The sequence below is a fragment of the Hibiscus syriacus genome, unplaced genomic scaffold (assembly GCF_006381635.1).
Source record: "Hibiscus syriacus cultivar Baekdansim isolate YM2019G1 unplaced genomic scaffold, ASM638163v2 tig00110415_pilon, whole genome shotgun sequence".
In the NCBI taxonomy this organism is placed as follows: Eukaryota; Viridiplantae; Streptophyta; class Magnoliopsida; order Malvales; family Malvaceae; genus Hibiscus; species Hibiscus syriacus.
Window position 1 is genome coordinate 499,836 of NW_024062729.1, and position 111,304 is coordinate 611,139.

General features: G+C 34.6%; 9 protein-coding genes, 2 long non-coding RNA genes and 5 pseudogenes across 13 annotated transcripts; 6 read left to right on the forward strand and 10 right to left on the reverse strand.

Annotated features, from left to right (window-relative positions):
* The first annotated feature begins 3,659 nt into the window (after nucleotides 1-3,659).
* On the forward strand, nucleotides 3,660-5,708 carry LOC120124280 (phosphatidylglycerophosphate phosphatase PTPMT1-like). The gene is made up of 6 exons (XM_039142980.1): nucleotides 3,660-4,001; nucleotides 4,110-4,232; nucleotides 4,750-4,843; nucleotides 4,928-5,010; nucleotides 5,121-5,210; nucleotides 5,409-5,708. The coding sequence occupies exons 1-6, from the start codon at nucleotides 3,792-3,794 to the stop codon at nucleotides 5,673-5,675; spliced, it is 867 nt and encodes a 288-aa protein (XP_038998911.1). The 5' UTR covers nucleotides 3,660-3,791; the 3' UTR covers nucleotides 5,676-5,708.
* Nucleotides 5,709-8,828: 3,120 nt separating this feature from the next.
* LOC120124279 (NAC domain-containing protein 75-like) lies at nucleotides 8,829-12,608 on the reverse strand. 3 transcript variants are annotated; one of them, XM_039142979.1, is made up of 6 exons: nucleotides 12,212-12,608; nucleotides 11,937-12,114; nucleotides 11,253-11,830; nucleotides 10,839-11,129; nucleotides 10,196-10,303; nucleotides 8,829-9,121 (listed from the first exon to the last, which is right to left on the reverse strand). In XM_039142979.1, the coding sequence occupies exons 1-6, from the start codon at nucleotides 12,332-12,334 to the stop codon at nucleotides 9,032-9,034; spliced, it is 1,368 nt and encodes a 455-aa protein (XP_038998910.1). In that variant the 5' UTR covers nucleotides 12,335-12,608; the 3' UTR covers nucleotides 8,829-9,031. The 3 variants fall into 3 exon arrangements, with proteins under 3 accessions (XP_038998910.1, XP_038998909.1, XP_038998908.1); XM_039142978.1 differs by having other exon boundaries at nucleotides 10,196-10,321; XM_039142977.1 differs by having other exon boundaries at nucleotides 10,196-10,324.
* A 10,131-nt stretch (nucleotides 12,609-22,739) lies between these two features.
* LOC120124278 lies at nucleotides 22,740-27,289 on the forward strand (annotated as a pseudogene).
* Nucleotides 27,290-27,403: 114 nt separating this feature from the next.
* On the reverse strand, nucleotides 27,404-30,293 carry LOC120124228 (glutathione hydrolase 3-like). Its single transcript, XM_039142938.1, has 7 exons — nucleotides 30,173-30,293; nucleotides 29,402-29,733; nucleotides 28,658-29,176; nucleotides 28,331-28,566; nucleotides 27,988-28,252; nucleotides 27,765-27,902; nucleotides 27,404-27,685 (listed from the first exon to the last, which is right to left on the reverse strand). The coding sequence occupies exons 1-7, from the start codon at nucleotides 30,291-30,293 to the stop codon at nucleotides 27,419-27,421; spliced, it is 1,878 nt and encodes a 625-aa protein (XP_038998869.1). The 3' UTR covers nucleotides 27,404-27,418.
* Nucleotides 30,294-31,435: 1,142 nt separating this feature from the next.
* On the reverse strand, nucleotides 31,436-42,672 carry LOC120124281. Its single transcript, XM_039142981.1, has 22 exons — nucleotides 41,644-42,672; nucleotides 40,584-40,699; nucleotides 40,027-40,235; nucleotides 39,346-39,465; nucleotides 39,042-39,170; nucleotides 38,831-38,956; nucleotides 38,401-38,456; nucleotides 38,237-38,327; nucleotides 37,990-38,116; nucleotides 37,652-37,861; nucleotides 36,453-36,783; nucleotides 35,565-35,658; nucleotides 35,111-35,219; nucleotides 34,600-34,871; nucleotides 34,360-34,487; nucleotides 33,981-34,215; nucleotides 33,486-33,674; nucleotides 33,097-33,386; nucleotides 32,825-32,978; nucleotides 32,473-32,715; nucleotides 31,955-32,040; nucleotides 31,436-31,868 (listed from the first exon to the last, which is right to left on the reverse strand). The coding sequence occupies exons 1-22, from the start codon at nucleotides 42,456-42,458 to the stop codon at nucleotides 31,721-31,723; spliced, it is 4,278 nt and encodes a 1,425-aa protein (XP_038998912.1). The 5' UTR covers nucleotides 42,459-42,672; the 3' UTR covers nucleotides 31,436-31,720.
* A 6,708-nt stretch (nucleotides 42,673-49,380) lies between these two features.
* Nucleotides 49,381-50,567, forward strand: LOC120124198 (transcription factor MYB87-like). Its single transcript, XM_039142919.1, has 3 exons — nucleotides 49,381-49,756; nucleotides 49,828-49,957; nucleotides 50,025-50,567. Exons 1-3 carry the CDS (start codon nucleotides 49,621-49,623, stop codon nucleotides 50,509-50,511), a joined length of 753 nt encoding a protein of 250 aa, XP_038998850.1. The 5' UTR covers nucleotides 49,381-49,620; the 3' UTR covers nucleotides 50,512-50,567.
* Nucleotides 50,568-52,212: 1,645 nt separating this feature from the next.
* Nucleotides 52,213-66,401, reverse strand: LOC120124199 (60S ribosomal protein L31-like). Its single transcript, XM_039142920.1, has 4 exons — nucleotides 66,293-66,401; nucleotides 66,017-66,127; nucleotides 65,114-65,417; nucleotides 52,213-52,225 (listed from the first exon to the last, which is right to left on the reverse strand). The coding sequence occupies exons 2-3, from the start codon at nucleotides 66,097-66,099 to the stop codon at nucleotides 65,138-65,140; spliced, it is 363 nt and encodes a 120-aa protein (XP_038998851.1). The 5' UTR covers nucleotides 66,100-66,127; nucleotides 66,293-66,401; the 3' UTR covers nucleotides 52,213-52,225; nucleotides 65,114-65,137.
* A 289-nt stretch (nucleotides 66,402-66,690) lies between these two features.
* Nucleotides 66,691-67,565, forward strand: LOC120124229 (annotated as a pseudogene).
* Nucleotides 67,566-74,405: 6,840 nt separating this feature from the next.
* Nucleotides 74,406-75,280, forward strand: LOC120124230 (annotated as a pseudogene).
* Nucleotides 75,281-76,636: 1,356 nt separating this feature from the next.
* LOC120124121 lies at nucleotides 76,637-79,736 on the reverse strand (annotated as a pseudogene).
* A 2,121-nt stretch (nucleotides 79,737-81,857) lies between these two features.
* Nucleotides 81,858-83,934, reverse strand: LOC120124130 (probable caffeoyl-CoA O-methyltransferase At4g26220). The gene is made up of 6 exons (XM_039142866.1): nucleotides 83,820-83,934; nucleotides 83,064-83,136; nucleotides 82,902-82,981; nucleotides 82,634-82,778; nucleotides 82,324-82,455; nucleotides 81,858-82,206 (listed from the first exon to the last, which is right to left on the reverse strand). Exons 2-6 carry the CDS (start codon nucleotides 83,130-83,132, stop codon nucleotides 81,916-81,918), a joined length of 717 nt encoding a protein of 238 aa, XP_038998797.1. The 5' UTR covers nucleotides 83,133-83,136; nucleotides 83,820-83,934; the 3' UTR covers nucleotides 81,858-81,915.
* Nucleotides 83,935-85,153: 1,219 nt separating this feature from the next.
* Nucleotides 85,154-87,299, reverse strand: LOC120124231. Its single transcript, XM_039142939.1, has 2 exons — nucleotides 86,447-87,299; nucleotides 85,154-86,262 (listed from the first exon to the last, which is right to left on the reverse strand). Exons 1-2 carry the CDS (start codon nucleotides 87,297-87,299, stop codon nucleotides 85,154-85,156), a joined length of 1,962 nt encoding a protein of 653 aa, XP_038998870.1.
* A 158-nt stretch (nucleotides 87,300-87,457) lies between these two features.
* On the reverse strand, nucleotides 87,458-88,103 carry LOC120124196. The gene is made up of 3 exons (XR_005516259.1): nucleotides 88,068-88,103; nucleotides 87,818-87,958; nucleotides 87,458-87,662 (listed from the first exon to the last, which is right to left on the reverse strand). It is a non-coding gene; the product is annotated as an uncharacterized LOC120124196 (long non-coding RNA).
* A 629-nt stretch (nucleotides 88,104-88,732) lies between these two features.
* On the reverse strand, nucleotides 88,733-89,111 carry LOC120124197. The gene is made up of 3 exons (XR_005516260.1): nucleotides 89,076-89,111; nucleotides 88,848-88,980; nucleotides 88,733-88,755 (listed from the first exon to the last, which is right to left on the reverse strand). It is a non-coding gene; the product is annotated as an uncharacterized LOC120124197 (long non-coding RNA).
* A 1,046-nt stretch (nucleotides 89,112-90,157) lies between these two features.
* Nucleotides 90,158-92,561, reverse strand: LOC120124179 (annotated as a pseudogene).
* An 8,755-nt stretch (nucleotides 92,562-101,316) lies between these two features.
* LOC120124141 (xaa-Pro dipeptidase-like) lies at nucleotides 101,317-106,488 on the forward strand. The gene is given in 18 exon segments (XM_039142874.1): nucleotides 101,317-101,510; nucleotides 101,599-101,648; nucleotides 101,739-101,799; nucleotides 101,923-102,018; nucleotides 102,100-102,249; nucleotides 102,463-102,594; nucleotides 102,883-103,010; nucleotides 103,356-103,398; nucleotides 103,590-103,673; nucleotides 104,210-104,251; nucleotides 104,402-104,420; nucleotides 104,423-104,471; nucleotides 104,579-104,632; nucleotides 104,736-104,841; nucleotides 104,980-105,048; nucleotides 105,680-105,820; nucleotides 106,335-106,362; nucleotides 106,365-106,488. Coding segments are annotated over 18 exon segments (1,506 nt in total). The 5' UTR covers nucleotides 101,317-101,336; the 3' UTR covers nucleotides 106,445-106,488.
* The last annotated feature ends 4,816 nt before the right edge of the window (nucleotides 106,489-111,304 follow it).

Consider the following 111,304-nt stretch of genomic DNA (forward strand, 5'->3'; position numbering starts at 1 on the left):
AGACATCAATCCTGGTGCCAAATCGTGAACTTGCACCTAAAAAACAGCCTCATCTAAGGGAACTACAATGGGGTCTTCTCCTTTGGCCATTCTATACAGCAACAACAAATGGTTATTAAAGAACTATGGTGAACCGTCTAGAACCCTAGCCAAGTCAATCTCATTATAAAACTTGAGGCAAACTCTATTTTCACTGAGGTCTGTTATCAAACGCCCTCAAAGGATGCCACGCATCTGCTAACGTATTCCGCATTGCTAAAAAATGCACCACGCTGGAAGTCAAGAAACGCCCTATCAGGCAAAACTGATATTCATCAGCAACTTCCTCAAGTTCAGGAGGAATTACGAGAGCCTCCTCTTCACCATCATCTATTGTCAAATTCGCCAACTCAAAATCCATGCAAAGACGAAATAAACATCAAGTCAGCCCTAAGAAGGAAAGGGAAATCCAAGAGAATAACTGAACTAGCGTGCAAAACTGCAGACGAAATACGTACATGGTGGGGTTTATTTGCTCATGAATGCTTCATTTAATTATTTGTTTTTGTGTATGGTTTTGGCCTTTTGGGGCTTTTATTTTCGTTGTACGCGTTACTTCTATTACCGATCACAATTTGACTTAAGGGGATAATGTGACAGAAAAGGGCGGCTACTGGCTGAGCTATGAATTATGATGGGAAAGTTTAAGGATGTAGATTAATTTAAGATTAAAGAATAGTAAAAAAATGATCAACAGTAAATTGGTATTATGGGATGAGATATTAAGTCCTTAAGTAAAGTCAGAGTTTGAATCTTAGCGTTTGCAAATGGAATTAATTGGATGTGGAGAATCGCTCTCGTCTTTACAGTATCTAATCTAAATTAATATGAGTGAGTAACCTTGTTTAAGAAGGAGATAATAACATTGTTTAAAACTTGAATATAATTAAAAGTTTTAAAACATTTATTTTCTAATTATTTTATTATTTGGTCACATTCGATTTTATTTGACTCCTTAAATAAGATCTAATATATTCTTTTATTAATTATTTAAAAAAACTATAATAAATGAATCAGTTAGATCAATTAAGGCAACGCAAATTATGGTTGAATTTAAGTAATTAGATGTAAAATATGATTGAATCTGCACACTTAACCTTCTGCTTGTCCCTGTAGGCATTAGCCATACACTTACAGCTTTATTGCTTTGGGTGGTACTTGATGGTCGTAAATTGAAATAAATACCACCCAAATTATAAATACCGTTTAATTGCTGGACGTTGAATTATTGCACATGGCCCAATAAGGTGAACAATTACTTTAATGGGTAAATTATGAGTTTATCACTAAACTATTAGTTTTGGTCCGTTTTTTATACTTATACGTTTATATTTTTCAAAATTATACAAAAAGTTTAATTGTTCTTTCATTTTAGTACCTTTTTTTTAAAAAACTTTAATTTTTTGTTTCATTTTAGTACCATCGTTCAAAATTAATGTTGAGTTTTTTAAAAAAAATAAAAATTTAGGTACTTAAAAGGATCAAAACCGATAGTTTATGTATTAAACGTTTTAAGTTTTTTAATGACGGGATACTAAAATGAAATAAAAACTAAACGTTAGACATGCTTTTTGAAAAAATTGAAAGTTTATGTATTAAAACAAACTAAAACTGATAGTTCAGATACTAAATGCGTAGTTTACTTTGTTTTAATTAGATCTAGTATCCAATTAATTCGAATAAGATGTTATAAAATTTATTATTAAAATAAATTTTAAATTCAATTTATATTATTTATAATATCAAAATTTGAATTATTAGTTAAATTTTATCTTATTAAATTAATTGATAATTTATAATATTAAACGAATTTTCTAAATAGGTTAAAGATAAGTGAATAATATAAATATAGGATATCAATGCGATGGGTAATTACCATAACAAATGGAAAATAGTTTATTTAATTATAATAGATTAGATTGGAGGAGCACATTCGGGGAATTGAGGCCAAATGGTCAATGGTCCTCACTTGAACGCATATATTAAAAGTTTGATAATATGAAATTATAAAATTTTAAGAGTATAGAATTAGATTATTTATAAAAAAAAAATCTCTTGATTGATATGAAAAATTAAAAAATTAAATATAAATAAGTAAATAATAAGGATTGAATACAATAATAATGTATTATATTTTTAAAGAAGATATTTAAAATTTAAAAAGAGTTAATTTAATCTTGAACATGATATATATATACTTCTAAAGATCATCTTCGAAAACTTCTAAGTCTATGTGACACATAATTTACGAAACCATTAGTTTTTCATTATTTAAGGTCTTCAAGTAAATCTCTCTGATTATCGGAGTTATTGAGGAACCCACATCTTTTGGACATGAAGTTTAAAATCAACTACAATGCATAGGCAAGACTTCTGATAGACGCGCGTGACGTACCATAGTAAAAATTCAAGGTTTGATTATCAGATCCGTCTAACCCTTACTCTACAAAATAACTACAATGACCGAACGACTGACACACATACTAAAAGTCACTCTAAATATCATCCAACACAACACAATAAAGAAAGGGACTAACAATTAATACCTTCTACATTGAACATCCATCCTTCTCCCATGATCAACTAATTTTTTTAACTCTACGTCTAAATAAGAAAAATGAATCGTTAATGATCAATGAAATTAATTTATTCCTATCAAATAATGTATATATATATAAAGAGTAAATTACACATTTTATACTTAAATTACCATTTTTTGTCTATTTTAGTATCTAAACTTTTAATTTTTTCAAAATCATATCTAAAGTTTAGTTTTTGTTTCATTTAGTATCATGTCGTTAAAAACTTTAGTTTTTATTTCATTTTAGTGTCACGTTCAAAATTTAACGTTAAGTTTTGAAACATTAAAGGTTTAGGTACTAAAATGGACTAAAATTGATAGTTTAGGTACTAAACGCGTTAAGTTTTTAACGATGGGTACTAAAATGAAATAAAAACTAAACGTTAGATATGATTTTTAAAAAATTGAAAGTCTAAGTACTAAAATCGATCAAAATTGATAATTTAGGTATTAAATGCGTAGTTTACCCATATATAAAAGTTGAGAAATCAACACTTTCCCCTTAAAATATGTGCATCAACCAAATCCAATCTAATGTAACAACAAAAAACGTGCACCACCTACTATCATTACTTGTCTTGACCAACAGGGATATTGGTTGTTCACACCCACCTCCACTCTCTTTGTATTAAGCTTCACTATCAAAATTATATAGTGTCGCTTTAGAGTTTAGATAATTCGATGGATTTTAATATAATTAAAAAAAAAACTAAATTAAAATAACTCGGATAATAGAAAAGGCTTTTGTGTAGTATAATTTTACTATTATTATTATTATTTTTAATTAATCTGATATATTGTTCGATAAATCCAAATCGGGTATGGTAGAGCAGATGACAACCCTCTTAACTTAGTTTATTATATCCACAAACGTCAAGGTTAAACTCCGACATTACTTAAAAAATATAATTGTTATCTCATTAGATCAGCCATCCCATTAGACGGATTGGTTGTTGGTTAATTTTACTATTATTATTGGCATCAAAGTGAAGTAGACGCTCTCTCGTATTTTATTAAATTCTCGTTAGGTCCTTTGGATGATCCATTTTCATCATCCTAATTCCTTGTTATCATCTCTCAATTGCTGCAAATTTTTATTTCTTCAAGTTTAGCATTTCAATTCCGTCTCAAGAAAATCAAACAAAACTCAAGTTGCCATTTTTTTCCCGAGATGAAGATCGAGGATTTGGATGACGTGGAGAATGATCGGTTAAAAGACGTGGATTACGGCGCGAAGCAGTTGCAGATAGTTAGAGTCGACGATGCGAAGCGAGTCCTAGTCGGAGCGGGTGCTCGGATCCTTTTCTACCCGACCCTTTTGTACAATGTCTTCAGAAACAAAATCCAATCCGAGTTCAGATGGTGGGACGAAGTTGACCAGGTTTCTCTTCTACCCGAATTCACACTTAGATGATGATCGATTGAAAATCGTGGCTTTCTTTGATTTTCCTTTGTGTTGCTGATGAATTCTTCTTCGTTTTAACTTCAGTTTCTTTTGCTGGGGGCTGTTCCGTTTCCCGGGGATGTTCGACGGTTGAAGCAGTTGGGCGTTGGCGGGGTCATCACTCTCAATGAGCCTTTTGAAACTCTGGTCTCCACTTCTTTATATCATGTAAGCTTTTCTTTGTTTAAAATCTTCAATTGTTCAATTGAATAATATGAATTCCCAGTTGAGCTTATTTTACTGATCACTCATATCTGTAGAGATGAGTATTTGATTCAATAAAGTCAAAAAAAAATCGAGTCGAATTATTCAATCAATTGATTTGACGAGTTTATTTGAGTTTTTGTATAAATTCGAGTCGAATAATTCAATCATATTTTTTTCATAATTGAGAGACTTTATTTGAACATGAAAATCAATCAACTAATTACTAAAAATTGAGTGATTTGAGTATTGTTTTATAATTCAAACTTTATTTAAAATATTTTCGAGTTAAATTTATAAAATTATGAGCCAAATCGAGTTGATTTTAGCGTCGTGTTGAAAATTTTAATGTTTTGAGTCTATTCGAATTCCGTTCACCCCTACACATGTATAGTTCAAGATGAATGCTCTTTTTTTTGGGGGGAAATAGCTTATTTAGTGTCTTGATCTTTACATTTACTGCTTTGTGGTTTATTGACAGGCGCACGGAATTGATCACCTAGTGATTCCAACGAGAGATTATTTATTTGCTCCTTCAGTTTCAGATATCAGCAGAGCTGTGGACTTCATTCATAGTAGGATACTTTCTTTCAACTACCAGTGTTAATCACAGTTGCCTGATTGTTGTCACACCTGATTTCCCCTTTATTTTGCTACAGAGAATGCTTCGTGTGGCAGAACCACCTACGTGCACTGTAAAGCTGGACGAGGAAGGAGTACCACTATTGTGCTTTGCTACCTGGTAAATCTCTATCTATTGCATGGTGCTTGTTGAGACACTGTTGTTCATGACTATTTGAGGTTAGCTCTATATTTGCTTTGTAATTTTGATTATTGAATTAACACTGGTAGGTAGAGCATAAGCAGATGACGCCTGCCGGTGCCCTCGAATATGTTCGGTCTCGAAGACCTCGAGTTTTGCTTGCCCCCTCACAGTGGAAGGTATGTGTTGTTATCATGTGCAGAATATGAAACTTCCTTAGAAATACATGTTTTTATTTATTGTTTGCATAGGAACTGAGAATAGATCAATGTTTCCAAATAGAACTAATTACCAGATTTCTTCCATTTACAGGTATGATTAATGGACTGTGTCTCATCTCTCTTGTTTATTTCTTGTTTGTTAATGGTTATGAGCAGGCAGTTGTGGAGTACAGCATGCGCCGACAACTGGCTTCCACCATACACTCTCCTTCAGCAGATGCAGTTATGATTACAAAAGCAGATCTTGAAGGTTATCATAGTACTTTTGATAATATTACCACTGGTAAGGAGCTTGTAATCCTTCCAAGAATGGTGAGTTCCAGCCCGATGATAACAAGATTGTCATGCCTTTTAGCACCATTCAAAGTTTCTGGTGTTTTCGGACCTGTAAGTGGGAGGCTTCATGAAGAACGCGCTTGCTGAGTCCGCCGCTCCTAGAAAACCTTGTCAGAAAAATAGGAAATAAGTACAGATTGTAGAGGTCTGCTAAATATCCAAGTGTGTATGACAGAAACAGAAGGAAAACTATAAAACATAGAAAGCCAGAAGACTTCTTCAATGATAATTGATATGCATAACATATGTTCAATTATACAGTCAGCTTTGCTGTTTTATATGCCCCATGTTTGAATTGTGCAAAGACTTTTCATTGATGAAAAAAACATATACATTACATGTTTTGTGGGCATGGACTGAATACCTCCCTGTTTCTTTGGAATGACTAATGCTTCTGTTGTTTAGCTGAAACTGTTCTGTCAAATTAAAGCGACTCGGCACGAAGGTCATATCTTCTTGCCTGTACATCGAAACAACTTTTCGAAGGGGTGATATAAATTCGAACCATTTGATATAAATTTTTGTGTTCGTCCCTGTCTACAATATACTTTCAAGAAGAAAATGGCTGATGGTTATTTGGCATCCCTATTTGATCCTTTAAAAAGCAGCATTGGCCTCATGGGGCTAGAATGGCCATGGTGTTGCTGTTGTAGAGAATCCAAGAAAGGCAAAATTTGCCATGTTGTGATATTCCTTATAGCACTACACAAATTCCACCTGCAACTTCTTTATGGGACCAAATCTCTGCAAACCAGAAACCCTAAAAACCCCTTTTTTGCAAATATATATGATATTAGATTAATTAAAAATTGGGGATGGAGTTGTATACAGAAAGATGCCTGGTTCAAAAGTTGATATTTTGTTGGAACAGGTAGATGGGGTAGCAGATATGTACATATAATAACTGTATAATAGCAATGGATATAAAAGATATAGCATAGTACAGTGTGTGTGTGTATATATATATATATATATATAATATGACAAGAAAATAGAATCTCGACAATAAGATATGAAGGGTCATTTCAATGCTTAAAGGTTATTCTTGTCTCTCTTCTCATTCCCTTGCATTTCATGCTTTATTCCCTTTCAGAAACTACTACGAAGCTGCATGCCTCACCCTCCATTTGCAATTTTAGCTTTATTTCATGCAAGTTCCATGAAAGGCAAATATAACATATATGCACGTTACCTCTCCTCCCTCCTCTCTCTCTCTACATATATTTTTCTATATATTTTTAGTGGTCTCAAATCTTCAACTTCTGATAATCATATGAATTTTAATTATACCGTCAGATTTAAAAAAGATCGATATTTTTTAAATATGTTATATGTTGTTTTGTACTAATGAAAGATTCTATGATTCCTATAAGAGAATGAAAGATTCTATGATTCCTATAAGAGAAGATTAGAAGAATTTTAACGGAACCCCATATTCTATCCTATCTCTCTAAAATCCACAGGACCAAACAAATGAACTCCTTTATTACGAGTATGACAAGCACTTACCAAAAGGCAAAAAGAAAACCAATGGATAAGACAGAAGACATGCAAGTAAGCTCCATCGTGGCACCTTCCCATTTGTCACATCAAACATAATGTTGCGGATGATTAAGAGTGTGTATTAGACCGAATCTAATAAAAATATTCATCAAAACATGTATTGGGGTTCGAATTTACCCAAAACTAAGGGTAAAGCACGTTTACTTTTCATTAGGCAAAAAAATCAGTACCAACAAAATGCAGCAGAGGAAGTTTGTCACTAAAAGCAAGTTGCAAAGGATAAAAAAGATGCAGGAAACTTGAAGAAAATGCTTGACCTGATAAAAAAATCAATTGCACCAACTTTCTTCATGCATCATTAGCAATAGTAGTTTTCTTTTCTTTTTCTTTTGACATTGATTTGGTGAGCATATATAATGGTGTAGTTGCAGAGCTGTCCCCCTTAGATGATTATATTGTAGGGACAAAGCAATGGAGGTAAACTGATTTTACTTGAAAGAAGGGATTTGACCATCAATATATATATGATGAAAAGTTGTCATGATCATGATCTATAACCCTTAATTATTAAGGACTAATTCTCCTCTCCTTTAGGGTATTTTTGCAGATATATATACATGGCCTGCAGACAAGTCATGATCCTTACCTAGTTGAAATGTGGGATAACAATTGGCTAGCTTCTAGCCTTGAAAATCTTCCACGATAAAAGAAGAAATGAAAAAGTGGCACACCAATGGGAAAAAACAGTTCTGAAACAAATATTTTCATATCTGTATATATTTTACTAGAAAAGTAACACAACAAAGAATCAACCAGTATGTGCTGCAAATTTGCACAAACTCTTTGGTGTTTTCTCTGTTTGAAAAAGAGCATGGGGAAAGAAATTATACAAAGAGTCTTGAAACAATAAAATAATAAGAATAGACAGACAAAGATGATATTGTGTCATCATAATTGTGGTGATTTTCATGCAGGGAAGTTTTTTTTTCCTTTTCTTTTACTTTCTCCTTCTTTTTCCTTTTGTACTTTCTCTCTTTCCAACATGGACTGTTTTACAGTTAGTTCATTTGAGATTTTGAGGGTGCGTTTGGTTCACGGAATGTAAGATTATCAGTGGGAATAAAAGATTATCAGGGAATAGGATTACTGGGAATGTTGTATTTTGTGTTTGGTTGGTTTAGTAGGAATGTAAGATTACTGTGTTTAGTTAAATGAATAAAAGATTGTTGGAATGTATATTTAACCAAATTGTCCTTATTATATATTTATTTTTTAACAAGTTAAAAAATATGTATATATTTTCTTTAAAATTTTAAATTCATAAAATTTATATAATTTTTTTACAAAATTAAAAATATAAAAAGGTTTAATGAAAGGGTAAAATTTTATTTTAACCCCTGAACTTCATATAAAATTTTAATTATAGACTTTTTTTTGTAAATCTAAAATAAATAAGGATAAATTTATAATTTAACCTTCGTAGAATTTTTATTATTCAATGACAGAATAAGAATATTTTTGAAAGAAAAAAAATTAAGGGCATTTTAGTCCAAAATGTCGGTAATCCAATAATACCTAAAGAAAGAGAGGTAATGACATTCTCGGTAATATACCCAAAAAAATCCACTATTGGTAATGTAAGATTACCGGAAGTGACATTCCCGGCCAACCAAACGAGGGAATGTGAATTTCATTCTCATGGGAATCTCACATTCCCCCGACCAAACACACCCCGAAAGTTATATAAACCAGGTCCCTCTGGTCCTCCCCCATTAGAATAAAAAAAAAGAGAGGAAAAAAACTATAGTAATAGATGGTTTGTTTTTCCTTTGGCCTTTCTCCATGAAAAGAACTTGACCAGAGCTAGGCTTCAAGTATACTAATAATGATGTCTGTAAGGAATTTTCTTTGTTTTGTCATTAATTTTTCCTTTTTTGCTTCTACCCATGATGATCCTGGTTGTCAGGGTCAGGCCAGAATGAAGAGTACTTCAACCATTCAGCTTCATGTGGGTTTGTAATGGATGATTCCTGTTCCAAAACAAACAACAACAAAACCCCATGTTCACGCAATGAAAAACACAACTTATAATTAGGGTTTTAACCAAAACACAACTAAATGAAGAAGCTGCCTTCTTTTGTCTTCTCTCCAACTACAACAATCAAATGGTTTGTTGGTGTATCTATATTAGGCTACATATATGATAATAGGGTTTCCAGGCATGTTTTTATCATTCTTCCTTTCCCATGAACCCAACCAAAAGAATGTTATTCACTGACTAGCTGTTTTTCTTTGCTTTTTGGAACCTTTTCTTTTTAATATGACGCTTTAAAAATAGCTTCAAAGTGGGGTAATTTCCAGGATTTCACAGCAACTTGTAAAGCAACATGTATTCAAATGAAAACCAAAGGTGGTGTAGGGAAAGTAGTATAGGTTCTTTAGTTTTCCAATTACTTTTTCTTTTTGTCCTAAAGAGAAATATAAAAGTATTTCATGGAGTACAATTTTCAGGGATTTGGCTTCATTTCAAGGATTTCATAGTTTCACATTCTAATATATTTGATTATGAGAGTGATAGAAGTATGTTTGATCAATTTTGGCTTATTTCATCATTTGCCCCCAAAAATATACTTATTTTTTCATTTTGGTGCAAGAGTTTAACAGTTTTTTATAAGACTGTGTCGAGTATCATGTTCTTTAGTGACTAACTTTTTTGAGAGATTTTGAACATAGTGATAGTTTAAATGGCAAGATGGATAAAAGAAGTGTCAAGGTATCAAAAGTAGAAAACGGGTATTTTTTAGGGGCGGAATCGTGAATTAAACCATTTTGAAAAGGCTATGCACTCTCTTCGACAGCACTTTATTGTAGTATGATATCTACGTGCATTTCTTCACAGGATGCTGAATGCCATGCTAAATCTCTGATGGAATAAAAGAAGAAAGAGGTAGAAGAGAAAAAGAAAAGAACTCTGGTTTCTCTCTCTTTTTCAAATATATATAATCTTCACTTACTTTTTTCTTTCTTTAGTCCATTGCTTAGTTGGTAATTATATGAGAAAGACAAGGCTCATAGGTTTCAGGATCAAAAAAGTTCCAACTCACTTCTTTATTATCTGATGATGAAGTGCAACCCATTATCAGTTCCTCCAAGCCTGATGCAGACCTTCCTCCCAGTTTATAATGCTGCTGTTGTTGTTGATGCTGCTGCTGCTGTTGTTGTTGTTGCTGCTGCTGCAGTTTATTCATTTCAACAATGGATCATGACAATAAGGATTAAAAAAAGTAAAAAGAAGATAAAGAAGAAGAAAAAGAAAGACAGTTCATTGTTCCCAATTTAGTTGACAATAAAAAGTAAGCATGGCTACATTGAGTCTGCCACATTTACTACTACATTATCACCCACCAAAATCCCAGAGTTTCAGTTTCATGGTGGAACTGCATGCATCCCCATATATTCATTTATAATTTGACCTTAAAAAGTGCTTTAGCTTAATGAGTACCGTAATTAAATATGAAAATGTTGAATACATACGAAAAACACTGTGTCATGTTGTTCCTACTGAGTACATAGAGATTATATATATCAGAAAACTAGTTTTTTATTTTTTCAAAAGAAAGTACCACTCAAAGTTGTAATCACAGTGAATTATGTATAAACAATGTGAGCTTGTTTAAACTACTGATCGAATGGATGTTAATTGATTTGATATAAAATGTGCTATATATAGAGAGAGAGAGAGATTACCTGGAAATTTTCGTTTTGAAGCATTATTCTGGAGACATGGTAGGAATCATCGTCGAGAATGATGGAGGTGTGGTGGAGGGGAGGTGGTGAGATAATGGTGGCGATGGGATGCGACGGGCTACTAATATGGAAGGCGGTCGTAGCCATGTGGTGATGCGTGTGCTGTTGTTGGTGTAGACGTTGCTGATGATGATCCTGAACCATATGATGTGGCCGGAGATGCTCCGGTATATCTTGACAAGGGCCTTGAGTCGGGGCTTCCCTTGCCGCCGATGCTTCTCCGATCCCCACCTGGAACATACACCTCGAAAGAAAAGCCCAGTTGGATAAATTGCATAAAATTACAAGGCACGTATGTCAATGTCAATTTATGCTTTTATTTCGTGTTGGTTGATGAATGTACAAAAATGTTACCTCGTCGAAGCTTTTTGTAAATGGGGTGAAAACGAAATGGTCGTTCTTTAATTGTTGGATATCCATGGCAGAACCAACGGCGTAACTCGATAAAGCAGCGGTGACACCGGCAGTAGAACCGGCCACTTCATCTCTAAGAGGGATTACTTCCTTTGATGAAGAACAGCTCCCGGGATCATTGGCAACCGCATTGGTTGCTTCGACTGTCGTCGTCGTCGTTGCTGTTCGATCCGACCAGTTGCACTGCCTCGGTTGAGTCTGATAAAATATCTTGGACACAACGAGCTCTCCTTCTTTCTCTTCTTCGTCCTGACCCAGATGGTATTGGTGCATCACCCAACTCGTCTTCTCGGGTTTCCGGTTCTTGCCGAAATTGGTGTAGAGAACCAGGATCTTCTTGCACCCTTTCTGCTTGCCGTTCACCATCACCGGCCTCGTCTTGCCGGTTTTATGCCACCTCGTTTCTCCGCCCTGTAAGTCGCATTCCGTTTGAATTTTCCTCCGTTTTCGTGTCCCGGTGGTGTAGGCCTTTGATGGTCTGTGGAAGAAATGACTGCTCAATCCATCTGTGCTGACTCCTACAAGAAATTTAATCAAACCAAATCCAAAAGAAATCAAAGTTAGGTTCACTTAGGTGCAACAAACTTTAATAAAAAAATGCATATATATATTATTCTGAGCTACCTGGGAGTTTCTCAGGATGGGTATAACAAATACCATCTTCTCCTTCAATGGTGGGGATGAATTCATCGATCAAAGGGTGAGATTTCATGTCTTTGGCTTCGACTTTAGCTTCAAGGTGTTCTATCAGTTCTTGGTCTGTGGGATCGAATTTAACTCCAGCTGGTAAACCTAACCAGTCCTGCAAATTTTCATATCAATCAAAAGTTTCAACTAAAGCGAAAAAAAGAAAACAAAAACTAAAGATAAAAAAGAAGGCTTTAACAAAAAATTCTTACCGGCTTCCCTTCGAGCTTGTGACCGCAACCAGGGCAGTGCTTGGATCCGCACAGCTGATGCTCCTCGAGCTTCGCATCGATGAGATCGGAGCCGCTGACGGAGCCCAGGTTACTCTTGTTCATCTTCTTCCTCTACTTTCCTCCCACTTACCTTCTCTATAACATAAACCATAAGCGCCTCTTCGAAAAAAACACCAAAAACCAATCAAGCAACAGGGAATTTCAAGCAAAACCCAGATGAGAACTATGGATCAAGAGAAGAAACTGTCGCTCAACACCAGAATTCGATTACTTTAACTGAAGCAAAGAAGGGAAAAGATTTTAATGATATTCTTCTTGCTCTAAAGCTCAAAAACCCGACCAGTAAAGCATGGAAAAAGAGAAAACGGTCTTGAGTGTTGTTACTTAAGGGCACACACTCAAAAGCATGGCAAGATGCCAACCCCTATCTGTATCTATATACTTCAAATATACGTAAATACTTCCTTTTATATACTTAAAATATACCCCAAAAAGAAACTTTTTTTCATTTACATATATATAATATTTGATGATATGATGATAGACGTGGCAGTGAAAAAGCTTTGAGTAAGGAAGACGATATGTATATATACGGGGAAATTTACGGTTCTTTTTGTTCATAATATATATATATATATATAGGTGATTAATTAACAGATTAGGGAGGGAGAGAGAGAGAGATGATGAAATAAGGGTTTTAATAAAAAGGGAAAAGAGAGGATGAGAAGAGAGCTCACATGGGTTTTGAGATGGAGTGGTTATGATTGTTCTTTTCGCCATTGATGGTGTGGCTTGCAGATAGAGAAAGGAAGAGAAACAAGGAGAGAAGAATTACGGCGATGCTTGATATGCAAGGCAAATGAGCAGTTTGTACTCGATGGACCACCACTAACACCTCAAAATCTATATAATAAAATCATATACTATACAGATACATAGATATTAGTTATTCATGTAAATATATAGAAGAAGAAGAAAAACGTGTGTATACTACTTGTCTTTGTTATTTTTAGGTTGCTTTGATTTGTTTTTAGGGTAAATTATGAATTTAGTATCTAAACTATCGGTTTTAGTTCATTTTAGTATCTAAACTTTTAAAACGTTTAAAAATATACCTATTGTTTAGTTTCTGTTTCATTTTAGTACTCCGTTCACAATTTAACACTAAGTTTTAGAAAAAAAAAGTAAAAATTTAGGTACTAAAATGGACCAAAACGGATAATTTAGATACTAAATGGGTTAAGTTTTTAATGATGAGTACTAAAATAAAACAAAAACTGATTGTTAAGTGAGATTTTAAAAAAATTCAAAGTTTACATACTAAAATAAATCAAAACTGATCATTTAGGTATTAAATGCATAATTTACCCTTGTTTTTATTGGGTGGGCTTCTTTAGCCCTTCGCCTACATCCAGTACTTCTGTTGTTGATAATTGTTTTCAAAAATGATTTATTGTGTATTTTTCTTAGAATTCCTTAATAAAATTTCTATTGCTTTTGATAAAAAAAAATGCAAAATAGAATAAATACGTTATTTATATAAAAATAAATAGAAAATTATTTATTATTAAAAATACGTGACAATTTCTTGTTCACATGTCTTGCACTTCCTTTTCTTCTTCTTTATTTCATAATGAAAATAATTATTTTTAAAAATAACATATTTTAATGAAAGTGCGCAATATAGATTGTATTTTTCAAAAGTAGGGGATTAAATTTCAAAAGTACGAAGAGGATAGGAGTGGCGGGATAATTATACCCTCTTTTAAGCGGTAAGGGAATGTTACAATAGGGGTGTGTTTGGTTGGGAGAATGTGAGATTCTCATGAGAATGAAATCCACATTCCCCCGTTTGGTTGGCTGAGAATGTCATTTACGGTAATCTTACATTATCAATAGTGAATTTTTTGGGGTATATTACCGGGAATGTCATTACCTCCCTTTCCTTAGGTATTGTTGGATTACCGGCGTTTTGGACTAAAATACCCTTAAATTTTTTTCTTTCAAAAATATCCTTATTCTGTTATTGAATAGTAAAAATTCTACGAAGGTTAAATTACAAATTTATCTTTAAACTATTTTAGATTTACAAAAAAAATCTATAATTAAAATTATATATGAAGTTCAGGAGTTAAAATAAAATTTTACCCTTTCATTAAACCTTTTTTATATTTTTTAATTTTGTAAAAAAAATATATATAAATTTTATGAATTTAAATTTTTAAAGAAAATATATAAATATTTTTCAACTTGTTAAAAAAAATAAATATATAATAAGAACAATTTGATCAAATATACATTCTAATAATCTTTTATTCCTTTAACCAAACACGATAATTTTACATTCCTGCTGAACCAACTAAACACAAAATACAACATTCTCAGTAATTCTATCCCCTGATAATCTTTTTTTCCCACTCGTAATCTTACATTCCGTGAACCAAACGCACCTAATAGTATTATACACACAGAGGGGATGAAAGTGGAACAATTATGTGGCCCAAATTCGTAGATCTCTGTTGGAAAAGTATTCTGATCCAATCAGATCAGACGACGGTCAAGGCTCCACGTAATCATTCTAGTAAACATAAAAATAAAATGTAAACCGAGTGAATGATGAGGGACCCTAAATATGTTTGCAAAACAAATAGGTAGCCAGATTGATTGCGTCTTTGACTGCTTTTTTTTAATTATTTTTTAATTATTATTTAACGTATTACCGTGAAATTTCTACCGTAGGCGATTTTAATATAATTCCATGATTAATATTCTAATAAATAATAGATCGGATAATCTAGAATTGATACCGTAGAGGTAAATGAGATTTTTTTAATTCAGTTTGTTTTATTTACAATATCAGAATATAAACATGTAACATTGTTTAAAGAATTTAATGTAGACCAACTTATTATTGGTATTTCGTCACCATCATTTAGTAACTTTAAAATAATGTTTCATTAATTAATATTTAAATAAAGAGTAATCTATTTTCAAAAGAAAGTAAAGAGTAAAATGTCTCTTTAGTCATTAAACTTTTGTTTGCATATTGATTTAGTCACTAAATTTAAAAAGCTTCAATTTTAGCACTAGACTTTTGATATTGATTTCTTTGATGAATCATTAAATAGTTAATGATACGATGATGTGCTCATTTCTATCATGTTTTTCTATATATAAAAAAATATATTTGATCATAATTATCGGTCAGTCGTCACTAGTCATTGATTATCATTTTCAATAAGATCAACATCAAAAAGTTCATATTTTTAGTATTTCACTCCTCATATTCTCCTCTGATTAATTTTTCACAAAAATAACTAAAAATTAACGAAAATCTATCTATATATTTGATGTTCTAAAGCATCGATCTCCTTAAAGGATGATCTAGTGAAGCTAACTTTCGAGATATATTGTTTGTATTCCCAAAAGAATGCTTCTCAACCTTAATTTTTTTTTTGTACTACCATTTAAATTCTCTCAAATTCGAGAAAGCCTCCAAACCTAAAAAAAAATGATTTTGTGTGTGTATAATTTAGTGGATTTTAAAGAGGTCTTAATAAAATTTAAATTGACAAAGTAGTAGAAGACAATAAGACGAGTTTATCGACATCTAGAGTGACCACAAAAGAAGTTAGAGAATTAAAATTTTCGAATAAAACTAAAATCGAAGAAAATTTCATAATTTTCATAAAAATATGATGAAATATAATAAAAAATGTTATTTTTTACTTCTGAATAAATACAAAACTATCATATCATCTCGATATTAATGATTTAATGGTCCAGTAACAAAAAAAAAATTAACATCAAAAGTTTAATGCTAAAATGAAAGAGTTTTAAAACTTAGTGACTAAATAGATACATAGATTAAAATTCATCGATTAATATGATAGTTTTTATTTAAATAAATAATTAAGGACACGTGATTGCTCTTTTGATTGGTCATTATCCAATATCTATATAAATATATCTTTTATAATAGAAAATAATTTCTAAAAATACATAATAAATAAATAAATAGAATTAAAATGACTGATTTTCAAGGGGAAAAGTGTGGATGTTGGTGCTATATGATTAATTAATTAATTAAGGTGATAATGTATAGAAAATAGCAATGTAATGCAATTTAATTAATTAATTAATTAATTCTGGTTGACATTCTTATATGCCCATGTCCCACTTTCAATTTACCTTTTGACAATACACACGTAAGAGAATCCATCCATCTTTTAAATTCAGAGACTTTGAAATTGAGTTGCAACTAGGGATAGCATAGGTCGGGTTTTTAGTCTATCCGACCCGACCTAAAAATTAGAGAGCCTTCACCTTAGACTTAACCCTATCAAAATAAGGTTTCACTCAATCCGACCCGAATATATGTTATAGAAACCCGATCCAAACCGACCTGAAATAATAAAAAAATATTTTTATTCAATAAAAACAGTGATTTGATTGGAAAAAAATTATATATAGAGGGATATTATTGTAATTATCCCTAAATATATAGGATAAAATTATTTATTTTTCCAGGTATATTTTTTTTCACCATAAATCCGAACCTGACCCGAACATAAAAAAAAGACCCGACCCGAACCCGATTTATTTTTATAAAAACCCGATCGGGTTGGATCAGAACCCATCGGGTTCGGGTCACATGTCCATCCCTAGTTGCAACTTCCTTTTTCTTTGTTTATCTTATCCCACATTTATCAATCGGGCACTGCTTATTAAAAGTGGACCATTCAAGCAACATTGGCATAGTCACGATATATTGATTTGGGCCGCCTTGTGTAGCTGCTGTTCTTAGTATAAGCCGGTATTGTCACATATTATGGTGGCCCATGAAAAATGTTAACTTCAAAACTTGATTTTTTTTTATATTTATTACTCTTATTTATTTTAAAATTTTCTTTATATTTATTTACATATAAATTTATGTTATTAATATATATTATATTTAAAAATATTTTTGAATCCATGATTAAGTAGATTTCCTCTATCGCGGAATCTCTCACCTATTGATTCAACTCATTCGACTATTGTCTACATTTCTTAAGGGGCATGACCGGAGCTAGAAAAAACAGTTTTAGCTGGTCAAATTTAGAAATTATATGAAAAAAAAATATTAAATAGAAAATTTGAATTTTAAATTTTTTATCATTAAATCATTTTTAGAATATGAGATCAATTTTCTTTAAAGGATGCCAATTTTTTTCTAAATAGAAAATTGAATTTTAAAATTTATTTTTAGAGTAAACTATAATTATAATTAATTACATATACACTTATAAAAAATATTTAAAAGTAGTTTAAAAATATTTTTTTGATGACATTACATGATATGTAGACCTATCACATTAATAAAAAACGTTGACCATTTGTTAACCAACGATTTTATCCACCTAGAAAACATTTTACTCCCAAATATAATAAATGATCCAAAAGTAACACTCAACGAGGTAAGGGTGTGCAAAAATATTCGATTCGAATAATCCGGTCCATTTATTTTTTGAATAATATTAATATTAAAGTGTTGTTTATATTTAATATGAATTCTTTTAAAAATGAAGTGTATCGCCAATCAATTAAATTCGGATTATGTCATAGCTTTCTAGGAAATTTTATTTTAAGGTGATTATATATGTTTTATTATTATTTATGTATAATTCAATATAATAGATATTTTTGTAAAATGATAAGTATATTAGCTATGGAAAATTTTTAAAATAAATATATTAAATCAAAATGTACATTTATATATAATTCAGTATAATTATATATAATTTATATATACTCTTAATTTATGAAATAATTTATATATAGTCTAATATAATAAATGGAATTAATTCTAGATAAAATAAATAATATATTCGGATCAGATATTCAGATATTCAAATTTTCGGATCAAATTCAGATCGTTATTTTAATTATCTAAAATTTCAAATATCCTAATTTTCGAATCCATATCCGAATTTACAAACCCTACCCCTTAATACATATTGATTCAGCTAATACTCGGGAGTTGTTTGAAAAAATATTATTATTATTTTTATTATTATTATTATATTACCACCAAATATCAAATAGACGTGTGCATTTATACTGTTTTTTTTTTTTTTGGCTAATGTTGCTTATGTTTTTGGGTTAGGGGCCATTATACCCAGAAGATCACATCACATGTAGAAGAAGATGATTGATGAACGGGAAATGCTCACGTGCCCGGGAAATGCTCACGTGCGGCGTTAAATAATAAAATCAGTAAAAAAGATTGAAAATATTATTAAACGCTATTGATTTTATTATTATTAGGTGTTTTGATCGGATTTGATAAAAATTATCAAAAATATTATTAGGCGTTACCGATTTTATTATTGTTGGGTACTTTTATCGAAAATATTAAAAAAATAATGTTTTAAGTAAAAATAATAATATTTTTAATTATTTTTTTACTGATTTTATTATTTAAATAATAATAAAATCAATAATTTATTTTTTAAGTGTATATTAAGATACCTTACTATAGAACTTCCCTTATTGAACTTGATGGAAGAATGGCTTACCTTTATTTACAGACGGTGAATTTTAAGCCAAAGCTCGTCATCTTGCTCAAAATTGAAAACTTGCAAAAGCATGCGAACGGTGATTAAGTGAATTTTTTTATATACTTATAAGTTTTTCATGGATTAATATCTTAATAATTTGTTAATACTTTGATATAAAATTAATTATTTTTTTATTGTTAAAGAGTAAAGACATAAATTTGGCTGAGCGACATCTGTCAACTAATCTAAGCTAAACTGCCAGATTTTTCTCGCAGAAGTCACAGTGTTTGCACGTGCCAGCGTCAACACCGAAAACGGCATAAAGAGAAAACAAATGGCTCATCACCGTCAGGTGACTTTGTAAAACGGTGGATCCAAACGCTGGTTTTTCCCCCGGGTTCTTTTACCAAAATATCACATTAAAAATAAATATCTGAATATTTTTTATTAAGTAGAATAAATATTAATTTTTTATAATATATCGGTCGTAAAATAATAATTGAATAAAATTGTAGATACTTATTTTGATAAAATATAATATTAGATATATAGAGTAAAAAAGAAGAAGTGTAATTAGTACATTTATTGTTCAGGTAAATTTTAAAATAATTATGTTTAGTTAATTCTGAATATGATATCTTTATGTTGACTTAGTATATCATGTAAAGTAAAAAAGTGTAATTAATTAAATATATCTTTATATTATATGACATACTAAAAATATTAAAAAAGACCGAAGAAAAATATAGTACTAATGATTTTTTATTTAGATTTTAAATATAGTAATGTTTTGTAAATCACATCTTTATTAGTTAGATGTCTCCTTATGATTCTTCCAGAATCTAAATAACTATTTAATCATATAATTAAAATATGTACAATAAGAATAATTAATTTAAATTAAATCTAAGAAATATATAAGATTGATATAATAAAAATAATTATTTTAATAATAATATTTCAATAAAAAAATACACCCATTTAAATTATGCATGAATGTAGATTCCGATAGAACTGTCACATGAAATGCCACTATATGTATTTTTTTCTATGTTTTTATTTTGTTTTTAAATTTATAATGCATTCCTTTTATATTTTTTTATTATTGAATTTTAGCATTTTCTCTTTGTATTATACATAAATAATAGATTTAGGTGGTGTTTGTTTTTACAGAGGTAAAAGGTCTGCAGGCATCTGCAGCAGAAGAAGGACCAAAAGTCTGCAGTCTGCAAGAAGAAGACTGTTTGTTTTTTAACGTATGCAGACTGCTAAAATAAACTGAAATATAAATAAACTGTTTTTTTTAAACTATACTCAAATAACCATTTTTGCTATTAATTTATTAAAAATTATAAAATGTCATTAAATTTAAAGAATTATTACAAAATTATCACTATAATGTTGTAATAAATTATAAAAGTTCGATAATATAATAATTATTTTTATAGTATTTAGATAAATTTATTAATAATTTTATAATCTTTTAATAAATTTAATAAGTATTTTATAATTTTTTAAACTTTATTGACGAAAATGATCATTTGTATATAACTCAACGATATCTAATATATTTTATTTGAAAAAAATATATTAAATAAATATTATACAAATTTTACTTTTATAATTTATTACAACATTATAGTGACTATTTTGTAATAATTCATTAATTTAATGAAATTTTATAATTTTTAAAAAATTAATAGTAAAAATGGTTCTTTGAAGAGGTTAGAAGAGTTTTGAAGACAAAAGTCTACGTCTGCGCCAAGAAGAGGACGTGCAGACGTTAGAAGAGCTTTTGTCTTCTAAAAACAAACGGTCTGCGAAGCCCAATGTCTGCGCGTGGTCTGCGCGGCGCAAACATAAGAGCTTTGAAGACCTTAAACAGTGAAAACAAACACCACCTTAGTCTATGCATTTTAGTTTGATTAATTTTAAATTTTATATGTTTAAATTTAAATATTTTAATCATGATACAAACAATATAAGAAAATATAATTAAATTACATAAATTTAAAATAATCAATTTAGAAAATATTTTTTTTAAATAATTTTGGTTACAATATATAGTAAAATTTCTATAAATTAATAATGATGGGATCTCATAATTTTATTAATTTAAAGAGGTATTAACTAATCAATAAATAAATAATTTATCGAGTATTAATTTATAAATGTTATACTCTAGAATATGTTTAAATTTTTTTATCTATCGACAACTAGGGGTGTTCATTTTTCGGTTTTAACCGAATTAACCGACCGAACCGAATTAATTTTGTCGGGAAAATGTTAATGTTTTCCCCAATATTTGGTTAACGATTAATTTGGTTCGAAATCAGTTAATTAATCGAATTAACCGAAATTATTAAATATTAAATATATATTATATATATTAAACACATATTTTAAGCTTAAACCCATTAATAATTAAGACCCAATTATTTTTTAACCACACTACACTCATTAAATTATTAATATCTAATTAAATTTTAACCTAAATTAAATAAATACTTCTATTATATTTAATTTAATTTAAGTAGAAAATTATTAATAAAAAATCAGTTAATTCGATTAACCAACTGAAATAGCCGAATTTTATTCGATTCGATTAATGGTAATTCAATTTTATTAGTGACCATTTTAACTATTTGAACAACCCTATCGATAACACACAAATGTAAGTGTTTAAATCTAAAAATTTTGCAGAAAATAATACTGTATTTAACTAATAAAATCATTTAATAGGTTTTTAAATCAATTCTTAAAAGTACAAACGGGGAAGGGAGGTGGAGCTTCAATTTTGTGCCATCCCATTACAGACTATTAATCACAATGCAATGGCTTCTAAATTCGGGAAATTATCACGCAACATTAATATACGATTAAGGAAATAAGTTATTGGTTTAGTTATTTTTTTAATAAAATCAATAAAAAATTATCAGAAACATTATTAGTTCTACCGGTTTTGTTATTATTGGGTGCTTGGCCAGTTTTGTTAACATATCCGGTAAATCGCTACCTAAAACATTATTTTTTTCTACTAATTTTGTTATTATTGGACACTTTACTGGAAATATTAAAAAATATTAATGGTTTAGATAAAAATAATAATATTAAATAATAATAAAATTGATTACGTCTTTTATTAAGCATATATTAAGACTATAGTACCATATAACTTCCCGCTAAATTCTAGATGGATCCCAGTCCTGAAAGAAACTCATCTCACGCCCTCCCGTGAAGCCCGCGTCTGCACGACTGCTACTATTTCTTTTCTTTATATAACATGACATGTCACTTAAAAATATAACATCGTATATAAAATTAATATTGTATCACGTGATTAATCAATTCTAACCAAAGTAATTGTTTTATTATATTTTCTAATTATAATCTTTTACTTATTTTGAAAATATTAAATTATAATTTTTTACTTATTTTCGTCGTCCGAATCTTCTATTTTACTTTTACGGGAAGGGAAAAAGGATTCTGGAAAATTGAATGGTAAACAGAGAATAGTCGTTAACAGCCGACGGAACTAGACAGGTGCCGGTCATGGTGCGGAAAGGGGGGAAAATGAAAGCCAGGAACCCCAGGGTCTTGCAAATCTGACCACACAACTTGAGGTTTTCAATGAAACATTCACAATTCAGCCATTATCATACCTAGCTGGTTAACAAATATAGCGTGTTCGTTGTCAAAAAGTAAACTAAGATTTAAAAGAGATGCCGAATTTCCAATGGACGTAATTTTGACAAACATGTGGTGTGCAATGATTTGTATTGGATTGGATTCTGTAAAATAATAGCTTTAGCTACAGAAGAATCTTCATCCAATGTGCGTAATCACACCCGGTATTGAATTGACCCAAAAAACTGAAAAAAACGTTTTTTTTATACTTAAAAAAAAAAACAAAGTCCAACCTTCATTTTCATTGCTGTGTACAGTGAGCTTCCAACTTGGGATAGGAATCCGAAAAGGAAAAGGAAGCCGAAACCGTACGATTAACATCCCTTCTCTCTTTTTCTCGGCGTCAAAAACCACCCGTTAAATCAAGGAGAGGGGCGAAACCCGGGGTTTTTTTCTTCTTCTTGCAATGAATTTCCCTTCTTCTGCTATATAAAGGTCATCTTTGACGAAGCAAAACCTCGTCCAGTTTTTCCTTTTCCTAGTCAAACATTTACTTCTCCTATAAAAATGGGTTTTTCTTTCGTTCCCAATAACTCGTTCCCATGTCCCGTTGAATGAATTCCCGTCTCTCCCGTTCTTCCACGTCATCTTTGCCTTCTCCTTTGAAATCACAACAATAGCAATCAGATTAAGTTTAAATCGCGCTTTTCGCTGCCATCCAGTTCGGGTATCTTTAATTGGAGAAAGTTCAGTTTGGTTAATCTCGGTTATCGTTATACTAGCGTTGTCGTTCGAGTACTAGCGGTAGTTCCGGTTGTTTGAAGATCGATTGTTTGACTTCTCCGACGATGGCTTCCTCCGCTTCGCCTGAGACTGCTAAGACTAAGATCATCACCGGTCCCGGTGGTTATGTTCTGGAAGATGTTCCTCACTTGTCAGATTACATCCCTGATCTGCCTGTACGTATATGATTTATTTGTTGCTAATAAATTGGATTGCAAAAGTAAAAGGAAACCATCTTTTCAAAAGCTCGATTTCCCAATATCACTCCTTTTTTTTTTTGAAACAGATTACAGTTTTAGATTCCATCTTTATATTCATCTCTCCTTATGGTAAATTGATACCAATCCGTTGCAAGACAATCCGGCATACACAGTTTTCGATTACAGATTACAGTATCTTTATATTCATCTTAATAAATTAGTTAAACAATAATTTCTGAAAATTTTAAATCTGATTCCCTTTCACATTTGCCATATGGAAGGTTTATACCAATCCGTTGCAAGACAATCCAGCGTACTCGGTTGTTAAGTAAGCCCCATTCCTCAACACTTTTCCTTTTACTATTAAATTTGTATTAATTGGATCAATTTCCCTGTTTCACCAGGCAATATTTTGTCCATGTAGATGACACCGTTCCTCAAAAGGTTAGCCCTACATTTCTTTATTTTCCTTGAGTACTTGCATCTCACATGTATGTATATATATATAGGAAGAAACTAAAAAAAGTTAAGAGTATACACTAATTGGGTATGTACTTTAACATAGTTTTAAGATGTTTTTTATTGTATTTATAGATTGTTGTTCACAAGGATAGTCCCAGAGGAGTGCATTTCCGACGAGCTGGACCACGTCAAAAGGTATGCGTTTAGCATTATGTACCTTGTGAAGAAATGTGGAATGATGGGACCCTAAATTGTGTTTTTACTCTAATCTGTTGGGTTTTGGTGGTTTCCTAGGTATATTTTCACCCTGATGATGTCCATGCCTGTATTGTAACGTGTGGTGGCCTTTGCCCTGGACTCAACACCGTGATTAGAGAGATCGTGTGTGGCTTGTACCACATGTATGGTGTCAAGAAAGTTCTGGGGATAGATGTAAGTGATCGGCCTTGAGTTTGTTCCTTATGGAGTTGCACCTTTTCATTTCCCTCACAAATGATAAATAAGTTAGAAAAGTTGTTCTTGAACCATTAAGGTGGTTTCTGTCCTATCAAAAAAAAAATCCTATCAAAAATTAAGGTGGTTTCTGGCTTTACGTTGCTAATGATAGCAACCCATCTAAATGATGTAATGAATGCTTACTATATGGACTTCTTCATTAAATGTGTCAACCTACCAGTCTCATGCTGGTATGTTTACACTTGATTAGAAGATGTTTCAAAATAAATGTCTTCCATGATTGAATGAATTTGTGCATTAACAATTAATGAGTTTTGTGCATTTGCAGGGAGGATATAGGGGGTTTTATGCTAAAAATACTGTGCATTTAGATCCCAAGGTTGTCAATGATATCCACAAACGTGGTGGAACAATCCTTGGAACATCACGAGGTGGGCATGATACTGCAAAGATTGTTGACAGCATTCAGGATCGAGGAATTAATCAGGTCTGATAGAACTACTATGATTTTTGCGACTGTTTCCAATAAATTGAACTATGATTAGTTATTATGATCAAGACATACCAATCTAACTGACATATGAGTGTCTGTTATAACTTAGGTTTACATTATTGGTGGAGATGGAACTCAGAGAGGTGCATCTGCTATATTTGAGGTTATTATGTGATACGATTTACAAACCTTGATTTGCCATACGAGTGCATATGTATTAAAGAAAGTTTATTCCATACTTTACAGGAAGTTAGAAAGCGAGGTCTCAAAGTTTCAGTTGTTGGAATACCTAAAACCATTGACAATGATGTCCCGGTAATCCTTTTGGCTTGTATAGAATGTTGGTGAACCAGAAGCATGTTAGAAACTGCAAAGTATTTTATTTGGTTACCACATGGTCTTTTAATTTTGTTTCCTTTTCACACATGATAGGTTATTGACAAGTCCTTTGGCTTTGACACTGCTGTTGAGGAGGCTCAGCGCGCCATTAATGCTGCTCACGTTGAAGCTGAAAGTTTTGAGAACGGCATTGGTCTTGTGAAATTGATGGGTCGCTACAGTGGTAAGTTTTTTGTTTGGTGTCCCTTTAAAGTGGTCATCCTGAATTTGAAAAAGTATAAGAGTTAAAACTATCAAGTGGAAGCGTTTAATTATACTGGTTTAAGTTGCTTTTTTTCTTTTACTTATGTTTTTTTTCTGCAGATGAGTTTACTTTCCCTTGTATCATACTTTGTTTACTATAACCATGTTAGGTTTTTCCTCTCTTTTTTCCTTAATGCAATCTAACCCCAACTTATGTTCAGGTTTTATTGCAATGTATGCTACTCTTGCAAGCAGAGACGTGGATTGTTGCTTGATACCAGAGTCACCCTTTTATCTTGAAGGACCTGGTGGACTTTTTGAATACATTGAGAGCCGGCTTAAAGAAAATGGGCATATGGTTCTCGTGATAGCGGAGGGTGCAGGACAGGAGCTGCTTGCTGAATCAAATACACAGAAAGATGCTTCAGGAAACAAGCTTCTCCAGGATGTCGCGTTATGGGTATCACAGAGGATCAAGGTATGTCATATAGATTCGCCTTTGGAACAATTCACAGGCATGTAATGATGTATAATATGGAAGTTTTTTTATGTGACATTCATTGGCTTTTGCCTGTCATTTCCAGGACCACTTTTCAAAAGAAAGGAAGATGACCATAAATCTCAAATATATAGGTCAGTCAAATAAAAATTTATAAGATCTTTTTTGAAGATTTCATTTTTCAAGAGGAAAAGAAACCATAGATCTTTTTCAGTTGAAGTTGCTAATTAATGGCAGAAGTTACTGAACTTGTCTTCATCTTCTTGCAGATCCTACTTATATGATTCGTGCTATTCCAAGCAATGCATCTGACAATGTTTACTGCACGCTTCTTGCTCAAAGTGCTGTTCATGGAGCAATGGCTGGGTACACCGGATACACAAGTGGTCTTGTCAACGGCAGGCAGACATACATTCCTTTCTACGTGAGTTTGAAATGAAATAAAAAGCTTTAATTTGTAAATTTAGTCTAGAAAACCAATGTTTTTTATCGCATGCTTTTAATGCCATAGTAGTCAAAGATTATGTCATTTTAGTGCCCCTTTTGCAACATTGAACCTTTCTGGTTATCTGCATGCATCACTTCTCATGGTGGTCAGTTAATTTTGTCTTTTTTCCCAATGTTCAGGTTCTAGTATTCCTTGTAACCCTTGCATTCAGTTCTTCAGGTTTATAGACCTATGCTCCTCCCAGAGAATTTGCCTTGATACATGTATGCACACACAAGGGCGGGGATAGAATTATATATATCATAAACGAACCCATGGCTTGATGTTTATTTTTCCTTTCCCGGGTGGTAGATGAATTCATCACTGTCGACAGTAATTTTCTTCCTGCTGCTGTCTGAGTATATGTAGTCTCATTCAAAGACCTTATTTGCATCGTATTCTGTTGCAATTCTTGTCTCTGTTTCCCCATTTCAAGAAGTGTCAAACCGAAAGTTGAAATTTTCGAGTTGTTTATTTATAAGTAATCTTGTTTACCTTCATGGCTAAACTGATAACATGAGAAATTTGGGATGATAACTTGTGTGCAGCGGATTACCGAGAAACAGAACCAGGTTGTGATTACAGATAGGATGTGGGCAAGGCTTCTTTCTTCAACGAATCAACCAAGCTTTTTGCACCCCAAAGATATCATCGAAGACAAGCTCGATGAAGAACCCGCAACTCCATTGTTGGATAATGGAAACTGTAGCCCCAGTTGCACTTGATAGTTTACCAATGCTCGTTTTCACCAGAGTTTGTAATAAGCAAATTAGCCGGCTGCCTAGTGTTATTCCATAAGTCCTGAAATGATTTTGTCGTGTACTATTCAGCATGTTGATTTTTGGGTTTCCAACTTGAATTTTTATCAACTTATGTTGTGGTCTTGGACATACCTGCCTGAATATTTTATTTAAATTAACGGGTGTTGTTTAGTATACATCTAAACATTAAGAATGAAATGAGAACCAAGTCATTGTCTGCAACATGCAAGGGCATGGTCATTTAATTTTTCTTCAGTTGCATAGTGCTTCTAGAACTGATGCTTAGCAAGTTATTCAAAGGGCAGCAGACTTGCCATCTTTTCTAGGGTCACTAACAGCGGTTAATTTTCCACGAAATATGTTCGGATCTTCTCCGAATTTACGACCCGTGTCTATCGGTTCTTGGAGTGTTTGTACAACGAACTGAACAACAGCTCCACCTGACATGGGCTGCAGCTGATGCCCCTTGTCTCCGAGGAACACCTTTGTCTCCTCTGCAAGCTCGATGTGATCACCATTGATGCAAGTCAAGTTTTCATAGGAAACTACATTTGGTATTAGCTGCGGAAAACCGATATGAAGCTCGTTGAATGCCCTTTCAAATACAACTATTATATCTATGTATTCAATCGAATCGTACCTTGTGGTAGATCCTTGGATGTTGAACTGCAGCTAAGGGTTGCATCCCCGAGTCGAAATGATTTAGAAAAACCTGGGCTACCGCTGGTATTATTTTCATTCCACCACTGCCACCAATGACTCCTGCCAGCTGATTATCCTGCCGAAAGAGGTGTTCGGGTAAGTTAAACCGATAAGACATGTAGATTTTTCAGCTGCACGATCGTACAAGGAAGCTTTGAAACCTTGGTAATAATAAGTGGTGCCATGGAAGATAGAGGTCTCTTGTTTGGTCTAATGAAATTTGCCGGAGCAGGAGGGAGCATGTCTGGGGAGATCTCTGTTGGTGCTGAGAAATCACCCATCCCATTGTTAATGAGAATCCCAGTGGAAGGCGATAGCACTCCAGCTCCGAAAGGGAAATTTACAGTGGTGGTCATCGACACGGCATTGCGATCTGCGTCCACAACGCAGAAATGGCTAGTTCCGTGGTCTCTAAGTTGACTCCATCTGGTAACAAAAAGGATTACAAAGCTCAGAAACTTCATCGAAGCGAATCAAAAGGGTTTGCTTGTATACCATACATACCTGTACATATAATAGCTTGCAGGGAAAGTTGTGTTGTCAACTATCTTCTCCTGGATTTGCTTTGCATAAGAAACAGAAAGCATTTCGGATACATATTTGGTTACGTTAACAAAATCAGGGTCACCCAAGTTCATTCTTTCGGCAAACATGTGTTTCGAAGCTTCAATCAGGCGATGCATTCGGAGATCGCCCTTTGCAGCATTGGCACTTCCATAGCTGTCCAAGATGTTCATAACCTGTTTCATGTCAACATGTTTAGAAGCCTTAAAGTCCCAATGCTACTATGATCTAAGGAACGGAATATGAATATATCATAAATTTACGCACCAGAGCCAGTCCAAGCGTTCCGGTCGAAGGCGGTGGCATTCCATATATAGTGTAATTCATCACATTTGCAAAAATTGCATCTGTAATTTCAACCTTGTAATTCCTTAAATCCTCCTTTGTCAAAATCCCACCACCCTGCCTCACATCTTCGACCAATTTTTCTCCGACGGTTCCATTATATAAGGCCCCCGGTCCTTGTTCTGCCAGTTCCTCAAGGCTGTGGGCTAGCTCTACTCTCTGGCACTTTTCACCTGCTCGTAACAACTTCCCCTCCGGTGCAAACATTTGCCTTAAGCCAGGATCATTCATGATCCTCTGCGCATACGAAGCAAGGTTTAATCCGAGATATGGTCCGACGGAAAATCCGTCTTTAGCTAGTTTTATTGCAGGCTCAAATAGTGTCTTCCAATCTAGTCGACCATATCTCGACCAAGCTTCATGAAGGCCAGCGATCTCACCAGGAACTCCCATCGACAATGCACCATGGTACTTGGCTCTCGTATCATTCGCATACATGTTCTGCAGGTTAACAATTACTAAAATGTTAGCAGACAATTTCAAGACAAAAACTACAATCATTACGGTTTTCGTGGCTCGACTAGTTCGATTTAGGAGTTCAGACAGAGAATCTACCATACAGATACATAAGCATGTGTGAAGCGATAATTTCTTGCAACCAAAGATTCGACCAATGATAGATAACTTGTCTTAGAAGAAATGCAGGTGAAACAGAGAATTCTGAACCTGCGAAGCAGCTAAGGGGGCGGTTTCTCTCGAATCAAAGGCTTGGACTTGTGAAGTCAATGAAGACCTAACAACCATGAAAGCTCCACCTCCAATCCCACTAGACATTGGGTTGACAACTCCGATGCACAACGCCGTTGCCACCGCAGCATCCACCGCATGTCCACCTTTCTTGAGCATAAGCACACCGGCTTCGGAACATCGACCGTCATCAGCAGCAACAACGCCGTGCTCCGACTCAACGCTGTCGGGGCCACGAACTCCAACCCTTTCATTGTTTTTGCTTCCTCCATTATAACTAAAGTCGTCTTCAAATATTATTAGGCCTGCGACTGAAACATACACCAAATCCCAGCATCAAACACAGCAAACATGGAAGTTCTCGTATGTGCTAAAGACAATAATCATATGATATCAGGTCACAAAACCGACCAGGTTCAAAAGGTTGTAATAAAACAAATTTGGTTATAACAAAAATCTTTGCAGTCAATTTAAGAAATGGAAATGTATATTACCAGAAACCAATTCAACTCTCCATTGACAAACACAAGACATGACATGCCTGTATTTAAAAAGATCAAAAATAAAACTTTTGGGGTATTATTTATAAACATTTCCATTGCAGAGAAATAACAGAAAGTCGTTGGATTTGATGAAATGGATGAAACCAGAAAAAGAAAACATACAGGCAAAACCAGTGTCTGGTGGGAAACATTTAAAAGCAAGATACAAACCAAGACAAGCAGAGTCAAGAAAAAGAAAAGAACAGACTTGAAAAGGTTGCACAGACAAGAAAGAACCAGAGAGCTGTACTCCCATGGTTGTTTCTGTTATTGTTCTTCTGATTTGGCACCGAATCTAAAAGAGGAACTTCCATGTTATGTCTCCCCATTGTCGTTTGTTTTTCAAGGAAAAAAAAAAAGAGAGAATTTTTGTAGTAGGTGAGGGAGTGGTGACTTCATTTTGAGTTTAAATTATGAAAATATAACGCACAAAATAAGAAAGAAAGTAAAGCGGGGTAAGCAAGTGAGTTGGCTTGCCTTTCCTGGAGTGGGGACACTGGATACTGGATGGGACCACTCTTTTCCTATGAATGATTAAAGGCAAAAAGGCATTATAGGTCACTATCCTTTTGAAACAAAACTAATATAACCTTCATATTATTTGTTTCTCTTAATGTGACCCTCCAACTTAGAAAACAAATCCAATGTAATCTTTGATCAACATTTTTCATCATTGACCGTTACAGTATTAATTTGTTAGTTCACGGTGCTGATATGACGATCAATTTGCATGTTTGAGTTACCAATTTAACCTATCTACTATGTCATCTGTCACCCTGAACTGTCATGATAGCACCGTGGACTACACATTAGCACCGTAAGCTTCCACGTCAGCTCAACAACGAAAAAACACTAATTGGCTTTATTCTCTAAATTGAAGAGTCACATTGAAAGAAAAAATAATATAAATGTCACAATAATTTTTTTCCAAAAGTACAAAAATTACCTTTTTACCGTAATTAAAATATTTAAGCTTAATAAGTTTTGGTTTGATTTTATAAATTACTTCTTAAAATTAGAGGCACGTTTTACAAAGAAGAGAACTGAGGTCGAATCCAAATAAAAAATCTAATTATTATAATACTTTCATGTATATTTAAATGTTTATTACAATTATTCTCTTTATATGTTTCTAATTATTTTTTATATTGTAAAGTAAAATAAAATATGTTCATATAAAAATAGATCAACTTAGGAATTGGAGGTAAATTTAACGTAGATGAAACATTATCAAATAAAAGCCTTCGAATTTTAAATTAAAATGCAGGTGACAAGAGACCCATATCGTGATCATCAGACACAAAAATTGGAATTGTCAAATTTAAAAATATTGCAATTTACCCATTCTCCAGCTAATAAAGAAATTTAGCAGAGTCTGACTAGGAACTTTATTCCAGTAATTGTGATCAATTTACCCTTCCTTCTGATGAAACAAGCTTCCATTCCATAAAATAAATTATTAAAAAAAACCCGAAAACAATAGCCCTAACTTGGGCATCAAACAATGGTTCATTTCCTTCTTCGTTTCTTTCTGTTGTTTACTCTCCTCTTTCTCCTTCTCTCTCTGAGTATATACAGAGAGAAGATGCATGCATCATTTACAAAACTGAAGTGCCACTCAATACTTCAATTCTATGCTACTAATCAAATCCATCACACCAAATTACACTGACAACAAAGCTATGGGGGGTAGGTTCACTAAACCCTAGTTTTACTTACCCTGTAACTATTCCCCCGGGGGGGAACAGGGTTCAGTTCAAGATTGCCAGAACACATCAGGATCAGTGCTATATAGAGAGTGATCTTGAATTTCTTGGTTGGCCACATGGCAATCAATGAGTCTTGCTTGTACTATTTTACAAACAACTAATCCAGAAGGAAGCATCCACCATTCACTTTCGTCCCTGCACACCCCACCCCCATCGATATCATATAATAAGTACACACGCACCAGTTAAAATACTAATAAATCAACCAAGTCCATACTTACATGCTGAAATTCCATGACTGCATGTTCACATGTTTTCTGCTCGAGTGGCTCCAGTAATGTAGAAATCCACACACAAAGGCGACAATCTGTCACAGTTAACACAAATAATCAGGTTGACAAAATGCTTGAAATCTCTTTACCGGGACACACCGGACTTAGAAAGCAGCTCTGTAGATTTTACTTAATTCTTGCATGTGTAATATATAGTTTGAGCAAATAAACTACATTTAATTTTATCACAAATCGATTGTAGCAGTGAGCAAAAGCACAAGCAATACTAGTTATGCAATAGACTTCCCTGACATTTCCCCGTAGAAACAATTTGATCAGAGACATCACTTCCACTTGCACAATGATGCGAAAACAAAAATCAAACCAGTTGCTAAATGTTCTTAATGACACTCATTACGAATCTTATATTAATGGCAAAAACAGCAAACCGTTCTTAATGGCACTCGTTATCAATAATCTGATGCTAACATTAGGAAATAGCATAAAGTAACCTCACGACAACTTACAACATTGATCAAAGATGTGATATTCCATAAAGCATATACACGTGCGAGGCTAGCTGATCGTCTTGGTCCATGACTGAACAAGGCACTGATACCAGCTGGGAATGGAAAGAATATTGCGAAAGGAAGGATGAACAAAACTAAAATGAAGTCTAATAGTGATATAGAGTACATCTGTAGCAAAGTAAGCAAAACTAAGCTAAAATCTCCCAGAAGTAATATAGAGATCAGCAAACCGACAAGATCCTGCCAATAATTAGGAAGAAGAGAGTTAGTTTTCACCGGAACTTCAACCAAATGTGTTTGAAAGAAAAGACAGCTAATCTAATAGTCTACAATGAAGAAAATGAGCAACCTGATGGCCAACGGGCTTGGTATTGTAAACTATAAAAGTGAAAGGAAAACAGATTGCCCTCCTCATTTTAAGTGTTAGTAAGTTTTTTGTATGCAATATCCCTCCAGGTATCCTTAAATGTCCACTGGTTCCAGGGCAACCAACCGTGTCTCCCTACTAGGACCACGCCAACTGCAAATCACCCCCCATTAGGAAGAAAAAAACAATGTAAGTAAACAAAAACTTCATAGGTGAACTGCAAAAAAAAAAAAATATTACCAAACAATTGATACCTTGAATGCTCCATAGTTGGAAAGCATCTACCTTGACCTTCAATCCAGCACCGAACACTCTCATTGCAGGAGGCAGATACCATAAGCCCGAACTGACAATAACCAGATGATGTTGGCTGAAACCATGCAAGATCAACACGTACACCATATGTAGTTAAAGTAGGGTTTGCATGTGTTTCAAGCCAGCTAATAACATGACCAAAAGTAAGTTTCAAGTGACCATAGCGAACAAGGCGCAAATGAGAATTTAGACCAGCCACTAATCGATACCATATGGTTGGTGGAACACACTACAAAACAGAAAGAAGCAATAAATTGGCCTTAACAAACTCAGTCACTAAAAGAAGCTATGAACAAACTTTTCACAAAACAATCATTTAATAACAAACCTGACTCATTAAGCTAGTAAGAATGTTATCGCTTTGAAGAGAAAAAGGAGCCATGTAACTTCCATCTCCTCCAAAAACCAAAGACATTGGAAATCTTTGATGAAGACTAGGAGGAAGGTCACCTCTCTTTTCATCTCCGCCAAGGAAAAAGTCCACATAAGCAAGCATTAGATCAGCAGTTGCAGCAACCTGCAGAGTAACAGCAGGGGGATCAGCGTTATGTTCTCCAGTTCTTTTGGCATGAAACAGAAGAGCACAGAAACTCTTAAGCTTAAGCAAAAAGAAAGAAAGTGATTCCAACAGGAAAGATCAAATCTCAATCAACTGAAATTCCTTTTTCATTTCCATGAGCTTCATCCACTTAACACATCCATATACATACAACAGCAAAAGCATTGCTAAACTCCAAAGAAAGGTTACTCCAACATATAACAAGCCAAAAAAATCCATACGCAAAATAATAGAATAATTTAAGAATTTATTGGAAGAAGGTACCTTAAGCCCTTCATACAATGCACGTGAGCGGCAAGAACGAAGGCAAGAATGGTCATATTCAGATCGAACAAATTCACGAAGCTGTTGCAATTTCCTTTTTCGGCATTGCTGTAGCCAGGACCATGCAAGTGGATATGCAACAATAGAAAGAATGGTGTAGATTGATCCTTCCCACCACTGATATGCAGCTAAATCGTTAACCTCATCCACAAATCTCTTGAAGGCATCCTCATATCTGTCATGCAAATGACATTAGAAAACTCTTTACATAAATTAATTTCCTACTCTAGTACTTTGAACAAGACCTCTGTAATTAAGGACTACCATTTTTAGTGAAAATTGATCAACAAATCACATCGAGTCAAATATAAGAACTTACACAATTTCAATTAATTGCTCTGGTGGAACAAGAGGAAGATGCCAAGGTTCAGTAAATGTATTTGGTCCCATAAAATACATTCTGTGCACATGACTCTGGGATTCCTCAGTTCTATTTGTCTCCAAAACCTGATAGATAAAACAATTAGATCCTTAAGAATACTATTTAGGAAGTACAGAGTATTTGGATCAGTACGACAGACAAAACATCAAGTGTACAGGAAACAAACTAGGGGGGAACCTCATTCAATGACTCCAGGAAAGGGAATGAATGATCTATTTGAGAGCCACGATGAGCAGGCATGAGAGGTGGCAATTCATCTGCACCAACATATTTCATCCTTGCAACACTAAGAACTAGTGCTAAAAGGATGAGGAGACCTAAAAGAATAAGACCAAAAAACCATGGCCCACCAAAAGTATACACCAACTCTTCAAGTGCTGTGTAACAGTGAGGCATATGATATCTATCAGAAATGCACTTGTATGGGCAGGGGCGATCAGTAACACCACCTGTAGAGAAAGACAATGTTGAAACAAAAATTAATATCTAAGAAGAGAAAAGGAGCCTAAAAATTTGCAAGCCTCAAATGATATGCATTATTGTCAGCAATGAGAAGAAAAATCACAACCCAGCAAAAGCACTATTAAATTTTCAGAAAGTAATATGCTGAAAGAATCAGTAATGCATACAGCTAGAGATGCCCATTCTTCCACATATAGAAGCAGTGACAGTTAAATCCTAAGAGTACCTCGAACATTAACATATATCCCCCGACTTGGAAGCTCATTAGCTGGGCATTTATGACAAAGGACTCTATCAGATCCACTGACATTCTTAAAAGTCCCAAGAGGGCATTCCTGCAGTAGAAAATATAAAATTGTGAAGAAAACCAGATGAAAATTGCAACAAATAACCATTTCTAACATTGATCATTAAAAGATACAAATGTTAGAAGAAATTTAGCACTATCCAGGTGTCCAGATGAAATATATAATAGTTGCATTGCTCTAAACAAGTCCATTTTCCAAAAACCGGAAATATACATTTCATGAAGAAAATTGTAATATGGTAAACCAGAGAATTAATTGTCAACTAAAAGTTCTCTCAAGCAAACAGCTTTTTAAATTCCAAAATGAAGGTAAACTTTGAAAGAAACAAAACAAATCCAAACTCCAAATAATGTCATGAATTTGCAACTCTACCTCACAAAAGATGCCATAAAGCCCTTTAGGACAGACCTTTCCGGTGATAGTTCCATTTTCTCCAGTGTGACCCTGACCTCTCCCAAAGCCTCCCCTGCAAACAGGACTAATTATTTGAATAATTTCACCAAAAATCCATAATCTAACAGAGTTAATCATCAATCAACAGGCAAGGTACTGAAAGCCTTTGCAGTTATTACAGCTCTTCAAATGGAGAATTTTGCCATTGACGAGAAAGAAATGCTTTCTTATCAGTTCTATGAACATAACAGCCCATGAAGAGGTCCTTTTGTTACAACAACATAAAAACTAAGAGGTCCCTTAATTATCAAAAGTTTAGAAGAGCCTAGATGCCTAGTATACATTGAGATAGGATCACAAAAAAAGCTCCCAGCAACAGTAACTGCCCCTTGATACTTCCTTGTTTCTTCCCGTCATTACATGATATACTTCATAACATGAGCCCACAAGTCCACACACTTTTAAAGACATGAATTTTCTGGGCCATCTAATGGACAATATGAGTTAGTAAACTATCCATCTTTTCCCAGTGCTTAGTTAAGTAGAGAATAGAGCAACGACTGAGGAACCTTTTTGATTTGCAGGTCAAAATTACAGATGCAAAAATTGGGAATGATTATCTGTTAGCATATGGATTCTCAAAGTGTATAAGTATAAAATAAGTTGTTTTCAACATATATTAGATTATGCATTTGAATTTTCCTCACTCTATTACCAAATTCGTTTCAACAGCAGAATACAATTTATTATGCGGGTTAAGTGACGAGAAGACCTCCAGGGTCGGAGGTGTTGAGTAGGGGAGCTGGCAACTTAATCATTCATCAGATGCAAAATGTAAGAAGCAAGTAATATGCCTTTGATACAAACCTGGTGTTAATGCTTCCTTTCACAGTCGCTATGGGTTGGTACAAATCCCCAGTTGGGATATCGGACCAGTGAAAGTGAACCCGCCCACCACCCCCACCACCAGCACCACTTGGGCTGCCATGTCCTCCAGCAGTTGATATAACAGAAGAATCAGCAAGCATGATTGAATGAACAAATAAAAGGATGGTTCCACCTGATCCACCACCAGGACCTATGTTTGAAATGGCATTATAACCTTGCTTCCTGATAACTTCTCCGAAGCTTTCTCCATCAGCTCTAAGGGAACCATATACAAACAAACTTGAGAGTGAGTGCTCCAGTGATCCCATTACTGTTTAGGCAGAAAATGAACTAAGTATTAAAAGGAGGAAGATCACCAACAACCCAAAGTTCAATCTGACAGATAACAAAACAATCTCCAAAGTTCAATGATGCGCAAAAAAACCTTACAAAAATATTACAAAAATAACTTGCAGTGACTTGTTATGAGGAGGGGGGGGGGGAAGAGACTCGTCCATTTTCTGTAAAATTACTTGAAAAGAATAGGATATCTGAAATTCAACTTATCCTTTGAAATATAGACCACTCAGAATACGATTTACACAGAGCAAAGAACTGACTTGATTAAGGGTACTAATCATAGCAATTTAAAGGAACATTTCAGAGTCTATGGTATAATTAAAGGAAAAAGAATTACATTAAGGTTTATTCAAATATAATTTCTCAAAATGAATCAAAGTTGGTCATTTTTTCATTTGGTCACTTTAGTGAGTCAAAATGAGAAGGGTAGCTATTTACGCAGAATATAAATTTTAAAAAAATACAATATATTTGCCATATTAATAGTTAAAAGTTAAGTTGATATTAGAAGTGATGCATTTTTTCCCTAAAAATGTTTATTGGTGTTAAATATGTTGGTATTGTTCTTTCTGAAAGATTATTAAATAAATTTAGAAAAGTCTACCAAGCAGCAACATAATATGCTATAGCCTCAGAACAGAAGATACATACGGCAGCGGGAGCAATTAGAACCTCAAGCCTCGGGAACCAAACCCTACGGCTAAACCATAAGTGAAATTATGTATTTCGTCTAAAATACAAAATAAGAACAAAGCCTTTTGCCATGCTCTGTCCCATCCAAAGAACAACAAAAAGTAACTAATAGCAAGAGTAGAAGCTCAACAGATTCAGATGCTAACCTATTATTCCACCACCACCAGTTGCACCAGCAAGACTAGTATTTCCACTACCACTACCAAGTTCACAAGGCAAATCTGCATCTCCATATGAAACACCACCTTCAATAAAACTGCCATCATAATATGCCTCCCCACCTTTGCCACCATGCCCTCCGCCTCCAGCAAGACCATTTTGTAGTACTGTTCCCCTACCCACCCCACCAGTGCAACCTGGAGCAGTCCAATTCCAAATGAGTGGCAAATAATCGAATCCTATAACAGTCTAACAATATCCCTCATTAAAAGTAACCAACCATCAGCATTGAAAGTTCATAAGGGAAATTCGGTATAAGCTATACCCAAAGCAGATGTGGTAATTTCTCCAGAAGAATGGACGACGACAGTTCTAACCCAGTGAAAATGAACAACAGATCCTGTTATGATACCCTCAATATTAATATCTTCAACACGACATATCTGCAATGTCATTCCAATCCAACAATTCATTAACTGAATATACAAAACCTTCACAGGAGAATCTAATATGATCTGAATTCTGACAAAGATATGACTGATTTCAATCTGGCTAACTGAAGACCTGAAGGTGAAGGATAAGGAAGAATTCACATTGCAGTCCTCAGGTGGGTGAAGCAATTCAATAGGGCAATCTTGAAATTCACAGTAGAGCCGTGGTGTCCTGCCAATTACCAAAACTAAATACCTAACAAGAAAATGACAGAAGAATCAATTCTTTTAGATTAATAACTTACATATCATTGTCACTGGCATTTTCCAGGGGACCTCGCAGAATAGATCCAGGTCCAACCTTCATAATTGGAAGGAAGAGTTAGCACATGAATAAGTAATGCCACTGGAGAGATTGCATGCCAATGTCAAAATTAAATGGCACGTCAATTAACATATTTTTAATACTCAGTTCATTCAATTCAAAGGGGGTAAAACACCTCAAAATTTAGCAGTGGCTAATTTCCCACCAGTAAACAATTTAAGCAAATTATACCCAAACTTGGGTCCAGCAGCTATCAATTTTGTAGGACATGCCGTTTTATGCACTATCCATCTACCTCTATGTATTATGTAACCAAAATGACTAGCCACGCCCTTTCAAATCTGAACCGGGAAAGCCTGGCTTTAAAGAGTTACGCATATATATCAAAACAAAGGAAGCATTCAGCTTACTTTGATACTGTAAAATAATGAGAGGATCAGGCGCTGTGCCTCAATCATATCTCCTGGTCCTGACAAATTCAAAAATCCTTGTCCATGAACTCCTAAATTTGCATTAGAATGTATCACAGAAGACTCCTGAAACCATAAAACACCATATCTTACATGGAAGAAATATAATTGTGGTTTTTCGTTAAATGTAAAAATATGATAGGCTAATTACCCTTAGAACTACCAAATTGCTGGCCTCAAGCAAGGAAGTTGCCACAATGGCATCAGCACCACCATCTATAAGCATTTTTGAATTCCACATCAAGTGCATTTTGACAGACATACGAAGAGCCCCATATATCTATTATTTTAAATTGAAAGAATAAACAGTGAAGACCATCATCAAAATTATAAGAACATAAAGGACAACTACAAGATATATTATGACTATTTTGCATGGCTAATAGATAAAGCAGAGCCCAGTATTATATCCTTAAGAAATGTTCAATTTGAGCAGAGAAGTAATAATTACTTGCCTTGACAACTGAATCACTCATTAAAAGTTCTTCTGCCATCAATTCAAACTCAGAAGAAGCAAAATGTGCAAGACCAAAGCTTAGCACTGCACCGCATGATAAGCGAATTTGCCCCCTAACCTATATTACAAATTACAAAGACAAAATTATGAAATACAGAAGACTCTGGTGTCTAAATGTGTAACTCTCAACTTTTGTTATAATAACTTGGGATCTAGCACTAAATACAGGTTTAGCATCTGCTCCAATGTTTGACAAGTGTTCCAATTATCTTTAGAGGATCTAAGTTTCAAACCCATAATAATTAATTTTTCAACTGGTTTCCCAACATGGTACATCTGGGTCAGGTGACTTATTCTGATTCCTACAACGTTTTGATCACTTAGTTTTAAAAAAATATGCCTCAAGATACCTTGCTAATTCAATCCTTTTTGGATAAATCATCTAATTTATCTAAATTTAATTCTAATTCAGCCCTTTAGAGATGAATTAAACAGACCAACCAAATTGTAAATTAGATGCTATCACTCCAAATAGAGAATAACTGCAAAAATGAATGATACCAAGGGATATAAGCCAAAGAAACATAGTTATCAAGAAACTAATATCATGTATGAGTTAAAAATAGCAATAAACGTAAAGTATATTCAAATAGGACAAAAGATTTAGTTCTTCGATGACCTGAACACGGCTCCAAAGCAAAGGAACAGAAGCCTTTGCATGATCTCGGAGGTACACATTTGTCCAAAGTGGTTGCTTAGGGAACTCCATTAGGAGTGTGTCGGTATTTGTGGACATGTTGTGGTTGCTGACAATTAGACTCTGAGGCACAGCATCATAATATGTACCGGCAGCACCTGCATTATCAGGACAGCCAAAACTTTTTCCTCCTGCAAAAAAAGATGCCAAAGTGAAGATAACAAGATGTTAGAGTTTAGACTACATATTATAGTCAGAGTAAATGTTACGGAGAGGAGGTAGCTTTGACACATTATTATTGTCAGATGTTACGGAGAGGAGAGTAGATGTTAGAGTTTAGACTACGTATTATAGTCAGAGTAAATGTTACGGAGGGGAGGGAGCTTTGACACCAAGCAACTTTAGCCTCTCTTCAACATTTAGAATTTAAACTTAAAATTTTGTGAAAATGAATACTAGGAGTAAACCGAAGCAACTGCTATGGTATTTCAAACAATGATCATGTAGAAAAGATATTCAAGCAGAAACCAAACGCATACCATGAATTAAGAAATCTGTATCATCATGCCTACTAAAAACATCAATTGAAATTCTTCCACCACCACCTCCAGCAAATCCATTCCCCCCAGTGGCACTTAACCAGCCACTTCCAGTCCTGTCTTCAGATAAGAAAGTTGTCATTAGGAAACTGATAATCTATTTATTTATGAAAAATATGTGGCAAAGAATTTTATACATGCACTATCAATAGACCACAAAGTAGAATCCTGCAGGTATTAAACATGAGGAAATGGAGGAACATACAACCCATCTTTTCCTCTTAAAAAGTCAATAATAAGATAAAGGAGGAATCACAGCCACAAAGAGTTTAACTCTAATTTAATAATAGATTGAATTAGGACATGACCTTTTAACTTTGTCAGAAATTCCATTCTACGTGTTGATCATACAGCAATAGATGAAGTTCTGATTCTCCCACCAACTTAAGCACAGATAACATATTTCAATAGTAAAAAACAGTAAAGGAAGTCAAACTGAGTGACATTTGAAGTAACTTACTCTGCCATCAATCTCAAAACAAAGAGCATACAATTGCTTCAAAACCACAGGAATGTGAAAAGAGTAAAAGATTTTTCAACATGTTGGTCCACATAAATTTTATCTATGTTTGCAGTGTGAGATAAGAACGAAAAGTCCTGGAAAAGCAGGTCGGATAATCCCAGTATTGGTATTCAAACCTAACTTAAATCATTACAGTACCTTGTACCCAAATTCTTAAAGTCCTAAATATCTTATAGATTCACTCGATCTCTCAGTTCTAAAAATGCCCCCATAAGCTTATGCATCTTCTTTCTTTAAACTTTCATATTCACTTCGAGTTTTGCTCATTTTATTTTACTTTCCTCCTCACTGTTATCCCCAGGAGATGCATCTTGACCACCCAATTTATAACCACAACATCCTTGGCGATGAAAATAAATACAATGTCATAGTTGCAATAAATGAACCAACGTTGACTGAATAAAAGCATCATAAATCACTCACAACGTACACAGAACAATATAACTGATAAGCAGAGGGGGAAACAAATTAAATTACATTCTGTGAGCCTTGATATAAATGCTTCCACCGGAGCCTCCGCCGCCTTTTACACCGCCATCACCTCCATTTGCCAACATACTCCCGCCAACTTCAATTGTCTCTTCCATCTCCAACCTTATCCTCCCACCACCTTCCCCGCCATAATCCTTGTCTTTGCTAGTCGTCCCTCCTTTACTCCCATAACTCCACGGTTTATCCAATGATGACCAAGAGTAAGCATCACCTCCCCAAACATCATCAGGCAGTTTCATGTTATCCGTCACGCAACTAGCGCCTCTCCCGCCGTGGCCCCCGCCGGCACCTTGAATCCCCGAAGGGGTTCCGCTGGTCTGAGCCGGGGGTTGACCGGCTAGGCCACTGACATTTACAACTGAACCCTTAGAGAAACTCGCATTCCTAGCCGTAATATACAATGTCCCCGCAGATAGGCGGGAATCCCGGCCCAAACTGAATTCCCCACGGCTCATATCGATGGTAATTGAGCAACCCTTAAAAGGACAACTCAAAATGACTTCAGGAAACACGCGCAAGCTGCCGTTCCCTGCTATATACACGTCGCGACGAAAACCCACGCTGGAATGAAGCTCACATAGAGTGTCCAGTGTACCAACTCCGTTTAAATCTCCACACGAGAGAGAAGGCGGAAGTGGTGGCAGGGGAGGCGGAGGTGGCGACGGCGGAGAGTAATCGCCGTGAGTGGAGAGGAAGTCCGAGTCGATGATCGAGAATTCATCGATTTCATCAGCGGCGAAGCAAGGGTTTATGGTAAAAGCAAAGAGGAAAAGGGAGAAACAGTAACAGAATCGAGCCATTCAAAAGATGGCAGATTCATTACAGAGAGAAGAAACCCCAGATGATCACTCAATTTGCGTTTATTATGAACGAGTTGAACCGTGAAAATGGTGCAGTAATTACACTAATGAATGATTTCATCAGTTATCAGTAGAGGGAGTGTTGATACTGAGGTGGAACGGAGGGTGGAATTGAAAAGATGCAAAAACTGCGAGGTTATTTATGGAATTTGACGTGGAGGGGAGAGCCACTGTTTGTACAAATGGATGATTAGCGAGAAGGGAAAGATCGGTGGAAGGGAAAGTGTAACAATTTGACACTGACGAATTCCTCGTCGTGCCACGTGTCAGTTCAACGGTGTTCTGGAACAATCTTTTGGGCCTGGACTTAGGGCCCAAGATTCAAGTTTGATTATTAATACAGACTTGACCCAACCCATTAATCCCACATAAAATTCCAAAATGTTTGTAATCTGGCACAAACATAAACATTACCGTAATCAATAACTCAGCTGCGAACTCAGAAATTTAAATTACGGTGTCATAATTTTAAAAAAATTAAAATATCTAAATAAAATTATATATATTAATGTATAACAATAATATTTGATAAATTAATGTATAGTGTTATTAAAATATGGGTGTAAATTAGTAAAATGCTTGATGAATTGTTCACGAACCATTGTTTTTTAAGTTAAATAAATAAATATGAACGAACACATACAAATGTTTGATTTGTTTATGTTCATGAACAAGTTCATTCATTAGCTCGTTTATTTATTAAGGGTAAATTACACGCTTACTTACTGAACTTTACTCTATCTCCTATTTTTCTCACCGTACTTTCAATTTTTCAGTTTTTCTCACTGAACTTTAGATATTAAACTTTTTTGTCACTCAATTGTTTTCTCATTAACAGAGTTATGGCTTATTTTAATAATAAAATTAGCCCCGTCATATTTATAATTTTAAAAAGTAAAAAAAAATTATTAAATTCTATTATCAACCCCTAATTTTAAACCTTCAACCCCAAATCCAAATCCAAACATCAAATTACCAATGGCATCTTTATCCCCTCTTTCAAAGGCCCAAATTCTAAATCTAAAGAAGACATGCAAGATAAAGAAAAACCTCAGATTTGATTTGCAGGACAACAAAATCAAATAATATATGATGAAAACAAAAGGTAATGGTGTTGGGGTTGGTTAAAAATCACCAAAATTGCTATTGAAATCAAGATTCATAAGGAGTTTTCAAGCTTATGTCGATTGATTTAGGATATGAACATAAAAATTATTTTCGTATGTATTTATGAATGAGCCACCTTCGGAACCAAGAAAAAACTAAAGATGTTTCCATGAAGGTGCTACCATGGTGAGGGAGGGGCAGGGGTTTATAATTTGGGATTTAGGGTATAACACCCCAACCCGTATCCGACCCTAATCCGAGTCCAAGGTATCACATTGACTTTTCAAAACGTTTTTCTTTACAAATTAGCTAAAATTTAAATTTATATTTCAAGAAAACAAATATTCTACAATAATTAAAATCAATTAGTTTTACAAAACATATCAGAGCATATATAAACTCAAACATTAATTACATGCCAACTACTTTCAACAAAACAATATACATACATTTCAAAACTCTTTTCTAATATGATCTTCAAAAAGAAGAAGCTAACATGTCTTGCTTCTCTTTGCTCCATAATCTTCTCGGAACCTACATGTGAAACATTCACACGCTAAGTCTATAACTTAGTGAGACAAAAATAAAAACTTATAACGAAACCCCAACTAATTTAACAATGCATGAAAATTTCATATCAATAATATCACACAAAATAATATCTCATCAACACAGAGTCAATTATATACATCTACATATCTTGTCTGTAACATCATTAACCTCATTCTTTTATCTTTATTATATTCATTCATAATTCTTAGTCATATATTTTTGTACTTAACATTATTAAATATCATATGACTCATTCACACAATACACGCAACTTCATATGATTCACATAATACTTTTCCTATCATAACAACGTATATATCATATAATACATATATCATTTCACAAGGAAATACATAACATCATACAAAGTTTATTTATTTTATCTCTTTAATAACTCATGTCAACATGTGAGAACTTAAGGTATGCGAGTGCATTCAGGTTGTGCAAATATATTGTCACCACAACTCGTATAAAAATTCACTGAGTGGCATGTGAACTTTGTCCCGAATGACTTATATACTATGTCCCGAAGGATCTGTGTACTATGTCCCAAAGGACCTATGTACTGTGTCCCGAATGACCTATGTAACCCTTGACTCTTGGCATGTCAATTATACCTATAACTCTCATTTCATATAACATGAGCATTATAATTTACGTTTATCACATATGCACATGTAGTCTCATAACTTCTTATCACATAGATCATATAACATTCTTGTATGTTCTCATAGTTCATTGTCATATGTTGCATATCACATATAATTATATTCACATAGGCATATAATATCTTATGTTCACTTAAATTATCACATGTACCTTTTTTCTCACATATCTTATATCATGTCTTATGTAACCACATATGTCTTATTTCATATCATATAACTCCTATCACAAATCACATATCTTATCTCTTGTTCTTATATGTTCATATTTATCATACAACACCTAAAATTCTTATTACATATTTTATATATCATATTCTTATATACTAATTTCTTAGATTCCCTTAGTTCATTTTCACATATCTTGTTACATAGACATATATTCTCATAACTTATTATTATTACTTAATTCTTATAACATTCTCATATGATTTCCTGTATCTTTGCACTATACTTTATATCACATAAGAACCTAACAAGTTTTAGATCATAATTCTATTTAACATAGAGACTTTCTATATGACTTATCTGACATATGCATATACTCATTTATATCAATATCTCCTAACTTATATTCTATTCTCATGAAATTACTTATATCATATCATATACTTATAATTTGTTCTCTTATGTTCACCTATATCATGTAGTATATATAATTACATATCATATGTTTGTACGATTCCTTATATCCATATTGTAGTATATATCATATCACATAGATTCATCACAATAACATGTATTCACACAAATCATACAACATAACATACAACACATATACTCATATCAAACACATACTCATGTTCATGAATTTATACATTCTAATATAGGAAATAGACTTATCGCAAGTCTTATTTCTATTAAACATCATACATCTATTAATATACACTCACCTGGCCTCACTAGTCAATTCCGATATTTTATCTCTTCATGCTCGATCTTATCTCGTTGACCTATCATATACTCGCTTCCGATTGATATCTACACAATTATACACTGGATACTCACATCAGCATTCTAAATATCATAATTCTATCCTTAATAATCCAAACTAAAAGAAAGGCTTTATACAAATTTCCACTTTGAGTAGTATCGGTACCCTATGTATGGTACTGATACTTCCCTAGTTATGGTATCGATACCAAGCCTGGGTATCGATACCCACTATCGATTCTGTGATTCTTATTTCCAAAATGGTACCGATACTGGCCAAATGGTATTGGTACCCATAGTATCGATACTACCCCTTAGGTATTGATACCCCTTGAATAACTTGTAAAATTGTAGCTTATGGTACCAATACTGATTCATAGAGTATCGATACCCTCTATCGATTTTTGACCCTTTTTTTCATTGAAGTATCGGTACTGGATGAACAGTACTGGTACCCCATGCCCAGAATTCATCTTTTTAAACCCAAAAAATTCTCTATAACTTATCTAAATTCCACTATGCTAACTTCTTTTGATTCATTAAATTCAAATATACCTACTTAAACATCTTATATCACTTTAACTCATTAAATTATTCAATATCCCGTTATAACCCTTGAAACTAAAAATCTTGCAAATTATTCAACTTTGTAATTCTTCTCAATTAACCTCTATAATCTCTTATTCTAACTGATGACAAGTCAAATATGACTTCTGAATTCCTTAACAAGCTCTATTTCAACAATTCACTTAAAAACCATTTTTCTTCAATCACTCATAATTCGAAATTCTTTTATTGTTAAGCCACCTTAAGTTTCCCTTAAGCTTTCTTAACATCCCAAGAATAAAACCAACTCAAAACTTACAAGAATTAACCAACTGAAAGCATTCTCACCTTTGAAAATGAGCTCACGGTGGAGAGGAGGAAGAAGAATCAAAGTTTACAGACTTCTCTTTTCTCTTTTTCTCTCATTTCCACGTGGTTAAATCCCTTATAAAGGGAAAAATAAAAATCTTTCATATCAAATGACCATTATACCCTTTCTACTTTCAAACTTTGCTATTAACTCTAACACCAAAAGTTTCTAATTAAGTCCCTAAACTTTTAATCTTTTCTGAAATTGATCACCAAGTTTTAAAAACTTTCATTTTGGTCACCAACCTGACTTTTGGGATGTTACATAGGGTTTGAGTCATTTGGGGTGTTTTTTAGATGGGGATTTTGAGAGTCATTGACCTCCGACAAAGGTGGTCGGTGGTGGTTAGAACGACAGTCGACATAGTGACTAAAATCTGAGTTTGTACAAATTGAGGAGAAAATTAGAGAGAAAATGGGAGGAGGAGGAAGGAGAAAGAAAGAAAATAAATTTTTTAGTTAGTTTATTTTTATTTGTTTTTTAATGATTAAAAAATATTTAAGTAATCCACGTCAAAACGCTGTTAGAAAGTTAACGGTTGAATGATCAAAAAAATTCAATGTCTAAAGTTCAGTAAGTAAATTGAAAAAATTGAAAATATAGTGAGTGAAATAGGAGAGAGAGTAAAGTTCAGTGAGTAAGCGTGTAATTTACCCATTTAGCAATGATACTCCCTTCTAAAACATTAAAATAACATCTTCCTCTATTTTTTATTTGAATTTTAATTCATTAATATAGATATACATACTTATATTCAAGACAGTGGGAGATGAACATTCTTACACCAGTGTAGTTAGGTATCAGATTTACACTCGTGTAAAGATGTACATCTTCCACTATCTTGATACTTAAAAATAAACACATACTTACATCAATATAGATATGTATATTTTCATGATCCCTTCTGAAATTATTTTGGTCACTAATATATTAAATATTTAAATTATATTTTTATCAACAAAAAAAAAAAGATTTGTATGATATGATTATTTTTGGAGGGCGAGTGTCATTAGAATTGAACTGTGTTTTAATTTTTTTTATCATTAAGTATTTTATAAAAATATTAAAAAAAATAAGATCAAATATTTTTTTTATATTTTATATATTAAAAATTGTTTTTTTAATAGTGTCAAATGACACCTCTTATCCCATACTGACTCCGTCAATTGAATAATTCATCCAACATCCAGTCAGATACTTCTTATTTTGGGTTTATGATTATTGTACGTAATGGATCGAATTTATTCATTTCTCATGCTGTGCATTCTTATATGACCACTCTTCGTAATAGGGGTGTGCAAATTCGGTTATCGGATTCGAAAATTGGGATATCCGAAATTTCGGATAATTAAAATAACGATCTGAATCTGATCCGAAAAATTGGATATTCGAATATATTGTTTATTTTATCTAGAATTAATCCCATTTATTATATTAGATTATATAAAAATTATTTTATAAATTAAGAGTATATATAAATTATATCTAATTATACTGAATTATATATAAAATGTATATTTTTTATTTAATATATTTATTTTGAAATATTTCCATAGTTAATATACTTATCATTTTACAAAAATATATATTATACTGAATTATACATAAATAATATAAAACATATATAATCACCTTAAAATAAAATTTCCTAGGAAGCTATGACATAGTTCGAATTTAATTGATTGGCGATACACTTCATTTTTAAAAGAATTCATATTAAACATAAACAACACTTTAATATTAATATTATTCAAAAAATAAATGGATCGGATTATTCGAATATGATATTTTTGCCCACCCCTACCTCGTAGAGTGTTACTTTTGGATCATTTATTATATTTTGGAGCAAAATGTTTTCTAGGTGGATGAAATCGTTAGTTAACAAACGATCAATACTTCTTATTAATGTGAATGTCACGTCATTAAAAAATAATTTTAAACTATTTTTAAATGTTTTTTATAAGTTTATATATGTAATTAATTATAATTATAGTTTACTCTAAAAATATTTTTTTTACTGAAATGACATCACAAATGAACTCGCCACATTCAACTATGGGACATTTTACTTCAAAACGAAACGTTGGACTAAAATGCTTCGAAAAAGTATGAATGACAAAGCGACCACTTATACAAACGTCGGGGCAATTTTATTATTATGCCTTTATGGAAATTAATCTACAAGAACTCAAAATATTTATACTACTTGCTGTTCATTGATGCTTATAGTTGTAAGTGGTGGATATATTTTACTGGAGGCTAAGTATGAAGATATTGTGGTATTCGAGTAATTTTTAAAACTCATCAAAAATCAATTTGATATGAATATCAAGTCTATTCAAACATATGTAAACTCAGAGTTTCATAACTGGTTAGCTTTGATCCGAATACTGGCGTGTTTGGGTTGGGGGTTGTGCTGGGGCAGAATGTTAGCTTGAGCTTAATGGTTTGTCTTCTATTTTGACCATGTTGTTAACGGATCGTGGACCATGGTGAAGCAGAAACATTTGATTCACTGATATTATGCAATCGTATGAGTGTATTAGTACATGTATTTGGTTCACACTGAGCCAGATAGGAAACATGGACCATGGTGAAGCAGAAACCGCGTGGTAGATACAAAAGCGTCGACTCTTATACGGATATCTGCATATGTAAGAGCGTTTGCAGCTGACACCCCAATGCATGAGATCTCCGTGCTCTCTCCTTTCCTCTTTCTCCAACAAACAAAATCATCATCCGTAAATGGAAAAAGTAGCCACAAGATTATCCCAACTTCAACAAGAAATGGTCATAACAAGAGTCAAGTTTCCTAAACTTTATATAGTCTTCACTCAGCTTTAAGACCGTGTCTTCTCCTCCCATACCAACCCATCCGAGTTAACTCAACCATTCTCGTTACCCCTCTCTCTCTCGAGTTCTCTTTTCCATGGGAAGAGCTCCCTGCTGTGACAAAGCCAACGTGAAAAGAGGGTCATGGTCGCTTGATGAGGACGACACGCTCAGGAGCTATCTCCGGAAACACGGCACCGGCGGCAGCTGGATCGCTCTTCCTCGTAAAGCAGGTAAACCCTAAACTCTAAACTCTGAATAGTGGAAGCAGACTGTATCTGATGTGGGTGATTCTACATTTTAGGCCTTAAACGCTGCGGGAAGAGTTGTCGCCTGCGGTGGCTGAACTATCTCAGGCCAGACATCAAGCATGGAGGATTTACCGAAGAAGAAGACAACATCATATGCTCCCTCTATAACACCATAGGAAGCAGGCAAGTCGGTTTCAACATGGTTTAATTTCCGTCTAAATCTGAAAATAACGCATCTTGGTTAATTTAGGTGGTCGATGATCGCTGCCCAACTGCCGGGAAGAACAGACAACGATGTAAAGAACCACTGGAACACCAAGCTGAAGAAAAGATTATCGTCGGAAAAAACCAACAGCTCCACCAGTTCGGTTCCAGTTGAAGCTGAACCTCTCGGTCACTTGAATGACAATATCACTGCTATATCGTCTTCTTCCATGGCAGACGTGAAATACCCGCAGGATTATGATCATTCGGGGTTTGTTTCGGACCAGATCGATCAGTTCCCTCTACCGGGTCTTATGGATTATAGCGCCACGACGAGTACTACCGCAAGCAACAATTACAGTATGTCGTCTTCCCATGATGTTTCGAATCTCTTCGGTTCATCTTTCTTTTCACTGGAGGATTACTCTACTGCTTGGTCTGGCAATGGAGGCGCTGAAGAACAAGGAATTGTATTGGATCATCTTCATTTTGAGGGGCCCCACTATCTGTTCACTGCACCTGATCAAATGTAGATGTACTTTCCCGTACAACGTATAAAGATGGCTAGCCTAGCAGTATTTTATTATATTAACCCTAATGTACGTAGTCATCCGAAATGAAGCTGGTAAAAGGTTTTATTTTCTTTTAAAGTCATGTTCAAGTTTAATGGAACAATTTGTGAATAAATTACTCAGGTGGGTTGCACTACTATTTTCTGCTATAATTAATGTTTAATTTCAGGGGATTTTTGGACTGGTGAGGCTTAGTTTTTCTATATATGTATGTAATGATTTGATACCTATAGAGTTAATAAATCGACATATTTCATTAATACATCCATAATTCCAACTTAATTTTTTTGTTTCGTGATTGAATAAAATGTACGAAAATATATTAATATAACAAACCCTAAACCATCTCTCTACATGTTTTATTTTCTATTATCCGTCGTCAAACAACTAGTGTTGTCACATGACATCAAGGACGCGAAGTATATAAGAAAATTATTTTCTCTCCGGCGTGGAGTTTGATCCTTCTTCCGAACATTTCTCTCTTTGCTTTTTTTTCCCAAAATAAGAAGTTTAGAACCGGATCCGTACTTCTGATCATCGTTATTTTTTAACGATTCTTTATTCAAACCGAAAAAAGATAAATTATCACGATAAACAACTCTGATATGGAGAGAATATGCAGTCAGCAAAATTGACTGTTCCACGAGTAAGTCACCGAAATGTGCGTTGGTTGGTTGAGGGTCGAGTCAAGTTCAAAATAAGTAGAAGTAAAACGCCTCTCAAATTGCTGGATGCATGCATGCATGACTCTCTCACGCTTCTTCTTAATTTCTTCATCTAACTTCCAATATTTTCTACCTTAGGTTAAATGCTTTTCCTTTGCTGGTCCTAAGTCTTTACACAGCCTTCCAAATCAGGTTTATGTCCACATCATGTGTACTAATATTTAATATCTTAATCCACCTTACATTTACGTATAATATATTCTTATTTGAATTTATTTTATTTTTATTTATAAAAAATTCATATTAATCTTATATTAATATTTAAATATATGAACGTCTAATAAATAATTTAATTAATTCATATATTATGTATTAATTTTTTAAAATTTAATTTTCATTTCGGGAATGGTTAGTCCCATGCCCTTGTGGTCAAAAAGCTGGTGGGGTCCGAATGCTATTAATTCATGGTTCTCAGCCATTTGTACAAGTTTGACATTAGTATGTGGTTAAGAACTTCTGAGTGAGGAATATTAAGATGTGTTCTCTATTTTTTTATAATATAATCAATTATATTCGATTCATCATTTGATAATTAGAATTATAAAAATTTACTATAAGATAATATTCTCATTTCAATTTATGACTAGGTCGCTTATCTTTATGTCATCATATTTTCTTAGGTCATAGGTTCTTGTTTATGTAGGGATACTCTTCTTCTTTCCTCTAGTATCCACCATTCCCTTCACCTCTAAGATTAAGATTAAATCTAGAATTTGTTAAAAAAAATTGAAATTTAAATATTATTTAAAAAATTTACCTCTTATATCACTAAACTAATTGATAATCGATGGATAAGCTTAATTCTAACATTTAAGTTAGACTAGAAAAATGGTGAACATACAACATTCTATGGACTCTATTCTACATTGCCTCGAGTCAAGCTGTGGACCCAACTCAGGTCAAGCTTTCCTTCACTTCAAATTGATCCCTGCTTTGTCAGCAGTGCGCTTCTGAGGAACAGGCCGGGCTGGTTGCCTACCAGCAGGTACCTGGACTGGAGCTGCAGGAGCGGTTGTTGCAGGCTGAAGAAGTTGTTCTTCCAACTCAGCACCTTCAAGTTCTGCCTCCGATTCATCCTAAAACATCAAAAGTTTCCAACTCATTGTTGGATGAGTATGAATGCTAGGCATGGTATTTGTGAACACAGATAAATAGCACGGGAAAAACAAAAGAAGACACTAACCTCATCAAAATCAGCAGCAGCTCCAATAGGAGTTGACAGTGCTTCATGTTTTGGATTTGCTCATTGATCTCGTCCATTGTTTTGTCAACATCATCTATATTCCTGTAAAGAAAGCAAATTTCAGTTGAACGGTGAGAATTAGTGTAACAACCCGGAAATTTAAAAAAAAAATATAATTGTAATTTGAGGTTTTAATTAAGTAATTTGGATAAATTTGGGGACTAAACCCAAGAAAAGTTGGTGAAGTTTGATATTATATACGGAAATTGGTCCTAAATTGAGCCAAAATCCTCTCTCCCAACCTCAACTTCCGACAACGATCCCGACGTCGTCCGAATTCCGATCGTCATTTTGAAACCACCATCGTGTTCGTTATCGAGTGAGGAACAACAACAACAACAAAACCCTATTCCCATATGCAATGGGGTAAGGGGGAGGTAGAGTAGTAGGCTTCCCCCAACGCATGGTTAAGAGCAACTTCCGTGGAAGACCTCCGGCAGTCAGAAAATTAAAAATAAAGATAAAATGCAATGCATTTATAATTAAATAAGTAAATAAATATTTGAACAGTCTTCATATACAATCCCCTTAAATTAATTGAAGTGAAACGCTGCCAAACGTCGGGAATTTCAAGTCAAAGTCTCGACGTTTTTTAGCTCCATCGCCGAGGAAATCCTAAATTCATCGTCGATCGTTGCTTCGTTTACGACACCTCCGGCACCATCGTGTTCTTTGTGCCGTTATGAGTCCACCGGTGTCCTCTTTTTTCTCCGGCGACGACGGCGCGTGTGGTGGTGAAGCGGTCAAAGTTTTCCGATTTGATGAAATCGAGCTCTCCGCCGTTCAAAAATTTGAACCGAGCTTTGTAAGTATCTCGAAATCGCTCAAAATAATTTTTAGAAATTTTTCCGTGAATTTTATGTTGCCAGAAGACGTCCCACGCGCTGCCACTGCGCGTGGGGAAGGTCGAATGACCGGTTTGACCGGTTCCGACCCGACCCGACCCGACCCGTTGACCGTTGACCGGGTGACATTTGAGAATTAATTCGAAATGAGTGCTATTTTGGGAATTAATTCGAAATGGTGCTATTTTGGGAGTTTTATTCGAAAAATGTGCTATTTTTGAGAATTAATTCGAAAAATGTGCTATTTTGAGAATTAATTCAAAAAAGGTGTTATTTTGGTAATTATTAAAAAAAGTGATATTTCTTTAAAATGGTTGACAGTTTGTTGACCTCCTTCGACCAGAACTTTGATCGACTTTGACCGACCATTAAACAACAGTTAATCTTTTCCGAGAATACCTATCCTGACATTTTTCGACGTCCCGAATCCGGTTTTGGGGTCGGTTTCACAAAATTCAAACCCTAAAGTCTCCAAATCGTTAGTCAAACCCATTGACTTTGATTTTGACCAAGAATTCAAATTTTTCGGAAAGTCATACTTTATGTTTTTCGACATCCTGAATCTTATTCCGAAGTCAGTTTTGCCAAATTATGACCCGAATCGTTAGTCAAACCCGTTGACTTTGATTATTTATTTGAGATTTGGTTAAGGAATTAATTCAATAAAAATATTTTATGAAGGTACTCGTGTTTCACCTGAGCAAGGATCATTTAGGTCCGGTGTTGTCCGTTCGTTAGATCAGCCTGAACCGCGTACTACGAGAATTACCCGTAGATTTCCGTATATTATTTAAATAATATTTAGATTATTTATATTAGGATTCCAATATGGATTTTCCCAATTCGTAGGATCTAGTGCTGCAGTAGAGTGTGATCGATAAAACCAGTAATAAGCTTCCCCATATGATTTCTCAGACTGTTACAGGTGTGTTTCATGACAGTGTTATTTTACTGTTTTAAAAATATTATTTGAATTGTTTTAGATTGGTGATAATTCATAATATTGTTATGACATGATACATGATATGTGATTCCTGAATATTGATTTCCTAATATCTGATTTCTGTATTTCGGTATATGGTTTTTTTAAGCATGAATTATTCACCAATTTTACTTGAATACATACTTGTTTATTACTGACATTGGGGGGGAATTGTTGGAGGAAGAATACTTGCAGACTCCTCGGCTCTGTACTCAGGGTCTTATTGGACGTGACGGGGTGTATGGTTCTGGGGAACCTACACATTTTGTTCGTGACGGAAGGGGTAGTGTTCATATTTTAAATAAAACAAACATGTTTAATGAAATGATTTTACTGAAATATTTTATTAAAATGTTTTTATACACTGTTTGAAGCACACTGGGCTTTTTAGTTCATTCTATAGTTTTTACCCTTTTTCAGATAACAGCAGACCATAAGCTAGCAGATTTGGCATCAGGGGAGATCAACTACTTATTTTGTACGAACATATATCTCTACATGTTTTCTGTTGTATCTGGTGACATGTATTTGCTATCGTTTTGGATATATCTATATTATTAATATTTTGTTTTGTATTAATATAATGTATTGTAATATATATAAAAAAACATCTAAATGGGATATGTGACCACTTAGGTTTGAGTCTAACTTACAAACTGGGTATGGGGGTTACATTTGGTGGTATCAGAGCTTTCGTTTTAAACACTCGGACTGTAAATGGGTCCTAAACTTTGGATTTTTAAGAATTTTTTTTTTAAAAATGTGTCACCTTATGTTATGATTTAAAATTTTCTCGAGATCCCTGATGCTAATCTGACATATGTTTCAAATTATTTCTGTAGAGCCTTATAGATCCAATGATGAATGCTGCTAAAGGTCGTAGGACAGGATGTGGACGTGGTAGAGGCGAGTCACTCGACCTTCTGTTACGATAGACGATCCGATGTCACCACGTGATCCTCCTGTTCCGCAAGTAGATCCGACTCTTTCTCATGATGATCAGTTTACTCCTGTGAGAGACCCTCCCATCACTGAAGATGAGGATACTGAGATGAATGAAGACGCCATTAATAGAGCTATCTTCCGCATGTTTCAGAGAGCTGCTAGAGCCCCTAGTAACATGAATGCAGTGGAGATTTCTAATTCTCTGGTTACTGCTGGTGTAGTTCTATTCCAGGGTATTACTGGTGGACCTCCGACAGACGCTGAGTATTGGTTGGAGGACACAGAGAGGATTATGGATGAGATTGACCTCAGACCTGAGCAAAAGTTAAAGGGGGCCCTAACTATGTTGAAGAAAGAAAGCTTCAGATGGTGGCAATCCATTTCTGGTAGTATTCCGAGGAACCAATTAACATGGGATCTTTTCAAGACGTGCTTCCGGAGTCGCTACATTGGAGAGAGATATCTGCAGGAGCGACGCCAGGAGTTTCAGAATCTGGAGCAGGGTAATATGTCTGTTATAGATTACGAGGTGGAGTTTATCCGATTGAGCCGTTATGCTCTTGAACTTGTTGACACGGAGATAGATCAATGCTTGAGGTTCGAGAATGGACTCAGGTATGAGATCAGGAGTCGAGCTGCTACACACCGAGAGAGGAATTTTGATGCTTTGGTTGAGATAGCCAAGACTGCTGAGGAAATAAAGCGACTGGGTATGGAGCACAAGAGAGATAGTGATCGAGCTCAAACCCGATTCAGGAAGCCTTCTGGTTTTGTTTATTCTTCAGCACACCTTAGCAAGAGATGCAGGGGTGAGTCATTTCAGAGAGATGGTAAGAGTGTCAGACCTGTTGTATCTGGTTCTTCAGTTGTTCAATCTTCTAGACATGGTGGTTCTTTTAGGTCGCAATCATTGCCAACATGTGATTACTGTGGGAAACATCATTTTGGGGAATGCAGGATGAAATTGGGCACTTGTTATAAATATGGGTATGATGACCATCATTTGAAGGATTGTCCAGAGATACTTCGTTCTGTTCAGACACCAGCTCGTACTCCCACTCGTACTCAGAGTACTGTTCAGACTTCAGCGGTGAATCATAGTCAGGGCAGAGCACCAAGATCGACTAATAGAGGCTGAGTATCTCAGAGTAGGGGTCCAGTAAGATCTGAGGCCAGACAACCTGCATTGGTTTACACTTCCAGACTTCGACAAGATCGTGATGTGCCTAATGTGACTGCAGATACTGTTACTATTCATTCAGTTTCGTACTTTGCATTGTTTGATAGTGGTTCTACCAATTCCTATGTATCGCATTCTGTTTCTAAGGGTCTAAATATTCCTGTTGAGAATACTGAGCATTCGGTGATAGTTCAAAGTCCCTTAGGCAAGTTCATTGTGTTGGATCGTCTTTATAGAGAGAGCCCTATTGAGATCAATGGAGAGATTTTTTCTGGTTAACCTGATGGAGTTACCTTTAGAAGAGTTTGATTTGATTCTCGGCGTAGATTGGTTGGACAAACATCGAGTAAATATTGATTTTGAGAATAAGAGAGGTGTTATGAAGACCCCGGATAATCGAAAGATTGTAATGATTGGGGAATGCCGTGGATTTCTGACGAATGTTGTATCTGCTTTGGTAGCTGAGAAGATGATCAGGAAAGGTTCCGAGGTGTTTCTTGCTTATATATTGGATACTAGGAGTTCTCAGTCTGATATTGCGAAAGATTGTAATGATTGGGGAAATTCGTGGATTTCTGACGAATGTTGTATCTACTTTGGTAGCTGAGAAGATGATCATGAAAGGTTCCGAGGTGTTTCTTGCTTATATATTGGATACTAGGAGTTCTCAGTCTGATATTGAAGGTATCCGGATTGTCAAAGAATTTTTCGATGTTTTTCCCGAGGAGTTGCCTGGATTACCTCCGGATAGAGAAGTTGAGTTTGAGATTGAAATCTATTCTATTTACACTCCAGTTTCAATGGATCCTTATCGTATGGCCCCAAAGGAGCTTAAGGAATTGAAAGTTCAACTCTAGGAGTTATTGGATAGGGGATTTGTCCGACCCAGTGTATCACCTTGGGGAGCCCCAGTTCTCTTTGTCAAGAAGAAATATGGGACATTGAGACTTTGTATCGATTATAGGAAACTGAACAAACTCACGGTTAAAAACAAATATCCTTTTCCCAGAATCGATGATCTATTTGACCAATTTCGATTGGCTTCTATCTTTTTAAAAATAGACTTGAGGTCTGGGTATTATCAACTCAAGATGAAAGATTCAGATATTTCGAAGACTGTTTTTCGTACTCGATATGGGCATTATGAATTTTTAATGATGTCGTTTGGGTTAACAAATACCCCTGCTGCATTTATGGATCTGATGCATAGGGTGTTTCGACCTTATTTGGACCAGTTTGTTGTTGTGTTCATTGATGACATACTGGTGTATTCTAGAAGTGAAAAAGAACATGAGGAGCATTTAAAAATTGTTCTACAGACTCTAAGGGAGAATAAGTTATACGCTAAGTTGAGCAAGTGTGAATTCTGGCTCAGCGAAGTGACTTTTCTTGGACATATCGTTTCTGCTGATGGTATTCGGGTGGATCCAAGCAAAGTTGAGGCTATTCTGAACTGGAAGCAACCCAGGAACGTTTATGAGATTCGTAGTTTCTTGGGCTTAGCTGGTTACTACCGTCGTTTCGTTGAGGGGTTCTCCCTTATTGCAGCTCCTCTGACGAAACTATTGAGGAAAGATGTTCCATTTGTATGGTCTGAGAACCAACAAGCTAGCTTTGAGAAACTGAAGACTGTTCTAACTCAAGCCCCAGTACTGATTCAGCCTGAATCTGGGAAAGATTTTTCTGTCTACAGTGATGCTTCTCACTCTAGATTAGGTTGTGTTTTGATGCAAGATAGGAAGGTTGTCGCTTATGCTTCGCGTCAATTAAAGCCGCATGAGCGTAACTATCCTATTCACGATCTGGAGTAGCTGTCGTAGTTTTTGCTTTAAAGATCTGGAGACACTACCTATACGGAGAAAAGTGTTATATTTATACTGATCATAAGAGTCTGAAATATCTGCTTACTCAGAAAGAATTGAATTTGAGACAGCGTCGCTGGTTGGAGCTTCTAAAAGACTATTATTTTGAGATAGAATATCATCCAGGGAAGGCTAATGTAGTGGCAGACGCCTTGAGCCGTAAGGCGATATCAGATCTCAGAGCCTTATTCGCAAACTTGAGTTTATTTGATGATAATAGTCTGTTAGCAGAGTTTCAGGTTAAGCCTACTTTGGCCTAGGAGATTAAGCCCAAAAAACTTCTGGATAGCTCATTGCTTTCCATTATTGAGCAAGTTAAACAAGGATCGAGTTCAGAGTATACTATGGATCAGGATGGTATTTTGTGTTTTCACGGTCGTTACTGCGTACCCAAAGATGATGAGTTGAGACGAGTTATTCTTCAGGAGGCTCATAGTAGTCCTTATGCTATGCATTCTGGCGGGGACAAAATGTATAATAGTCTTAATGAGCGTTACTTTTGGACTGGTATGAAAAAGAATATTTCAGATTTTGTGGCAAGGTGTTTGACTTGTCAGCATGTTAAAGCAGAACACCAGCATCCATCTGGATTGTTACAGTCAATTAAGATTCCTGAGTGGAAATGGGAGCGCATTACGATGAACTTCGTTACTAGTCTTCCTCTGACTCCTTCTAAAAAGGATTCTATTTGGGTGATAGTTGATCGACTCACCAAGTCAGCGTATTTTATCCCTATCCAGATTAATTATTCTCTGGGTAAACTGGCTATGTTGTACATTTATGAGATCGTTAGACTTCATGGTGTTCCGTTGTCTATCATATCTGATAGAGATCCGAGGTTCACTTCCAGGTTCTGGAATACTTTGCACGAGGCTTTGGGTACTCGTTTGAATTTCAGTACATCTTTTCATCCTCAGACTGATGGACAGTCTGAGCGAGTAATTCAGGTGTTGGAGGATATGTTACGGGGTTGTGTGATTGATTTTCGTGGTAGTTGGAAAGATTTCTTGCCATTAGCTGAGTTTGCTTACAATAATAGTTACCAGGCAAGTATTTGCATGACACCGTACGAGGCTCTGTATGGACGTAGATGTCGTACTCCTATATGTTGGACAGAGTTACATGATAGAAAAACTTTGGGTCCAGACTTGGTTCGAGAGACTGAAGATACTGTCAGATTTATCTGTGATCGTTTAAAAGAGGCATTCGATAGGCAAAAATCATACGCATATAAGCGACGTAAGGATATCGAGTTTGAGGTTGAAGATCAGGTTTTTCTTAAAGTATCTCCATGGAAGAAGGTATTGAGATTTGGACGTAAAGGTAAACTGAGTCCGAGATTTATTGGGTTGTATCGTATTCTGAAGAAAGTCGGACCTGTTGCTTATCAACTTGAGTTGCCTCCCCAGCTCAGTCGTATTCATGATGTTTTTCATGTGTCTATGTTGAGGCGATATCATCCAGATCCAGATCACATCATTCAAGTTGATGAGGTAGAGCTTAGGCCTGATTTGTCATATGAGGAGGAGCCTGTTCAGGTTTTAGAGAGAGATGAACGAGTTCTTCGGAATAGGCGAATTCCAATGGTCAAAATTCAGTGGAGTAATCGTAGTCCCTCAGAAGCTACTTGGGAGACATTGAAGTCAATGGAGGCTCAATTTCCTCATCTATTTACATAAGGTAAATTTCAAGGACGAAAATTCTTGTAGAGGGGGAGAATTGTAACAACCTGAAAATTTGAAAAAATATATATAATTATAATTTGAGGTTTTAATTAAGAAATTTGGAGAAATTTGAGGACTAAATTAAAAGATTTTAAAAATTTGTAGCTTTTTTAGAGTTAAAGAAAATTCAGGGATCAAGCCCTGAATTTACCCAAGAAAGGTTGGTGAAGTTTGGTATTATATACGGCAATTGGTTTCTGAAAAATCAGAAACCAATTGCTCCTAAATTGAGCCAAAATCCTCTCTCTCAACCTTAACTTCCGACAACGATCTCGACGCCGTCCGAATTCCGATCGTCGTTTTGAAACCACCATCGTGCTCGTTATCGAGTGAGGAACAATTCCCTTAAATTAATTGAAGTGAAACGTTGCCAAACGTCGAGAACCAAACGTCGAGAATTTCAAGTCAAAGTCTCGACGTTTTTTTAGCTCCATCGCCGAAAAAATCTTAAATTCATCGTCGATCGTTGCTCCGTTTACGACACCTCCGACACCATCGTGTTCCTTGTGCCGTTCCGTGTCCACCGGTGTCCTCTTTTTTCTTCGGCGGCGGCGGCGCGTTTGGTGGTAAAGCGGTCAAAGTTTCCGATTTGATGAAATCGAGCTCTCCGCCATTCAAAAATTTGAACCGAGATTTGTAAGTATCTCGAAATCGCTCAAAATAATTTTTAGAAATTTTTCCGTGAATTTTACGCTGCCAGAAGACGTCCAACGCACCCCCACTGCGTGTGGGGAAGGTCGAAATAACCGGTTTGACCGGTTCCAACCCGACCCGTTGACCCGACCCGTAGATCGTTGACCGTTGATCGGGTGACATTTTGGGAATTAATTCGAAATGGGTGTTACATTGGGAATTAATTCGAAATGGGTGATATTTTGGGAATTAATTCGAAATGTGCTATTTTGGGAATTTTATTCAAAAAAGGTGCTATTTTAGGAATTAATTCGAAAAGGGATCTATTTTGTTAATTATTTTAAAAAGGGTGCTATTTCTGTAAAATGGTTGACAGTTTGGTGACCTCTTTGACCAGAACTTTGACCGGTCATTAAACAACCGTTAATATTTTCCGAGTATATCTATCCTGGCATTTTTCGACGTCCCGAATTCGTTTTTGGGGTCGGTTTCACAAAATTCAAACCCGAAAGTCTCTGAATCGTTAGTCAAACCCGTTGACTTTGATTTTGACCAAGAATTCAAATTTTCGGAAAGTCATACTTTATGTTTTTCGACATCCTTAATCTTATTCCGAAGTCAGTTTTGCCAAATTATGACCCGAAATTCCTGAATCGAGCTTGTAAACCCAAAAGGTTTAATATTTCAATATTTTGATTATTTATTTGAGATTTGGTTAAGGAATTGATTCAATAAAAATATTTTATGAAGGTACTCGTGTTTCACCTGAGCAAGGATCATTTAGGTCCGGTGTTGTCCGTTCGTTAGATCAGCCTGAACCGCGTACTACGAGAATTACCCGTAGGTTTTCGTATATTATTTAAATAATATTTAGATTATTTATATTATGATTCCAATATGGATTTTTCCAATTCGTAGGATCTAGTGCTGCAGCAGAGCGTGATCGACAAAACCAGTAATAAGCTTCCCTATCTGATTTCTCAGACTGTTACAGGTGTGTTTCATGACAGTGTTATTTTACTGTTTTAAAAATATTGTTTGAATTGTTTTAGATTGGTGATAATTCATAATACTGTTATGACATGATACGTGATTCCTGAATATTGATTTCCTGATATCTGATTTCTGTATTTTGGTATATGGTTTTTTAAGCATGAATTATTCACCAATTTTACTTGAATACATACTTGTTTATTACTGACATTTGGGGGGAAAATTGTTGGAGGAAGAATACTTTCAGGCTCCTCGGCTTTATGCTCAGGGCTTTACTGGACGTGACGGGGTGTATGGTTCTGGGGAACCTACACATTTTGTTCGTGACGGATGGGGGTAGTGTTCATATTTTAAATAAAACAAACATGTTTAATGAAATGATTTTACTGAAATGTTTTATTAAAATGTTTTTATACACTGTTTGAAGCACACTGGGCTTTTTAGCTCATTCTATAGTTTTTACCCTTTTTCAGATAACAGCAGACTGTAAGCTAGCAGATTTGGCATCAGGGGAGATCAACTACTTATTTTGTACGAACATATATCTCTACATGTTTTCCGTTGTATCTGGTGACATGTATTTGCTATCGTTTTGGATATATCTATATTATTAATATTTTGTTTTGTATTAATATAATGTATTGTAATATATATATATAAAACCTCTGAATGGGATATGTGACCACTTAGGTTTGAGTCTAACTTACAGACCGGGTCTGGGGGTTACAATTAGCAACTGCTTGTGCTTCATGAAAGACCCAAATAATAAGTGTTAATTTAGACAACATAAACTGCGAGTCAGCAAACATCAATGATATGGTAATGATTAGGCATGTAAATGAACTCAACGTTCAGTGAACCATTCATGAACCGTGCGGTAGGAAGTTCGTTTATGTTTGTTTATTTATTAAATGAACGAACATAAACAAGATTTTGTGTTCGTTTAATTAAATGAACGAGAACAAATGGCTCGTTTCTTCATTTATGTTCGTGAATGTTTGATTATATGTTCGTTCATTTATGTTCGAATAAAGGGCAATTTGAATATGTTACAAAGATTATTGAAGTTGTTTGGATTTCAAGAAGATTGTTTTGTTGAACAAATTAACTTTAAGATTTTATTATGTTCATATAGTTTATTTATGATTTATGTATGTTTTTGTCGTATTCGAACAAATTAACTCTAAAGTTGCAGGTTATATTAAAGAATTTTAAGTTTTTATTCTTGTTGTTTACTTTTTTTACATTCATTTGTTGTGTTCGAATAAGTTTGTTTTTTGTGTTTTTGTTGTTTGTTTATGTTCGTTTATTGGGTTCTATTATGTTCATTTATTATGTTCGTTTATGTTCATTCATTTGTGTTCGTTTACGTTTGTTTATATTCGTTTATCATTTAAATGAACGAACATGAACAAGCTATATTCCTTAATGAACGAACATGAACAAAAAAATTTTGTTCGTTTATGTTCGTGTTCGTTTATGTTCGTTTATTTATTAAATGAACGAACATGAACATATCTCCGTTCGTGTGCGTTCGGTTCGTTTACAGGCAATGATATGATGAATTTAGAAAGAGATGGAATAGGGGAAATTGGATTTTATTTGGGGATTTTTATTTTTAATTTTTTCCTTAACCATGTTGTGTTCGAGTAAAAGTTGTTTTTTCTTTGGTGGTTCTCCTCCCGTTTCTTCACGACGTTGACGTCATCGGCTTTCCATGTGGGCGTCGTTTATAGGCTTTAAGGGATGTCCGGCCCATTTGGCCATATAACTTAGGGGTGTGCAAATCAGGGTACCCGACATTCGGGTTGGTGATTTCTTGGCCCGTGTCTTGACCCGGATGTTGGGGGTACCCGATAATCGGGAACCTGGATTTTGCGAGTACCTGATACCCAATTTTTTTTTTCATTTTCATATTATTAATTTTAAAAAATATATATACAAATTTAAATGTTCGAAACTTTGAATTACATACTCCAACATCCGAACATAAAATTTAAAAGTTCAAAATACAAATATAATAATCTATAATATAAATAACCCATTATATTATATATATATAAACTAATTGGGTATTTGAGTAACCGGGCACCCAGAAACTTCAATTTTGTGACCCGGGTCCGACCCGGCCGTGTAAAATTTTTTTTAGAAAATTATCTATTTTTATGTACGGGTCAGCGGGTCGGGTCAACCGGGTCGGGTAGTTTTGCACACCCTTAGTATAACTGCCCATGTTTCAATTTTAGCCTAAACTACACCCATGACCACTTAACTATAGGTGGATTCTATTTTGAGCATTATTCTTTAAATTTTATCAATCAGACCACTTAAACATTATCCATTAAATCTTTTATCATTAATATTTGACAAAAGAGCTGATGAGCTAGTTAAAATTTGATATATTTATATATATGATCTTCATTACTTACACATTTAATCAATTTGGTTCATTAAATTTAACCATTTAAATAGACAGTGACACATATCACTATTTGAATATTGGATTTTCCTTAATTTTTTATTTTATTTAATTCAATAAATGTTACTTCAATCAAAAGGTGACATGAATAAATATTTAATTAAATAAAAAATAAATTAGATTATAATTAGATCATTAAGAAATGAACTTGTGTCTTTTGAGTTGTGAGTCTGGGTTTAGGCATACCTCTGCCACTAGATGAAACCATGAATTTTGTAATAAGTTAAATTGTAGTTAATGTAGAATTTAAAATGAGAATGATTTTAAATTTTTTTATATTTTTAAATAAAATTTATTATTTTATAAAATAATTCTATTTTAGTTATGTAATCGTTGACGTTGGGATATTGAACATAACAGTGAGCTTGACTGACTTCTGTTGTTGATCCTCACAGAACTTCGGAGATGGGGCTGCCCCTTAGCCATACGAGTGGTATCTTGACCTCCGGCGTTTCGGAACTGTTAAACATTGAGGGTTTGAGTTAGGCTTTGAACGAATGATACTCTTTGGATTTGCCTGAAAGCAGTAGATTGTTTAGCATGATTTAGATTTAGTCGGTCAGAGGAGTTGAAGAAAGAATGGTGCCGATGCCGTAGTTCGGGGTGGAGAACTTACCCCTCTGCTCTACCAAGACCTGTTAACCACTAGTTCTCACTGCAACAAAAACCAGAGCTGCAGGATTCTTCATCGACTCGATTTATAATGATAAGTTTGTTATTTGATCTAAAACTGAGCATCTTATCATATGATTGTCCTCAATGTCAATGGTTAAACCTGCTATGTTTAGTTGCTCAATTCATGACTATAATATAACAGTAGCTTGAGATGAATAACAGGATACTCTTTCTGCGATAAATTCCAACAGGCATCAAAAGTCTAGTCAACAATAGACAAAACATGACGAACATAATGTCCCATAATTGTAACACTAGCCAAAATTCTGAAGTAAACTTGGTGAACTAAAGATCAATGAAATTACTCCTCGTCGTCGATGACCTTGGTTCCTAGACCCTTCAGTCCTTCAGCTGGGATTTCTGCGACAGTTACCAGGGAGTAGAGCTCCTCCTTAGCATCTTCGTCGTCGTTTCTCTTGCGAGCAATGCGGACCCTTATCCTTCTTGGGACACTTCGGATCCCTCTGCTCCAGATGTGCTTGTTCAGCTTGACATCAACTCTGACATCCTTTGTCCCCATTGCTTTTTCTGCAAATTTCTTGATCTCCTTTATAGACTTGGGAGCCTTCTTCTTGAATGTACTGTGAACGAGATTACCACGAGAGAAAGTTGAAAATCAGTTGCTCAAACCTTTCCCCGAACATCATCGATGAGCATATATGATTGAACATATTTTCCTGACGAAGTGATTCTCAGCTCCAGAAATAACTCATGATTCCAACCAATTCATCATGGTTATCGATTATTCTATAATGCCGAAGCAGTCAAAATAACTACAATATGATACAAAATTATGTAAACTACTTTTGCATTAAACCCATCATTATTTTCCTATAACTAACATTCATTCCTAAGCTTCCAGGGGAACATGAATCTCTCAATCACTTGCAGGCTCATCTCTAAAGAGCCATTACTGATCCCCATGAAAAATCACTACCTTGACAGCTAAATTCATGACTACAATAGCTCAGCCTAGAGGCTAAAAGTCAATAACAACATGAAAAGCTCCACCCGTGAGCGACAAAAACGTCAATAAATCAAGTGAACGAAATGAAAAAAAGCACAAATGAAAAAAAGCACCACAAAGCAACGAGCACAATACAAAGAATAAAAAGGAAACAGACGAGGAAAGCAAAGCAAATAAAATGGTTTTCTTTGTTATAAAGGAAAGATCAGCTACCAGCCATGGAGGCGCTTATGAAGGTTGATGGTGTACTCTCTAGTCACCACCTCTTCCTTTCTTCCCCTTGTTTTCTCAACCATTTGCACTCCCTCTTACGTTGGACCTTACCTGCATTCATTCACCCATTCGTCATTTTCAAAATAACCCAACTCTTCATCAACGGAAATTAGCATGAAGAATCAGAAACAGAGAAAATAGTAATACAGTTCTTAAATTTATAGTTTTCCGCTGTGTTTTCTAGGAAACCAAACGGAGGGAAAAGGCGTAAGATACCTGATTGGATTTATGGAAAGCAGAAGCGAGCCGACGAGAGACGAAACAGCTGGAAGGCAGCTCAAGCAAAAATATACACAAATGAGCAAACCCTAACTACCATACAGCTTGTAGACACCCATTTTTGACCGGACTTAAATAATATATTATATTATTATTATTATTATTATTATTATTATTATTATTATTATTACTTACTTATTATTATTATTATATTATTAATACTATTAATATTATTTTTGCAGGCTCCACTACCCCACTATTATCTCAACTACACACACCTACCCACCTACTTCACTACCACATGCATCAGGGAGCAAATGGCATGGATTTGGAGTGTTTGAAATTAGCTTTAAATAAGGGGGGACACTACAGATCAGGGGGGGATTTTCGGAATAATGGAGCACTGCATGGAACTGAGAGCACTGAAATCGAGTGTAAGAGGAGAGCTCACCATGCAGAAGACCCAACAACGTGTTGTTAGGATGATTTCTTGGCCATGAATGTTATCAACGGCGGCGCCATTCCCGACGAAGATTTCTCCGTTGATTGTTTCTTTGATTTCAATAACGGAGAATTTGAAGAAGATTCCGTCAAAGAAAAGGACTTTGTTTCTGTTTCGTATCAAGAACGTGTAGCAGACGATGATAGTAATTCGAATTCCAGCAGTTTTTCCCTCGGTTCCGTCTTTACCAGCGAACTTTCTGTTCCGGATGATGAAATAGCAGGGCTTGAATGGGTGTCTCACTTTGTGGAGGACTCGTTGCCGGAGCTTCCTTTGCCATGCATGGGTTTTAAGCAGCAAACCGAGAACCGTGAAAATACTCCGTTTGAAGCGGAACCTGGCCCGGTTTTTGTGAAAACGCCGTGTTTTTCGTTGTCAGTTCCATCTAAAACGAGGAGTAAAAGGGCTAAATCGGCTTTCCCGACATGGTCGATTGGGTCGCTGCCTAAGCTCAAGTCTGCCATCACTGGAGGTGCTTCCACCTCTCTTTCTGGCCCTAAAAAGACCAAGGGCCGTGGGTTTCGCGATGAAGATGCCAACCGCCAGTCCCGTCTCACCTCCCGCGACTTCGAGTCCCTTGGCACCAATGGTGGCCTCGGTCCCCAGAGATCTATTGAAGGATGGATTATTTTGGTCAGTGGTGTACATGAGGAAGCCCAAGAGGATGATTCGCACAATGCATTTGGTGAATTTGGTGAGATCAATAATTTGCATTTAAATCTGGATCGCCGCACTGGATTTGTTAAGGTCGGCAACATGGTAAATTAGTGCATTTTAATCCTTCATGTTTTCTATTCATTCATTTGAATGTATTAAGGCAATTCAATTGCTTTTAGTAGTGGGTTATTTATTTATTTATTTGGTAATTTCGTTTTTCTCTTCTTCTTTTTTATTTCATTTTTCATTTTTATTCCTTTTTTAAAATTGTTAAATATTATTATTAGTTGTTATTTTTTAGTTTTTTTATTTAGATAATCATTTTTTAGGTTTTTTTATTTCATTTAACTATTTTTTCCTTTATTCATATATATATTATTTTATTATTTCTTTTATTTTTACCTTTTCTATATTTATTTTTTTATCGATTTCATTATTATTATTATATTAATACTTTTTGTTTTATTTTTTATTTTTATTTTACAATTTAACATTTGTGACTTTTTAAGGGATAATTTCAATCGATCAAAGGTAAGCAATTTGAATTTAATTATTAAATTTTAATTTCGAATTTTCGCAACTAAGACAACCGACAAATTAATTGGTACCGAAAGGGCGGTTTAAGGGTGCTAATCCTTCCTTGACCGTAACCGACTCCCGAACTCGACACATTTCTGGTACAACGCAGATCAGGTAAGATGGTGTCCGACCCACCTAAGTTCGTTTTAAAATGGTCGGTGGCGACTCTAACCTAATTCATTCACGTCGAAGCCCAATTTCGAGGCCCAACCGAAAGACGGTTGCGACAGTTTGGCGACTCTGCTGGGGACAGGTAAGTGAGTCAGGCCGAAATTAATTTTCGGTTGTCTTTTTATGCGAAAATGGTAAATTTAAATTTAAATTTATTTATTCGATTCCAGTTATTTACCTTTGATTATTTTTTTAAATAAATAGTTGTACTAACATTTTTTTAATGATTTCAGAGATTTTTGAAAAGTTTCTATCTCAAGCTCTATACCCGAGCTCCAAACCCTTTTAAGTGGGGGTGAAAGCGACGCATTCGTGTGAATTTATTCACCGCATATGCCTAGAAAGTAGCCTTCGGGATTCATATACCTTATGTCTTCGTGTGAATTTATTCACCGTGCGGGCATAAGGGAATGTTTCCTCTCGAGTTTAACTTAGTCCACACAAGCCTGTGATGTGTTTAGGACTAAGGGTCTGGCAAGCCCAAGGGGGCACCAGCAAGGAGAACTCGAGTACCGTTTTTAGAACCTAAACCGGGAGAGTGCAGGGAATTAGAGCCCACCCCAAAACCTCATTCCAAACCCTAGGCTGTTTTATTTCCTACTTTATTTTTTGCTCAAAACATGCGAACTAAACAAATATGCGGTTAGGATTTGTTTGAAATTAGCATGCGGGATAGAGATCATGTCCGGGTAGGAATTAAAGCATGTGGGGTAGATATCATGTGGGGTAGGATTTTTTCATTTTTATTATTGTTTTGATTTACCTCACTAACTCTTTTTATTTTTTGTTTTCTTTTATTCTGTTTTCATCATTCGCATCATTTAAAACGAGGTGTTGATCCACCAAAAATGTGTTTGTTAAACATGAATAATCAGCATTAATGGACAAAAGGGTTGTAATACAAGAGATGAAAATGCAGAGGGCAGTCTACAAGGCGACTATGTGTCACCTTCAATCCAGAGGACGTGGTGCCCGCAATTGAAGAGTATATCATCATACTGCATTATAAAGGACTCAATGAACCGGGTCTACATCAAGCACAATGAAAGTCCATCTTTGAAGAACTGACTGGCAGAAGTTGCAGGGGCAAGATGAAGACCACTGATCTTAGGATTCACTTCAAAGACGACAATGGCAAAACGATAACTGAAATTGAAGACCATTACTGACGAATTCAAGAAACAGACAAATGGACTTCACATAGTTCCTATCAATTAAGGGCTCCAATGACGTATTCGTTGGGAACAGACTCAACAAAAGATAAATGTCAGAGGTGCAGTCCTTCGAGATTTTTTTAGGGCAAACAACTCATCATTTGCACGGTTCATCCAGAGAAGCCAGAGCGGTTCGACAGGTTATTCAACTGGTGGCGGATGAAGGCGGAAGACTAGTCAACATGTCAGAAGCTGTCAGAATATTTTTTGTCTCTTAAAAGATAAAATACTTTTGTCCCAATAAGGATTATTTCTAATAACATGCACGTTTTTTGGATCAATGCCTCGAATATTTCATGCATCATGCATTCAGACATATTGTGCGTTTTGTTATTTTTCTTTACATTCACATTAACTATCTTCACATGTTTCATCAAAAATGAGAACATTTCGATCCTATGACCTACAAAGAGCTCTACAAATAACTTTTTGACACTCACATAGTGTCACCATATCCGGTGGAACCCACGAAGCCCCCATACCCCAAGTGGTATGATGAGAATGCGCATTGTGAATATCACGGCGGAGTCCCAAGGCACACAATTGAGAACTGTTACGCATTCAAAAGGGTCATACAAAAGATGCGTAACCAGAACTGGATCGACTTCAACAACTTGGGGGCATCCAAGTGAGGGAGATCATTTCATCATTTGAGGCATTCTGTTTGAACTTTTTTTTTTCCACTTTTTCAAGTTTTTGTAAGAACGTGAACTTTTTTTTTCCACTTTTTCAAGTTTTTGTAAGAACGTTTGAATAAATTTATGTTACTTTAATGATGACGAACAATGAATCACATTTGTAAACTTGCAATTCTTTGAATATCATTTGAATTAAGAAACTCTGTTAATGGTTCAAAGTTACGGATCTTTGACAAAGTAACATGATTTAAAAAAAAAAGGACTTTGACCTTATCCAGAATATACCCTCAAACACCGTACCCTGCTCTTACAATTAACCAATACAACCTTTTCTTTTCATAAGGTGCGGACAACACGGGGCATCATTTGCATATGACAATTACTATGTTTTTTATTTAAGACGTTCAATGACGATGAGAATCTTTACAAATGAAAGAGTCGGGTAGGTGAATCCGGTTTAGGTCAGTTGCTTGAAAATTGAACTCTAAAGATGAAATTTTTGACTTTCAACAACACCTAGACTATAACAGGTTCTTCTTAACAATCTTAAGAAATTAAATCTGTAAAGCTGAGCTATTCCACTAAGGCAATTGGTTATAGAGGAAACTCGAAAGCCCTGGCTTTATGAATAGATGTCATTCAAACCATGACATTGCTCGGACACTTGGCAATTCGGTGTTTGCTCCACTGCTTTTGTCTGGCCGAAGACTTTGTGATGAGATGAACCCTTCAGTTAACTTGATAAAAATGATTATAATGATAAGTTGTCCCTCTAAAGCAATTGGTTAAGCGCCCCGGCTTTATGGATTCAGCTAGCCAGATAACGGCAAATTAAATCGAATTTATCTAAGCATGAAGTTTCGGTAAAATGGACTAAGGGAGTTAAGGAACACCTGTTATAGTCGACTACACACGAGCACTCAAGAATTTCATTTTTAGACCGATATTTTTCGCACTGCCTTTATTGGAGGAGCCTACAAAGCTTGAACAAATGGAAGATTTCAGAGGACCGAAATAAAATGTCTAGTAATTGGTCATTCTAGTTGCGTCATTATGTCCGCACCCAAATGAAATGCCAAAGCATATTTCGATATTTAAAAAAAATGACATTTTGGGTTACCAAAACCTTAGAAAGGAGGCTAACCTAAAGTCAACTCATCCATTTGAACATTTGTCAAAGATTTGTAACTCTGAAAGCATTAAAAGAGCTCTTGATTCCTTTGATATTTTTTGAACTCGCATTTACAATTTGATTCAATTGCGAACAATATTTTACAACATTTTTATCATGTCTCTCTCCTTAAAACAAGAAAAAGGAGAAAAACATTTTCAAGCAGAACAGTCTCAGATATAAAAGGTCTGTAAAGCCAAAGCTCAGGAAGCAAATGGGGCACGATCCATTCCAAGGACCTGATTGACAGACAAAGCACGAGACTCCATCCAGAAGATAACACATAATTCATTCATATTGCATGCATCTTAAACATACTTAGGTGCATCACATTCATCATTTTAGCATACACGTTTTTGCAGCTTTTAGAGTCAAGTTTTGACTTTAGGTTGAAGGATACTCGATTGTCAAGCGCCTTCAAAGAAGGATGGTGGTTGATTAACTCGGCAGTAAAAAGCTACACCTTAACCGACTTGACATCTTAGAACCAATTTCAGATAGGTTCGAGAACCAGTTCAAAACAAATCCAGTTCGACACAAACTCAACCATGAGCAGTATGTTTCTAGTTAACACCTTCAAGCCAGGTTTCAATTTCACAACGAAAGGGCCATCCGCGATTTCAACTCCACGACGGAGGATATCGTGCCACTCGAGACAACACAAGTTCAACTTCACGACGAAGGGACCGCTGGTTGTCAACAAACAACTTCTCAATTTCAGAGCCAATTTCAACTTCACAGCGAAGGATATTGGACTCCAGACAACGCAAGTTCAACTTCACGACGAAGGGACCGCTGGTTGTCAACAAACAACTTCTCAATTTCAGAGCCAATTTCAACTTCACAACGAAGGATATTGGACTCCAGACAACGCAAGTTCAACTTCACGACGAAGGGACCGCTGGTTGTCAACAAACAACTTCTCAATTTCAGAGCCAATTTCAACTTCACAGCGAAGGATATTGGACTCCAGACAACGTATGTTCAACTTCACGACGAAGGGACCGCTGGTTGTCCACAAACAAATTCCCAATATCAGAGCCAATTTCAACTTCACAACGAAGGATATTGGACTCCAGACAACGTATGTTCAACTTCACAACGAAGGGACCGCTGGTTGTCAACAAACAATTTCCCAATATCAGAGCCAATTTCAACTTCACAACGAAGGATATTGGACTCTAGACAATGCAAGTTCAACTTCACGACGAAGGGACCGCTGGTTGTCAACAAACAACTTCTCAATTTCAGAGCCAATTTCAACTTCACAACGAAGGATATTGGACTCCAGACAACGCAAGTTCAACTTCACGACGAAGGGACCGCTGGTTGTCAACAAACAACTTCTCAATTTCAGAGCCAATTTCAACTTCACAACGAAGGATATTGGACTCCAGACAACTCAAGTTCAACTTCACGACGAAGGGACCGCTGGTTGTCAACAAACAACTTCTCAATTTCAGAGCCAATTTCAACTTCACAGCGAAGGATATTGGACTCCAGACAACGTATGTTCAACTTCACGACGAAGGGACCGCTGGTTGTCAACAAACAATTTCGCAATATCAGAGCCAATTTCAACTTCACAACGAAGGATATTGGACTCCAGACAACGTATGTTCAACTTCACAACGAAGGGACCGCTGGTTGTCAACAAACAATTTCCCAATATCAGAGCCAATTTCAACTTCACAACGAAGGATATTGGACTCTAGACAACGCAAGTTCAACTTCACGACGAAGGGACCGCTGGTTGTCAACAAACAACTTCTCAATTTCAGAGCCAATTTCAACTTCACAACGAAGGATATTGGACTCCAGACAACGCAAGTTCAACTTCACGACGAAGGGACCGCTGGTTGTCAACAAACAACTTCTCAATTTCAGAGCCAATTTCAACTTCACAACGAAGGATATTGGACTCCAGACAACGTATGTTCAACTTCACGACGAAGGGACCGCTGGTTGTCAACAAACAATTTCCCAATATCAGAGCCTATTTCAACTTCACAACGAAGGATATTGGACTCCAGACAACGTATGTTCAACTTCACAACGAAGGGACCGCTGGTTGTCAACAAACAATTTCCCAATATCAGAGCCAATTTCAACTTCACAACGAAGGATATTGGACTCTAGACAACGCAAGTTCAACTTCACGACGAAGGGACTGCTGGTTGTCAACAAACAACTTCTCAATTTCAGAGCCAATTTCAACTTCACAGCAAAGGATATTGGACTCCAGACAACGCGAGTTCAACTTCACGACGAAGGGACCGCTGGTTGTCAATAAACAATTTCCCAATTTCAGAGTCAATTTCAACTTCATAGCAAAGGATATTGGACTCAAGACAACGCAAGTTCAACTTCACGACGAAGGGACCGCTGGTTGTCAATAAACAACTTTCAACTTCACGACGAAGGATATCCAACTCGAGAAGGCTATCTGCCAAAGACCCCCGAGTTCGATTACGCTCAACTCTAAGGCACATCATTTGCAGCATAACTTAAGTCGAGAAGGGTTATCTTCCAACCAAAGATCTTTGAGTTCGACTACGCTCAGCTCCAAGGTACATCATTTGCAACATAGCTCAAGGCAAGAAGGGCTATTTGCCAACCAAAGACCTTCGAGTTTGACTACTCTCAGCTCCGAGGCACATCATTTGCAGCATAGCTTAAGTTGAGAAGGGCTATCTGCCAACCAAAGACTTGATGAGTTCGATTTCATTCAGCTCGATGACAGCGATAAATTGCTTCCTGGAAGAATTTTCAAGCCGAAATCTTTAAACCGAGAAGAAAGACAAAGGCCCAATTCCAGGAAGCTCAATCACATTTGAGAACACCAGACAAAAACTGGTTGTCTTTTTCGTCTTTGCCCTATTCTTGCTAACACAAGAATGTGCAAAGAGGGGCAGCTGTAGACACCCGTTTTTGACCGGACTTAAATAATATATTATATTATTATTATTATTATAATTACTTATTATTATTATTATATTATTAATACTATTAATATTATTTTTGCAGGCTCCACTACCCCACTATTATCTCAACTACACACCTACCCACCTACTCCACTACCACATGCATCAGGGAGCAACTGGCATGGATTTGGAGTGTTTGAAATTAGCTTTAAATAAGGGGGGACACTACAGATCAGGGGGGGATTTTCGGAATAATGGAGCACTGCATGGAACTGAGAGCACTGAAATCGAGTGTAAGAGGAGAGCTCACCATGCAGAAGACCCAACAACGTGTTGTTAGGATGATTTCTTGGCCATGAATGTTATCAACGGCGGCGCCATTCCCGACGAAGATTTCTCCATTGATTGTTTCTTTGATTTCAATAACGGAGAATTTGAAGAAGATTCCGTCAAAGAAAAGGACTCTGTTTCTGTTTCGTATCAAGAACGTGTAGCAGACGATGATAGTAATTCGAATTCCAGCAGTTTTTCCCTCGGTTCCGTCTTTACCAGCGAACTTTCTGTTCCGGATGATGAAATAGCAGGGCTTGAATGGGTGTCTCACTTTGTGGAGGACTCGTTGCCGGAGCTTCCTTTGCCATGCATGGGTTTTAAGCAGCAAACCGAGAACCGTGAAAATACTCCGTTTGAAGCGGAACCTGGCTCGGTTTTTGTGAAAACGCCGTGTTTTTCGTTGTCAGTTCCATCTAAAACGAGGAGTAAAAGGGCTAAACCGGCTTTCCCGACATGGTCGATTGGGTCGCTGCCTAAGCTCAAGTCTGCCATCACTGGAGGTGCTTCCACCTCTCTTTCTGGCCCTAAAAAGACCAAGGGTCGTGGGTTTCGCGATGAAGATGCCAACCGCCAGTCCCGTCTCACCTCCCGCGACTTCGAGTCCCTTGGCACCAATGGTGGCCTCGGTCCCCAGAGATCTATTGAAGGATGGATTATTTTGGTCAGTGGTGTACATGAGGAAGCCCAAGAGGATGATTCGCACAATGCATTTGGTGAATTTGGTGAGATCAATAATTTGCATTTAAATCTGGATCGCCGCACTGGATTTGTTAAGGTCGGCAACATGGTAAATTAGTGCATTTTAATCCTTCATGTTTTCTATTCATTCATTTGAATGTATTAAGGCAATTCAATTGCTTTTAGTAGTGGGTTATTTATTTATTTATTTGGTAATTTCGTTTTTCTCTTCTTCTTTTTTATTTCATTTTTCATTTTTATTCCTTTTTTAAAATTGTTAAATATTATTATTAGTTGTTATTTTTTAGTTTTTTTATTTAGATAATCATTTTTAGGTTTTTTTATTTCATTTAACTATTTTTTCCTTTATTCATATATATATTATTTTATTATTTCTTTTATTTTTACCTTTTCTATATTTATTTTTTTTATCGATTTCATTATTATTATTATATTAATACTTTTTGTTTTATTTTTTATTTTTATTTTACAATTTAACATTTGTGACTTTTTAAGGGATAATTTCAATCGATCAAAGGTAAGCAATTTGAATTTAATTATTAAATTTTAATTTCGAATTTTCGCAACTAAGACAACCGACAAATTAATTGGTACCGAAAGGGCGGTTCAAGGGTGCTAATCCTTCCTTGACCGTAACCGACTCCCGAACTCGACACATTTCTGGTACAACGCAGATCAGGTAAGATGGTGTCCGACCCACCTAAGTTCGTTTTAAAATGGTCGGTGGCGACTCTAACCTAATTCTTTCACGTCGAAGCCCAATTCCGAGGCCCAACCGAAAGACGGTTGCGACATAGCTCTATCAAGCGGCGCCGTTTTTATGAATATTGGTGGACCATATAATCGGCCTTCACTTTGAAGGTGATTCGAATTTCGAAAGGTAATAAAAGGATAATCTCGCATTTTGTACCTTTCTTTTGATAAATGTCTAATGTATTACTATACTTTTACAAATATCTAATATAATATATATATATATATATATATATATATATATATATATATATATATATATATATATATTTAAAATATTTAATATAATATTTTTTTTATTATTTAAGATGAATACAAAATAGTATATGTTCGAAAAAATCTTATCATTTGACAATGATAACTCATACACCACTACAAATATCATGCTCGAACTCAGAATCTCACAGAATAACAATAACCCCTTAATATGATACTTTTTTGAACCATCATTTTATGTACTACTACAATATTTATAAATTTTCATGATTTATTTAATATATATTAATAATGGTAACTCTTAAATAATACAAAAAGATGAACTTATTAAGCAACCACAATAGTATGTTATTCTTGAAATCATTCCAAATTATTCAAAGGAAAAATACAAAACAATAATTTTTTAAATATATCATTTTTAACATTTTGACAAAGTAGAAATTATTAACATGTGTTGAAAGTTTATCACATTGACTGTAAAGTCATAAAATATTTTAAGACAAATAAAGCTTAAACTGAAGTCCTGCTCAAATTTTACAAAACAAGCCTCAAATTTATCACATCCTACAACGGTACTTGAACCAATTATCAGAGATATGCTTATCCATGTTAATGCATCATGCCAATGAGGTGGATCCCTTCATACATGTTTCTGAGACACCTTTTCTGCTATTAACTTCACCTCCTTTATTCTCTCATCAACCGACTGCTGCAGTTGTTGTTCTTGAGTTTTTGCCTGATCTTCATCCATTTGAATGCCGCCAACCTCGCCATTCCGAGATCTGAACATGACAAATGACGTCTCCTCGTCGTTAACACTCGGGACCTCGATTACTTGCTTTCCAGCAGTCTGGGAATCTTTCCCTAGGATATCGGTCTTCATCCTATTACTAATAACTGTTACATAGTCTTCCATATGCTTCTCCATGGGATCAAGGCCAAGATATATCAAAATCTCCCAACATTTAAGAAACTGTTTCTTGTTGATTTTCAATGTTTTCCTGACTTCCTCAACTATATCAGGGGGTGGCAAGAATCGAGGAATATGGGGTTTTTTAGACATTTTCCCTTGCTTCAGTCGTGAGACGGCTGATTTAACAGCATCCTGGGCTGGTTCAAAAGCTATCAGACGTTTTATATCGAAACTGGTCCGTACATGCTGGAAGTAATCTAAAGGCTCTTCAACTGTCAAGTCGTAAACGTTTTCAGATATTGCAACGTTGCTAAGAGCCTCCAGAAGGTGGCTGCCGTAACCCTTGTGCTGGTAAGGAGGCAATACCAGAATCTGCCAACAAAAGAAATAATTTCATAAAAAAAATGCTATTTGTAGTTGGCAGAATATATCAACATGTAACAGTTGTTGAAGAGCGGCATACACATTGGGTTCCAATCAGTCTACCTCAGATTCTAACATGAATAATAACAATGAAAGAGATTAACCTGGCTGAGCCACAACCGTGAACCATTAGGGAAACGATAAAAACGATAAAGCGCCGCAAAACCAAACAATAAATGCTGAGTGTTCTCAGGCTGATCAATTTTCTTCTTACTCAAGAGATTAACTCCCAGCTTGGGTCAGATACATCAATAGGATTGCTACCTGGTCAAGAAAATATAACTATTTACATTATATTAAGAATTAGATACATTATACCATTAACATTCAGCGAAGGTGACAGCTACCATCAACAAGAAGAAGAACCAAAGGTACCAAGCGACTATAAAGATGCCCAGCAGCCAAATTATCTATCTTCAGGCGAACAACCTAACACAGGAAGAAAGCAGATCAACCATGGCTAACATTTGCAAATCAAAGGAGTCTACAAAAAAAAAGGGTAGAGAAAAGAAATGACTGTAGGAAGGTTACTAATTGTGGATGCTTCAGAATTTCATGTAGTGCAAAAAAAAAAACTACCACAAAAGACTCAAACTAGCAACAAGAAGGGAAACAACAATAAAAAATCTAACAAAAAGATAATAGCAAAAGAGCAGGAAGACTCCTTGTGCTGTCAGGTTTAAAGCAAAACTTAAAACCAAACAAAATGAAGATAGCACAGAAGTTTCAAGCCGGGCACTGGAACTGAGAATAGTAATAACAGTGTTATTTAGGCAACATAACAAACACTTTATTCATATCATACATAATTCAAGATGGAACTAATGAGAGTAGCAAATATTTCAGTGCATGTAAAGACGGTAAAATTACCTCCAGATCAGATGAGGCTGCGTCTGAATTGCCATTAAAATGAGTTATATGACCACTTGAAGCTTTGGTTTGCAACTCCTCTCCATGGGAAACAACAGAACTGAGAATGGTAATATATGATATTGACTATTGAGTACACAAAACCATAAGCAAAGAAAAATAGAAAGCCAAGATTGCTAAGGTAAAAGGGAAATAAACCTTTATATGTGCATAAGATTTCATGACATAATACCTAACGAAATTATTCTCAGTTGAAAAAGTTTGCAGGAAGTCGTCTTTGTTCTCCAAAAGAGTGTCACCAAAAAATTTCTGTACAAAATGGACATAAAATCAGGAAAACCTCATGATATCAGAGATTAAGCTAAAGCTAAACATGGTAGATAATGTGTACCTCAAGAGCAGATTTCAGGTCTGTAATCCCTTTGCCCCCCTGAATAAACAACAGTTAAAATCATTAAAATCTCATGAAAAAAGACAAATGAAATAATTCACTGACTCAACATGATAGAAATGGATATTAAAACCACTAATGGTTAAGGATTGCAGGTTTCTACTTACACCAGATGTGCATTGGAAGCTAATATCAGCATGTGCATGAAAAGAAATGCTGCTAACCCAGACAGTTATCTGGGAAAATGAAATAATAGATGAACACTAAACCATCAACAAAACAAAATAACATTTAAAGGCAAATATGCTGCAATTTATGAATGCATGTTACCTTTAACCCTTGGTAACCGTATATCTTCTCATCTTCTTCAAAAAAACAGTTCAAATCAACTGGATCGATACAGAAACCATCTGAAGTTCCAACTTCCTCTTTCTTAGAAACTAAATTGACAGCAATTAAGAAAAGTTAGAAGTCCTATAAATAAAGTTCCTGAGGAAAATAAATGGCGGTATTGTTTTTTTGCTGTCAGTTAACAAAGTCAATAAGAGCATCCAGTTATCAAAGTGAAAAATTCAACTTTCATTTTTTTTCCATCAACATGTAACAAAACCCAAAACAATTCATAAATTTGACATAAAAAACGAATATAAGTTATAAAAGAAAACAAACAAACAAAAAACGAAACTCACCCAAGTAAATTTTAATGCAGTCATTAGGATCAACTCCAGCATCTGCTTCAAGGCGAATCAAAAAACAAACAACAGTGAGCGAAATCAAAAAAGCAACTCGTTGAAAACCAAATAAAATGGAATTTACAACCAAGTGAGTGGGATACACAAAACGTAATTTGGGAGGAAAAGCTAAATAATATAAGGATGAAACCGGAGAAGAGGAGACTGACCGATACGGGAAAACCAGACGCGTCGCTTTTTGTTGGGCTCGGGGAGCGGATCGGCGTTGGGATTTTGTTGCTTCTTTCCCATTTGAACGAGGCTTAGGTGGAGTTTGTTTCGCTTGAATGTTTATAACGGAATCTCTGAAGAATTGAAATTTGAAGAAATGAAATCTGAATCTTAAATCTCTTTTATTGCCAGAAATTGAATTAGAATTCAATTCTATATTTTGTTTGTACAGTAAAAATTATTAGATGAATTTAATTTCAGTAATGTAAAATGATAGAATTACTTTATTATTTTTTTGTTTAATTTTAGTTTATTTTATAACTTACATATTATAATATATTATAAAAAATATTAAATATTAAATATTAATTTTTTATTTTATTAATTGATTTTTTATTTCAATAAATTATAAAAATCATATTAATAAACATCATAAGTTAAAATCATCCCAATTAGGGATAGTCATAGGTCGGGTTGGGTCGGATTTTTGGTCCACCGACCCGAGAACAAGGAAAACTCCACCCGAGACCCGATCAAAATAAAGTTTCACCTGACCCGACCCGACCCGAAATAGTAAAAAAAATTATTCAATAAAAACAATAACTTAATTGAAAAAATATTATATATAGGGGTATTATTGTAATTATTCTTAAATATATAAGGTAAAATTATATATTTTGTCGGGTCAGGTATTTTTCACCCTAAACTCGAACTCGACCCGAATATCACACTTACAAAAACCCGACCCAACCCCGAAATTTTAAAAAAACCCGACCGACCCGTATATTACACTTAAAAAACTCGACCCGAATATCAAACTTAAAAAAACTCTACCCTACCCGACCGACCCGAATCCGATCCTGATTTTTTTTTAAAAAAATTAACCCGCATACCAAAAGATTGATAATGGTAGTATGATCAAATTTTACGTTCTCTCATCCAAAAGATTTCAATTCTATTATGTTATGGATGAAATTTACTTTCCATAGAATTAGATTTCAATTTTCTCTTTAAAACTTAAACCAATCATAAAAAAGTGATAAAATTAAATTTCAATTTCCCTTAATTTCAAAAAATTATAGCGAATCAAACGTCTTAAGATTTTGCAGAGCGAGAAATGAACTGTGAGGCGGGAAATTATGCTTTACAAAGTTGGGGAATATAATTTAGGGTTATTTATAAATAAACACTGTGAAGACGCGATCAGAAAAGGGACTCATCACGTGCATTCCACGTGATATATTTTTAAAACGGGCTCGTCATTTTTAGTCCACATAGAATGGACTTAAAAGAAATAGTATATTACGTGTTTAGTATCTAAATTATTAATTTTAACTCGTTTTAATATTTAAATTTGTAATATTTTAAATAATACCTATAATTTAATTTTTATTTCATTTTAGTACACTACCGTTAAAAGCTTAAGTTTTTGTTTTATTTTAGTATCCGTTCAAAATTTAACGTTAAATTTTGAAAAAATTGAAAGTTTATGTACTAAAAATGATCAAAACTTAATAGTTTAGATACTAAAAGCGTTATTTTTTTAACGAAGGGGTATTAAAATGAAATGAAAAATAAACACTATATTTTTAGCTGACCCTTATTCCCATATGTAATGGGGTAAGGGGGAGGTAGGATAGTAGGTTGCCCCAAACACCAGGTTGAGAGCAGCTTCCGTGTGAGACCTCCGAATTATGAATTGCCCAACATGAGACTCGATCCCACGACCACAAGGTTAAGAGCCTTGTGCTCTACCAACTGAGTTGGACGGATAATTTACGGTTTTGAAAAAAATGGAAGTTTATGTACTAAAGCAAATTAAAACTGATATTTTAAGTACTAAATGTGTAATTTACCCTAAAAGAAAAGCCACAAGGCCATCATATAAATTCATTGTTCCATCATTTTCTTAATAATATATTGTGTTGAAGATAGAAATGGCACTGAATTTTGATTGATCGATCGAATCTCATTTGATATTATTATAACAAAATTTTATTATGATCCGATTCGAGATTTAAAATATTTGTTTATGATATGGGAAACTGGAGAACATAAATTTCAAATTTGAGCATAGCAGAGGGATCAAAACCATAATTTGACCAACTGAATGGTGCTTTGAACTGCAGGCGTACATCCATCCATTGGATAGCCAAAAACATGTTCTGAACAAGTTCATAATCGATACATTAATTGAACTGTTTACTTTTCTGAGGCTGAGAATCAGCACAAACACGTTTGAAATGGTGCAAGCAACAATAAGTTCAATGCACACGCCTGCAGATAGTGATCCCGTCGCCTAACGGAGCGAGTGAAATTCCGACTCGAGTATCGGCGGCGAGCAATTTGTTGAACTCCATAGTTCTCTGTCTTCCTTCTTTCATTACCTCCGGAGTGCACTCTTCCGGCATCGCAACCGATCCTCCCCACAACGTGTTATCGTACACAACAATCCCACCAACCTTCAACAATTTCATCAGCCTCTCATGGTAATTCCAGTAGTTGATCTTGTCGGCGTCGATAAAAGCAAAGTCGAAGCTGTTTTCGTTCCCGGGCTGCAACCAGAAACACCCGAGTGAGATATTAATGACAATCTGGTCTCGACAAGATGCTAACCAGGGACAATGAATGGAAACTAAGAACAAGGCTTTTAATATAAGTCATCCCCTTACATTTGCAAGTAGATTATCAAGGACTGGCAAAGCCTCCGATTCTATGAAGTCAATTTTGTGTTCGACACCGGCTTTTCTGATAACAGGCAACCCTATCTCATATGCATCTCGATTCATATCTACGGCTATAATCTGCACAAGAACGAATGGTAAAGAAGAGCACAAACAACATCGAGTACATGGACTTCAAGTCGGTTTCGTACAGGGGAAAGCTGGGGAAGCTTCCATGTTAGTTCACACAAGTCAATGTTACAGATTGTTCGCTTATGGGCTAATGAATTAGTCTCGACCGAACAGATGGATTGTTTACCTTGCCATCCTGGGGAATTGTAAGAGCGGTAAGCAGAAGTGAGTATCCGGTGAAAACTCCGACTTCGATTGTCCTTTTTGCATCTATTAGCTTCAAGAGCATGGCAATTAGCTGCCCTGCATCAGGTGCAGTAGCCATAACAGCCCTAGAAGATAACAATCAAGTACAATCACTTCATTATAGAAGCTAAAAAAGTAGGAAACCATTGTTTACGAGGTAATCATCTCGTACATACTGCAAAAATGACTGCAATACTATACTTCATTACCTCGGGTGGGTAGCGGTGATGTCCCTTAGCTCTTTCAACGGCTCCGGTTCACGCGGATACACATTAGTCTCGAGTACATACTGTGACATTATTGTAGTATATATGACTTAAGAATCTAAGACAGGTAATAAGAAATCAAGTGATTCAAGAGAGAGGCCATACCTGATACAGTTCTTCACTCTGCAATAATCCCTTGCTGAAACTTGTCGATCCTTTCTTTTCATAATCCATAGTTCTAAAATTTTTCCGAACAATAACTCACGTTTTTACGATAGAGAAATAATTACTACGAAATTGATGTTGAAAAGAAGTCATCTTCATCATTAACATACGTGATCATGACACCGTGAACAAAGATCAATAGTGCAACTAAAAATAGGTTCGATCTACAATTAACCGATTATAACAACCCGGAGAATTAAAGACTATGGATGAGCAAAACTCTACTAAACTCGAAAAAAATTTAAATACGGTTTGAGTTAAAAAAATATGACTCAATTAACACCACTTCATAAACTAGAATTGACTCAAAAAATTTAAATAAAATTTGAGTTATAAAATAAGATTTATTAACTTGAATGACTTGAAATTTTTTGAATCGACTCGATTGAATATTTACCCATAATAAGGACCGAAGTTTCAATGTTCTTTAAAGGAGCGAAATCACAAAATCGGTCATATTCGTGAACAAAATGAAGATCGATCTTAACCTAGTAACCATATATCCGCCCTCACACAAATTCCATATCAAAATCCTTATTCCCAATAGCAATAACAAATTAACAAAACTACAGTTTCTTAGTTTTCGAATTCCAATTACCTTCATAAAGTAGCCCTACCAACAACGATTCGGTGAGTACATCATTAACCGATACGATTAGGGTTTGATTAAATTGAGCTATCAAAGAGAGAGATTACCCTGTGGGGCCGCCTGTGGCTATGAGAAAAGCTGCAATCTGGGAATTGATAGAACTTTCTTACAAGTCAAGTCTCGATTACGACATTTGACTTCCAGTCGCTTTCCATAGCCTAAAACATGAAATGCGATGCGAATGCTTGAACTAATATGTAAATAAATGACGCTGAGATTGGGTATGGGTAACTGGATAATATCCGTTTTAAGCCCAACAGTTTCGAAATTGAGACGAATCAAATTTAAGGTGATTTTTTTTCGAATTAATTCAATCCAAATAATTATTAGGGTAAACTATGTATTTAGTATATAAATTGTGAGTTTTGATTCATTTTAGTACTTAAACTTTCAATTTTTTCAAAACCATACCTCTCGTTTCATTTTAATACCTCACCATTAAAAATTTATTACATTTAGTACCTAAACTATTAGTTTTTATTTGTTTTAGTACCTAAACTTTTAATATTTTCAAAATTTAACGTTAAATTTTGAACAATGTACTAAAATAAAATAAAAACTAACGTTTTTAATGACAGGGTACTAAAATTAAATAAAAAGCTAAACTTTATGTATGATTTTGAAAAAAAATTGAAAGTTTAGTTAATAAAATAGACAAAAGCTAATAGTTTAAATATTAAACGTGTAATTTACCCTAATTATTATAATATCTAAAAAAATTATAAAAATTTATTATAATATTCGTTTATATGAAAATTTTTAATTATCTCTCTAATTTGCCAAATAAAAACATATGTCAGGACGGATTAAAGATGAGTGATTAAATACCATTTTTTTTAGTGCGAGTGACACATAGTAATAGTTATGGGTCAAGTTGGATCGAACTTTTAACTGACACTCAATTCGAGACTTAAAAGAGTCTTGCTCTAATCCAATTTTTTAAGTCAAAATCTGCTCTGCACCTGAGCTAAGTATAAATATATAATTCGTTTTTAATATATAAAATAAGAATTTATTAAAAAAATAAAATAAAAATATTATTACAATTATCTTATAATATTATGTCACGTCAGATCAATTTATTTCACCTAAACTCAAAATTTGATTTAATCTCACCATTAAATAACTCGACACGACATGATCTAGTCTCATTAAAATAAAAATTAATCTAATCGGATCAAATCAAAACCTACCAAGTCCTAAACATCGCCAAATAAAGTAAGATCAAATGAAAGATTTCAACTTTTAAATTAGAGTCGAGCCAATAAAAAAAACCAGTACCACGTCCATCCCTAACTATAGGCGAGTAAAAACCCTGCATTGTGTATTCATTCAAATATACGCCGATTACGTTTATTTATATAGAAATTATCATGTGGGATTAATAATGAATATTAGAACACTGTATCAGAAAGCAAAACGAACAAACGTATTCATTGGCGATTCTGTTTGAGAGATTTAAGAATGCGGTTAGGGTATCATAATCAGGAAGCTTTGGGTGAACATGAGTTGACTTCTCCCCAATTGAAGTTTGAGCCTCTGAACTCTTGTAACTACCCGGTGATACAATCTCCGGGACTGATGTACATGGATGTTCCTTTTCCGTCGGCTCCGAGGACAATGTTGTTTCAAGGGTGGAATTTCCCGGTGAATTCGAAGGAGAAACGTTTTTCTGATGAGGAAATTGCGTTCTCGAACGAGCATTTGGACTTGTTTTAGGAAGATTTTCATTGGAATCACTATTTTCCAAATCGAAATATGGCACGGCGGGGACAGTTAAGGTTGATCTTCTATCTTCTTCAAAGCTTGGCATTCTGTTGTATTGGTCTCGAGTGCTACTAAAACTATGTTTTGGTCTTTCCTTCTCGAAGTCATCACTGGAATCAGCACGAGTGACTGATGCTCTCTTGCTGAGTTTTATACTCGATTCATCACTCCCTTTCGGTTCTCGATTGTAAGATCGGGAACTAACTGAATCCTCCTCTAGGGGAGGGGGTGATTGCTTAAATCCAGCAGGTGTATCATTCTCTGCCTCTGAAGAGGATAAAGCATATGGTGGATACCTATAGTCCTTGTTTCGAATGCCATCTTCCATGTCCCCAGACAACGGTTGATTGAAAATAATGTTTTCGGCTTCGTGGGATTCCAAATTCTTTTTCTGACTACCTATAATATAATTGTTGTTCCTATCAAACTTGTCTAGCTCCCCTTCACTTTCTGAACTAGGGCCGTAATTATCGAAAGTCGGAGGCAAGTCATCTACATGTGAAGGGCCTGCTGAGTTTGTTGAACTTTCGAAGACGATAGGAGTAAACTGCTTCTCCAAGAGGATATGCGATTGCGAAGTGGACTCTTTAGGCGACTCAACCTTCTTCTCAGTGCTCCAAGAATGTGTACATGGACATGGATGAGTAGGTGGTCTTTGAAATGGAGACAAAAAGTTCATACCATATTCATGTTCCTTATGCTCTTCCTCCAAATCAAATTTGTCTTCAGAATGTGATCCATAATCATCAAAAAACAGCCGAGGCATTATCATAAAAGCCCGTTGTTTCTATTTTGTTTCTTTGAGGGCTTTCTTTATCGTTGAAAAGAAAAGAATTCTCAACAGAAAAGTTTCCCGACGTCCGACGATTTAAATCTGATATGCCATAAAGATCATCAGCAAAAGTACCTGAACTGGAAGATGAAGAGCTTGACTGCTTGCCGGTCCTTCCTTCCTGATAATCAGCAAAATCAGAAGTCCTTCTATCATGTAATTCATTCACAAACTGTTTCCTTTCATCTGAGTTTCTCTTATCATTTTCAGTCTTCTGCCAACTTAAGTTAGAAGCACCATCACAATCATCTCTGAAAGTGTTTGATTGAGAATGAGAAGAAGAATATCTTGTTTGTTCCCTGTCTTTGACTTCATGATGATCAACATTCTGAGCATTCTTACTGTGCAATTCGTTCACAAAATGCATCTCATTGCCTGAGTCTCTCTTCATGATCACTTCACCAAAATGCTCCGTCTGCCTGCCAACAGATGAATTTCTTTGAGAATATGTATCTGGAATTTGATTAGTAACTAATGATTTTTCATTGAAGGTAGCTGCTGTCGACTTAGAGGCACCACGAGTGAATTTATCATCATTCCACACCATGTTACTAAGACCATTTTCAATCTCTCCTGTTTGATTGGCTGGTTCATTGCTGTCAGTCTGTTCATAATTCGTAGAATTCGTTCCATGGATGGAATTATTAACTGTCCGTCTGGAAAGATGTTCATATTGGGAGGTCGAGACAAATTTTTTTCTCAGTTCCTCATCTTTCATGCCACGAGCTGACATGTTTGAGTCCATTGAATACTGCTGGGAGATATTTTCAAGATGTTCAGCAGCAGCTTGGGCAGCCATACTCGCTCGCTCTGCAGATTCCGCAGCTGCGTGAGCAGCAGCAGTGGCATCCTTGAATTCCATATTCCCATGTTGCTGAGGTGAGGAGAAATAACTCTCATTCCCATAGGATGAATTCCTAAATTCCATCCCTTGATAATCAGTTTCTGCAAAGCAAAACACCCAAATATAATAATAATTAACAATGGATAAGTAAGAACTGAATAATACGTGTACCTCTAGTTTTTGATCTTGGAGGATAAGCTCCAGACGATATTGAATCATAGGGACTAGTTTTGAATAATCAATTTTTTTAGAATGAGGAGATAATCTTGAGCTGTGCCCATTAAAGCTTGAGGGCACATCATTTTTAGCAATGTGTTTTGGAGATTGAACATTAGGACTAGGAACTTGAACGCTAGTCGGTCTCTGCTCATAATGACTGGTTGAAGCTTGGGTATTAGGGCGACCTGCCGAAGTTTTGGTGGCCTCCAACAAAGCATTTGGTCCATTCTGCACATTCAAATTCATACAGAAAGAAATAAATTTTCAAGCAAATCATTCAGTCTCTGGTAAACAAATAACAATATAGAACCACAGCATAATCGAATATTTATCCGAGGATGTTTCGACGCATGATTAACCTATTTGCACTATACTACTCTTACCATCAAGTCATCGTATATCTTTGATTCTTTTGCTCCAAATGATTCAGGGTCCCACTTGATGTTGTGTTCCTCTGCAATTGCAGTCAAAATTTTGAGTTTGGTCTGGCCATCAGGTGGTTTGATAGATAACTTTTCGACCAACTAAAGGAAACAGACAACATATAGGATCAGTCGGTCAAAGTACTAATATCAAACTTGGGTTACATTTCAACAATTGTTCATTCATGCATTTATGTTCATGAAAACTCACCAAACGACCAACACCACAATCCGGACGCAGTTCAAGGGCAGCAGAAGTGAAATCTTTTCCATATTTTGCTGTAAGATGTTTGGTGACATCCTTGAGTTCTGGTATCTCCCCACACCTTGCAGATGCGAAAATGACACTCGAAATCGCTTCCTTCAAGTCGATTGGGCAGTTTCTGAATGATTCAGGTTGGTACAACACAGACGATAGTTATTAGAAACAATGGCAGAAATACCAAAACTCTTAAAAGATCATCCTCTCCATGAACTAGCCATAATGCATTTATCCATCCATACATGATTATCTCTCCATCCATTTAAGCACACATATAAAGCCAATTAAACAAACAGGGATTCAAAACTCTAGCTGGAAGTGTCAATCAGTCACTTAAATTCGAAGTGAAAGTGAAATACAAGTTTGTTCAAAATTTTAAAGTTATATTATGTATTTGGAGCATCCTTCGTCATGCCTATGCTCAAATGTGTTGAATTCGGATAAGAGGATTTTAAGATGAATCATGAATGAAAACTTTGGATAATAAAACGAAATTCAATAATGAAATATGAAATAGCAAGTAATTTACACACTTCTGAGACTCGATCATCGGCATTTGTGCCACGATGAGTTCACAATATATCTCAAGGAGATCATATGCCGCTATGGTTTCCTCTTCGTTAACCACATGCTCCACCTGAAAAAAAAAAGAGTTAAAAGGGAGAAATAAACACCACCACAATTAGAAAACAAAATCATGATTATCAAACTCTGAAGAAAATCCAATACCCGAATTCTGGCAGTTTGATCCTTCCCTGACTCCAGTAATTGAGCCAATTCCCTCTTTAACTGCTTAAAATGTGCTTCCCTCTTGTTCTTCATTAGCTTTATTCGCGGTATCGCTAGCTTTAAAGCTAGCTTGCTGGATAAATAAGCAAAAATAAAAACGCGAGAACCAAATCCAGAAACCACCTTAATAAAACAGTTACTGAAACATCATTAGAAATGTTAATTTACCATTTGTCTGGCTTGAAGCTCCTGCGAAACATTTTTTCCTCCAAAAAGGAGCGTTATAAGGAGTGAATCCAATCCAAAGGATTAAAAGTTTTCCTTTTCTTTCAAATATTTCTCAAAAGGGACCATGGAAAGTTACATTTGATTTTGATTTGAGCCGTAATTCGTAATTGTTAACGATAATCAGGATCTTAGAGGTGAAGGAAAGAAAATTAGGGATCCGAATCGATTGGATTATTCTTTTCTTTCATTTTTCTCAATTCCTTTAATCTATTTTTGAACGTTGTTTGAATGTCAAGCCTGTAAACGAATCTCAATAGAACACCCCAACCAGGGAACAACGTAAGAAAAGGAAGGTATGGGGCTGTGGATCAAATTAACGACGTCGAATGAATGTTAAATTACCGCGTTACCCTTTAAATGTTAAATAATCTCAATGAACGTTGTTTAATGTCGAATGTTAAATTATCTATATAAAGATAATTCTCAACCATTCGACATTAAACATTCACATCTCTTTGGCATTCCTAGTACTCGAACCCGAGATCTTAAAGAATAAATACAATTTCTTTATCATTGATATTATTTGATTCGTGCATTTAGAATAAATATTTGATTAGATAAGTGAAAATAATTTGAGTTAATTAAATTAACTAATACTATTTTCAAATTTAAACAAAATAAAAGGTATAGAAGAATCAAATTTTGATGAAAAAAACTACAAAAAATTATAGTTAAAAATGGCTTCCTTGCCCATATAGGGTAGTTGGAAAAAAATATTTTCCCATGTAAAACATCCATCGTATTGCTTTCTGAACTAGGGTTATTGTTATAGTCTTAAGGGATAGACATCAAAAATACCATGCGATTTTTTTTTTTCGATGACAGACGAATGGATTAAAAAAATGGTTGGTGGATTGAAAGACATGCAGCAATCTTAGGGTCTTCTCTAAGTCTTATAAAACACAATGCGTCTTCTAAATTTACTGTACAAACACCCTAGTCTGGGAAATAATTGAAATCAACAAAGAAAGACGAGAAGAAGTCATTTGCAAAATTATCATCAAACTTGTAGAGGGGTAGGGTGCAGTAAAATTTGATAAAATAACTGGATAACACAACAGCAACTGCCTTACCGAGCTTAAGCCATTTCGAGTACAGAAATTATTCAGGCTATCGAGTTAATCAGTGATTTCTCAGCTTCAAAAACTTCATCGAAAATAAGAAAAATATGTATCTAGAATGGCCGCAATCTAATCGTGCAAACGATGATAAAAGGATACACATCCATGAAAATTCCTGAAATGCCTTCCACTAGCTGAGCATCCTTAGGGGTAGTAACCGGTGAAAGTAAAACCCCTTCCCACAATTTCACCAGCACAAAACCATGCAAAGCATTCCATTCCGAATAACGCAGCAATACCAGCATCTTCAACCTTCAGTTCTGACCTGTGCTTCCACAGGTTCTTTACGTAATCAACTCCTTCCAGAATGACTCTGTACGGCCAGGGATACTGCAAAATTGCACCAAAAGGAGTTATTCTGATATTACTCAGGATTCTGGTTCATAGAGTAATGATATATTATTCTAATGACACAAGCATATAACAAGGAAACTGCAAATAAACACAGGAATAGTAGTAGTAGTAGTAGTAGTATGATCAACTCTTCGTAACACACCCAATGGCACACAACCACTTGTTCTTTAGTTCTCTTTGGTTAAGAGATTCACAGGGATCACAAGCAATCAAGCACCGTTCTAGAATTTCCATGATGTTACAGAGAATGCACAGTCTCATTTATAGGTTCTCATCAAATCAATAGTACATATTCACTAGTAAGCTCAAACTACAAGCCACAAAATGACATTTTTCCATGAATTCTCTTAGAAAATGGTTCTTTCTTTCTCCAGGCATGGAGTACAAATGAATTCTACAACTAAACTAACAACAATATACTATCAGAAGACCATTTAAGGTCTTTCAATTTCATCTAACAAATCAATACATCCAATTCTCTATTAACAACCAAAAGTTCTAGGAGATATTGATGGAAAGAGCCGAAAACATTTACTTTGCACTAGCAGGGGGCTGTGGATAGCTTTGAACTAAATGAAAAACATGTTACTACTGCATGATTTGACTTTACGGTTAAATTCCATATAATAAAACCTCATACACGGCCACCTCTATCAAAAACAAAAATTTCATGCTTGGTTTATGACTAAGAAATACTGCTAGAATCAACTTGATTATATTTGGATTTTGGACTAGTTATATCATATTTCTTTAACTGCAGTTTCAAATTATTGTATTAATCGGTTAAATAGAGGAAATTTGAATAAGCTTAGCTTTTAATTTTAGGCCTCAAATCTTGGAACTCTAACAGTTTGACATGCAAAAACTTTAGGAGTAATGTCTCACTTTCTCATTCTTCCTTGCTCAAAACATCTGGCACTAGAATAACAATAAACTTACTCATCTACATTACCCGGAATTCATTTTCCATATAACATTTGTGTGTGGCTAATATTTGGACATAGGTGCGGGTTACGGTTCTCCCCATATATGTATATATATATAAACGCCCTCAAGTCAGCTAATGCCTAACATAGATTGTCACATGGGCCGACAAACATGGAATTTTGTTTAAATGATAATGTAGGTGCAATACATAAATAACATCCTAGCATACATTTAGTGGTGGTCAATTTGATAAATGCATATTCAGTAACTCGCTAATGAAACCAGAATATATATCGACACACGGTGGCAACTCAGTCAATAAAAATCAAATCCTAAACAACACATTGCTATCAATCTATCAGAACTTGGGAGTATTCCCGGAAGTAACACAAGAAGCGCAAATAACCAGAGGCAAGAAACAAATACCTAGCAAGTCGAGTGAAGAACAGCTGCTTAGACAATTCGTTGCACTTCTCAACTGTTGCTGGCTCCTGAATGTATTGCTTGTTCTCCTCCAGCAACTGCTTGTAGTAAGTAGTTCCATTCCTGGCCACAAACTTAGACGCTTGGCACGCCTTAGATTGCAACTGTTGCAATTTTGACGCCATCAAAACCTGCACCGCATTGAAAGCATAAATAATTGTTTTAAGAAACTGTATCTTGTTTTGCGCAAAAAACGGTGCAATCGAAAAAAAATGCAAAAAAAAAATCAACATAAAAGGAAAAGAAAATTGAAAACAAAAATCACTGCGGATTGTGATCAAGCTCTAAAATCAATAGATCCGGGAATAAAAAATATAAGAGAACAGTGGGAGATGTTCTAAGATCAAGTAAATTATAGATCTAAGCAAAGGGCGTGAATCTTACCTTTGATGAGATAAAAGTGGAAGACGTTGTCAATTCAAGGCAAAGACGATAGAAGGTGAGGGGTGGACTGCTCTTGGCTTATCACGCCGCTTGACCCTAGAAAGAAGACCCGGGCTTTTGGGATCAGTGGACTGGATTACTAATGGCCGCCTTTTAGGGTTTTAATTTAGGTTCAGCTAGACTCGTTTGTTAATGACCAGCCTGAACAAAGCAGGCATAAAAGTCGAAACAAATGCTGCTTACAAGGCCCAAAACTTCATCAACAACCAACTAGCAATTGAAGAATTGGTTAGAATAACATTGGGTGCTTATCTGATACGAATCTATGTTTATTTTTTAAAAAAAAAAGTTCAGATAAGGTGAATTTTTTTTTAAATATAAGGTCGGGTCAAATAGTGTTATGTTTATGTGACCTGATCCGATTTGAGAATAATAATATAATTAATCTTTGGATGTTATTCTATTTCCATACGTTTTATACATCTAAATTAAACTCTACTTTGTGCTTCTATAGAAATATTAAACTATTAAATCATTAATAATTTAATGTTTAATGTAAAATTAAGTATCTAAATTACACTTAAAGTTAATTTTAAGTATCTAAAGAAATTTTTGTTAAAAATAGATGTCTAATAATATTTTTTCTATTACACTTTTAAGTGTGTCACCATAAAATTTAACCGTTATTTGACATGTGTATTATTATTATCATTTAAAAAAAATTAACCCCGTCCCCTTCCCCCCCACCCCCCCAAAATCCCCCCTAATCCCTCCCCTTCCCAAATTCTCTTTCCCATCAAATTTACTTTCATCTAAATACTATTAATTTAGGGTTACAATATTAAGGGTTAAAGATTTAGATGTTTGAGATAATAACAAAGATGATAATCAGTCAATGATTGAACGTCGATAAGTAGGTGACCTTCTGGCGAAAATGATAGTGCCCAGAGGTAGGTAGTTGAAAATTAATTTGAAATTAAAGATTTAAGGATTTTTAGGGGTTTTTATATTTTTAAATGTATTTTTAAAATATAATTTTTATTTTTATTTTAAAATAAAATTTTAAAAACTATAAGTCTGACATTTTTCACTTAACAATCAAATTTAACGACGAACACCTAAATATGTAATGTTGGAAAAGTTAGACATCTATTTTTAACAAAAAATTCTTTAAGCACCTAAACTTAACTTAGGTATAATTTGAGCACTTGTTTTTACATTAAGTCATGATTTAATAACATTATCGGTTCTTTATTACCACTCATTATTGACCATCATTTGTTAAAAAATGATATAAAAACTTTCGTATTTTAATTGTCTTCTTTCTATTTTAAAATTGTTGAAAATCTATCTAAATGTCCAAGTTTTTAATGCTTCATTCTCCTATGATGATCGTTCGATGAGACTAGTTTCGAGGCATGATTTTATCTTCTTGAAAAAATATTTTTCACTGTTCAAAATTTTAAACATATACCAAAAACATCAAAATGGTAGATTATTGAACCTATATTTTGATATAACAAATAAGGGTAAAATATTTTTGGACTTAATTGAATTTGTTCAAATGATTCAAAAATAATCCAAAGTCCACAAAGCTTGAAAAATATTTTCCAAGTATTTTTGACTTCATCTACACCTTAAAGTATGTTTAGAAACTCAAAATAAGTCAAAATATCCAATTCTTGATGTAAGGTTTCGAAGGCAGAAAGCTCAAAGTTTCAAAAAATTTACCCTGATTTCGAAACCCTCATGACTGGTTTCAAAACCCTAGTTTCGAAACCCCCTCTGGTGGTTTCGAAATTACTGTGCAAAAATACTAAAATTGAGGGGATTAAAGGCTTCCAACGACTCCAAAACATCCCCAACGGTTAGAAACGACTACAAACTCATTTCAACATATAAAAACACCCCCAAGAACACTTTAAGAAGGTGACTACACCTATCCAATATTATAGATAAAGAGAAAAGAGTTTTAAATCTCATTTCTTTCATTTTTCTCTTGTACGTAAGTGTATGGAGTTTAATTGCATATCCTTTGTTATTGTGAGCTTATTCCTTGTAAACATTTACCTAGAGAGGTTTTCTTGTTTACAATCAAACCTTGTAAAAGGTGAGTGGTTATAGTTAAGCCTTAGAAAAAACTAGAGTGGTTATATCTTAGCCATTGAAAATATAAAGGTGTAAGATTACACCTTATCCTTAAAGGTAAGAAAAAATTAGTGAATTTGTTGAAATCCTTATTGGTGGAAAGCTAAGGTAGTGGATGTAGACTTTGGTTGAGAAAGTCGTACCACTATAAATCGATTTGTGCCCAAAGTTTTTTTGTTCAAGTTTCCACCAAACTCTATCAAAGCCAATTCACCCCTCTTGGAAACTTTTGGTTGACCGATCGAACCTAACAATTGATATCAGAGCGGGTCACAATCGATGTTTTAACAACCTTGTGAAGATCCTAGAAGCATTTTATCAATTTCTTATTCAACCGAGAAAGATTGTTTCAACCTCCAACTTCTACTACATTGAAGACCCATAACCGGTCAACAAGCCACCATATTTCAATGGAGTTAATTATGTCTATTGGAAAAATAGGATGATGCTCTTTATTCAATCTAACGATCTGAGAGCTTGAAGCCCTATCTTAACCAAGTCATTCTACTTCAACTAGAGCTATGGCATAATGGAGTAAAAAAGAGAAGAAATAGTTCCAAGTCAATGCTAAGGCATCACATTTATTTTGTGCATTAGGCCCGGATGAATATGGAAGAGTCTCCTATTGTTCAAATGCCAAAGAGATTTAGTACACACTCCAAGTCACTCATGAAGAAACTGATAAAGTGAGGGAACAAAAACATGTCTTCAAAACCATAGCTATGAGAATTTCAAGATGAAATAGGATGAAGACATCAAAGCTATGACGAATATATTTTTCTGTGATTATCAATGATCTCAAGGGATATGGAGAAATCATGTCTAATGAAAAGCTTATGAGGAAGATGATTTATTGTCTTCTAAAGTCTTGGCAATCGAAGAAGACAATATTCATCGAATAAAAGAACCTAAAGTATCTTAATATTGATAAACTTATTGGTTTCTTGCTCACTCATGAGTTGATGATAAAAGAGAAAGAGCAAGAAGAATAAATGGAAAAGGATGAGAAGATCAAGAAAAAGAATGAGGTAGGAATCACATTCAAAACCACCAATGAGAGTAATCAAGACTCAAATGAAGATGTGGATGAAGATAAAGAAATGACCAAGCTTTTCAAAAGATTCAAAAGATTCATGTCTTCCAAAAGAAAAGAAGTGAAGAATAAATCGAATAAGAAGAAGAGTTACCTAATGTGCTTTGGGTGCCAAATAACGAGACAAGACAAATATGAACGCCATCTCATAAATAAGAAGTGATCAAGCAAAAAGAAGGCGTTTGTGGTGACTAGGAGTGATGAAGAAAACTCTGATGATGAAGATGAAGTTGTCAACCTATGTATCATGGTTATCAAAGAAGATTCAAGGGTAGCTTCTAACTCTAGTGATTTAAATTCTTGTTCATTTAAAGAGTTACAAGATGCCTATGATGAATTGTATTTGAAATTTGAGACCATAAATTTCAAATATAAGAAATTAATTTCCAAATTTCAAGTTGAAAACAAAATTAGATTTTGAAAAATGATTTTGAGCTTTCAAAAGTCAAAATTAAAGATTTAGAAAATTAAATCTTGATTTGAAAGTTAAGCTTGAATACTTAACAAAAAAAGAAAAAAAAAAAGAAAGAAGTAATTTCTCAAAACAATTCATTAAAAATGGCAAAATGCTCACATTGCCATTTTAATGGTCACAAGAAACATACTTGTCCTTTAAAACTTAGAAAACATTTTAAAATTAGACAAATATGGGTTCCTAAGAGAACAAGGTACATTAGCACTAATAATCTAGGATCCAAAGAAATTTGGATACCAAAATCAAAATGAGTGTCTCTTGTAGGTGTGTGGGAGCAATGGTAACAAAAGTGAAGTTATTCAAATGCTCTAGCCACACAAGATGAGGAATGAGTAACCTCTAAGCTTAATGTTTTGATTTTTGAATAATTGGTTGTCTATTTTGTTTTATGCATGCATGAGTTTTGAGCATAAATGATTATATGTTGTTTTTCTATCTCACGTATGTTAAAATATGTTATGATTGGCATTTTAAAGTTTTAATGCTTTTTCATAAGTGTTTGTTCATCATAATGATTTTAGGTCAAATTTGGTTATAATGTTTTGTTTTTACAAATTTTAATTTTTGACTTTAAATTTAAATGTTTATGAATGTGATTTTATTGCAAATCATATCTCTCTAACAATTGATATCAACTTTTCAAACACGTAACATTTTTCGATAACTTTATGCATATGAACTTTAATGTCTCATGTTAATATTGCATAAAGTAGTTTATACTTGGATTTATTGAATTTCACATGATCCTAATATGTTTCTCTCTTATCTTATTGAAGTTCAATATTTTTTGAAGTGTCAAAGTTTTGAGCTAAAATTTGTTTTTGGAACGCATTTGTTGAGGGGAGCCATTGATTTATCAAAGTGATTTTATGTTAAAATTTTCTACTTACTGTCCATTGTTATTTTGTACTTTAAAGTTTGAATTATTTTTTATATAACAAAAAGGGGAGAGAAGTATATGTTTGAAAAATTCAATTTAAAGATGAAAAAGGGAGAGCTTAATATTTTTTAAAATATCTCTTTTTCATTAAATGTTTTTTTAAGGGGGAGTTTTCCCAATGTCATTTTTCAAATGTTTTGTTATATTCAAAAGGGGGAGATTATTAAACCTATATTTTGATATTACAAATAATGGTAAAATATTTTTGGCTTAATTGAATTTGTTTAAATGATTAAAAAATAATTCAAAGTCCACAAACTTGAAAAATGTTTTCCAAGTATTTTTTACTTGATCTACACCTTAAAGTATGTTTAGAAATTCAAAATAAATCAAAATATTCAATTCTTGATGTAACGTTTCAAAGGTAGTGTAACACCCCCAACCCGAATCCGACCTGGATCCGAGTCTGAGGTGTCACATTGACTTTTTAAAACATTTACTTGAATAAAATAGTGAGTAATTTAAAACTTTTATAACATATAACTTATTCAAATCGTTTACAAAACTATTCAAAGCTTATACAATTCAAATCTTTTAAATACATGCCAACTAGACTTTTATACCATAAAATACATTTAAATCGTCTATTTTCTTATCTGAAACTTTGTAAGGAAAAATATTGACTTGACTTGTACCTCAACAATCCATAAGCTTGTAAGAACCTGCGTGTGAAACACTCACACGCTAAGTCTATGACTTAGTGAGTCGAATAAATATATAATGTAAACTCTAACTTGTAATCATGCAGAAACAACTATTTTTATCATATCATACACATCATATCAAATCATCTCACTCATATGTTTTTATATAACAATTACATACATATCATCATTTATGTTTTTATCCTGCTCTTATACTATTATACTTCATATCTCTTATTTCTTATTCATATGATCTCTTACATTCATATTCTATAACTTATAACAAATTCTTATATCATCATATATAAGTCATTTATACTCACTCACATATACATCAATATATATTCATGTAACAGATACAATAACCCATATCACATATATATCATATCATGCAATTCATATACATATATCACATACATGTGGTATGTGACAGAAGAGAAAGAACAAGTGATATGAAAAGTTATAAATGATAATGCCTATGTTATGTGATATGAGAGTTATGGGTATAGTTGGCATGCCAAGAGTCGAGGGTTTACCTATGTTCTAAGGAACATATGGACAGTTTACCTAGGTTCTTCGGGACCTATGGATAGTTACCGAGGATCTTTATGACCTCTAGATAGGTTATTCGGGACATTTATACGAGCTGTGGTGACAACATAGTGGTGCACAACCTCAATAGACTCACATATCTACAGTTCTCACATGTGTACATGGGCTAATAATATGAGTTGTAAGAAATGATCACTAGTAAATGTTTACATATATGTTTATTGCCTCACTAAGTCATAGACTTAGCGTGTAAGTGATTTACACATAGGTTTCGAGAAGAGTAAAGAGCAATGTGGAGCAAGACAGGTCAGTTCTCCTTACCAAAGATCAGATCAGAAGAAAGGTGAATAATATGTATTTTAATAAATGAAGTTCTAGTTGGCATGTATTCAAAATGATATATTGTATAAGCTCTGAATAGTTCTTTAAATGTTCTGAATAAGTTATATGGATAAAAATTTTAAATTACTCACTATTTTATACAAGTAAATGTTTTGAAAAGGTCAATGTGACACATCGGACTCGGATCCGGGTCGGATACGAGTTGGGGGTGTTACAAGTATAATGCTCAAAGTTTCAAGAATTTCAGCTTGATTTTGAAACCCCCTGTACTTGGTTTCGAAACCCTCCTGACTGGTTTCGAAAACCCCTTCCTGGTTTTGAACGGTCACATTTTTTCAAGCTGGGGGTTTTGAAACCCCTGTGCATGAATACTAAAATTGAGGAAATTAAAGGCTTTCAATGGCTCCAAAACATCCCCAATAGTTAAAAACGACCACAAGTTCATTCCAATATATAAAAACACCCCAAGAACACTTGAAGAAGGTTACTACTCCTATCGAAGATTAGAGATCAAGAGAAAAGAGTTTTCAATCTCATTTCTTTCATTTTTCTCTTGTACATAAATGTATAGAGCTTAATTGCATATCCTTTGTTTTTATTCTAATGAGCTTATTCCTTGTAAACACTTATCTAGAGAGGTCTTTTGTTTACACGAATCAAACCTTGTAAAAGCAGAGTGGTTCTAGTTAAGCCTTAGAAAAACTAGAGTGATTATATCTTAGCCATTGAAAAGATAGAGTTGTAAGGTTACACCTTATCTTTAAAGGTAAGAAATGTAATACCCAAAATTATAGTAAGTAACCAAAAAATAAAATTTGAAAGTTTGGAATCAAAAGTGTAAATTTGGGAAAAGTTCAAGGACCATAATTGTAATTTTTCCCAAAAAGAATTTTTATTCAATAAATGAATAATTCTCCTTAAGACTAGTATTTTTGTGGGTTTTCAGATTTTTGATGCGTGATTTATCGAAAAAGCTCTTAAGCAATAAAGTTTTGTAAAATATTCGGATATTCGGATCGAATCGAAAGTTTAAAAAAATTGAAGGATGGTAGTACGAGGATATTGGGCCCTCACTCATATGACTCTTGTATTATAGATTTCACATGATAATACAGTGGGCAATAGTTTGATATGAATAAGAAAAATATGAAATCAAAATGATCTAATTTGGAAAAGAAATGTACAGTTTTGCAATGATCTAATCTGAAACAAAACATATAAATCTCAAATGACACATCACAGTCTGATTTACATATTTTTTATAGTAAATTCTTATTATGAGTTATGATTTGACGTTATACATATTTTATTTTAATAATGTTTTTATACGATATGATTTGTTTATTTGTTAAAATATCTTATTTATTTTATTTTACTCGGTTGCCTCACTAAGTGAAAACTCAACGTGGGAGTGTTTCACATGTAGGTACAAGTGAACGAGTAAAGTAGGGAGCGAATCATCATCATCTTAAGGAAGTCAGATCTGTCATCAAAATCAGTAAGAACATCATGTTTGTTATTTTTATTAGTTAGTGGCATGTATATTAAGAAAGTTTTTAGCCGCTATAATTCAAATATGTCGAGCTTTATTCTATCTAAGTTATGTATGTTTAGTTTTTAAAAAGACTTTATTAATAATTTATTAAATCAGATTTAGTTATGATTGAAACTATTTTTAAATCAAACAGTTTTATTTATGATATATTACAATACTAAATTGTCTAGTTGTGTCTAAAAATAGATTCAATTTTGATATATTTAAATATTAAATTACACTTTTACTCGATAAAAATAAATTTTTGATCAAATCTGAATTTCAACAATGAATTTTAGTTAAAGCTAAATCGTAAAGTGAGATTTTTTTTATCAATTGAATGGATAATAAAGGTCACATTTTGAGGTTTTAAAAGAAATAACTTTTTATACGTGTTCAAATAATAAATGTTTGTATGAATGAGTTGACATCTTTGACTCGTTTGCGGGTAAGTATATGGGTTAAGGGTGTTACAAGAACAAATTAATTAATTTGTTGAAATCTTTAGTGGTGAAAAGCTAAGGTAGTGAATATATACTTTGGTTGAGAAAGTTGAATCACTATAAATCGATTTGTGCCAAAAGTTTTTTTTATGTTGTTGTTATTCAAGTTTCCACCAAACTCTATCAAAGGCAATTCACGCCTCTTGACAGCTTTCGGTTGATCGATCAAGCCTAACGTAGATTTTTTTTAATTTCACAATTTTTAAAGGAGTTTTACGAAAATTTAAACTAATAAAATGATAATAGATGATAAGATGAGTTTTATCGATGTTTAACATGGTTAAAAAGGCATAAAAATGACGGTTTTTAATGAAGATAAAAAATAAATAAAAAATCTTAATTTTTGTAAATAAAATGAAGAGATAAATATATATATTTTATTTTCAATTCAGTATCAAAACTATCACATCATCAGTTATTTTTGAATTTAATGCTCAATACTGTAATTGAAACGTAAACTAACATTTAATGTTAATTTTTTTTAATTTAGTGCCATTATCAATATACAATCTAAAGTTTATTGTCTAATGATGTAGTTTATCTAATAATATATTCCATTGTTTGTATCTACTTTGCATGTGTCAAGCCACGACGTCGCATTGGCGCTAGTGTTCCCTGTTCGGCGAAAGACTAGTTTTTTATTAAAGAAAGGAAATGCCAAATGATTTAAGGTACAGCTGCTCTAGCTTAGTTGCTTGTAAATGGCGAAAAAGACGAGAGAAGCCATTTCCATGGCTTCAACTTTGCCGACGTCTCTCTCTCCTCCGCCGGTACCTATGGAACTTCACGTATCCAACCGTCAAAAGCTGCTCAATTCTATTCGCCAACACCTCTCCGACGCATCTCGCCCCCATCACGGCTTCGTTCTCCTCCAGGTACTCTTATTTAAGTAATGTTTCAATTACTTCCACTCACAAGTGCCTTTATTGAAGTTAAAATTTATCGGATCAATCAATCGAACAGGGTGGTGAGGAGAAATCGCGCTATTGCACTGATCACCTCGAGCTCTTCAGGTACACCGACCTTGCGTTTCTCTTTAAAACTTTAATTAAATAACAATTCGTTCGAAGAAATAAAATTACTGATAATTAATTGGTTTTCAGGCAAGAGTGTTACTTCGCTTACCTGTTTGGTGTGAGAGAGCCTGGTTTTTATGGTGCTATTGTAAGTTCTTTGTATTACCTTTTAAAAAATATTACGAGCTTTTTAACTACTGATTCAATTCTTAATCGTAGGGTTAATTTATAAACTGTTGAAGTTAATGAATCACTTTTCTTAGCATTAAAGGACATTGCAACTGGAAAATCCATTCTATTTACGCCTAGGTTACCTGCTGATTATGCTGTTTGGATGGGAGAAATAAAGCCAGTTTCCTACTTTCAGGTGACTATTGTAACGGGTTTTTCCGGTTTGTTATGCCAGTGCTTTGTTTAGTTTATTTTATGTTTGCATTTCTGTTGGCAGGAAAGGTACATGGTTAGCATGGTAAACTACACTGATGAGATTGCTCAGGTCTTGGTTGACCAATATAAGGGTTCTGGAAAACCTTTATTGTTCCTCTTACATGGGGTTAACACCGATAGCAATAATTTCTCAAAACCTGCAGAGTTTGAGGTTTTACATCATGCCATCTGTTCTACTTTCATTTGCCTTCTTCCTTTTGCTTTTAGAACCCCGTTATATTGTTTCTCAAGTTCTAGCTTATTTTTCTATTGTCGGAGTTATTGGATTCTGCACGCCTTTGACACAAGCTTATGGTGTTATGTAAAAGTACCGTATTGTTTGTTTTGAGACTTATCTAGTTTTTCCTCCTTATCTTCATTTTAGGGAATAGAAAAATTTGAGACAGATTTGACAACTCTGCATCCTATATTGACCGAGTGCCGAGTTTGCAAGTCAGACTTGGAGCTTGCTCTTATCCAATTTGCCAACGATATAAGTTCTGAAGCTCATGTTGAGGTAGTCATTTATTTCATAGCTTGAACAACAACTGCATGTAGTTTTCTCAGCATATATAAGTAAATGATCATCAGTTATTATTATTTTTTTGGTACAAATGATTATCAGTTATAATCCATCATTCTACATGATCTACAATTTACCTTGCAGCCATTTACTTGGTTCTTCTTCTTTGCTTTCTTCATCTTGTACTTCACCTAAATTGTTAGTTTCTTGGCAGATTCATGTTTTCTTTGTGTAATGTTGAGAATGATAATTTAACATATACTTGCTTTTCTACTTAACTAGGTTATGAGAAAAACCAAAGCGGGCATGAAAGAGTATCAACTGAAAAGCATGTTTCTTTATCATACCTATATGTACGGTGGCTGTAGGCACTGTTCATATACATGTATTTGTGCTACTGGTGAAAACAGGTGAGGATTATCTCAGGTTCCTGATTGTTTCTTGTTTAACGTGCAATGCGGTAATAACTGCACATTAATAATGTTTTCACGCCCATTTTCTCAGCAGTACCTTTTAAATGAAGCACCAATAAAATAAAACCTGGGATAGCTACAATTGTTTTAAATTCCACTATAATATTTCATTATCATGAAACATTTTAAATGTCAACAATTTGGCACTCTGCTTTCCATTCTGTATAGTTTGCAAATTCTGATTTTTCTTTTGGAACGTTTTACTTGTTCTACAATTAATATTTGCATATGAGATATCGGTGTTTGGTCAAAAATAATTATCCTTATGTTTCTCTGGTGCAGTTCTGTTCTACATTATGGACATGCTGCAGCTCCTAATGACAGGGTTTGCTTTTCATCATTTGTCCCATAGTGCTTGAAATATATGTTATTTTCATCTGCTCATGAAACACACGATCTCATTAGGTTTGGTTAATGATGCAAATAACACTAAGAGTTTCCAATTTATCTATTCAAGTTAATCTGATAAACTGGGAGTAGTTGGTGAGGTTTTAACATCATATGTCTTTCTTGCAGATCTTAGAAGATGGAGATATGGCCTTGCTTGACATGGGAGCTGAGTACAGTTTCTATGGATCTGACATTACGTGCTCATTCCCTGTGAGTATGTCTATTTCTTGTGCAATTAATGTATTTGCTTATGTGTTGGATGCTGTAAATGGGCTACCCACTTTCAATCGAGGCATTTAATTCAGCTTCACGAAAGAAACTCAATATTCTGACATTTTGACTCCTTTCCTAGTTCTCTCAGTTTTCTGGTTTAATTTTGAAAAGCTATTGACCATTGCGACTAATTAATCAAAAAAGGGGAAAAAGTGAATTGGGATAGTATCTTCCATTTGTATTTGCCCTAAGACTTGAAGCAGTTCTTGGGTTTTTCATGTCCAATTCTTATCACTTGCATGGAGTCGAGTACGTATTTTTGTGACCTTTGGGGCTGAGTCCTTTTGTAGCAGTAGACTATTGGGATATTTAAATTTTCTACACCATCCAGAGAATACTAGTATATGTCTTAAGAAAATAAAAAGTCTACCATGCTAGTATGCTACAAGGATTCTGAGTAAGCTGCTTATTTGTTCTCTAGTATACAGTGATATATAAGCTTTCTCCTAAAGTAAATCCTACCATGTATGCAGGTGAATGGGAAATTTACAAGCGACCAGAGCATTATATATAATGTAAGTCTGTATTCTTTGATCAGTGGGTGATAGGAACTATATCAGGTTTCCTCCAATGGGAATCCATATTGACTATTGAATAAAAAAACTAGCCTTTCGATTTAAGTTGTCATGGTTTGATCTTCCTTTCCTACATTCTATGTTCTGCAGGCTGTCCTAAATGCTCACAATGCGTTATAACTGCAATGAAGCCTGGTATAAACTGGGTGGATATGCACAAGTAAGGGCAAAGAACAATAATAATTGTGAATTTGTGATATAATTTTCCTTTTTTATTTTCTTTTATCTTTAATATGTATTGTCCTGTTTTCTTTTTATTTGTTGAAGGCTAGCTGAGAAAATCATTCTGGAGTCACTGAAAAAGGGCAACATCCTTGTCGGGTAAATTCTATTTCCTTAATGATGCAATTTTTTCTGTGATTCACCTCTTGTTTCTACTATTAAAAGTGAATCTTATAAGTAGGCTTCATTTTTTTTATTGTAGAAACATTGATGATATGATGGTTGAACGAGTGGGTGCTATATTTATGCCTCATGGTCTGGGCCATTTATTGGGTATTGATACTCATGATCCTGGTGGTTATCCAAAGGTCCTTGTGATTAATTTATCTGCTTATGAATTCTATCTGTGCTCAGTGCTAGTCTTACTTTTCATCTCATTTTTGTCAGTAGCTACAATTTCAATTTTTTGTTTCCCTTATGGGTTTTTATCGGTTAAAATCTTGCAGGGTGTAGAAAGACCAAAAGAACCTGGTTTGAAGTCTTTGCGTACTGCTAGACAACTCCAGGAGGGAATGGTAAGTGCTATATTTTTGCCTTTTTTCTTGTCAAATTGATTTTCCACATTTACGGTTATGATCAGCACAGATTTGATGTATGCATATGTACACTGGTTGAACATTTCATTTATTTTTGGTACTTGTGTAGTTGAACGATATCAAAATGTTGGACAAGTATTTCTAAATTCATACTTGTTTCATTTACAAAAGCGTTGGTTAAGTTTGAATTTGAAAACTATGTTCGTATGACTATCTTTTATTTAAACTACAACACAACCATTTGGTGGAACTAATGGCTGCCTCCTTCCAAAGACTACAAGTCTACAATTCAAGGTCCCAAATCCCGATACCAACTGTTCCAATTAATTATTGCTTCTCTGCTCATAATTATGCTTAGTCAACTGTACCACTTAATGTGCTTCGGTAGAACAGAACTTGCGACATATTGATTATTTTTCTCGAGTTAAACCTGTGACATCATGGTAGTATGCGCATTTAAATTGTTTTTTTTAAATGAATTAGTTTGCATTAATTCTATTAGTATGAGTTTCTTCTTAGAAGTGATATTGTTCTTTCTCGCAAGAAGTTCTACACATGAATTCAATTAGTGCGTCAAACATGCACTGAAGCTTTCATCTTCATGTTGCAGGTGATAACTGTGGAGCCCGGATGCTATTTCATTGATGCATTGTTGGCTCCAGCTATGGAAAATGCATGCACTTCAAAGTTCTTCAACCATGAAACGATAGACAAATTTAAAAATTTTGGAGTTCGGATAGAAAGTGACGTGGTATTCTATTTTACTTGATTGTCATTCAAGTCCACAATTTCCTTCCTGATTTTAATTACACGTATAAGTTGTCTGTCTATGTTTCGATTGTAGTTTAAAAACTAATCACCTCTATCACAGATTTACATCTACGATGTTAATAAACATAAGCAAAACTCACGTGTCATGGCATCAAAACCAAGTTTTGGCCATTAAAGAACTGAAGGGACAGTTTTAGCTGAGAATCTTTTAGTATGTTACTGTGTCCTAAGTTCTGACAATTAAGCTTTATGAATCTGCTTGTTGGTGTTCAAGTATTTAGGAGTACGGATAATGTATTGCAGGATCAGTAGAGTGCTATCACTTGCTCAATACATGCAATCCCTTGTAAAATTCATGAATGCTTTAAGGTCATCTCGTGTGTGACGAATATAGACGAAAGACTTTCGTGTGTTATGTGGTTAGGATCGACTCTGCGTTTTTATTTGTTTGTCTGTTTTCAGTTAAATCATACAGTTCCTTTATTCGACTGCAGCTTGTAACGGCCAACGGTAGCAAGAACATGCGAAAGTTCCTCGAGAAACATGGGAGATCGAAGCTGTCATGGCAGGGGCACCATGGCCACTCAACAAAGCCTCTGGCTAATACCTGAGGATGCACGGACCGGGAAGATCTCTCTCTGTCGGCCATTCCACCGGTGCTGTTTGATAAACGTTGACATGCTTTGATTATGGATATTTTTTTTAGATTTATATCTTATAATCTTACAAAATTACATAAACATTTGCATATGCTGTAGTTTCATATGCCTGAAATATGGATCGCTTGATGCTAATAATCTGAAAAATAAAGTAAAACTACGTCATTTGAGAGGTTGCACGCATACTTTTTCTTTAGTATTTTTCTTCCGATTAATTCCGTCAGATGTCCCCAGATTATGTATTACATTCTAAATTGGTTTTTAAATTTAACCATTCGAATTGAATACTCAAAAATACTAGTAATGTGTTAATCAAGTTCTTCCATTCACTACTCTTTGGGTGTTAAATGTCTTAAAAATATATTTAAAAATGTATATTAAAAAGAAAACTCGTGTACTTAAAATATGAATAACTTATATTTAACATGATTTGATAACATCTAGGGATGGACATAGGATCTGAACTGATAGGGTCGGGTTTTTTTTTAAAAAAAATTCAAGTTCAGGTCAAGTCGAGTTTTATATATATTATGATCGGGTTTCAGTCAGGTCGGGTTTAAGGTCAAAATAACCCGCCCCGTCCTGGGTACTTTTAAATTTAATATATGTTTTTCCATGTTAACAATCTTGACACTATATCACTAAAGTAACCCTACCCTACCATGTGCAGACATGCATTGTACCTGCTCACTTACATTTTTGGATTTCCCTCCCATTTCACTTTACCTTCTCCAAAGCTCCAAGCCACTCTTCGACGAACTGGTCTGTAAGTATTTCTAACTTTTTTTAGTAGAAATTCCACTCTTTTATAATTTTAATTCATCTTTAGTTATTACTAACATTTTAATCTTTCTTTTTTAGTTTATACTTTCAAGATTTTCATCCATTTTCAACACTTCAAGGACCTTATTTTTTACCAAGGTAAGCAATTTTTCTCATTATTTTTTATTTTCGGTTGTTTTGATTAAGATAAAAACAATGTTTGAATTGTTATTAGGATTTTTATACATGTAAGAATATATGTGAAGATTTTCAATATATATATGAAATATTAATTTTATTAGGTTTTTCCAAAAAATATATATGTGAGAGTGACCAAATTGAAAATAATTTTTTTAATGGTCATATTATTTGATAGAGTATAGTTGAATGATTATCTTATAATTTTTAAATATATATGTGAGAGTGACCAAATTGAAAATAAAAACTATATTATGGACTTGTAATTTTAATTAGAGAAAATAACCTAGTGATCAAAAATGCCTTATAATATACGATTTTAACCAACTTTTTTTGGATTCGCCAAAATGACCAACTAAATCGCAATGCGATCTCCGGTATCGCAAATCAGTTTCAGATTCGCAACGCGATTCTAACTATCGCATTGCGATTTTCTAAATTCGCGTTGCGATTTTCCTAATTCGCATTGCGATTTACGTATTCGCGTTGCGATTTTCCTAATTCGCAATGCGAATACGTAAATCGCAATGTGAATTAGGAACATCGCAATGCGAATACGTAAATCGCAATGCGAATCTAACTATCGTAATGCGATTTACATAGCGTCATTCGTATTAACGCGTATTTTTTTTCAAATTCCAAACACGAATTTCTTAATATATCGGAAACTGAACCGTCCACAGTATATCCCGTAATCGCAACTCATAACCTAAAACCTAAAATCACAACTCAGTCTCATCTCTCACTCTCTACGGCGAAATCCGTCCCCATCTCCGAAGATTTCTGTCCCCATCGCATGCGAAATCCCTCACAACCATTCACGGTAAGAAATCCCTCACAATCATTCAGAAATAGAAAATTAACCTCCGAGGGTTAGTTTTTTTAATTATTTTTATTTTGAAAATTTTGCATTATTTTAGGTTTTTCATATTGAAATTGATGATAAGTTTACTGATAATTTCAATAATAGATTAACCATTTCACTTAGATTTCTTATTAAATTATTCGATTGTTGGCAATACTGCTAAACTGTTTAGTCTTTAACCATGTGAAGTTAGTATTTATCTTTGTTTTGTCTTTTGGTTGAAGTAATGCAGAAGAAGAATAGTTTCTAAACTTAAAATCGCATCATTAAAATGAAAACCGCAACAAGAAAATGACTATCGCAATGCGAAAATCGCAACGCGAAACCAAAATCGCATTGCGATTTTCATTTTGCGTTGCGATTTCTCGTTGCGATAGTCATTTCCGCGTTGCGATTTTCATTTCAACCAAAAGACAAAACAGTATTGCAAATTTTAGTTTCAAGAATAAACTACTATTTATGTTTATTGTTTTTGTATATCTTCACAGTTAGTTTTTGGTATATCTAACTTGGTATGTTTATTGTTTTTGTAGAAATTTTTTTCGGCTTCATTGACATTAAGGAATAAAGTTAGCCTAGCCACTACAATTGCTTCGAAACTTTCACCTGCACAAAGAAAATTGTTTGAGGAAACCTGCTTCGGGCCATGGTGAGAGTACAACATTCGGGTGGAGATGCTAATTTGACCATTGTGGCTTCAACAATGATAGCGATCTACCCGACAGTATACAACGTGGTGAGGAAGAGATATGGTTTCATTTTCCACCGGCGTATACTTGTTTTAGGCGGAATGGTTCTGCTTAATCACTGGTCTACGATTCGGAAACGATGATGTAGGCCGGTACACTCGTCATATCACCCGCCCATCATGGTTATCCAGGGTTTTTCCTGATGAGTCAATAGAGAAACCGAACTTACACGTCGACGATCTGAAGAAATTGTTTAATAAGAAAGATGGTTTTACTCGAATGAATGACGTTGATGTTGTCTGAGTATGTCTTCTACTACTTTTGTATGCCGGCTTTTTAGGCAGAGATGCCAGACAACCTATTCCTCAAGAGCTAATATTATTGGTAGAGGACCTAAATACATGGAATCTGTTTCCGTGGGGTTATATTATGGAAAGCTACCTGGACTAAGTTGTCGTCTGCCTTTGATGACCGCAAAAGTTTGCGTGGCGATGGGTCGAAATACACTTTGTCAGGCTTTGTTTGGGCCTTTAAGGTAAGAATTTCTATATAATGTTTTCAAAATTATAATTAATTATTTAACAATTACTAATGTTTGTTATTATATTATTTGTAGATTTGGATATTCAAGGCTTTCTCCAGTATGCGGACATACGCATTAAAAACTTCAAATGATATTCTTAGGGCTATTTCCTGGAAAAGGAAACGTCTGTTGGATTGAGAAGACTTAATACATATGCGACAATAAATAATGTAAGTTAACACAAATACTATCATATATAAACAAGTTATTAATAGTAGACGTTTAACTTTGTTTGAGTTTTTATATTTTTAGGAGGCAAACACTCCATTAATGAGACTGACACCCATGGAGGCTGAGTTTGCCACTGATTGGTGGCAAGCTAGTCAGCGTTTTCTTGATGGCACGAATGATGAGCAGCCTCCACTTCCTCCACTTCGAGAGCCATCACCTGATCGACCCGACTATACACCTCTACAACGAGAGCCATCACATATCCCGTCACATCATCGAGCATCTTCTCCACCATCACCTTATGATAGGCGACCGATAAAGATGCCACGACTTATATCTCCCTGTTCTCCACCTCCACGGGATGAGTCAAGGGAGTTACGTGATGAGGTCAATGCCTTGCGTGAGGAGATCGGTACTCTACGCGATAACGATGGTGCATGACGTGTGGAGGTGTCTACTTTACGTGGTGAGGTTGCCGCTCTACGTGAGATGATAGTATCGTTGCAGAATGAGGTTCATACTCTACGCAACGATGTAAGTTTAAGAATTTTCATATTTAACTTGATGATAAATTTACTCGTAATTTCACTTAGATTAACCATTTCACTTAGATTGCTTAGTAAATTTATTCGGTTGCTGCCAATACTGCTAAACTGTTTATTAATACTGTGAAGTTAGTATTTGTCTTTTGTTTTGTCTTTTGGTTGAAGTAAATTTATTCGGTTGCTGTCAATTCTGCTAAACTGTGTATTCTTTAACATTTGTGAAGTTAGTATTTGTCTTTATTTTGTCTTTTGGTTGAAAGTAAATTTGTTCGGTTGCTGCCAATTCTGCTAAACTGTGTATTTTTTATCACTGTGAAGTTAGTATTTATCTTTGTTTTATCTTTTGGTTGAAAGTAAATTTGTTCGTTTGCTGCCAATTCTGCTAAACTGTATATTCTTTAATACTCTGAAGTTAGTCTTTGTCTTTGTTTTGTCTTTTGGTTGAAGTAATGCAATCCATTCAAGTTTCAATTTGCAGAAGAAAAAGAAATAGTTTATTCTTGAAACTATATTTTAGCAACACTGTTTTGTCGTTTGGTTGAAATGAAAATCGCAACGAGAGAATCGCAACGCGAAACCAAAAATCGCAATGTGAAACCAAAAATCGCAACGCGAAACTATAATCGCGTTGCGATTTTCATTTCGCTTTGCGATTCCCTCGTTGCGATTTTCATTTCGCATTGCGATTCTCTCGTTGCGATTTTCATTTCGCATTGCGATTCTCTCATTGCGATTTTCATTTCGCATTGCGATAGTCATTTCTGCGTTGCGATAGATATTAAGATGATTGCGAACGTCATTTTCGTGTTGAGATAGTCAAATGAATGCCTAATAAGTGATAACAACTGAACAGATCATAACAATTTTCAAACTCAAGTTACTAATACACGCCTAACTGAAAATGTTAAAAGTTCACACAAAAAATCCACATAATACAATGTTTGCATTTAAAAATCACCTAAGTTAACAGTCTCAAAAGGTGAAGCCGGTTA

Excerpts from the sequence above, each read along its gene's own strand:
- LOC120124281 (XM_039142981.1), bottom strand. The coding sequence starts at position 42,458 with ATGGCTCGATTCTGTTACTGTTTCTCCCTTTTCCTCTTTGCTTTTACC. Across the intron at positions 39,466-40,026 it reads TGCTTTGGAGCCGTGTTCAG|GTTAGGGGGCAAATTCGCTT; the intron begins GTCATCGAAGAA and ends TTTGTAATATAG. Across the intron at positions 35,659-36,452 it reads AAAGGAAGCATTAACACCAG|GGGAGGCTTTGGGAGAGGTC; the intron begins GTTTGTATCAAA and ends TCCTGTTTGCAG.
- LOC120124279 (XM_039142977.1), bottom strand. The coding sequence starts at position 12,334 with ATGAACAAGAGTAACCTGGGCTCCGTCAGCGGCTCCGATCTCATCGAT. Across the intron at positions 11,831-11,936 it reads CCATCCTGAGAAACTCCCAG|GAGTCAGCACAGATGGATTG; the intron begins GTAGCTCAGAAT and ends AATTTCTTGTAG. Across the intron at positions 10,325-10,838 it reads TTCAAAACGAAAATTTCCAG|CAGCAGCAACAACAACAACA; the intron begins GTAATCTCTCTC and ends AATAAACTGCAG.
- LOC120124199 (XM_039142920.1), bottom strand. The coding sequence starts at position 66,099 with ATGGTTGAGAAAACAAGGGGAAGAAAGGAAGAGGTGGTGACTAGAGAG. Across the intron at positions 65,418-66,016 it reads CATAAGCGCCTCCATGGCTG|TACATTCAAGAAGAAGGCTC; the intron begins GTAGCTGATCTT and ends TCTCGTTCACAG.
- LOC120124130 (XM_039142866.1), bottom strand. The coding sequence starts at position 83,132 with ATGGATTATGAAAAGAAAGGATCGACAAGTTTCAGCAAGGGATTATTG. Across the intron at positions 82,779-82,901 it reads ATCACCGCTACCCACCCGAG|GGCTGTTATGGCTACTGCAC; the intron begins GTAATGAAGTAT and ends GTTATCTTCTAG. Across the intron at positions 82,456-82,633 it reads CAATTCCCCAGGATGGCAAG|ATTATAGCCGTAGATATGAA; the intron begins GTAAACAATCCA and ends GTTCTTGTGCAG.
- LOC120124280 (XM_039142980.1), top strand. The coding sequence starts at position 3,792 with ATGAAGATCGAGGATTTGGATGACGTGGAGAATGATCGGTTAAAAGAC. Across the intron at positions 4,002-4,109 it reads GGTGGGACGAAGTTGACCAG|TTTCTTTTGCTGGGGGCTGT; the intron begins GTTTCTCTTCTA and ends TTTTAACTTCAG. Across the intron at positions 4,233-4,749 it reads TCTCCACTTCTTTATATCAT|GCGCACGGAATTGATCACCT; the intron begins GTAAGCTTTTCT and ends GTTTATTGACAG.
- LOC120124198 (XM_039142919.1), top strand. The coding sequence starts at position 49,621 with ATGGGAAGAGCTCCCTGCTGTGACAAAGCCAACGTGAAAAGAGGGTCA. Across the intron at positions 49,757-49,827 it reads CGCTCTTCCTCGTAAAGCAG|GCCTTAAACGCTGCGGGAAG; the intron begins GTAAACCCTAAA and ends TCTACATTTTAG. Across the intron at positions 49,958-50,024 it reads TATAACACCATAGGAAGCAG|GTGGTCGATGATCGCTGCCC; the intron begins GCAAGTCGGTTT and ends TGGTTAATTTAG.
- LOC120124231 (XM_039142939.1), bottom strand. The coding sequence starts at position 87,299 with ATGGAATTTAGGAATTCATCCTATGGGAATGAGAGTTATTTCTCCTCA. Across the intron at positions 86,263-86,446 it reads CTCTTCATCTTCCAGTTCAG|ACAAATTTGATTTGGAGGAA; the intron begins GTACTTTTGCTG and ends CACATTCTGAAG.
- LOC120124228 (XM_039142938.1), bottom strand. The coding sequence starts at position 30,293 with ATGGGGAGACATAACATGGAAGTTCCTCTTTTAGATTCGGTGCCAAAT. Across the intron at positions 29,177-29,401 it reads CCCCCTTAGCTGCTTCGCAG|AACATGTATGCGAATGATAC; the intron begins GTTCAGAATTCT and ends GTTAACCTGCAG. Across the intron at positions 28,253-28,330 it reads GCAAGCTATTATATGTACAG|ATGGAGTCAACTTAGAGACC; the intron begins GTATGTATGGTA and ends TTTTGTTACCAG.